At 37.0% G+C, this 144179-nt stretch overlaps 1 protein-coding gene across 1 annotated transcript; it reads right to left on the bottom strand.

The window, feature by feature from the left end:
• Positions 1–5529: 5529 nt before the first annotated feature.
• LOC131077026 (uncharacterized) lies at positions 5530–68393 on the bottom strand. The gene is made up of 4 exons (XM_058014386.2): positions 68159–68393; positions 67542–67664; positions 20199–20301; positions 5530–6148 (listed from the first exon to the last, which is right to left on the bottom strand). The coding sequence occupies exons 1-4, from the start codon at positions 68362–68364 to the stop codon at positions 5903–5905; spliced, it is 678 nt and encodes a 225-aa protein (XP_057870369.1). The 5' UTR covers positions 68365–68393; the 3' UTR covers positions 5530–5902.
• Positions 68394–144179: the final 75786 nt, after the last annotated feature.

A 144179-nucleotide genomic window follows, 5' to 3' on the forward strand; every position in this document is an offset into this window, starting at 1 on the left:
TAGCAGAGCAACTTAGGGGATCAACATGCTCAAATCCAAAAGAAGAAGAACTTGAATCTAACATGCTCCTATGTATTGGCCAAAATGTTATGTTATGTTCAAATTTGTGGGTGGAAACAAGGCTTGTAAATGGTGCACTTGGAAAAGTCAAAGCAATTGTATATAAACATGGAGAAAGACCACCTCAACTTCCATTATGTGTTGTTGTTCGCTTCAAAAATTACAGAGGACCAATGTGGGATCACAATCAACAAAAACATGTTCCTATAACCCCTGTGAGTCGTGGTGTTCGCCGTCAAATACCACTAAAAATGGCATGGGCATTAACTATACACAAATCACAGGGGCTCACACTCCAACGAGCAACAATCGACATCGACAACATTGATCGTCAAGGATTGACATTCACATCTATCTCAAGAGTTTGTGAACTCGCAAGTCTCTACATACACCCCACCTTCACATTCGAAAGATATTCATGCATGCAAACCAACCCATATGTTTCTCATCGAAAACAAGAGGAGGAGCGATTGCTAGCATTATCAAATACTAGTTCTACAAACACAAGTTAAAAGATCTCCAGTTTTGTTCACTCAAGCACTTGTTTCCGTAACTTTCAAATGTATACATTAAAACCATACTTTTAAAACTTGTAAAAAATACTTCCTTTAATTTTGTTTGAATTACTAAATCAACAAATATTTGATAATCAATGTTAAACAAACAAGCATGTAACAAAAGTTGTACAATATTCAAATTCTAATTATATCTCTTTTCCATACTCTACGGGTACAAATTGAACACTTATTTGTAATACTATTCTATTATTACTACAAGTGAAAAGATCTTCGGGTTTGTTCAATAAATCACTTGATTTTGTATCTTTATAATGTATACATTAAATCTAGACTTTTTCAACTTACAAACAATTCAACAAATTCCTTTAAAAAAATATTAATTACTAAATCTACAAATATTCAATAATCAATGTTAAACAATCAAGCATGTAACAAAAGTTGTACAATTTTTGACTTTCTAATTATATCTCATTTTCATATTCTACAGGTACAAATTTTATAATACAATAATTTCCCTTATTCATAACACCATTGTATTATTAGTTACTTCCAATTCAAAAGAGTTTGCAAAAATAATTTGTACAAAAAAAAGGAACTATATTGTGTTAATTGCATATATTGTTCAAGGTCCAAACTAACTTAAATACAATACCAAAGATATCATTGGCGTACCCATCGCACACTAAGGTGTGATTGCTAGTATATAATGTTCTAATATAAGGCTATAAAATCTTATATAGTATATGCTTTATAACCATGTCTCATTTGAAATAATTACAATCTAATAACTATTGCCCGTCATCATTCACCGTACATCAATCCTGAAAAGAGAGCATACTTAGAATCATGATTGTAAATGAAACCCTAAGTTGATGATAAGACAATGGAAGTTGAATATTTTGCATCCTCAATTTATGTGTTAATAAATAATCCCAAACAAATTTTGGTGGATGGAAATGTGATGGAAGGAAACCAAGTATTCAAATTTCACCATTGATATTGTCCATTGATGTTGAAAAAGGAAATCTTTGAGAAGGTAAAGGAGGATTGCATTCAATTAAGGGAAATGGTCAAGGAAATTCAAGATACAATCCTCATTTATGTAGAGGTAACATTTGGACAAAAAGTGAATAATGATAAAGATATGAATGTGTGTGAATTGAAAGATAAAATGAAAAGTATCTTCTTTGAAGCCACAAGTTCGATTTTAGAAGATCACTTAGAGGATGTTGCTTCATTCATGATTTTCATGAATAGTGTTCAAGAACAAGGACTGGAGTGGGAAAATAAATTTGCCACATTTACAACTAGCTTGGCAATCATCAAGTACAAGGTGGAGGCCACACCAAGTCCACCAATGGAAGATCTTGACATCATCATATCCAAATTCATTGAATTTGCTATCAAAGAAAAGGATAATGTACACACACTCCTAGAAGATGTTTTGTTACGATCCTAGGTGGCATTGAATTTTCCTATTTGCTCTTGGTCATCACAAATTGTGCAAGAGAGGATACTTTATTTTTCATTGGTCAATATTTAATAAAAGTTAGTTGATTGGGTGGTAGTTGTAACTAGCTCCACTTAGGGTTTCTCTGAATTATCTTGGTCTTTGATTTAGATTATTAATTATTTATGAATGGGGATTATTGAAAAGGCATGACTAGTGAAGCCACCCTTCCTCCTATATTTAAGGAGGTTTCTCTCATCTCAGAGGTGTGTGAAATTGAAGATATGTAGTGAGTTGTCACTATGCACAAGAGGTATTATTGGCCATGTGTAAGTATTGGAGGAGTGTCCCAAAGTTCAAGTCTATTTTTTGATTGACTACATTTGTAAGTGTTTTAATAAAATGATGCTTTATGAGGGTTTTTTACCCAAAAGGGTTTTCCCCATGTATATCTAATTTCTTATTTAAGAAGAAATGCATCATATATTACATTAATTAAGAAAAATGATCACAAGGACCCTACTTTTTTTTAGAGCTAGCATTTGGGTTTGCACTTAAGAGGTAAAGACTTTGATATTTTTTTTTTAAAGAAAAATTTCTTTTGAGAAGAATAGACAAATATTTTTAAAAAATATTTCTTTATCAATTTTGGAAATGTTGAATATGGAAAATTTATCCGCATCTTGTATCATGTAGAAGAAATTGGTACTCACTTATGATATATGTTAAAAAATTCTAACAAGATGTTATTTCTATGATGCATCATTAAACTCATTTCTGAGACAATGTTTCAATCATTAAATCAAGTGTTAGAAGTGGTTTAAGCTTGGAAATACAAAAAAAATATAATATGTAAGAGGAGTGGACCCCAATTCGACCCATGTATTAAAATTTAGAAATATATATATATATATATATATATATATATATATATATATATATATATATATATATATGCTTCATTAAATATTAAGTGTGAACAAATTATTAGCGTGAGACTAACAATGATGAGGTTCAAAGGTTTGAATATTAAATTCTATATAATTTCACCAAGAACTTCATTATTGTACAAAAGAAGCTAAACAGTTATCTATGAGTAACAAGATTTTAGTCATTCTCTATAACTTGTTTTGAATCTATTAGATTTATGTAAATGAGCTATTTTGATACTCAAACAAGTTTGTTCTCGTTTGTATGTTTCTAGGGTAATTTTTTTTAGTAAAGCGCATGTATATTATTTGGATGTTTATTTCTATCATGCATAGTTAATACACAATTAAACTCAATTCTAAGACAATGTTCAATCATTAAATCAAGAATATAAATTTAGTAAATGAAAAACTAGTTATAAAAAGATGTATAAGAATTACATTTCAAATGAAATTTTGGCAAATCAGTAAAATAGCAAAATTGCAAATAGTAAAGAGTAAAATTTTAAAAACTTCAATATTAAATAAAATTTGAAAAATGAAAGTGTCAAATTGGAGATTTCTATTATATTTAAAATATCATAAAGATGACTACAGTGAGTAGCATGATATCAAAATAAATACAAAACGTCAAAATGTATTGAAGGGAAGCCCCTAATCATCCCTAAACTCCTCGTCACTAGAACTGATGGACTCCTCATGATCAAACTCCGCCAAACTAACACCAACCAATCCTGCATCTAAAGTCGTAGCATCCTCTTAAATTTGTGATAGCTCCTATGAGAGTGGATGAAGCTATACATAAACCAAATCCTCTCAGCAGTTGAAGAACTAGAAACTTGAGATAGCAATCAAATTGCTAGAGTAGGAGTCAAAGATTTTTGGTCCATGGCAGTTCCACCACAAAATTGGGTTCTCTTGTGCCATTGTTGCCATATCCATCTCGGTTGCCTCAAAATAACCCCCAAGAGTGGCAAATTGGTCCACTAAGTGTGAATCCTGCTAGCATCTATTGGATCAAACAACTTCTCAATGGCACTAAATAACCCTACCTCACCTCAATGTCCTATATCGATGTAACTCTACTAAGCATATTCTTGTACCACTTAGGATTTAATGTATAGACAACCATGTTGAAGGGAGTGTTGAACTTCTCCCACCTCCGATGAATGATTGGTTGAATATGGTCATTGTACAATGTAAATGTTGGGTCCTCTTCGTGCACAACCCTCATCCAGTCAAACATAGAATCAATACACTCATACACCTCTCCAAGGTTAGATGCATCTGTATCCCCATATATGATGAACTAGAAAACTAGAGCAATGATGGAGACTATATATTTTGCACCACTCCAAAACATATTACTCTTCATTGTATTCTTCGCCGTGTCTTGGACTTGACCCACTAGTTCCAATATGTTATCATAACCATGAGTTGCAATGACTCTTGCAACTTAATCAATATATATATATATATATATAGAGAGAGAGAGAGAGAGAGAGAGAGAGAGAGAGAGAGAGAGAGAGAGAGAGTCTTGAACATGACTACTAGATTCATATCAATGTTCAATTTTCATTTTGTCATCAAGATTCAATATCAAAATAGAGTTTGAAAATGAAATTTACAAAAGAAAAACAAAAAAAATTTGAAAAAACAATCATAGAAACCTACCTCGTGCTTGAGAAATCCCTCCAAATTGATGTAGAATCCTCCTCTTCTTACTCCTCACCCCTCTTACACTTTGCAACACCTCAATCTCACTCCACTCGCTCTTTTCTCTCTTCACTTAGCTGTTGAAAAACTTGGAAAATCAAATGTGAGGAAAAAATGAGGATTTGGTAGTGTTCTGTAAACCTTAGATGGCATGGAGGGGGCCATCTAAAAATTGGTACTGGAAAATATTTTTTCCCCAAAAAATCACATTTAAATAAATAAAAAAATTAAAATTGTTTTTTCGAACGCCCTAGGCCAAGAAATGTGTGGACGGCATCCTTCAAACTGGCAGCAGTGGGGGTACAGCGAGCACATCCCTGTCCTAGAAACAGGGATTTTGGGGGGGGCAAACCATCCCCGTGGACCACTGACCTTTCTTGACTTTACCTTGCCATAGATTATAATATGCAGAATTATCACAAAGTGAATGTAGTTAAATTTCTAAACAATGACCATGAGAAAAACCTGTTTACTTTTAAAGTTATCTAGGCACTAACTGCATTAAATTTGAACGCTATACAGATCTGCCATTTTAATAAAATAGAAACCTGGGTATAAACAACAGTGATAAGAAAGGCTGATACAGAAGCAACCATCAAAAGGTATGACTATTTTAAGCATTAATTTACCATTCTTAAAAATACTACAGTTGGAAATTCAAAATGGTTTCTTTTTGCAAGCATATAGCAGTTACTTGTTATGCCTCAATTATTTAGTAAAATTCTGTCTAATGCAGTAGTCCATCTTTTATTCATGTGCCTGTCAAGAATGTAGGCCTTGGCAGCATTTGAGTGCTATGTACTGATCTCACTTAGATCAAAATCATCACAAAATAGTGAAAGCTATGGAAGCATGATTGACAAAAATGATCCGACTCCTAGGTCTCCTTGGAACAAGCACACCAAGTTACACTAGAGCATTAATGTAATAATAAAAAAAAAATGCACTGAAGGAACAATCATAGTAGTTATTTGTTATCCTCAACAATTTGTTATTTTTCTATCTAATGCAATACTCCATTTTTTATTCATGCCCCTGTCAAGAATCTAAGCCTTGACAACGTCTGACTGATTTATAATGATCGTTTGGATCACAATCATCATCACAAAAATCACGAAAGCTACGTAACCAAATTTGACAAAATTGGTCAGACTTTAAGACTCCTAGGAACAAGTAAACCAAGTTACACTAAACATCAGTGCAATAACAAACAAATTTATGCACTTAGATTATCTTCTTCTCATTTTCTCTCTTTGCTCCATATTCGCTTGCATTTGTTGTTTCATCTTGTCCACAAGATTCAAAATATCTGGGCTGTTAAAGCGTTCGTGTATGTATTTCTTTTCCTCAGCTTGAATCTCCTTAATTGCACTTGGATACGGGTTTGGAGGGGGTTTCTTTCCTTCAAGCCGAGCAATTTCCTTCAGCCTGACATACGCCTGACGTTTTGCTTGCTTGTCAGCTTTATATTCCATCTGCAAAGAGTACACAGATACAGCAACGTTCAGCATATAAATATACAGTGGGAAGCAAATCTGTAGCACACAAAAATCTGAACTTTGTACACATATTAACACTGGATAAATCATAAGCCCAGAGGACTTGGATACTTCGACTTTTTAAATTACTACTCAAAAGCTCCTTTTACCATACCAGCTGATTTTTTCCATCCAATCTTATAGACTAATCCTCAGGGTTAAATATATTTACCTTCAGGTAATACACAGTTTAACCCTAAGAAGGCATGATATTTACAATAATTAACTACAAGTGCTGTCTTCAGCATAGTTCAAAAACTCAGACTTCGCAAAAACTTTGCATATTAAAAATATAGATAAACTAATGAAAATCAAAATTGCATGGACACAGATATGGATACAACGGATAAGGTATCAGATACAGATACTACCATTTTTTAAGACCCCCAAATATGGATACGGCTGGATATGATTATCATAAAAAACACACACACATATATTTAACACAATTTTCTAAGTTATTAGAGGAGATTTTCTTTACTTCAAAAGAAATACACACACATAATAGCTACATAAATAATTATAAGTTGATTTAACAATTTACAATATGCAAAAATAGTAGAGTTGCATTGGAAGATAACCAAAAAAAGGGGTCACTAAAAGAGAAAAACATTTCATTTATCTTTCTCATTTGGTGTAGGTTTTGTTTATACCACGTTTTAAATAATGCATGAAGTTAGTTCTTTTCTAAATTAAATTTAGGAAGATTGACATCAAATTTTTAAAAAATCAAATCACACAGTATCCGGCATGGTTGCAAAATCAGGGTTTTCTGGGCATGCGTGGGTACAGTATCTAACATGTATCCGAGCCATATCAGATATGTATCCGTTTCGGATACAGGGATATGTGCGCCTAGGGAGGGACAAAGGAGTATCTGGCTACTTGGATGAAAATAAGTATAATGTGCAAAATACTGTTGAAAAGTATAAGAAAATTTTGATTTTTGAATAGCTACGAAAGTTGTTCAAATCCAAAACAACAAAAAAACATTTGAAAACAAAAAAAAAATCCTTTTTGCTAGCTGGAGAGTTTCTAGAGAGACCCAGCAAAACCTCTACAAAGAAATCAGCTCAGCAGGTAAAATTTGGCAAATAACTTACCAGGCTCTTTTGGCCCATGAGTATTCAAAATTCTGCAAGTAAATTGGAGATTTTTAAAACTAACTTGTCACAATCTACATTGATCTCAACCAAAACAGAAACACATCTCTCCAAGGTTCTTTAAAGGAGAGACGAAGAAGTGGGATATTAAGCTAGAGCGTATTGACTTGGATGCTTCCACTACCCACTTTGTTGCACTTGATGTTGATGGTGACTATGAGCCACCTAGTGAGCATGAGAGTGCTAGTGCTAAAGCTAGTGTTTGTGCCAGTGCCACTGGCACTATTTGTGATTCTTTTGATTTACCACAACATAGATCATCTAATATGGATAAAGATGATGATATTGTAATGCCCCGTTAGGAACCCTAAAGGAAAACATCATAATCTATGCAACTAAGGGTGAAATAATATTTATATATATATATTTTTTAAGTGCATGAATTAAACCTTAGAACATCTAATAACATAGCGGAAGTCTAACACCTGAATTTCCTAAGGGTTACCAACGAATATTACTTTGTAAATTAAATATTTAAGATAAAATTTCCACAATGAAAGAATTCAAAATACTTCAAGCAATCATATATTATATACAAAAGAATTAAGAAATTGAAATAGCATACATTACAACGTTTCTTTGCTTTCAATATTCGAAAATACATGTTTTCAAAAAAGAAAATTACATCATGAGCTAAAATGTTACAAAATGAAAGTTACATAAAGTTTTTTTTCAAAACCTCTAGTTTTCAACTAAATAATGGTTAGGAACAAGAGCTGGTACATGAATCACGAACCAAGAACATCAGCGAAGTCCTTCCTCGCCTGAAGATACGTACCAGAACATCCGATGGGAAGTGACACTACCACCCGACCATGTGATTCCGAAAGGGAACCACCCCACCGTGCTGGAGATAGTAGATGACCCTCAAGCAAGCAAAATGAAACAAGAACGAAAGGACTACAAGACTCCACTTAAAATCATGTGACCCAACTCACAAAACACTAGTGACTCTAAGGAGAAAGTGTCATCGCATGTCTTACGGTGGATACCATGGTACAGCCTCCATAGGTCCCGGCCCCCATCCTGGGTTATCCTAGTAACCTCTCCCGAACCTCCGATTCCAACTAAGACTCATGCGGACCTTACCAATCCTCTCACGAAGACAAGGTGGTAAGTTTGCCATTCCAGGCCTTCTCGCTACATTATGAGTCCTGTACTAGCACTCACCTATGTGCGAGGCACATTGTTTTATTTAACTTTTATTCTACCCTTCCCTAGTCATTTATTAGATTTTCACTTTCTTAACCAACTTCCAACGGGTTATCCTGTCACCACTTTGGGCACGGCCCCCGCTCGAAAGCCACTCTCTCTCTTAGGACACTACGGTTTAGTTTTATCTACAGAACTCTATGGCGACATAGACAGCCATACCCAATTTTGACCTACCTCGGATGAAAGATACAAAATTACTAACCTAAGGTTGACCATTACGAACAACTCACAGTGGCTCATTTCCTTAAGGTTATACATCTAAATGACTGGCCAAAACACAGTACACAAGACATAGTGACAACATGACTTAATGTACTTAGTTGCGACCACCATATAAACAAGGTAATCTTTGTCAAGTTATTTCAATTTCAATTAAAGAACAAGTTATGAACTATGTATGCTATATATGGATATGAGGAATTATGTCAATGTCTAATAATTCTGATTTTTATCTGCAGGTCTGAAGGAGAGAGATCATTTAATATTTTCTATGTCTTCTCCAAATGAATTCAATTAGCATATATATCATTTAGGCAACCGGTCAATTGGTGTATTGACCGGTCATGCCTTTTAGGCATGACCGATCAATGCACCCATTGATCGGTGCCTTTACATTTATACCATTAACACAATGCTGATTATCGGTTCAAAAAACCCCCGATAGCATATTGTAATATCATAATATAATGACTGATCTATTTAATGAATCGTTTCAGATAAACATCGATGATTCAAAGTGCACGATGAATATAATCCAACCGGTGCATTTGTTAACCAATGTTTAATGCCAAATGAAGCGGTGTATTCATTAAACCCGATAACAAATATGCTCAATATAATTAAGCCCGATAACAGATGTGAATCGGTGCCAATGTTTATGCATCCGATAGCAAGTATGTATCGACTAATTTAACCCGATAACTTAATGATAAGCAATGTTTGTACAATCCGATAATCATATGTAATATAAATCAGACATGAAGCATGTAGATGAATAACAGAACAGGAAGGTTAGGAAGATCTTATCTTGCATAAGCTACCATGCATTAACACTCCCTCTTAGCTTTGGAAGATAGATAAGGCAACCTGCATCACATTTCCTTTTCATAACTAAGATAATGTCAGTCAGCAAAAATCATTTATACATGAGAAGTACCATCAAGACATATGATACAAAATAGAAGAACATCACTTGAGCATGTGACATAAAGTATTATTTTAACATGTGATAAAAGTAAGAGAATCATCACCTGATCATGTGAGAAATCACCAAAACATGTGATCTGTAAGATTCATCAAGATATCACCTAACACATGATATCAGTATTGCCTAACACGCAATACTTAAGGATAAGTCTATGAGAAAGGTTAGTTTCTCATCATATCCAAGTTGTGATAAGTGCAATAACATTTATAAATGTTTATCACAACATAGTCATGGCACATCCATGACTTACCAGAGATCCAACATGATCAATGGTTGAGATATCACCTACACGTGATATCAGTGTTGCCTAACATGCAACACAAGGATAACCATATGAGAAGTGCTAAGTTCTCATCATATCCAAGTTGTGATAATGCAATAACATTTGTACAAATGTTGTATCACAACATAGTCATGGTACATCCATGACTTACCAATGATCCAACATGATTACTGGTTTGACTATCATAAGATCGTCACCTTATGATGTCTACATACAAGTGTTTAGTATCTGAGAGATCGTCACCTCTTAGATATGAACACAGGTGGCAAGAAGCCAAGAGATAGTCCAAACATGACAAAGAAGTTTACACCTTAAACATCTTAAATATATGTAAGTATAGATTACAAAGCAGATTATCTTTCTATCATACCTAAACCCTTTTTGAAGTGATCAACCTTCACTTGGAAAGTGGTTTGGTCAGAATATCTGCAGTCTGATCTCCTGTACACACATATTCTAACTTTATCACATTCCTGTCAACCATATCTCGTACATAGTGATATGGAATCTCAATATGTTTGGACCTGTCATGAAATACTGGATTTACAGAAAATTTTATACAGCTTTGATTATCACACTGAATGACTGTAGGTTTCATAGGTTCTCCAAATAATCCCACGAGCAATTTCCTTAGCCATACTGCTTCTCGGGCAGCCATTGAAGCTGCAATATATTCAGCCTCTGTGGAACTCTGAGCTACTGAAGATTGTTTTCTGCTGATCCAGGATATCATGGCTGACCCTAAACTGAAGCAGCACCCTGAAGTGCTCTTTCTGTCAGTCACACTGCCAGCCCAATCTGAATCTGTAAATCCATGTAGATCTATGTCAACCTTTTCATATTTGAGACCAAGCTTTAGGGTACCTTGTAGATATCTCATTATATGTTTTACTGCAACCAGGTGTATCTCCTTAGGTTCACACATGAACTGACTTAAGGCATTAACAGCATAGCAGATATCTGGCCTTGTATTTACTAGATACATCAGGGACCCAATCATCTGCCTGTATTGAGTGGGGTCAGTAGGTCTTGATTCTGTTGCTGCTTCTTTAAGTTTATGGAAGTTGGTTTCCATAGGAGAGGTCATGGGTCTGCAGTTTAGCATTCCAAATCTTGTCAATATGTCCAAGGTGTACTTCCCTTGGTTCAGTACAATATTATCAGAATTCTGCCATACTTCCAATCCTAGGAAGTAATGAAGAAGCCCCAAGTCTTTCATATCAAATTCTGTGAATAGATCTTTCTTGCATTGATCTATTAGGTGATCATCTCCTGTAATTAATAAGTCATCAACATATAAAATTAATATTAACATATCACTTTTATTTCTTTTGAGGTAGAGATTAGGATCTGCATCATTCTTAGAGAAACCCAACTTTGAGAGATAGGTGTCAATTCTTTCATACCAAACTCTGGGAGCCTGTTTGAGCCCATAAAGAGCTTTCTTGAGTCTACACACATGAGACTTCGCATCATGAATTTCAAACCCTTCAGGTTGCTCTAAGTAGACTTCTTCCACGATCTTGCCATTTAGGAATGCTGTCTTAACATCCATCTGATGTACCTTCCACCCCTTTGCTGCTGCAATGGCTAGGACAGCTCTTACTGATGTGTACCTGGCAACAGGTGCAAATGTTTCTTCGTAATCTATTCCTTCCTTCTGTGAGAACCCTCTAGCTACAAATCTGGCCTTGTGTTTTTCAATACTGCCATCTGCAGCATGCTTGATTTTAAACAACCATTTAGAAGACACGACAGACTTCTTGGTTGGCCTAGGAACAATCTCCCAAACATCATTCTTCATAATGGACTGATATTCTTCAGTCATGGCATCTATCCATACTTGATGTTTGAGTGCATCTGAAACATTGTTAGGTTCAGCTTTAGAGAGATCATTCATAAGTGCAACATAGTTGATGAATTTATTAGGCCTCTTGCTTTCCCTGAAGGTTCCTGAAGGAGCAGCGAACTTCTGAGCTTCTGCTATAGTTTTGGTGGCCCATAGTGGTCTTTTCTTGCGATTATCTATAGGTGGGTCTTGTGTTTCACTTATAGTTTCCTCAAGATACTCCCTCTGAAGCTCAGGAGTAGGTTCTTCTTCTAGGTTAGGAGTAGGATTATGAATTTCAGGTTCTATTGTATTTTGGGCCCTTTTGAAGGCTAAGTCTTCTTCGAAGATTACATCCCTACTGAGTTCAATATTTCTCTGCCCTTGTACATAGATTCTGTAGGCTTTAGAAGTTTCACTGTATCCTACAAGTATTTCCCTTTTTCCAGAGGGTTTTAGTTTTAGTCTTTTCTCTTTAGGTACATGAATATAGACCGGACACCCAAATATCCTAAGATGGCTGATATCTGGTTTTGTCTTGGTAAAGACTTCCTCGGGAGTTTTATCTTCAAGGTGTGAATGAGGACATCTATTTTGTATGTACACAGCAGTGTTAGTTGCTTTTGCCCAAAGGTTCAAGTTTAGATTTTGATCTAGTATCATGGCTTTGGCAGCTTCTACTATGGTCCTATTTTTCCTTTCAGCTACTCCATTTTGTTGTGGATTATAAGGTATTGTCAACTCCCTCTTAATCCCAGAATTTCTACAAAAGTCTTTAAATAGTTCTGATGTGTATTCCCCCCCATTGTCAGTTCTTAAGGTTTTAATTTTGTTTTCAGAGAGATTTTCTGTTAATGTTTTAAACTTTTTGAACCTACTTAGGATCTCTTCTGATTCTTTACATTTCAGAAAGTAGATCCACGTCTTCCTAGAGTAGTCATCAACAAAAATTACATAGTACAAAAATCCCCCTAGCGAGGGTACGGACATAGGTCCACATACATCAGAATGAATTAACTCCAAAACTTTGCTAGTTTTCCTAGTACTATTCTGAAATGCATTTTTGGTATTTTTACCTAAGGCACACCCTTTGCATGCCTCTGAATGATATTGCTTCAACTTAGGTAGACCTGTGACAAGGTTTCCCATGGTTGACAAAGCTCTATAATTCAGATGGCCTAATCTCCTGTGCCATACTTCATTTGCATTAGTTGCTTCATGGATCAATGCTAGATTGGGCTCTGTACATAGCTCATACAAATAGCCTTGTCTTCGACCAATGACCTTAGCGTCTTTGATGGAGGATCTCTTTGGCCAAGCCAACACCTTGTTTTCCATGAAGGTCACTCTGTATCTTTGATCTTCTAGTGCTGATATGGAGATTAGATTTCTTTTGATGCCTGGAACATATAGTACTTCTTCAAGTCGTAGTGACATGCCTGACTTCAGTTTGATGGTGCAGGTTCCAATTCCTCTAACTGGATGTGAAGAATCGTCTCCGATGGTTACTTCCTCATCATCTTTCTCTATCATGGGGTCTAGTATTTCTCTAAAGCCGGTGATGTGTCTGGATGAACCACTGTCGATCACCCATGAGTTAGATTTGTTTGAAGTATGGCTTGTAAGTGCTGAGTAGAAGACATAGTTCTCGGAGTCATTTTCTTTTCTAGATTTCTTCACTTTTGCAAATGTGGCTTGCTTCCCTTTCTCCGGACAGTTTGCAACATAGTGTCCGAATTTGTCACACCTATAACATTGAACATGTGATAGGTCTTTCTTAGAAGTGTTCTTGCCTTGTTTAGCTTTTCTTTTCCTGAATTGCTTCTTTTTGTACTTTTTATTGATGTTTGTATTTAGGACTTGCAAGTCTTCATCTATATTCTTTTCTTTTATTCCTACCTTGTTCAATCGGGATTCTTCTTGTAGACAGTCATCTCTTAGTCTTTCAAACTTAGGATATTTGGACCTTGCACTGATGCCTTGGACGAATGTGCTCCATCCACTAGGCAACCCATCTAAAGCAATGAGTGTTAGTTCTTTGCCTCGGATCTCGTAGTCCAGAGTTGCAAGTTCATCTTTTAGAACTGATATCCGCATGAAGTAGGCGTTGATTGTCTCCCCTTTGTTCATGGTGATATGATTTATTTCTCGTTTTAGTGCTAGAGTACGACTTGCATTTGATATCTCAAATGTCTTTTCAAGTGCCTTGAACATTTTATAAGCCGTCTCCTGCTTTCTAATGATGGGCATTATATTATTTCTTACCCCATCCACTATTATTTTAATAGCCTTATCATTTCCCTCGATCCATGTGGATTTCTCGGTTTCATCTTCTGGTTGTGCACTTTCAGTTTGGACATATGAATCAACTTTGTTTTCTCTTAAAATCATTTTGATTCTAAACTTCCAAGCTGAAAAATCTTCGCTACCTCGGAGTCTATCTTCGAATCTGATAGCGTTGGCCATTATGGAAATGTGATGTAGTTTGTAACTTAGTCCTTGAATTTTATCAAAATTGAATAGCCTAAGGTTCGATTACCTTGGCTCTGATACCATGTAAAGTTATTTCAATTTCAATTAAAGAACAAGTTATGAACTATGTATGCTATATATGGATATGAGGAATTATGTCAATGTCTAATAATTCTGATTTTTATCTGCAAGTCTGAAGGAGAGAGATCATTTAATATTTTCTCTGTCTTCTCCAAATGAATTCAATTGGCATATATATCATTTAGGCAACCGGTCAATTGGTGTATTGACCGGTCATGCCTTTTAGGCATGACCGATCAATGCACCCATTGATCGGTGCCTTTACATTTATACCATTAACACAATGCTGATTATCGGTTCAAAAAACCCCCGATAGCATATTGTAATATCATAATATAATGACTGATCTATTTAATGAATCGTTTCAGATAAACATCGATGATTCAAAGTGCACGATGAATATAATCCAACCGGTGCATTTGTTAACCAATGTTTAATGCCAAATGAAGCGGTGTATTCATTAAACCCGATAACAAATATGCTCGATATAATTAAGCCCGATAACAGATGTGAATCGGTGCCAATGTTTATGCATCCGATAGCAAGTATGTATCGGCTAATTTAACCCGATAACTTAATGATAAGCAATGTTTGTACAATCCGATAATCATATGTAATATAAATCAAACATGAAGCATGTAGATGAATAACAGAACAGGAAGGTTAGGAAGATCTTATCTTGCATAAGCTACCATGCATTAACAATCTTACGTACCAACACCTATCACAAATTTAACTTGCAATACGAATATACGTTGTCAAGACACGAAGAACAATATGGTCGGTATAACACAGAATTTTACACTTATTAACATGTTTAAGAGTTTAATTATTCTTGTTAACTACTATAGGTACACCACCTTAATAATTTCCATTTATACCATAGACTAAGATTAAAATAGATATATTTATTTCATTAAGGGAGTCTTACAAGAAGACATAATACATTTCTCCATAGAATAATGTCTTTATTTTTTTTTTTTACACTAGAGTGTTACATCATTCTTCCGGAAAAAACGGAGAAGTGCACTCGTCAGACTCTACATGATCTAAAGGAGTATATCCTTCAGATTTGCTTTCACTCAGGGGAAAGTACCCCACAGACTCATTATCACTTAAGGGGGTATACCCCTCCGACGAGTCAGAACTTATAACTATCGGCTTTTCTGGCGAGCACTCTAGTTTGGATTCTTTCCCTTTTCCAACAGTAACTTCTTTAGTTGGACTCTGAGTAGGACCTTTTTCTATCTCTTTGCTCTCTTCAGGAGTTGGGTTCTCTTCAGGAGCTGGGTTGACAGGGGTCAAAGAATCTTTCTTGACTTTCAAGTAGTGAGCATAACCTGCTACGGATTTGCGAGCTATCTGTTTCACTCGTACCATCTCTGTAACGTTTCAATAGTAAACTATTACTTCCCAGACTCTCCTAGAGCTACGTCTAATAAATCTTAATAACTAGGTTTTGAACGCAACCATACATTTCTTCCATATAATAACAAGTGTGCAATTTGAACTTAATCACTATTCCACTTCTATAGTCATAACGTAATCACAACTTCTATTATATAATTTTATTTAACAATCCCTAACGATAAATAAAACATAACCATAACTATTTCATAAGCAAGACAATACATATGACATATAACAGAGATTGTAAATATTAATGATCATAAACTAAGAAATTCCTGACCTATTTGAAATGTTGATCAATATGCAAGACCTTAACGCCCTTTCGCCGATAAATGTGTCTTGCTTGCGATCCTTTTCACCAATACTTTCCAACTCTATCAAAAAAAACAACAACTCTCTTGATACTATCAAAACAATATCCTCTTAAAAAAAACAACTCTCTAACTCTATTCTTTTTTCTACAATCCACCGTCCTTCCTTGGATGCCAAAAATGACTTGTCTCCTTTCCTCTCTACTCCCACCCCTATTTATACTAAAAATCACCCACCGCTTCTCCTAAATCTGGGGCTTAGTAATAGTTATTAACTAAAAGTCTTTTACCTCCAACTCTTCTTGTTCCTCCACGTAAGAAGTCCATCTCCAGTTAACTACAGTCTTTGCGCTTCTTGATCGTGGTTATAACAATTATCGGCTGGGTGGAGAGATCGGTTCATTACATCAAACACTTATGTGTTTGCAATCAGCGAATTGTGTGTTTAATCTGCCAGGTCTTGAGTCAACTAAGGTTTATGTTTCAGTCTTCACCTTACGTGCCAGTCTATTCCCCTCCTCAATCGGCCAATCTGCAGTTAGATGCCATGAACTGCAGCTCGTGGAAGAGTTTGGACGTGGAGAAGTAGTTGATATCACCCATCGGATTATTGTGTTTTGGCACGTAAGGTGAAGACTGAAACATAAACCTTAGTTGACTCAAGACCTGGCAGATTAAACACACAATTCGCTGATTGCAAACACATAAGTGTTTGATGTAATGAACCGATCTCTCCACCCAGCCGATAATTGTTATAACCACGATCAAGGAGCGCAAAGACTATAGTTAACTGGAGATGGACTCCTTACGTGGAGGAACAAGAAGAGTTGGAGGTAAAAGACTTTTAGTTAATAACTATTACCAAGCCCCAGATTTGGGAGAAGCGGTGGGTGATTTTTAGTATAAATAGGGGTGGGAGTAGAGAGGAAAGGAGACAAGTCATTTTTGGCATCCAAGGAAGGACGGTGGATTGTAGAAAGAAGAATAGAGTTAGAGAGTTGTTTTTTTTAAGAGGATATTGTTTTGATAGTATCAAGAGAGCTGTTTTTTTTGATAGAGTTGGAAAGTATTGGTGAAAAGGATCGCAAGCAAGGCGCATTTATCGGCGAAAGGGCGTTAAGGTCTTGCATATTGATCAACATTTCAAATAGGTCAGGAATTTTTTAGTTTACGATCATTAATATTTACAATCTCTGTTATATGTCATGTTTATTGTCTTGCTTATGAAATAGTTATGGTTATGTTTTATTTATCGTTAGGGATTGTTAAATAAAATCATATAATAGAAGTTGTGATTATGTTATGACTATAGAAGTGGAATAGTGATTAAGTTCAAATTGCACACTTGTTATTATATGAAAGAAATGTATGGTTGCGTTCAAAACCTAGTTATTAAGATTTATTAGACGTAGCTCTAGGAGAGTCTGGGAAGTAATAGTTTACTATTGAAACGTTACAGAGATGGTACGAGTGAAACAGACAGCTCGCAAATCCGTAGCAGGTTATGCTCACTACTTGAAAGTCAAGAAAGATTCTTTGACACCTGTCAACCCAGCTCCTGAAGAGAGCAAAGAGATAGAAAAAGGTCCTACTCAGAGTCCAACTAAAGAAGTTACTGTTGGAAAAGGGAAAGAACCCAAACTAGAGTGCTCGCCAGAAAAGCCGATGGTTATAAGTTCTGACTCGTCGGAGGGGTATACCCCCTTAAGTGATAATGAGTCTATGGGGTACTTTCCCCTGAGTGAAAGCAAATCTGAAGGATATACTCCTTTAGATCATGTAGAGTCTGACAAGTGCACTTCTCCGTTTTTTCCAGAAGAATGATGTAACACTAGTGTAAAAAAAATAAAAAAAATAAAAATAAAGACATTATTCTATGGAGAAATGTATTATGTCTTCTCGTAAGACTCCCTTAATGAAATAAATATATCTATTTTAATCTTAGTCTATGGTATAAATGGAAATTATTAAGGTGGTGTACCTATAGTAGTTAACAAGAGTAATTAAACTCTTAAACATGTTAATAAGTGTAAAATTTTGTGTTATACCAACCATATTGTTCTTCGTGTCTTGACAACGTATATTCGTATTGCAAGTTAATTTTGTGATAGGTGTTGGTACGTAAGATTACCTTGTTTATATGGTGGTCGCAACTAAGTACATTAAGTCATGTTGTCACTATGTCTTGTGTACTGTGTTTTGGCCAGTCATTTAGATGTATAACCTTAAGGAAATGAGCCACTGTGAGTTGTTCGTAATGGTCAACCTTAGGTTAGTAATTATGTATATTTCATCCGAGGTAGGTCAAAATTGGGTATGGCTGTCTATGTCGCCATAGAGTTTTGTAGATAAAACTAAACCGTAGTGTCCTAAGAGAGAGAGTGGCTTTCGAGCGGGGGCCGTGCCCAAAGTGGTGACAGGATAACCCGTTGGAAGTTGGTTAAGAAAGTGAAAATCTAATAAATGACTAGGGAAGGGTAGAATAAAAGTTAAATAAAACAATGTGCCTCGCACATAGGTGAGTGCTAGTACAGGACTCATAATGTAGCGAGAAGGCCTGGAATGGCAAACTTACCACCTTGTCTTCGTGAGAGGATTGGTAAGGTCCGCATGAGTCTTAGTTGGAATCGGAGGTTCGGGAGAGGTTACCAAGATAACCCAGGATGGGGGCCGGGACCTATGGAGGCTATACCATGGTATCCACCGTAAGACATGCGATGACACTTTCTCCTTAGAGTCACTAGTGTTTTGTGAGTTGGGTCACATGATTTTAAGTGGAGTCTTGTAGTCCTTTCGTTCTTGTTTCATTTTGCTTGCTTGAGGGTTATCTACTATCTCCAGCATGGTGGGGTGGTTCCCTTTCGGAATCACATGGTCGGGTGGTAGTGTCACTTCCCATCGGATGTTCTGGTACGTATCTTCAAGCGAGGAAGGACTTCGCTGATGTTCTTGGTTCGTGATTCATGTACCAACTCTTGTTCCTAACCATTATTCAGTTGAAAACTAGAGGTTTTGAAAAGAAACTTTATGTAACTTTCATTTTGTAACATTTTAGCTCATGATGTAATTTTCTTTTTTGAAAACATGTATTTTCGAATATTGAAAGCAAAGAAACATTGTAATGTATGCTATTTCAATTTCTTAATTCTTTTGTATATAATATATGATTGCTTGAAGTATTTTGAATTCTTTCATTGTGGAAATTTTATCTTAAATATTTAATTTACGAAGTAATATTCGTTGGTAACCCTTAGGAAATTCAGGTGTTAGACTTCCGCTATGTTATTAGATGTTCTAAGGTTTAATTCATGCACTTAAAAAAAATATATATATATATTATTTCACCCTTAGTTGCATAGATTATGATGTTTTCCTTTGGGGTTCCTGACGGGGCATTACAGATATTTTTTATGACTCACATCATATTTGATCAATGATGGCTGATTGTTGACACTCGACATTATTATTTTTTAACTTTAAAATATATCATGATATTCGAGTTTGACTAGATATTGTCTATTAATATGGTGGTGTATTTTGCACTTAATTACTGCTGCAAATATGTATATATTTCTGATTTTTATCAATTCTTGTATGGATGAACCCAAAACAAACCCAACCCCCAATAAATTTTGACCAAATCGGCCAACCCAACCATCAAACCTAAACCCGAACCAGTAACTTATATTCTTACAATAATATTATTCTCCAATTGCTGAACAGAAGCTATTTTCTGTTTGATCTTAGTCAAGCCCAGGGCAGTTATTTCCTAATATAGTCTTTTAAATAGGATTAAAGACAATTTTAAATCTCAGCAACAAGAATGAAAAAAAGTTAAAAAAATGAGAACATTGTTCATAGATTAATAACGATTCCTAAGGATTCAAGCTTGAGAAGAAATGGAAATGAAATTTTACAAGACAGTGATAATGGCCCAAATGAAAGTAAAAAGCAACTTTAGACAAAAAGAACTTTGTATAAACTATTTTAAAATAAAAGAATAACCAAATAGCTTACATCTGCAATGGCGGTTGCCTCTTCTTCAATAACTCCATCATTCATTAATTCCAATACACGCCAAGCAAATACACGTGCAGGAGGTGGATCATACCCATTGAACCTATAAAAAGAATTTAGATTATTAAGTGACATTGCCAACATTAACATCTTTTACAAGTCTTAGTGGTAATTACTCAACTCATTTCAAATGGATGGTAAAGAAGATCTAGTAAGACCACTTGTGGAACTGGCACTTCAGCACAGTAATCTAGAACATGATCCATGTTGAAAATATATATTCTTGTAATGTTCCCAATCCTTAAGGTGACAATTAATTAAATTGATTTTTATTAAGTTATCAAAAAATATATATATTCATGATTTAATATTAATTGATTTGTCTTCGGACATGTAGTGTCACAATTAAAACACTTTGTTGGTGAAGCGGCCACCAAGGTTCAAACCCCTACTGGACCATTGTGCTCACATGCCTTGTGTCTTCGCTGAGCCGTTGTGCTCGCGGGTTTGAACAAGTTAAGTGTGGGGATGAGGTCCCCCGGTTGTGGCCTCACCGGTTCATAGCTCCGGGTCAAAAGCATTTCATGTGGAGCCAGAGGGCGTGTCATGCCAGCGTCGCCGGTCACGTTAAAAAGTTTACCAGGCATTATTTTTTTTAAAAGAATTATTAATTATTTTAATTAAATAACAATAAAATAATATAATATTATTATAAGGTCAGTTTATTAAATAAAGTTCCCCAATTGGCCTAATCTTCTAGAAGTTTCCTAGAGGGCTTTATAACGAGGTCCTAGGGTTGTAGCGAAGGTAAGCTTATGGATTTGAAAAACGATTAATGATTTCTGGGGAGGAAAACTTTCAGGAGTTGATAGAAGGGTTGGACGAAAAGCTGACTCTTCTTGGAAGTGGATTCACGATGGAGTTAACAACTGGACAAATTTGCGAAGTCTCCATTGAAGACAAATTTGTAAGGATCAAAAGTTTATTTCAGAAATAAGATATTTGCATTCTTGATTGGGAAATGAGTTATTATATTCTGAATTTTATAAGTTCTGCAGCTTTAATATACTCATCTGAGATATATTTGGCATTGGTTCAATAGCCATCTGTCTGAGTTGGCACATATAATCTTTATTTACAATATTGCATTTCATGAGTTTAGGATATCATTATAAGTGGGGTGTGATCCTTATTTTTGTATCGGCATGAGAAAATATGGGGAAATATTGTAATATCAAGCCTATGGTCCAAAGTGAATATTTCATGCAGAACTTTGTTATCGGGAATAAATTTATTTATAGGGCTACAAAGGAGACATTTGCTAAAGTCTGATTATAACAGGTGTCATTTCCCGTGGGTTCCTGTGACTAGTGTGCATCCTAGTGTGGCTCCATAAACACCAAGTAGCAGCTCCATCATCAAGTTCGAGGGATCATCACAGGGATGAAATTATATAAGCCGTGGGACAATTTCTAACAGATATCAGGCACAAGGAAATTCAAGATTATTCTGGGGAATTGTTCAGACTCCAATAATCTTCTGTTCCAGTGTGAAAGTGTATCGTCAAATACAAAGTAAAATTTGCACCTTCAAATGCAAACCTTTTCTGTTCATTATCGCACCGAATAGATACCACATCTCTGGGCTGTTCAAAGACAAGCTCCGGTCAGAAAAACTCTATTTACAAGTCTAGACTCACAATCTTTCTCAGTTGATTGCATACTCAATTCTCAAGCAAGAGGTCAGGCAGATTTAATACATATTGTTCTGCTGGTGTATGTATTTTCTGAGTTACTGTTTATTAATGAACTGATAATTCCAAATCTAGTCTGCAGTTGCCCTAGAGAATTCTATTTCATTGATAAGAAAACTAAGTTCAATTACTGTTCTGTATTTTCATGATATCACTAACCATAACAACTGGCAAATCTGAAACTCAAAACATAGCAAGCATTGAGATATTATATGACCAGGAACAAAAGAAAATCAAAGAGGCAATTGGAAAATTATATTAGGGATATTTCAATTCTCCAGAAATAATGCAGGCAGATACAGAAAGGAATGGGCATGCAGAACCAATAGTCATACCCAAAAAATGACAGTGTGTTAATGAGTTCAAAGGAGATAAACTGATTTATCATCAGGGATAAGGATAGTTACAATCAACAGCCCAGAGGTATTTGTTGAGTGATGAAAGGATTCCCAAACTGCCACTTTTCCTTACAGCCACTGGCATGTACCAAGAAGTTTCACAAAACAAATTATTTCTCAAGTAGTTCGCAGGCCAAAGAGTAATAACCAAACCCAAGGTTGAGGAAACATAGTCATATTTAAATAACTCATTGGCCCTGGCCACAAACACAAAGCTGTCACATTGCATTTATGAGCTATACGACCTCAAAAGTACATGATGATCTTCCTCTGAAGATTTTTCAAACAATTAATTACTTCTTTATCATATTTTATTCAAGAGCCCCAAAATACCTTTATGCAGTCTTGAGGCATCAGTTCTTTTTATTCCCTATTCCTTCCAGAGGGATTCATGGAAACATGAATGCTATACATGTTCCAAACACACAAAATTATTTTTTAAGGTCAACTGTAATAGAAATAAAAGAAGAAAACAAGTTCTAATACTAAAACCTTGAAAGATATCCAGACTATAAGCATAGAAAATGGAACGGAAAGAACGGAAGATTGCTTTATAGGACATATAAAAAAGAACAAAGAAACAAAATATATCAATGTATATAGATGACCAAAACAGGTCAAACGGACTCCAAAGTACAGCCAACAGAAAGAATATTAAGGATCTCAACAAAACTACATTATAAATACACTAAAAGCACAATAATAATAGAGGCTTGCTAAATTGGAAGGTAACCCAAAGGAGGTAAACACTAAAATTTTAGAAGATAAAGCCACTCTAACAAACACTGAAAACATTTTATTAAAGATAGATTGGAAACAATGGCTTCACTAATCTCTGTAATGTCCCCTTTTCCGCTCTAGTTTGTTTTGGGGGCCGTTAGCCTATTCCAGAGACCCGTAGGCTAGTCGGAAGCAGAAATTAGGGTTTACTACCTCTGGGAGGATGTTTCTACAGTTTCAAAGGCTTACATGTTGGAATTTGTCAGTTTGGATTCTGGATTCCTTCTGGGTTTTCAGAAAGCTTCGCAATGAGGGTACATGCATAGCAAGTTATGGAGTTTGACCAACTTACTATTTTTAGTAAGTGGAGGCAGAAGCAATTGAGTTCTTTGGGTTTTTTTGGGTTTTCTGAGAGCTCTGTGATGGTATAACATGCTAACCAATTTGAGGACCTTTTCGGGACTTACTATTTTTAGTAAGTTTGGCAGCTGCTCAAAATGTGGTAAAAATCACTTTGGAAACACTTACTATTTTTAGCAGTATGCTATTTATAGTAAGTACTATTTTTGGCAGGGATTCTGCAACTCAACTCAGTGGCTATTTCCGGCAGTATTATTTTAGCAGGATCTTGTATTCACTCAGATGACTATTTTTAGCAGTTCAGTTCAAAGCTCCAACTCAATTCAGTTTTGGTGATTTCCAACACTTCAATCTCCGGCTCAATTTGACAATAATCAGTATTTGAGGAGAAGGTATTTTTAATATATTAATACCTTAGGCATGAGTTATTAATATTTAATTATTTTATGGATGGGCGACTTTAAGAGGGGAGAAAATTTTCATTTTATCCTAAGTCTATTTGGGCGAAATTTGCATATGACTTCAAGGGGGTCGTCATGGTGTTAATAATTAAATTATAACTCAAGTCAAATGGGGTGATTTTCTAAGTATATTGCCTTAGTAATTTTTTTATTTGGAAGTCATAGGTGGGCGCCCACTTTACACTTTAATTTATGACACATTTATTAAAAAGGGCGATTTTGGGTGAATGTGAGTTGGGCGAACTTCTGCAAGGAAATGAAATAAAATGCAACACCAAATGTGGATGAAATGGAATGCCATTTGGTTTGGGCGCATTTGGAGAGCATTTGAATTTAAATTTGGCTAGCAAAAAGTTATAAATACAGGCCTTGGGCTCTCATTTGGCATCCATGATTATTTGTAACAAAGTGCTGCCGAATTGGTGCCAAAGTTGAGCTTCGAAGTTGAGAGCTTCCTAGCAACCATCAGTTTCGTACTTGAAAGACAGTGCCTAGCTGGTTATTTGTGACTATCTTTCATCCAGAGAGATAGATTGTGCTGATTGAAAGATTTTCAGTTTTTGGTGTGTTGGGTGTGTTTCCAATTTGCTGGTTTTTGGAGTGGCTGTAGGTGATTTTCAGTCATATCTTCCTGCTTGAGTGTGTGTTTGTTCTGGGTATTTTCTCGTTCATTTCCTATGTCATGAGCGATTCATCTTGTAAGTTTTCATTGGTTTCCTTAGAGTATTGAATTTTATTATGCAAGTCAAAGTTTTCTGCTGTAAATGCTTTATGTTGGGAGTGCTTTGGGTTGCGTGCCATTGGTTTGGGCATTGTTAGTTGATGTCTTTCATTTCCATCCTTATTGCCATCATTGTATCTCTCATTTGCATCTGTTTGGAGGTGATTCTGACGAGTGTGGAAAGAGTTATGAGTAAATTAGCGAGTTCTTAGCTTGCTGATCTATGTGTTTTCAGCGTGTTGGAAGTATATCAGATTTAGAGATTTTCCGTTTTGGAGTGTCTTCTTGTGTGGAGTTGGTTATTGGGTGTGTGGGTTCTTTTGTGCGGAGAGAAAGTGAACTTGGTAATTGTTTGCAGCTATTGGTTCTTCATTGTTATCTTCTATGATTCATATTGAAATGTTGGTAGTAGTACTAACAGCAATTTCTTTGATCTCTCCTAGTCCTACTGCATAAGTGGAAGAGGCTGGCATTGCCACCTAGTTTGGACAGTGATTTTAGTAATTTTGTAATCCATGTTTCCATTGTAAAGCTGATTAGTAGTACTAACAGCTATATACTTGGATTGTTGTTCTTTGGCCCACTGCATAAGTGGAAGAGGCTGGCTTGCCGCCTTCTTATTGATTGTAACTCTATCCTCCTGCTGAATAAGCGGTTGAGTTGATTGTAATCTCATTTTCAGTCCTCCCGCTGAATAAGCAGTGGAGTTGATTGCTATTTCATTTCTAGTCCTCTCGCAGCATAAGCTATAGAGTGATTGTTCTTCAGTTTCTTGCATCATCCTTGGCTGGTTTACCGCCAAGTGATTTTTAATATTCTTCATATCCCGCTGAAAAGTGGAAGGGGCTGGCTTGCTGCCCAAGCATTGTATTATTTCCATTTATTTGAAGCTAACAATCCCCTCAACATCGTATGCTCTCACCTTCCCATATTGGGCACTTGGTGATCAGAAAGTGGAAGGGTTACAATTTCAGCATTATTATATCTTGATTTCCTCACCTTAACGGGTTCTTGTTGTGATTGTAACTGGATATAAATTAAAAAAAAATTGTGGGGATATTACAGTCTCAATGACATGTCTTGGCTCCATCGTTGATCACTATGAAAGAGCTCATACATGACTTGATGATATCCATGGGAAAATGGCCATGATAAAGAGGGCCTAGCTATGTGATCCTAGGGAAAGGTAGATAGTGTCTCCTAGAAAGGAAAGGAAACTAGCAATATGTGCTTGGCTGGATCTCCTAGAATGCAGATAAAAGGTGGTATTGGTATCCATCCCTCTAGACCAACAAACCTCTGACCTACCATATCTGGACTGAGAAAGGAGGATAAAGGTACCCCTAGTGGTTGCATGTGAAGGAGGATGCAGCCTAACAAATATATAACCATTATGGTGGTAGTCGTAGCGTTTAAGAGGTTCTTGGCAGCTCCAACCAATGAAAAAAGATGAAAGAAACTGGCAATCCATATATTAGTCCTCTGGGTCCTTTGCAAAACCTAACATTTGAAATAGACATATTCTTAGAGGTCACAAAGTGAAGCATCTCTGTTCAAGAAAGCAAAAAAAGATAGCAAGTGGCCTGTTCGAATCTTTATGCAAGCAATAGCATCTTCCTCTGAATCACATAGTAGATGGAAGACCTAACAATAAAGTGCTACATTGTTTGCACTGCCTAAAACAGAATACAACATACCATGTCAACTTGAGGAATGTTTCAATCAATCTCAAGTTGCAGCTGTTGAAAACAGTTTCTTGGTTTACCAAAAAGAAGTGTAGAGTTGGTCCAATAGGACTAAATCTAGTCTAGGTGGATGATGACGCCATCCACAATCTACAAAAAATGTCTTCCTGTGCTGCGATGTCGATGGCGTCAGATTACGTGGCCTTAATATATTGATGGTGTATGGCACTCTTGACCACTTTATTGATCACCCCTATTTTTAAAAGATGAGTGAGCATCCAAAAGTACTTGAAAGATGCAAGGAAAACAATTGAAATGACAATAGAATAGACAAGCTTGTTCGTCTGCAAACATTGTTGTCATCTAGGCTGAGTTGAGGAAGCAACCCACTATAAAGAAATGTGTCTCTCAACCTCAAGCAAGATCTACCATGGACCAAAGTCTATGGACATGGAAAGCAATCCTAAAGACACACACTATACAGAGGGAAAATGTTAGTCTGTGTTGTGACCATTTCACACATCGCCCCATTGCAAATGGGGACCCCCTCTTTTCGCTCGTTTTTTCGCTCGCTTTTCGCTTCGCTTTTAGGGTTTTGTTAGTCAGTCAATTGTCTGGATTTAGGGTCAAGCCTTAGGGTTTTAATTGCCATCTTTTTGGGCCAGAATCCAGTCAATTTTGAGAGCTTTTGAGCTTCTTTTGTAAGAATGCAAATTTTGAATGCAATGATTTCACCAAAGTGGTCTATTTTCAATTGGAATTTTGAGTGCAGAGCTTAAATTTGTCTAAGTGTTGAAGGTGAAATGTGAATTTTTGTCCAATTGACTAATTTTGACCAAATTTTGACTTTTTTGATTTTTGATCCCGGGCATTGGGAATGATTTGTTTTTGCCTCGGGAATTGATTAAACTTGTAAAATCATGATATTTTGGCCTGTAGGAGCAAAATCGCTCCTGTCCCTCAGTGAAGGACCGGAGCTACAAATCGAATATCGCTTTGTCCTTGCAGGATTTTAATGACCTAACAATTTGAAGATGTCCAAGGAGATATGTTTTATCAAATGAATACAACTTGAAGTGCCGCCGTGAAGGAGAATGGTCCAGAATGCCAAAATCGCTCCTGTCCCTCAGGAGGGGACCAGGGCGAAGTACATTGTAGCTCCCGTCCCTCTCCAAGGGACCAGAGCGATATTCTTCATAAGGCGAGATTCAGGCAAAGATCAAGTCAAGTTTATGTTTGAAGGCAAGAAAGGAGGTGAAATGAACTTATTGAAGATAAATTGAAGATCACCAAATGCCAACAAAGGACCAAAATGCTTAAGTTCGCTCCTGTCCCTCTCCAAGGGACCAGAGCGATTTTTGTTGTGGATGACTTTCTTGCCCAATTTGAATGGATCCCAAGGCATAGATGAATGGAAGGGTACATTACGAATCCGTTGAATATAAGTTTCGAAGATGATAAAGTGAAATGAGGCCTACAGAGCTAGAATCGCTCCTGTCCCTCTCCAAGGGACCAGGGCGATAGAATGGTTATATTGTCGTCCCTTCAAAATTCAAGACATTCTAAGACGAAGAACAAGGTGGCAAGGGCATTTCAAGGCATTTCGATCAAGCACGAAGTTACAAAGGTCGCCAAGTTGAAAGATTTGCACTAAAATATCTCAATTTGCTCCTGTCCCTCAGGGAGGGACCAGAGCAAAAGTTGCATAAAGGCATAAATCTTGAAAGTTTATCAAGCATCAAGCAATCAACGAGGATCAAAAGACTACATTTTACACGGTGATAGCAATTACAAGTTGGAGAACGCAAGCATAACCTCAAAGTATTGAAGTTCGCTCCTGTCCCTTGGGAAGGGACCAGAGCGATATTGAATGTATTGAACAATTCATGCAAAAATCACGTTAAGTCAAGACTTCACAAAGCTGTAAAAGGTTCAAGGCGTCTTTTGAAGGTGATATGCAAAAGTTTTGGACGTCAAAGTGTTATCAATTGAGCTAAAAGACTTATATCGCTCATGTCCTTTGGACAAGGACCAAGGCGATTTTTACAAAAACACTTATGCTCCTTCAAAATCAAGACAATGCAAGGATTGGCGAAGTAAAGGACGTCCTTTGGAAGGCAATGAACGAAGAACGAAGATCAAATGTTTACAAATTTGAGCCAGAACATGGAGATCGCTCCTGTCCCTCTCCAAGGGACCAGGGCGATATTTGCCAAAACACATGATATCCTTTAAAGATCACGTTGAAATAAGGTTGCACAAGGTTTTAAACATCATTTGGAAGGCGATACAAAGGGAGATAGACGTTAAATATTACCAGTTTGAGCTTAAAATGGAGAAAAGGACAAGGATCGCTCCTGTCCCTCTCCAAGGGACAAGGGCGATGATCCTTCTAACGTCCAAATGCTTCATCAAAGTCAAGTGATACAAGCATGGAATGAACAAGCAAGGTTATTATTCACCATACGAGGAAAAGTTGATATCCAAATGGAGAATTTCAAGTGAAAATATTGGGATCGCTCCTGTCCCTCTCCAAGGGACCAGGGCGATATTACATCCAAGGGCATTCCTTCGCACAAACAAGTCAATCAAACTCGAAGGACCCAGCTTAAATGTCGATTTGAACGTGGAAATGAGGACTTTGGACGTCGAAATTGCAAGAATCATGACAAAGTTGATGGATCGCTCCTGTCCCTCTCCAAGGGACCAAGGCGATGAGGTATGTATATTTCATTTTCAAATTTTGGCGCTCAAGCAAATATTTTTGAATTTATTTTAATGCTAAAATTCGATATGTTTTGAAAATTCAATTAATTAGCATTTAAATATTGCGCTTGGTATCAATTAATTATTTTGCCTTGTAAAAAATCGAAATTTATTAATTAAAAATGAAAGGCATTTAATAATTAATTAATTAATTAATAAAAAAAAATCGAATGGAGCGTTTGGTTTGGAGAGTCGGCCTTGTTATTTATGTAAAAATCGTTTTTAATTGCTATATTTTTACAAAAGTCGGCCTTGGGGATGATAAGAGGTGAGCGCTATAAAGGGAGGGTGAAAATTGTTATTTTCACATCATTATTTGTCATTTCTTACATGCGATCTTGAGGAAGACAAAGGAAAGTGCGAAGTTGTATTCAAGGAGCGAATTTCATTTCAAGTTAGAAGGCGCTAGTAACTTCCAAGGTGGTGCGAATCTATATTGGGCGAACTTGCCAAGGTGTTAGAGGATCACGTCAAGGACAAAAGGGTGGCAAAATTGATATTTTGAAGAAGGAGATCACGTTGAAGACTATATATTCTCGATCTTGTTGCCTAGGCGAATTTTCTTTATTTGCATTCTAGTGTTAGCTCTCTTCTAAGGTATGGCGATTTGATTTTATTGTTTTAATTTTGAATTGTTTATCGTCATAGCCTAAATTTTGAATTTTGAATTTTGAATTCCTAGCTCAATCGTTTTATTTTAGGAAATGATAACTCTAAAGACTTATCATGAGGTTTCCGAAAAAATTCATCTCTCTAATCTATGTTATTCATTGCAAAATCTAGTTCTCATTATGAAATGTTATGTAGGTATGGCAACCCCGAAGGCGGGAGCATCCACCAGTCGTTCAGCTCTCATGAAAGAAGATCAGAGGACCGAAGAAGTGGAGACCAAGATCGTGTCGAAGTGGAGCAACATTGGAGATACAAACTTGGGCAACTTCAGCACGAAGAAGTTTCGAGAGGTCCCTTACATTGGCAAGCCATCACCTGTCGCCCGGAGAATAATAGAGAGTGGCATCATTAAGGCGGCCGACTTTCCTCCAGCTGTTCAGTGCCATGAGTTGATGATCGAATGTGCTCGTCACTATGATCCACAGTCCAGGACGATCGTGTCCAAAGAGGGAAACACTTTGGCGTACCTTTCAGAGGAAGCTATAAGTGAAGCTTTCCATCTTCCAGAGCACAGGGACATGATATACAAGAGCATAGAAGGAGCCAGATCAATGTACGAGGATGATCCAGATGCTTGCCTAGGCATAATTAACAAGAACTGGCTACTCAAGAGTCGTCCCCGTCTAAGCAAGGTCCCGAACACACCGCACAGGATTGATTTCCAAGAGGAGTACAGAGATTTGATTACCATGCTCAACTGAGTTACAAGAGCCCCTCATGCCTTCTATTTTGAGAAGTGGATGTTTTACTTCATCCAGGTGATTGTTCAAGGGAAAGGTACCATACATTGGGCTAGGATGATTAGCCATTGCTTGGACGTACAGTTAAGGAGACTCAAGGCTACTAAGTCCTTCCACATGAGTTCTTACGTCATCTATGCCTTGATCAGAAGTGTTGAATACGCAGGACTACCTCACAGAGGTGTGATTGGAAGAGGACCCGGCGAGGTCAGAGCTTGTGATTCCTATGCCTACTTGCATCATCCGCCAGGGAGCAACTATAAGTTGGTTAATGATACTTTCACGATGAACATCACCAGGACGTTGCAAGGTGGAATTCACAACAGGTTATCTCAGGATGCCCAGGAATTCATAAAGAGGTACGGTGCTTGGTTCATTCAGTTTCCCAAGTTCACTTATATTAGAGTGCATGGATGTCCTTTACCTCCATACATGTTGCCGAGATATCCGACAGACAGAATTGTGTTACTTGAAGTAACAAGACAGTTGGCAGCATATGTGAAGGCATTCAGACACAGACATCAGAATGGAGTTCCAGTACCTATCATTTTGGGTAACTCAGTTAAGGTATGTCCTAATGCTTTAGCCATGGATGACGCAGAGAAGGAGTTAGCCTTGTATTCTTTTCCATCTTTTGCTTTGAGAGAAAGCTTTGATCCACATGGACATTTAGAGGAGACAGTCGGCAGGAAGTTTAGACATGAGTATCAGATTGAAGATTTTATGATGAATCTCTTAGATGATCTTGAAGTGAAACGGAAAATGCATTCTAGATTGCCTTTGGATTTCATCAGGAAATGCAGGATTTACAGAGTGGCCGACCAAGCTCAGGACAGTGGCAGACATATCCAGTCTTCTTATGATCGAGAAAGCAAAACAATAAGGTTAGATTGGAATGAGCCCGAGATCGTGGATTTAGCTACTTTGATGGCACCAGTCTTGTCTTGTACTCGCAGATGGGTTGACATACAACATCAGAAGTTGAGAGAACAAGGCATAGCTATGACTTTCACTTTGGAAGAGAAACCAGCCGAAGGTGGAGCTAGTGTGAGTGAAGGCAATCCTAATCCTAGAAATTCAGGTGAAGGAAACCTTCGATGCACCAGTGGGGGCAATCTCCATCCAAGAGGTTCGAAGAGGAAAGAGAGACATGGAAAGAGAGAGTCCTCCAAGAAGAAACAAGAGGCTAACAGAGATCAATCATCCGGTATTTCTTCTAGACCTGAGAAGAGAACAATTCAAGTGGAAGAATCCATGGAGTCGATGGTACAGAACGATAGGCAGGAGGAAGGACGAGCACAACAAGGGTCACCAGATGGATCTCTCCAAGACTATGAGTTAGATGAAGACAAAGAAGACAATGAAATGACATCTCCTCCCAGACAAGAAGAAATAGTACATAAGGAAATTCAAGTTCAAGAGACAAGATCGATTATCCCAGATTGGTTGAAGGAAAGATTAACCAAGGTGATCGTAGTAGAGGACGAGGACAGTGCAATTGATTTAGAGAGCCTTGTTGGACATTCCCAGGAAGTGACAGAGAAGAGAAAGGCTACCAAGATGTCCAAGATGATTCGAGATGAGACTGGATCCAGGAAATTGCAGATAGCTACACCGGCAGTAGACAAATATGAAGGTGAGATCCTAGCAGAGGAATATGATATACAGACATTTGAGCTAGGACCATCTACAGCAGAGCAGACTTTAGATGATGCCACCGATTCATTTGAGGCATTGAAAGACAAGCTTAGAGAAGAAATGGAGAAGAACAGAAAGCTTGAGAGAGAGAGAGGTGCATGGAGGACTTATTTCAGTCACATCAATGAACCTTTGGGACGTCAGGATCCAGCTAGATCACCAGTGCAAGCACTTCCACTTCAATCAATTAATGAGGCAGAAAGATTCAGGAACATGGTCCAACGTACAAGTAATTGGATGGATAGATCTCATACAGTGGCCATAGAATTTGCAACAAGGATGATGAAGATTATCCATCAAGCTATCCAAGTTCTTGAGATAATCCACAATTTGATGATAACAGTAGCTGCATTTGCCCATACCAAAGATGTCATCATTCCTGTCTTGAAGGTAATTAGACACACATCAAGGAAAGTTTTAGCGCAAGAGAAGATCTTGGATGGAGAATCTCACAGTTTGTTTCAGTGGTCAACCTTGCTCCATATGAAGAGTGTTTTCTTTGAAGACATCAGTACTAGATGTGGCCAAGTTGAGGAGGTGATCAATCCGATCCAGGACAGAGTATTTGAGGTACTTCGTACCATTCTTGGCAGAAGGATCGAGGTCGAGACATGTGGATATGCAGGAGTTAAGAGGATAGAATCAAGGTCATCTTTTGCAAGGACGTAAATGTTACAGATGAGCAATATGATCAAATGTTTGCCACCATGCTCCTGATTGAAAGAACAAAGGAACTTGAATCTACTTGGGACGCAGCTCTTCTAGATGCATTCGATCAGGTCATCCACTTGGAAGAGAGTATGAAAAATCTTCCCGAGATTCCAATTGCAGAAATCGAAGGAATCGTGACAAGATTCATTGCATATGCCAAAAAAGAACATTGGAAAGGGAATAAGGTTCTAGATGAAAGGTTGTTATAGATGACATGGCATCTTATTTGTCATTGGTTTATGTCTCCTAGGTTTTTGTGCCAAATTTAATATTTGGCTATGTATTTAATATTGTTCAGTAAAAAGGAGGCCATTTGTAACAAACCCTAATTAGGGTTTAGGTGTCATGATCTTGACCGTTGATCTACTTTCGATCTGGACCTTTCATTGTAATTGGGGATGCTATTTATACCCCCATTTTTCATTTCATTTGATAATAGTTAATAGTAAATAGTTGATGTAATAGAGAAGAGAGATAGCTAAGAGATTAGAAGTTAGAAGCAATTTTATTTTGTAGCAAGATTGAGTTTTGAAGAGAGGAATTCAAGCAATTGTTGTACATGATGACTTGGAAATCAATAAAATATTGAAGTTATGGTGTTTTGTTGCAACTTTCTTGGTTATCTTCATGGTTGTTTGATTTACTTGAATCATGCTCAATCAAAGTAGCTTGTTAATTTGAAGGACATAGTGTGAGACTTGATTTTTGGTAGGATTCGTAATCCAAACCACTAGCTTCTTGCTGATTGTAGGAACGCCTTGCGTGGTCAACTGGAGAATACCTTGAATCCCTTAATCTTCAATCATTATTGTATCTTGGATATGTACCTTCGTGGTAGTGTCCATGATCTTTGATGCATTGAATATCATTTTATTACCTTAGAAGATCGCACTAATTTCAATTGAGTTGTTATCTTATGGCAAAATTGAAGTTGGTTGAATCTTGCCAAGTCTTGTCCATACTAAGTCATTCATAGGGTTAGACTAGATTAGACCTCTTTCAAACCCTACTCTTTTGTTATTTTTTGAAAAGCTTCTTAGTTTAGTAAAATCTTGAGCTTTCGGAATGCGTAAGACCCCTTGAAGGAAACAGCAAATCACATCATACCGCTGGAAGCTTGTCCACACGTAGAGACCCTACTAACAGAACCTTGGAGTCTTCCTAACTGATCCTTTATGCGAATCTTCAGCAGTTAGAGACTATTTTCTCAAGAGAGGATAAGATGCCTATTGGTATTTTATTCTGTGTATGATGGTGTACAAAATACACGTCAACAGTCTGCAACAGTCATGTGCTGACGCAAGATAATTTGTAGTGTGCACAATCTCAATATGTACCCAACCAACAACCCGTAAAGCAAGAATCCGAAATTATGTACTCATGAAGCACCGTTGGTTTAGTGATAATATCAGAAAATTGAATCTTTATAGGCATATCTTGCAAATGCATCTGAAAACATTGACACTCTAATAGACCAAAACAAAAAAGGGGGAATAACTCTCACAAAGTCATGATTGAGAAGCAGTATAAGATTAAGACATGGACATCAATTGCACTCCCAAGTATATATAGCCTGTTTTGACTTGGACAAGTTTGCCATTGTAGGAAACTAGTAATTGGAAAGAGAACTACGGGATGTTGAAAATAACCGCCATCATGTACACCTAAGAAGCTTGTAAGTTGTGCTAGTGCAACCTCTAATAGGCTATAGCATTATGGGAATGTTGCAAAGGTTGACTAAGGAGTTCTTAAAAAAGCACCAAACAAGAAATTGAAAATTCCACATCAAGAGAATATTATGGATTACAATTATCATGTATGCCTGATGAGTTAACAAATTACAAGTTGTGCCAGAACAGTTCTCAATCCGATATAAAACTGTGGGGATACCGCAGATATCAACTGAGGGATTAGTAAGACCCACCAATCAAGAAATTCTACATTAGGAGAACACTGGAGTCTAAATCTAAGTTACCGGTACTTCACAGTTTTCCCCAAATCCGGATACAATATGTATCGGATTCAGATTCGACCTGGAATCCCTGTGGATTCGGACAAGGTACTGTTTTTTTGCACCTGAAACGTATCTGGTGTAGACGTGGTGATTCCATAGGGTTTTTTTGACAAATTTGCATCGTGCACAAATCTCGAGGGTTTTTTTCACGGGTGGAATCGCGTCGGTTAACGTTTTAAACCCTAAAGTTTAAAAAAAAAAGAAAACATTCCTTCCACGCCACGCACAGTGAAAACGAAAGAGGAGGCGCGAAGGAGCTGCCACGGGAAAGGAGGCGATGGGAAGCACGACGAAGGTGCCACGGCAGGCGCGAAGGCACAAAGGTGTCACGATAGAGGGCGACAACCTTCGGCCATCCCCCATTCTTTCCCGCTTCTGCCATCCCCCATTCCTTCAGGGCTTCCGCTGCAGGTAGGAAAAGTTTGTTAAATTTTAAATTTTTATTATAGTTTGTTAAATTTTAAATTTTTATTATAGTTTGTTTATGTTAATTCACTTAATAGTTTGTTAAATGAAAAGTTAAAACAAACTAACTAATAAAAATTAAAAAATATAATTTTCCATTTTTAATTTTAAATAATAAAACTATTTTGCTAGTTAATAATTTATTAATTATTATTATTTTAAATATGAATATTTTAAGTTAAAATATTCATATTTAAAATAATAATAATTAATAAATTATTAACTAGCAAAATAGTTTTATTATTTAATTTATTTTAAAATTTTAAATAGGTATATTTTAATTACTTATTTTGTAATTTAGAAGTTTGTAAAAATTTAAATGTTGTTATTACTTTCATAATTATAATAATTTCACTTTCATTTTAAATAAATTATTAAATTTCATTTTATATATTTAACATTTATAATCTATTGTTTAATATTAAATATTAATATTTATTTTTTAATTTGTTGTAGAAATCATAATGGCAACGACTACTAGCTCTACTCCTCAACGGACTTTCAAAACTGACCCAAATTCACCTTTATGGAAATATGTCAAAATAATAGACCAAGTAAAAGGTGGTGGAACATTTGATTGGATATGCAACTTCTGTAGTGTGAAAAAAACTAGCTCCTACAGTCGTGTCAAAGCCCATTTTTGTGTCATTCCCCAACAAGGAATCAAACCATGTCTAGGAAAGGATGGAAATGGGATGTCACCTCAAGAAATAGCAGGATATATTAGAGAGCGAGAGGAAGTAGATGCAAGAGTTGGTCGTGCCTCAAACCATCCTTTGTTGACAGGAAGAGGAAGTAGATCAAAGAGGCCCCCTATTTCTCCATCTTATAGCGATTTTCCTAATATCATGGTAGAGAGCTACCCATTCTTGGACCCAATTAGTGAAGAACCTGTTATTGTGAAGAGAAGCAGGGGACCATTAGAGAGAGCATTTAAGAATGATGCTAGAGAGATTGCAGATCAATCCGTTGGAAGATGTCTATATGCAAACGGTTTGTCATTTAATGTGGTACGATCACCATACTGGCAGGATATGTTGAGAAAGGTAAATGAGGCTCCACAAGGGTACACAGGGCCAGGTTATGAGCACCTTACTAGCAAAGGAGGTAAAAAACATAGACAATGGATTGGCTCCCATTAAAAATTCATGGAAACAAACAAGGGTGTCCATCATTTCAGATGGATGGAAGGATACCAAAAATCGGCCATTAATTAATGTAATTGCAGTGTGCCCTAAAGGGGCAATGTTTTTGAAAGTTGTGGATTGTGAGGGACAGGTGAAGGATGCACAATTTATTGCTAACATCCTTATACAATGCATTCAGGATGTGGGACCTCAAAATGTTGTCCAAGTAATAACGGACAATGCAAAGAATTGTAGAGCTGCAGGTATGTTGATTGAGACACGGTTTGAACACATATTTTGGACACCTTGTGCTGTCCACTCTCTCAACCTCATGCTACAAAAGATAGGCAGGAAATTACATTGGATCAAACAAATTTATGTTGAGGCTGAAGAGATCCAAATGTTCATCACAAACCATAACATGTCACAGGCCATTTTCAGATCATTTTCATAGTTGGAGTTGCTAAAGGTAATTGAAACTCTTCAATTTTTAAAATCTACATTTCACTTTGGTAATCATTAATTTTTATTTTTTTTATCATGTCTTCTTTGTATTCTAATTTTTATTTTTAATTTTTGAATAGGTTGTCGAGACTCGATTTGCATCCAACACAATCGTCTTGAGGCGACTTGTGAAGGTGCGACAGCCACTTGCTAGCATGGTAATTAGTCAAAGTTGGTCCCTATGGAGGCAATCCAATACTGAAAGGGCAACAAATGTAAAGCACATGATCCTAGATGACACTTGGTGGGATCGAGTGGAATATCTTTTGAATTTCATTGAGCTCATCATGAGTATGATCTGTTATACTGACATGGATCGCCCATGTTTGGGAGAGGTATATGATGGCATTGACTCGATGATTGAGGAAATGAAAGCCATCATCAATGCAAAAGAGCAAGATCTCGAAGAAACTTTCTTCAAAGAGGTTCAATCAATTTGTGTTGAGTGGTGGAACAAAATGACCACCCCACTACATCTTCTTGCATTTGCATTGACTCGCAAATTTTATAGTGATGAAATGCTTGCTAAGCCATCAAGGGTACCACCATATAGAGATTCAGAAGTCAGTGAAGGGTGTAGGACAGCACTTATTAAACTCTTCCCCGATTCTGAAATGGAAGATTTAATGACAAGTGAGTTTGTTGATTTTGTAGCCTCCAATGGTCAAAGTGTTTCCGCTCTCCGTGACAAGTATAAAAAGGATTTTCATGCTTGGTGGTACCTCAATGGCCATACATCACCATACCTTCAAACTCTTGCAATCAAAGTTTCTTAATTTTTATTGCTCTCTAAATTTATATTTTTTACTATTTTATAATTGTCACCCTCTCACTTTGTGTCAATTATTCAATAGGTTGCTAGTTCCTCTTCATCTAAGCGAAATTGGAGCACATACTCCTTTATCCACTCAGTGAAACGCAACTGACTGGCAGCAAGTAAGGCGGAAGAGCTCGTTTATGTGCATTCAAACTTGCACAAAGTTTTGGGATGTAGATCCAAAGCGAACTGATTTGGATTTTTCAGCTGCCACACAATCTTTAATTTCTAGGGAATCTGATAGCCAATTTGCTGCTAGTGCAAGTGGCAGTGAGGCTGCATGTGGTTCCAGTACTCTACCTACATCATCTAATGTCAATGATGATCTTGATCTCGATCTTCCTAGTGACCCATATGATGCAATTGCTGATTATTAGTTGTGTTATTTTATTGTTGAACCAATGAACAATGAATTCGATATCTATCATAACATTCAAAGTTTGACAAATGGATATTTCATATTAGATTAGACTTATAGTAAATTGTAATTTTGTTATTGTTATATCAATATGAATCATATATGATAGCTCCAAGTTTTGTTTAGCATATGGATGATATGTGGGATTCTAAATTTAATTTTTGTTTCTACTTATTAGACTGCATATATGTATATATTTATGATTTTTACTTTTTTTTGTACGGACGTACCCAACCCCCCCAAAAAAATTGTCGTACCAACATACCGTACCCACGTACCCGTACCGGCAACTTAGGTCTAAATGGTATTGGTGGATGCTAAGATGTCTTTAAGAAGTTTATCATTAACCAACTTTGGTTAAGGAGGACAATTGCACAAAACATAATGGCAAGTCACAGCCCACTGAGTAATGGAATGAATTTAATTGCTTGAACCTAGTGCAAGCAAAATCCTTTTGGAAACTACAAAATCTGGTACACTATTTGGATGGAAAATAGAGACCTGGATCAAAGGATCATCTTCAATCTATCTTGCTATGGTGTGCAAGTTTGCCAATGATTGGTGTAAATTATGTCAAGACAGACATTTCTATACTTGAAGTTATGTCCACCAATATTTCAGTAAAAACATGACAAGAAACTATTATATATGTCGAAATATTCAAAATGAAAGTGTGAGATTTTGCCAAGATCAAGAGCTCAATGAAATGTACAAAATAGAGACACAATATAGGACAAGAATAAATTGTATTCTCATCAATAGAAAATGATCAATAATTCAAAACTTACAATGAATATGAGCCTGCTTATATAGGCAAGGCTATATGGATATGTGAGCACACAAACATGACATGTGGCTCAATAAGAAACAAGGGTAGGTAGGAAATAGGTGTGGGTAGGTAGGATCACCCTATGAGGTGGATCACCCACTGAATGTAGAGTGTAACAATAAGATCAACACCATAAAAGGTGGAAATTCTCCTACACACACTATCCCAATGTGGCACAAACACCCAAGTGTCTCATACCCAAACTACTATGAAATACATTTCCTAAGTAAACTTAAGTAAAGTGTAATAATATCCATGATGAATAATTATTTACACCAACACCCCCCCTTAAGTGCAACTTAGGGGAATGCACTTAAGTCTATAATACAACTAAGCAATGCAAGATGGGTCCCGGCTACTAGGCCATGTTAGGTACCCATGTACAAATGCAAATGCATGCAAACCAATGCAATGAAATCTCTCACAAAGCGGGGAAAGAGAGAAAACCCCAATGGGAAAAAACCCTCCCCCAAAAGAGAGATGAAAACTAGATACAAAGAACCCTCATAGAAGAATGTGAGGAACAAAACCCCGTGTGAGGAAAAAGTCCCCCCCCATATGAGAGAGGAAGAAAAGCTAGGAAGCCCCCCCTCAATGTGGAATCTGCACCAATGATAGAAGCTCGATGTATGAAGAAACTGCTCCACGAACGTCGAACAACATTCCTCCCCTTAGGAAGAAACAAAACCAAAGGTGTATCCATGAAGTCTCCCCAATCATGAAGGGAAGATGTATGAAAAAAACTCATGATGAAAGGAATCTTTGAAAACTGCTCAAGTGTCCCCATGTCGATGCTGAAAGATACCCCCTCCAAAGGTGGTAAACTGTGCCATACTGCTGAAAAAGGCACTCCAAGATCTAGTGGAGATGGATGTAGAACATGTCCCAAAGACTCACATGTCTCCTCAAAAAATAAAGAGACCTCCTCCAAATTCACTCAATCAAAGTACCCCCCCAAAAATGATGATTTTGACACTTTATATGTAGTGCGTGTACAATAGGCCACTTCAAACAATGGCAAGGTGGACTTCTGATTTTGTTTTACAACTGCCCCAATAGGCTGAGAACTATAAAGCAAAAGATCAAAAAGATAGATCTATGCAAGACAAATGCCAAATTGGCCAAATAAGACCATATGATGAAAGTACAATTTCTACCCACAATTGCTACAAACTGATAGCATATTCTGAGAGTAGACAAAAAATAATGCACTTTCAAAAAAACGGCACCTGAAAAAGAGTTTGTATGAGCCCAAATGGAGTCCTGGAAGTTGCAGAACCGGGGATTGGACAGGTACAGTCACCAAAAATTGAGAATACAGAAAAATCTGTCCATCAAAATCAGAAAATAATTCCACCACGTGAAAGTAAACGAAATTCTAGCCCATTTCAAAAAAAATTGCACCAAAAAACGAGCAAAAATGAGCAAGATATGGCCATTTGAAGTTGAACTGCAAAATCAAAAAGCTCAATGAGAGGGGCCTGCAAATTTTTTGAAAAAATGATGATGTCAGCGAACTGCGGGGTTAAATTTGACAGTCGTATGACCATCGCCAAAACTTCACGACTGACGTGGCGCGATCTGACTGGCCAAGAAATCTGAGTTATCGCTGAGGTGGACTGCTGACGTGTCAAGGTGATGTGTCCACGAGCCAGCGGCCTCCTGCCACATGGCGGTCGTGGATTTCGTCGGGTTAGGCCGCTAGGGCCGATAGAAGTCCGCGTGGCGGAGGTGGCAAGTCCACCTAGGCGGTGGCAGGGCTCGCCGGAGGGCCTGGCTGGAGATGTCGGCGGGAGGCGCCGACAGCGGCGCCAAAGGCGGCAACTGGCAGGGCTACGAAGCTGCGGCTGCGGCTACGGGAGGCGAGGCGGGGCGGCTGCAGCGAGGCGGGGCGGCTGCAGCGAGGCGGGGCGGCTGCGGCTGAGCGGTAGTTGCATGAGGGCAGAGCTGCAAGAGCGGAGCGGCTGCCGGTGGAGCGAGTTGTCTGCTGCTGCGGTGAGGCGGGGCAGCTGTGGCTACGCGGCAGCTACAGGTGGGCGGAGCTGCCAAGGAAGCTGCGGTGCCGGGAGGTGCCACTAGCGCCAGAAGGTGAGTGGTGCGGCCGTCGGCGAAGAGCCCGCCGGAGCAGCAGGAAGGTCAGGGGCAGGAGTACGGGGGCTGCAACCAAGGTGAGTACGATGTCCGGAGCGCCTGCAGACTTGCAGAGTACGGCAGGTCACGAGGGGGTCTGCGGACCCCCTAAAACAAATTTTTTTGATTTTTTTTTTAATTTCTTTTGATTTTGTTTTTTGACGAAAAATTTTCCGAAATTTTATTTTATTTTATTTCAATTTTTCAGAAAAAACTAAAAAAAATTTGAAATTCGTTCAATAATATCAAAATTGGCGAAAAAAAATTTCTCACCAAAATAGGCCGACTTTATAGCCAAAATTCATGGAAACGGCCACCTGGACGCAATGACGGGGTAGGACGCCTCCAAAAGATGTCGCTCCTCAAATCTGCCTCTTGACGTCACAATAATGTCTCTTCAAGACGAATCAATGACACTCTAATGGCTCTGATACCATGTGAGATTTTGTCAAGATCAAGAGCTCAATGAAATGTACAAAATAGAGACACAATATAGGACAAGAATAAACTGTATTCTCATCAATAGAAAATGATCAATAGTTCAATAGTTACAATGAATATGAGCCTGCTTATATAGGCAAGGCTATATGGATATGTGAGCACACAAACATGACATGTGGCTAAGAAACAAGAGTAGGTAGGAAATAGGTGTGGGTAGGTAGGGGAAACAATATAATAGTCCACATGAGGTGGATCACCCACTGAATGTGGAGTGTAACAACAAGATCAACACCATAAAAGGTGGAAATTCTCCTACACACACTATCCCAATGTGGCACAAACACCCAAGTGTCTCATACCCAAACTACTATGAAATGCATTTCCTAAGTAAACTTAAGTAAAGTGTAATAATATCCATGATGAATAATTATTTACACCAACAAAAAGAACTGCTCAAAAGAACTAAAGCATTATACAAATTTGGTGTGGAAATTGATTTTATTGAATTCGAAGGCAAAGACAAAGGAACACTATTAAATGATAGCAAAACCATTCTTAGCGTCTTATAGTTTTCAAACTTAGGCATCACCAAACAGATAATTACACAGTTGAAACATAATATTCAATAAATTAAAATTTTCAATCTTATTTATCCATGATAAAATGAAAATATGAGCATCTAATATCATAAATTATAATGATAAATATAATTTCATTAAACATCGAAGTCTTAGAAAGACAAAATATAAGAATCATATCTGAGTCTTGATTAATGCTAAGCATAAAGCAACTAGCTCAAACAAACTTGTCAATCATGTTTCTATTTTTTTTTCTATTGTTCCACCATTCAGGGGCACCTAGTAATACCCAGACAGTTTGGACCCTTTTGGAACAAGCAGCATACAGGATAAGCCTAAATGTCCCAGGGACAGCTGGGGCACCCTCCCTGGTGGCCAAGAACAACAGGGGGGATCTCAAGCTTTTATTATAGTAACAATAACATTCTAGACAGAAGCTGTAATTTCAAACACTTAAAAAAAGGAAAATTAGCAATATGTAAATAGTGAAATTAGCATTCAAGCTCAAAACTCGGAAGATTTTGTTCATGGAAGGAATGCTTACCATTTATACAAAGAAATGGAAGACGATCTCACAAACAACATATAATTAAGCCTTGGACAAAAAGGTTGAATTGACAAAAAAAGATGAAAGAAAGCCATGAGGACATAACTTCTGACAAAGATAAGGAAGATAAATTTGCTGCACTAAAAAGGAACTGGAATGCATTGGCAAAAGTAAAGAATGATAAAGATATTGGTGCAAAAGATAACCACTTAATAAATCAATGTCAGCTTTGAAAGTTATGAGTTTTGCAGGGTAAAAATCATACTATTAATGAGCATATTTAATTTGAAACATAGAAGCCAAAAACAAGAATAAATTGTGATTAAACGCAATTCATTGCAAATTGATACTGGAAAAGATTTTTTCCCAAAAAATCGCATTTAAATCATAAATTGTTGACCACAATTGTCAATGAATGTTTCATGTTTAAATTGCATAGAAATCAGATTTAAATCATGTTTAAATTGTTATGTAAACTCCTGCCAACATCTAAAGCCTTTGAAACGTGCAACTGGCTATTTATATAGTAGTCATGCAACATAGTTAGGACAGGGCTGGAAACACAAGCTCACCGAGATGTTTATAAAAAAGGCACTCATTTGTAGGGATTAGGAAGGTGTAAAAGGGCAACACATTTCATCAGGGAACCAGAGATAGGTAGTTTTTTCAAAATTTTACTTTTGACTATGTGCTACAAAGTTCTTTACCAATTAGCAAGGCACTTGTTATTGATTGAATGATTCTATGCACTAACGATATATGTACATTTAAATTTGATAGGTTTAATTGGATAGAACCATAGACGTTATATTCTTAGTGTAATGTAATGCTCTAGTCTAGAAAATTTAATTGCCTAACCTGTTAAAATTCTGTAAATAAAATTTCTTCTAAACCCACAAAGGCAGTTTCATAGAAAAAAAGAACACCTGAAGAATATAACATATCAGTATTTGATGGATTCATTGCTGAGCTTAGGAAGAAAAATAGGTTTACAAAGAAAGGTTTAAAAGAGTTTAATGAAGCCATAGTTTCACATTGGAAAAGTACTTATATCCCTGCTATTGCTTAAACTGTCAATGGATGTCTATTATAGAAATGAGGTCCTCAAATATTGTTTCCTTAAAACATGATCTTTCCTATAATTCTTTCCTCAAAAAGACATAATTTCTTCTAACTCTGGCAGCTGAATAAGCTAACCATCCTATTGACCAATTCAAACTATGCAGATAGCACATTCAACTTGTGCATGCGACCCAACTGACCTTGGTTGCCAACCTCCACAAAACCATACAAAGCTGACATAAGCTGACTTAGGCTACCTCAGGCACTTCCATCTCATTCCTATTGTGCAGATTTTCCATTCTCTCTGAGATTGATCTGTGCATTTGATTATGCAGTCCAGTCTGTTCCATTTGGGTTATTCTCTACCTGAAAGGTGGATGCTTTCAGCATAGTTCCAATTTGTATATAAAGAATGTGGATACAATTCTCCTTCACTACTTTAGAAACTAAGACATCAAAAAAACAAACGTCAAAATCCAAATGTAAAAATACATCCTCAGTCTTCTCTGGGTCTCTGAGTTGAAGAGAATAGATGTCAAGTTTCCAGACTAGCTGTTGCATTTCTAGGTTAAGAGCCAAGAAGTCCCTAATCATTTACAGGACATGGATAATGTCATTACAGATTTTTTTTATATTGCATAATAGTTAATAAAAAGGTACAATATAATAGCCAAAGGCTTCAAACAGTTTGTAGACTTCAAATTATAACAGAATATAAGCCAACCGTACAATACGAAATAAGGTGCAGCAATACAAATTATTGAAATACATAGTTTCTCTATTTGATGGATTCTGCATTTTGCAATAGTGTGCCAGGTGCCTGTCTGTGTAAAGACTGTCCTTAGTCTGTCTGGTGTTCCTTAGGCTCACCTGGTTGCTTACTTGGTTCCTCCTGTAACCTTCCCAGGTTCAACTAGGACAAATCTCTATGACTATCCTCCCTGGACTCTGTTCCTCGTGCTTCATATCTGTCTCTATCCATAGAATATCTGGACTACATGCTTCACATTTGTCTTAGTCCATAACTTGCTGAGCGGACTAATCAATGTTGGTCACTAATTACTTCTTTTCTTTTTCTATACGGCCTGGGTGTTTGGCTTTTTCCTTGCAGTGATGAAGAAATGGGACCTACCAATGCAAGTTAATCCCTTCCTCTATGGTTTATCCAAAGGCATCTAGTTAGTAGATCAACACTTCTTACTATCAAGTTGGTTGGACAATATTGTTCTGATTTGTTGGTTGTCTGAGTCTGGAATGAGCCTAGCATATTTCCTTTTCATCTCCTCTGTCAAAAACTTTCCCCTATTTGGTAAAGCTACCAAATATGATACTTGGTTTGGGTTTATATCTCTTGCAGATTTCAGGGGTATTTCTTTTCTTTCCTTGCATTGTTTATGTATGTAACATACAGAACATTCTGATTGAAATCTTCTTAAGTTACAATATCAAAGAACTTGGCTACTTTTTGCATTCCAGAATTTCTAATTCTATGGCAACTTGCATCTTAATGACATCTTCAAACTCTATGCAAGGATTATAACCACTTCTTGCACTTCTAATCAAATAAGACAACTTATGCTCTCCTTAATTGAAGCCAACAATCTCAAATAAAGTTGCAGTAAACATAGCTATTCACTTCATTTAAATATCTTATAAAATCAGAGGGACTGATATACCATTATTATAGCACTGCAGTATTATGGTAGCTCTTCAAGCAAGAGGCAAATCGCACACTCTGAATAAAATTGAGCAAAGTAGAAACAAGACTCGTCATGCTCAAAGTAGGAAGAGGTAGCACAGCGGAAATATCTACATATTTATGAGATCTTCCTTTCCCAAGTTTAGTCGCTGAAGACATGAACACAATGGCCATGCCTATCCCTGTCACCAGCATGATTGTCATTTCCAATCTGCCCATATAACAAATGATATTTATTAGAATAATACTTTATTATTTATTTAATGCTCAATTATGTAATATTATGTAAATATTTCTAATAAGATCTTTCTGATCTTATTAGCAGTTTCTTTTTAGAAACTTGCTGTTTCGTACATTTTGTAAATCTTTTTATTGAGCGTATTTGCTCATTTTTAATACAACAATCAATTTGTTACCAATTATGTGTTTACATAATATGGTATCAGAGCCTAGTGATTTCGAAAACAAAATTCTGTTTTTCTAAATTTTGCTCTTGGAAAATTTACGAGGTTGGATTTGTGTGTAAAGGTCGGACTTTTGGGGGGGTTTCATGTCTCAGGTTTCGAACCTGCAAACCCACGACTTTCTTAGTGTTACTTCTTTTGCTGCCCGCGTCTTTTGTTCGTGGCAACCTGTGTGTTTATTCGCACGCGATTTTAGGACTTTTCATCCAACGACTTCGTATTTCTGAGTCTTCTGCCGCATGACACTATTATTTCCTGCCTACAATTTTTTTTGCCATTTTTGGATGGAAATCTGCATTTTCGACTAGGGTTTTTAGCTTTTACCCTTCAAATCAAGTCGAATTTTTTTTCTGATTGCAGATTCTTGATGGGTTTTTTGAGAGCTCAACTGGGTTGTTTTCAGAATTTTGTGGGTGCATCGTTTTCCACGCCTCAATTTTCATGCCAACAGATTTCAAGTCTGATTTCAAATTCTTTTTGGGTTTTTCACAAGGATTTCTGGGTTGTCTTTGGATTTTTCTGGGTCAGCCAAAAAAATTTCTTGAAATCCATGTCAATCGTACTTCATCTGTTTTTTGAAGTCTGTACATGTATCTGCCTCTGTTTTCTGCATTGGGATTTGTATTCCGTGCTATCACCTTTTCTTTGATTTTTCGTTTTCCGTGGATTGGGAAACGTGCAAGATGGCGTCATTGACCAACTTGATGTTGGAAGGCAGTCAACAATTCAACGGTAAAAATTATAACACCTGGAAGCAGCGAATGCCAACAATCTTTGAATATTGCAGCCTAGATGATCTTGTCTTGTCTGCAATCGGAGCCGATCAAGACAAATTTGATGACCGCAATAGGGAAGTTGTCATGCTTCTCAAGTTCTCTGTCATAGATGACCAGCTACCTCGGATTCCTTCTGGTCAATCAGCGTCAGAAATTTGGAAGCATCTGAAGGAGTTGCATGAGACATCCGACAAAAGCCGAGCGTTCTTCTTGAAGAACCAGTTGTTCTCCATCATGATGGATGAACGTATGTTCTTACAGGAGCATCTCACGAAGATTAAGGACATTCGAGATCAGCTCGACGCTGTTGGTCGAAAAATGGAGGAAGAGGATATGGTAGTCATAACCCTCAAAAGTCTACCAACATCCTACGAGCACTACATAGAGACTCTCAACATTACGTCTACAAATGTTGATCTGAAATTTCCACAGTTATGCAATAAACTTTTGCAACAGGATCGTTGGAAACAACAGTTTGGTAGCAGTGCCACTTCATCCTCCTCTGAGCAAGCCTTTGTAGCCAAATCCTTTCACAAGGATAAAGGCAAATTTCAGTCATCTCAGTTCTCTCAGTCGAAGGGCTCTAGTCAGTCATAGGAAGGCTCGAAAAAGAAGAAAGTTCAATGCAATTATTGTCACAAATATGGCCATCTGATTAAGGATTGTCGCAACCCGATAGCTTCCGAACAACAAAAGCAGGGACGGTCTTAGCCTAAAGCCAATATCGCTGAGCACACAAAGCAGAAAGAGTCTTCCTTTTACGCCTTCATGGCTAAAAGACCTGCAGACCATGTGAAATCTTTTGCTTGGTATAGTGATTCTGGTGCTTCTCGGCATTTCACTCACAAGCGTGATTGGTTTACAGAATTCACTCCCTATACCGATTCAGGTATTTTTGGAGGAGGTGAGGAGTATACAGTTGTCAGCAAGGACAACATTCAGATACAATCTAGTGGGAGGAATCTCATATTCCTCAATGTGTACTACGTTCCTGGCATGGAACTGAACCTTCTCTCTGTGAATTAGATTATGCGGCATTCTCCTCAGCTTGATGTCATCTTCAGTGCACATAAGTGTTCGATTGTTGATCGTGCGACATGCACTACAGTTGTTGTTGGTATTGAGGATTATGGTCTTTATAGACTTGTGGATACAGGTGATTCTCTTGAGCATGCCTTCGCAGCAAAATCCTCCTCTATCTCTCGTCTATGGCATTAGTGACATGGTCACCTGAACATTCATTATCTTGCTCAGCTTGTTCGGGAAGATTTAGTACATGGTCTACCTGAAATTCAAACTTAGAATCAGCGAGTTTGTGAAGCTTGTCAGGCTGGGAAACAACACAGGACACCATTCAAGGATGGTGACTCATGGCGAGCCTCTAAGGTACTGCAGTTGGTCCACGTTGATGTATGTGGTCCAATGAATACTACTTCTGTTACTGGGTGCAGGTATTTCTTACTTTTTGTTGATGATTATAATCGTAAGATGTGGGTGTACTTTCTTAGATAGAAATCAGATGTGTTTCCTATATTTCAGAAATTTAAGGCCTTGGTAGAAAAAGAGTTTGGTTGTTCTGTTATTACTCTTAGGTCTGATGATGGGGGGAAGTTTTGTTCTACTGCTTTCTCCACTTTCTGTGATACACATGGCATAAAACGTCGGTTAACCACACCATACACCCATCAGCAGAACGGCGTTGTAGAACATCGTAACCGCACCGTTACAAAAATGGCTAGGTCTATGTTGGAACACAAAAATGTTCCTAAAAAGTATTGGCCAGAAGCAATGTTTACTGCAGTCTTTCTCCTTAATAGGTCTCCCACTCATGATGTTAAAGGGAAGACTCTTGAGGAAGCCTGGACTGGTCGCAAACCCAAGATCAGCCATTTGAAAGTTTTTGGCTCTCTTGCATATGTTTGGATTCCAGATGCCAAGTGCTCTAAGTTGGATTCCAAGAGTCAGAAGCTCATGTTTACAAGTTACAGTGAAGGCCTTCCGGCTGATTGATGTAGACACTGATTGTCTCATCTTCAGTCGCGATGTTGTCTTTGATGAAGATCGAGGACTATTTTAGCTTTCCTCGTCTAAGCAAAATTTTGAGGATTAGCCTTTGAAGGCTTCTGATTTAGGTGTTCGTCTTCCATTTGGTTCACCTGATGGGAGGGATGATGCAAATTCTGTATTTGATGATGCACTACCTGAATTTGCTTAGGATGATGTTAATCTTCCACCTGTTCCAGATCCTCTTCCATCTAATGTTGGCACATCTACTCTCGGGCCTGAGTGGTGGGCTAAGACCATCAGTGATCTTCATCCTGATGAGCTCATTGAGGGTAGATCTTCCAGAAATAAGGGCAAGCAACAATATACAATTAACTTTGCTCTTATGGCCAACATTCACAGCATTTATGAGCCTCAAACTTATACCGAAGCAAAAGGGACTCCAGAGTGGGAACACGCAATGGATGTTGAATACCAAAGCCTTCTGAAGAACAACACCTGGGTTCTCTCTGATCTTCCTCCAAGGAAGAAACCCATTAGCTGCAAATGGGTCCATAAGGTCAAGTTTCATGCAGATGGTACCTTAGATAAATACAAGGCCAGATTAGTTTCTCGAGGATTCACACAACGAGAGGGCATTGATTATGAGGAGATATTTGCTCCTACTGCCAAAATGAGTACCATTTGTCTTCTTCTCGCTTTTGCAGCTCAATTTGGATGGAAAGTCCATCAAATGGATGTTAAGAGTGCCTTCCTCAACGGTGAATTGTAGGAAGAAGTCTACATGACGCAGCCTCCTGGTTTCAAGGTTGCCAGCAAAGAACATCAAGTATGTAGACTCGTTAAAGCACTCTATGGACTTAAACAGGCTCCTCGAGCGTGGTACATTAAGATTGATCAGCACTTGGTTGCTCATGGTTTTCAGCGTTGCCCTTCTGATAGTAATTTGTATATCAAACACTCTGGTGATGATATTCTCTTTCTTGTTGTCTATGTGGATGACTTAATCAAAACTGGCAGTTCAGCACATTTGATTGCAAAAATCAAACAGGATCTGTGCCGCCAGGATTTTGATATGATAGATTTGGGGCTTCTCCATTATTGTTTGGGTGTTGAGGTTTGGCAGACAAATGGTAGCATTTTAATTTCTCAGTCTAAGTATGTCGAGAACTTGCTTGACAGGTTTCGAATGCAGGATTGCAAACCTGCTTCCACACCTATGGAGACTGGCTTGAAGTTGTCAGCCAAGTCCGATTCTCCTTCTGTAGATGAACCACAATTCAGGCAACTAGTGGGCAGTCGCATCTATCTTACTGCTACTAGACCTGATCTTAGTTTTGCAGTGAGCTACATTTCACGCTTCATGACAGCCCCAAGGCTGATCATTGGGTAGCAGCGAAGCGTGTGCTGCATTATGTGAAAGGCACCTCTGATTATGGACTTCTTTACACTAGGAGTCATGATCCTAGACTCAGTGGGTTCACAGATTCAAATTAGGCAGGTTCGGTTGATGACAGGAAGTCAACCTCTGGATATGTGTTTAGTTTGGGATCTGGTGCAGTCACTTGGACTAGTAAGAAGCAGCAAGAAGTGGCTCTCTTCTCGACAGAAGAAGAATATCGGGGAGCAGTTAAGGCAGCTTGTGAGGCAGTTTGGCTTTGTCGGATGCTTCTGGATATGCAAATATCTCAAGTAGGTCCAACTCCCTTGTTCTCTGACAATTAGGGAGTTCTCAAACTTGCCAAGAATCCAGTCTTCCATGAAAGAACCAAACATGTAGAGTGTCATTGTCATTACATTCGACAGTTGGTTGAAGACAGATCCATTTAGTTGTTGTATGTTCCTATAGTGGAGCAGCCAGCAGATATACAAGAAGAAAGACGATGTTTCCTTAGGAAACGATCGTGCAGAATAGAAACATTCTATTCTAGCTAACAATTAACTAAGTATTTACAGAATATTACAGTAGATAACCATTAACAATAAATAGAAACTATCTATTATCATAATACCCTCCCTTAATGGTTAATCTATCCACTACACCAAGTTGTCCCCTGAATTTGACAAACTTATCTGGACCAAGTGGCTTGGTGAGAATGTCTGTAGTCTGATCCGCTGTAGGAACATACTGCAAGTCTATGATCATGTCTTCAACCAGCTGCCGTATGTAATGACAATGAACATCTACATGCTTGGTTCGTTCATGGAAGACTAGATTTCGTGCTAACTTGATAACGCCATCGTTATCAACAAACAAGGTGGTCGGTCCTACTGGTGACATTTGCATATCCCCAAGCATCCGACAAAGCCAAACAACTTCACAACCTGCCTTAACTGCCCCTTTGTATTCGGCCTCTGTAGAGGAGAGAGAAACAGCCTGCTGCTTCTTACTAGTCCATGTGACGGCACCGGATCCCAAACTAAACACATATCTCGAAGTTGACTTTTTATTGTCAACAAAGCAGGCCCAATCTGAATTTGTGAATCCACGAAGTCTAGGATTAGAACTCCAAGAGTAGAGAATTCCATAATCAGTAGTGCCCTTCACATAACGAAGCACACGCTTTGTGGCTATCCAATGATCAACCTTGGGAGCTGTCATAAAGCATGAAATGTAGCTGACTGCGAAGCAGTTATCAGGTCTACTAGCAGAGAGGTAGATGAGGCTACCTACTAGTTGCCTGTATGTAGTATCATCAACGGGAGGAGAATTAGACTGGGCTGATAACTTCAGACCTTTCTACATAGGTGTAGATGCGGTCTTGCAATCCTACATATGAAACTTGTCTAAAAAGGCCCTAGCATATTTAGATTGAGAAATGAATATACCAGAAGGTTGCTGCCAAACCTCAACACCTAGGCAATAATGCATGAGCCCAAGGTCACTCATGTCAAAAGACTGGCATAAACTCTATTTGATTCCCTGAATCAAAGATGCCGAAATGCCGGTGATGATCAAATCATCCACATAAATGACCAGAAGGATGATATCACTGTCAGTAGTTTTGATGTACAAGTTTGAGTCTGAAGAACTCCTCTTGAAGCTTTGATCACTGAGGTACTTATCAATTTTCATGTACCATGCCCTAGGGGCTTGCTTCAAACCATAGAGAGCTTTCACCAGTCTGAGAATCTGGTGTTCTTTACCTGCAACCTTGAAACCTGGAGGCTGCGTCATGTAGACCTCTTCTTGTAGGTCACCATTCAGGAAAGCACTCTTGACGTCCATCTGATGGACCTTCCAGCCAACTGATACTGCCATGGCTAGGACTAATCTGATAGTGCTCATCTTTGCGGTAGGAGCAAAGGTCTCCTCATAATCAATGCCCTGACGCTGAGAAAAACCCTTTGCAACTAAACGAGCTTTGTACTTATCCAAAGTACCATTAGACTTGTATTTGATTTTGTAGACCCATTTGCAGCCAATGGGTTTCTTCCTTGGTGGAAGATCATAAAGTTCCTAGGTGTGATTCTTCAATAGGCTTTCGTGTTAGATTGCATAGCCTATTCCCACTTTGGAATACCTTTGGCCTCGGAGTATGTCTAAGGTTCAAACACACTATGAATGTTGGCCATGAGAGCAAAATTAACTGTCCCTGCAGGTTTGCTCTTTTTCCGAGCAGTTCTCCAATCGATGAGTTCATCATCTCGAAGATCAGCAAGTGTCTTGGCCCACTATTTAGGCCGGAGAGGAGAAGGACCAACATTAGCATTAGGAGTTGCTCTATGATCAAGTTCCTCATCAGAAGAATCCGGATCAAAATCAGGTCAAGCATCTGCAAATCTAGGTGATCCTACAGGAGAAGCCGGAGGTGTATGTACAGGAATCACCGAGATAACTGGAGCTACTGGAGCTATAGGAGCCCTCCCATCAGGTGGACCTAATGGAAGTCTAACTCCCAAATCATGAGCCTTCATAGGTTGGTCTGTTGAATTAGGAACAGGAGAGATAGGCATGAAAGGTCCTCGCTGCTCATCAAAGACTACATCACAACTATACAGGAGACAAGATGTCTCAATGTCGATCAAGCGGTAGGCTTTGTGAAGACTACTGTATCCAGTAAGCATAAGTTTCTAGCTCTTGGCATCCAACTTGGTGCGTGAAGCATCAGGGATCCAAACATAAGCAAGGGAGCCAAAAACCTTTAGATGACTGATTTTGGGCTTGCGACCTGATCAGGCCTCTTCCGGAGTCTTGCCTTTGACCGCCACAGTGGGTGACCGGTTCAAAAGGTAGACTGCAGTGTTAACTGCTTCTGCCCAAAACTGCTTCGGAACATGTCGGTGGTCGAGCATGGATCTAGCCATCTCAATGATTGTTCTGTTCCGACGTTCAACTACATTGTTTTGTTGGGGTGTGTGGGGTGTGGTTAACTAGTGCTTAATGCCATGAATATCACAGAAGCTAGAGAATTCATTAGAACAAAATTCCCCCCCATTATCTGATCTAAGAGCAATAATAGATTTCCCAGACTCTTTTTCAACTAGAGGTTTAAACTTCTGAAATACAGTAAACGCTTCTGATTTCTTTGCAAGAAAATAGACCCACATTTTTCTACTGAAATCATCAACAAACAACAGAAAATACCTAGACCCAAGAACAAAAGGAGTAGCCATAGGGCCGCAGATATCAACATGAACAAGCTGAAGTACCTGAGAAGCCCGCCATGAATCGCCACTTTTGAAGGGTATGTGATGTTGCTTCCTAGCCTGGCATGCATCACAAACTCCAAGCTGCTGAGTCTGAATCTCTGGCAATCTGAGGACAAGCGCGTCCCGAGCAAGCTGAGCAAGATAATGCACATTTAAGTGCCCATATCGTTGATGCCAAAGTGTACTGAGAGAAGACTGCCGAGCAGCCATAGCTAGGTCTTGAGAAACACCAGAATCTGCAAGTCTGAAAAGACCATGATCCTCAAGACCAACTGCAACAACTGACTGAGTCTCCCGATCAGTGATGGTGCACTGATGTGAACTGAAGGTGACATCCAACCGTGGAGAGTGTTGCAACATCTGATTGACTGAGAGTAGATTGAGTTCCATCCCTGGAATCGTGGAAGACATAGAGGAAAATGAGATTCCTCCCAGTAGACTGAAGCTAAATGTTGCCTTTGCCGACAACCGTGTATTCTTCCCCGCCACCAAATATAACAGAATCTGAATAAGGCTGGTAGTTAGTGAACCAGTCTCGACGGTGGGTGAAATGACGAGAGGCACCTGAATCAATATACCAGGCAAACGATTTGACATGGGTCTTTTAGCCAAGGCGTAAAAGGCAGATTCTGTTTGCTCAGTGTGCTTTGCACTGTTCGCTTTGGGCTGCGAACTAGATTGCTTAGCTTGGGCAGCTAAGCGCTTCCGACATTCAACCTTCATGTGACCATACTTGTGGCAGTAGTTGCATTGAATGTTCTTTTTCTTGGAGCCTTCTGAGACAGGAGCAGAGGAGTTCTACTAAGAAGACTGTTGAGAATGAGACTTGCCCTGATCCTTGTGAAAAGATTTAGCAGCAAAGGCTTGTTCGGTGGAGGTGGAGCTGGAACTGCTACCGAACTGTTGTGTCCACCGATCTTGCTGAAGCAAAAGTGTGCAAAGATTTGTGAACTTCAAATCAACACCAGTAGACGTGATGTTGAGAGTTTCGATAAAATGTGCGTAGGACTTGGGTAAACTTTTGAGGGTGATTACCACAACGTCCTCTTCCTCCATCTTGCGTCCAATGGCAAGCAACTGATCACGGATTTCCTGAATCCTATTCAGGTGATCCTGGAGCGATTTCCACTCATCCATGACAATAGAAAATAGAGTGTTCTTGAGAAAGAAGGCCCTGCTTTTATCAGAAGTCTCATGTAGGGTTTTGAGATGTGCCCATATCTCGGTAGCTGTTTTGCCGGATGGAATCTAAGGGAGCTGATCATCAACTAAGGATAATTTGAGAAGCATCCCTGCCTCCCGATTATGCTAGTCATATGCAACTTGATCAGGACCAGCTGTAGTCGGACGCTGAGTAGTACCCAGAACCACCGGATCGCTGCCGCGATATTCGAAGACGATTAGCATCCGCTGCTTCCACGTGCTATAGTTTTGACCATTGAACTTTTGATTTCCCTTGAGCGGAATATTCATCAAAGATGCCATGGCACGAATTTATGTGAAAAACATGAAAAACTGAGAAGGCACGTACTTCGAGGCAAAATGTCGAAGGACCCAAAAAAAATGAAGAGGTACCCAGAAGAGAGCTTGAAAAACCTAAAAAGAATATGTTGTCGGAATCTGGATCCGCTGGCTTAAAAATCGAGGCAAAAAACGAACGATAGCCCAGTTGAGCTCTCAAAAAACCCACCACAAATCTGTGATCAGAAAAAAATTCGATTGGATCTAGAGGGTCAAAACCCTAGCCGAAAGTCAGAAAATGCGGGTTTGACCAAGTTGCAGGTTGCAGAAAAAATGGCGTGTTTGTACTGCGCCAAAAAATGCCAAAAACCCTCACCAGACAGACGTGCGGGGTCGTCGTAGCAGGCAAAAGACACAGTCCTTAACAACCTCACCAAGAACAAATTTCGAAAATAGAAGATTTCAAAAAAACGAAAAAAATTCTTCACGAATTTTTGTTTGAAAATCTTTTGAAAACAAAAAAAATCCGAAAATCTGCAGCAAAACCAAGAGGCTTGAAAAATCTCAGAAAAGAATTCACAAATTCTTTATTCAGGCTCTGATACCATATTACGAAGTAATTGGTAAAATATTTGCTTAATATTAACAGAGATCAATAGATCTTTATATACAAGAAGAAAGACGATGTTTCCTTAAGAAACGATCGTGAAGAATAGAAACATTCTATTCTAGCTAATAGTTAACTAAGTATTTACAGAATATTACAGTAGATAACCATTAACAATAAATAGAAACTATCTATTATCGTAATAGAACCATCCAAAGGGACAATTCGTCTCCTTTCAAGATGGCAACTTCCCATGCATCCAACAACACAATGTTGGACAACTTGTAGATGATCAATATGTATCATCTCTAGATGGATTACTAAAATATGAGAAATGGACTCTATATTTAAGTTTTCAACCCCATAAGGCAAAATTTGAAGGGAACAGAGAAATTTTGCTTCCCAAAACTTGATAGATAAATCATAATATATACCAGAATAAATATAAAATTAAAATAATGACTGGTCTGACTGTCAAGACTGTGTCTTTAGACACCAGCTATCTGTCAAGGGTAACACTTCCATCCATCTTATGTCACAAGGTTGAAGTTCATGTTTATGTTCAACAACAATAAAATTTAGATGAAGCTCGGCAAGGAAAAAAATTAAAAAAACAAATTATATACATTTGAATTTTTTTATTTATTTTTATCAGTAAATAGTAGCGTAAGGACTGTACCCATTATATTGATTTAAAAAAGGAATTTACATTTGTTCAAGTATTCAACTTCATACCAGCCTAAACCAGACTCCTATCACCAAAAAACAACCTATTCCAGCCAATCAACCCGTTAACAGGTTACCCAAAAGACTACAGAAAGTCTACGAGAGCAAAATAGAGACCAAGTTTGAGATGACATCTACCACCTAGCATACGGATGCAAACTGAAAACATTAACACTGTATTACATTTATATGTATAGGTCTATAGTAACCAACTTGCAAAGCATGAGATATCCTCCGGACTCACTTGCCTAGCCATCCACCAAATAGAGACGCCAACTTTGCCTTAACTAGACATTTTGGACCGCAAGCAGCATGCGCCTCCAATTCAACCTTGGCCACATTCCCACTAACAGAGCCCAACTCTTCTTCTTGGATGTCCACTCCAAATTCTTCACTTTCCTCGTCATCACTTGCCAACCCCTTCGTCTTTTAAATATTTTTGCAGCCAGCCAACTCCACCCTTTGGGACCAAAACCAGCATCTTCTTCAAGAACAGAATGCTTTGCTCAACTGCCAATTTCCTTCGAGCGAGTAGAGAAGGCTCCGGAGAATGGATTAGAGGATACTTCCCAACCTCTCTACCCTGACATGAAGCACAAATAATGTTTTGGCAGCGGTATACCCTTGTCCGAGTCTACATTTTCCAGCACATCCTCCAATTCGCTGAGATTGCACTTCCAAATCAACCTTTGGCACATCAATTTCGCCATGGCCTTCATTTCTCCAACATCCAACAAAGTTGCCAAGAACACTACAAAGACATCCGTGTTCACCCTATGCCTATGATTCGATTATAGGAACTCATCGCCCGGCACTACCTTAATAGCATGAACAATAAGACCACGATTTGTCTTAAAAATGCATTTCAACCTTTTCTCTGACACCTTACCCAGTGACGACATTTGTCATTTCATGCTTACCAGTTGCAAGGGAGTGTCCATCACTACCTTTCTCTACTTGCAAATGAATTTCAAAAAAGATGACGCATATTCAGCTGACAAAAAGCATAAACAACCCCAAACACTTGTCTTCACACACTCAAATCTCGAAAATTTGCAGCCTTGTAATCAATGTCTGTGCAAACTACTCACTTCAAAGCTTCCTCAGATCTACAAACTACTGATGATTGCAATCTTGGCTCTCGAGGAGAACTATCATAATTACTACCATCCAACATGTATCCCAGATGGGGTTTCCTATCGTTGTGTTAACCCTAGAATTGGCCAACACAAACCTATCGCCCATGTCTCAAACCATTAATATTCCACCAACCCATCATCATAAAGGTTATGCATGGCCAAAGACGGAGAATATGCAAACGATGCAAAATTGAATACACCCAATGCATCATGCGACCTCGGGACTATCCACACACTCGGCACCAAGTATATGTGCACCTGGGCACCTCCCATCAATATCCAAACATCCTCATCCCATCAACCATAGCTAATGCAAGTGAAAAAGCTCTTCGTCTAAAGAAAAAACCAACTCTTCCCTCTCCAATGGCAGAGATGAATCATTCTACCACCAATTTAGCCTAGCCATCTACTAGCCCATTACCTTCTCAATAAACATGTGAAATTTTAAATTCTTCAAACTTACCAATTAACTCCCATATTGGCTTAAACCATTTCCTTAGCTTCCAATTGGGAGTTTCATTTTGTCAAATCGTATTAACTGTGATAAGAGAATCGCCTTCCAAATGCAAACGATTTGCTCTCAACTCTAAGCCACATTGTGGACCTAGTAATGCAGCTCAAAATTTTGCGTCGTTGTTGGTTGTTATGCCCAAGAATACTGATTTCTGACAAAGAACAACCCCTTGGTGATCTCTTGCCACACAACCTACTCCACTCGAACATGGATTACCTTTCAAAGCTTCATTGAAGTTAACCTTCACCCAGCTCAATTCTGGTTTCTTCTAGACAACACTATCCTACGAATTTGGAGAGAGGCCTTCCTAGCCCCATTAACAGGGGGATTCTCAAACCAGTGAAAACCTTAGTCATCTCGTTATGCCACTTCATGAACAAATTTTTACTCAACTTCACGTTTCGTGCAACACTATTAACCAATTCTACAACCAACATTTCTATTTTCTCTACCAAAGAATACTTGCTCATTTCTTTATCCTAAAAAGTTCTCCTATTTTGTTCCTTCCATAACTCCCAAATAATAATCGATGATAAGACAATCCAAATGTAGGTGAAAATTGCCTTTTTTTTAATATTTAGCCATATTAGGAATAAATCTCTGATGTCCTAGACGAGAGGGCATTGCCAATTCCATAAAGTGTTTCCAACATAATTCAACATATAGACAATAAAAAAGATAATCCACAGTTTCCTCCGCTTCTTTACATGGCACACATTTCCAGAGCCCTAAATACCCAAATTTCTTAGCCTGCCTTCAATGAGAATCTTCTTTTGAATAGCCATCCAAGTAAAGACACCAAACCTTAGGGAGAATAAATTTGGTCCAGAAAAGATGAAGCAACCAATTTTGTTCGGCTATTGCTGCCTCTTTGATCTTATAGCCAATTTTGACCCTGTAATCCCTAGACTTCAAGTTGCACCATCTAATCACATCCTCTTCCCTTGATAGGATTAAAATTTTATCCTATAAAATTTTCCTTAATTCCTCCTTTTGGGCTTTAAGAGTATCAATGTCGTAAAGTGACTACCAAACTCACTATGTAATACCATTACTCTACCATTTCCACATAATCTCTCACCCTTCTTCTGCATACTCTGGTTCTTTTTGCCCTGACCACTACCAAATTTTAATTATTGGCTAAAGGACCATGGCCATCCCACGAGTCCATCTAGAACGAAGCACTTCTCCCATCCCTTACCTCCTAGGTGACATGCTTCATGATGATATCTCTACATTCCAATATAAAGTTCCACATCACTGATCCCCTTAGTGGGTCTTTGACTGTGAGAATCCTAGACGGGTGGTCAGAGTCTAGATATTTTCTTCCAAGGATCTTGACCAAATTCTAATATCCTTGTGTATACATATACCATACAATTTGGAACCCATGGCAAGGTTCATGAAGGTCATTTGCCTAATCCCCATCCCTCCTGCCTCTTTTGGGGATCAAATTTCTTTCCATGAAATTAGAGGGAAATTTATGCTACTTTGTTGTCCCACTCCAAAAAAATCTTCGCATAATTTAAGCTAGAATGTCCTCCACAAATTTTGGTAATCTCGGACATGACATAGAGTACATTGGAATGGCAAATAAAACTGACTTGAGTGTCAAAATTCTCTCCGTTGAAGTGAGCCACTTTCCTTTCCAATATTCCATCCTATTCCTACAACTATTTATCAAGGTATCCCAATAGCATTTCTTATTAGCTTCAACAAACAAAGGCATCCCCAAAAATTGACTTGGGAAATTTGCTATGTGTGGTTCCAGAATCTAAACAATATATCTTTATAGACTAGGTTGTGTATTGAGAAAGAACACCTTAGACTTCCTCCAATTGATACTCTAGCCAAAAGCACTACGATAGGAATCCAAAAGAGATCTAATCATCCTAGCCTCTCTTCTACAAGCACTCCCAAACAACATGGTATCATCAACAAATTGTTGATGAGTCACAGCTTCAATCCATGATGCCACCACCATCCCAGTCCACTTACCTTCGTCTCCTAGTTTGCAAATACTCCTTCCCAAAGCCTTAGCCATTATGATGAATAAAAAGGGAGAGATCGAATCCCCTTGCCGCAAGCCCCTACTAGAAGAAAAGCAACCCTGTTGATGTAGAGCCCCAAGGAACGAAGTTTTCTCACACAAACTCACTCTACAAGACCCTCAATTAAGGTCTCAACATTCATAGATTCTTGGACAATCATGTCAACAACATTAAAGGACACCTCTACACTCCCCTTTGTTCAATTGGGCCCCTTTTGATCCCTAAACAACTTATTGAGATACAACTTCTCACATCAAGTCTCTCCTTGACACAAACAAACCAAGACAACACCCTTTTGTTTGTACAAGTTCAATCAAGGTGACTTGCCCTCTACAAGACAACTATTCCTTGTGGCCTTGGTTTCGAGCCTTTAAGAGCAGAACTTTGAAATTCTCACAATGACACCCCAAACTCTTGTCACTGTCAAATACCCCTTTTGGTGATACAAAACATTCCCAAGACTCAAACCCTAACTCTTGCATTGACCAGGTCAAACAACTGCTGCTACAGTAGGCCTAATAGGGCTTTTAGGTCACTTTTACAAAGCAACCACACACCAATGGCTTGATCTAGTGACACTAGTGGATGGGAAAGGTCTGCACACATCCCAAAACACCAAATCCATCGTTATATAGGGTCCACCACTCTTGTTTCTGCCTCTGCACAATTATTATTAGTCCAAACCGGCTAGTCACATGAGGATGCCTAGCCTAGGGCTTGCTCCCAAAATTCACCAGTTCAACGGCCCACTCAAAAACTTTGAAAATCTTAAAATACATTGTCTCCCATACCATTCCCCAGATTTTGAGCCAATTTGGCCAGAGGAATGTGGGGTTAACAAAGCATTTCCTCGGAAACCCTAGTTGTTCAGACCACCTTTCACCAAAATGCAGATATCTCACTTGTTTCTCAGTCTTTCCCTGCCAAATCAAAGCCAAATGAACATCAACACAAAGGCCTATTCAAATCAATGATTTAGCCTGCACATGGAGTTTGTACAATGACCGTACATGGCACTGTTGCAGCGAATTTGTGTAAATTTCTAAGTACTTTATTGAATTTGATCACTGTCTTACATCCAAACTTCATCAATCCTTTCTTCTCGACCTCCAAGGCCTTAAGAAAGGTCTCTCAAACCTCCTCAACCAACTCCAACTGACATTTGAATTAAGTAGCCGTTCGAGGGAGATTATTTACAAGTTGACAACAAAAGTTGTCATCCAAACTTGACAACTGTGCACAAAACTTGACAACCTATGGCATTTGCCTATGTAACCTATTAGGACAAATCATAAACCTTACAAATAGGCCACATAGGAGCCAAAATACAATGATTGCCTCATTTATGCATTTTGGATGTCATTTGACCATGGTTGACCAAATAGGTCCTAAGAAGCTCACAACTACAAAATGGCACCAAGGCCTTACATGGCTAATCAAAACAAGAATGATTGGTCTTGAAAGACCTTATTACAACTTAAAACATTCAAGGAACCTATAAACACCTCCAAGAGCCTTCATTGCTCAAATGGTCTTCAAAGTTTGCAAGGTGCTCCTGCACCACCTATGGGGATCCATTAATAAGCACTAAAAACTTGGGTGTAGAAATGCAGTTTTTGATCCATTGGATCCAATTGTCATCAAACCCAAATCTACTATCACCTCCAGTAAAAACTAGCTATCCAACATGTCATACGCTTTGAGGATATCAAGTTTGATAATCACGCTCGCTGATATAGCCTTCCTTGCTATGTGGATTGCTTCATGTGCCACAATGATGCCTTCCACAATTGATCGGCTTGGGGAATAACCAATCTGCTTTACAAAAATAACATCAGCCAACACCTCCTTCAGTCTATTTGCCAACAATTTCATGATAACCTTATAAATTGTGTTGCATAAGGCAATTGGCCTAAAGTCACTCATTGATTGAGTGTCATTTTTCTTGGGTATCAAAGCAAAATGGTATGGTTCAAGCCTCCCAACATTGTTGTTTTCTTCCTTGATTCTTCCACCACTCGAAAAAAGTCCAACCCAATAATATTCTAGAACTTTTGATAGAAACTAGCAAGGAAGCCATCAAGTCCTAGGCCATTGTCAAGATTGAGCTAAGAAGTGACTTTCTTAACTTCTTCCAATGTAGTCTTCTTGAATAAAAGGATATTTTGGTCTGGACTAATTAACGTTGGGATATTACTCAAAAAAAATTCCTTCTCCACCCCATTCAACAGTGTCTCTTTATTTAGTAACATTTCAAAGAACTTAACTACTTCCTTATTGACTTCATTTGTCATTTGGGCCATCCCACCTCCTCCCTTCAAGATCTCAATGATCCTATTCCTACTTCTATTTGCTATTGAAGTCTTATGAAAGAACTTAGTATTCTTGTCCCCCTCTTACAACCAAACTTCTCTAGATTTTTGTCTCCAAAAGGACTCTTCCCTTGCGACTTTGATAATTTTTGCTTCAACCCCTTCTCTCTTCCAAAGTCATCTGCACTCATTCCATTCTAAATAACTAATTCATTCAACTTTGTCAACTCTTTTTCAATTCTATCTTTCTCTTCAAAAATATTTTTGAAGTGAGTCTTATTCCACACTTTCAATTTGTTCTTTACATGGTTAAGTTTTTTAGCAAAAAGGTATAACCTAGAGTTGTTAACTACCTTAACTCCACTCCACCAGGCTACAATTGAGTCCTTCAAAGTTACATACTTGAGCCACATATTCTCAAACTTAAAAGGGCATCTCTTTGGGGGTCTATCTAGGATAAGCTACAACTTCGCCGAAAAATGGACTGAGCCCATAAAAGGAAGAATATTAGCCTCATGTGCAATAGATTAGTTATCCCAATCAACAACAATCAAAGATTTGTTCAATCTATCTACAATACTAGTAAAACCTTTCCTTCTATTTGTCCATGTGAAGGTGTCATTTTTTAATCAATATCCCTCAGCTTGTTCTATTCCACATAGTGTTGGAAGTCCAGCTAAACTTGAGATAGATGAGGCAACCCCCCCCCCCCCCCCATTTTTTTGAATTATTCAACATAGCATTAAAATCTCCCACTACAACCACCTTGTCTCCTTCTAGAGCTTGGAGCTTGTTTGAGATTTGCTACCAGACCTCCCTTTTGTGAATTCTCGAGATGGGGCCATAACATTCACTAAAAAAAATAATCCCATCACTAAAACACAACCGAATCTTACCCCTTCGGACAATAGGATATGAAAAATTATCACCGAGGTAGATTTCTCCTCCATCGTACTTCTCATACATGGAAAATAACTCCTTATCAGGAGTCATATGGTATGAGCATTCTAAATCAATTAACCAATGTTCTTTAGTCATAACATGAAGAGAAGAAATCATAGCATCACCACTTAAGTTTGAGGATTTCTCTGTAGCAGAATCAAATTGTTTCTTAGGATTTTTGCATTCCTTCTTAACATGTCCTCTCTTTCTGCAGTTCCAACACTTCACTCTAATCTTTTTACCAAGAGTTTTAAGTCTATCCTTAGACTTGTCTTTAGGCCCATTCTTATCTCCTTTAGACCCTCTTGCTTAGGGCCTTCCCTTGACATTGAGAACATCACCCGAACTATCCATAGTCATCCTCCTCATTTCCTATGCCAACAAAGCTCCAACAGGTGCATCCATCTTTGGATCTTTGAGGTTAGCATTGATAGCAAGGATGAAATTTTCCGATGAAATGGGAAAAGAACAAAGAAGCATAATGGATTTATCCTCTTCTTCAACTGAAATATCGATTGAGGCTAGTTGACTCAATTAAATTAAAAGAACAAATGCTCGGCTATTGTATCACCTTCCTTCATCTTAAGAGAAAACAATTTATGTTTCAAGTAAAGTTTATTTACTAGAAAGCATATGCAATCTTTTCTTTTGACACATTTAAAAGAACAGAAACAAAAAGACACGACCTAATAGTACCTCGTGCCTTTTTATCCACCTTCTCGCAACCTTCATCAAAAAGTTTCTCAGATTTCTCTTTATTTGTTACAATCACCCATTGATCTTGTTCTTCAAGGAGTTCTTCCATTTTCAGCTTCCACAACTCATAACCCATTCCATTGAACTTCTCTATGTCCAAACAAGATGAAGTTGCAGCCATGATATCAACACATTTGTTAAAAACATATCAACTGAAACTCCCACAAAAGCTCAAAAAACCTCCCTTCTACCACCCAAGCCACAGAATTGGCCAAGCTCTAATACCAAATGTTAGAAAAAGGAGGTGAACAGCAATATATGTACTTCAAATTAACTATAAATCAGATTTAACAATGTTTATCGTATGGAAGAAATAAGCTCTAACATCAAAAGATAACACCACAAAAAATTAAACACATAACACCGGAATTATGTGGAGAAACCCTTTTGGGAAAAAACTTCACCAAGAAGAGATGAAAAACTTGTAATATCAACAATATGAAATTACAATACAACTCTCAAACCACTCTTGTCTTTAATCTAGCAGCATAACCCCTACAAAATAAAAGTCGAATAAACTCATATTGTCTCGGTATAAAACATTACCATGGGTCAAAACAAGGTTTCAAAATCCATACTACCCCTACATGCTAAACATAGTCTCTTACATGACATTACACCTTACAGGTTGTAATAAGAATCTCACAAAACAAGAGATACTCTTACATGCATCAAAGACAATCAATAACTTATGTAGGGATTCTCTTACACACGTCATAATAGCTGATTCTCACGTCCAAAATGATCCACCCCATTTTTAGCCCTTACAATTAGCCATAGAATCTGTCATAGCATCCTTAATAATGGGCTTTCCATGTTATACCACTTGATGAGCATCTTTTGACAACTACTAGCTTGATTTTAAAGGCACCAACATGTGGCAAAAATGCCAACTCATAAAACTCATGCCCCTTATGATGGAGCACCATTATTTAATAGCATAAATGCCAAATAACCATGGGAAAATATAAAATAAAATACTCTGAAATTGCTAAGGTTGAGACATCTTAATTCCCAACAGCTTGTTCATGGGCATGGAGAGAATGTTCTTTAACTCAAAGAAATTGTAGGTGATTATGACACATTTGCCAATGTATAAGCAAGCAAGGAGTTTTTTTCTCAACTATGGCTATCATGGAAAGCAAGAAGACCTTCAAACCAAGTTCACTCTATAAACTTTTGACACTCTCTCTATATTGTGGATATGTACATTAAAAGCATTAAGATTTTAAGATATTCTTACATGATATCATCTCGAAGTAACTTGTCTTTTTCAGCGCAATGGTGGAATTATTTTGCCCTAGAAACTAATAATTTTAGACAGATGGCAAGATGCATTTTAAGCCAGCCATGCAGTTTATCCACTTCTGAGCGTACTTGGAGTGTTTTTAAACACATAAATTCCAGAAATGCAACCATCTAACACAAAATAGATGGGTGACTTGGTGTTTGTTCACCACAACCTCTACTTGAAACTAAAGAAAGCTCGAGGTTAAACTTAATACTGGCAATCGTACTTATAATTGTATTCGTTATGTTTTTCACTTTCAATTGCCAAGACTAATTTCTACATAGACAAAATCAAGTGCCGGTAAGAATGATGAACGAATTGACCTTGATGGAATTGATCCAAAGTCTGGGAGGATTGCAAATGATGATCACTTTCTCAAGCTTGTGGATTTTGATATCCTAATGAAGGCCTACATTGGTAGTAATGTGATGGGAAAAATTAGGCAAGGTTCTGACCCAAGAGCTTTCATTATCAAGACCTACAACCCTCTAGTGTATCTCTTTTTGTCGTAGCAAGATACGTTGGCTATGTCTAATTTTTTAGAACATTGCACTCAGTTTGTAAGTTGACTTTGTACAAAGTAAATTGTAATTGAAAATTTGCAACTGTCAGCATCTAGTTATAATTTATGCAAGATGAAGTATGTTTTGTAGAAATTGTACAATGTAATGTAATAAACAATATGAATATAAACAAAAAAAATATATATTCTACAATTCATGGGTTAAATTCTCAATTTTATTTGCCCTATATGTCTCTATACTATGAAAATGTCTTTAAATTTCAGAAACAAGAAGTTTTTGTCCCTTTTTCTAAATTTTTTTTATGTTTTTTTTTCCATTTCCCCCTTTTTCCATTTTAAATCTCAATTTTTTCAAAAAAAACTTATACTTTTAGTTTGCCAATTTTCCCCCCAAAAGATTTTTGCTGCTATGAAAAAGTAAAAGGATGCAACCCAGAAAGCAAACCACTAAGTTTAAAAGATGCACATAATAGAGTTATTGTCATATCGTGATAAAATAAAACAAGCGAAGCTATTAGGTAAATGGTTTGACGTTAGATTAGGCCATCATGATGATAATATGAATACCTATCCTGATCATGCAACAAAGCCAATAAATTGGTGGATGTGAGTATTACCCTAAAAACCATGGTAGCTACAATGAACCAAAAAAGTCCAGCAAGCCATGGTCGAGTGCTAGGGTGGAGCTACTGTGGTGATGATTATCTGGATTCAAGTAGGCTACTTGGGTGAGGTTGAATCACATCACAGTTGAATTCTTTATGGAATTATACCCTAAAGCTTGGCATCTATGAATTATACCCTAAAGCATTGCATCTACCAAATATTCTTCTAAGCTCGGCAATGCATTCCCCATGTGAGAGTAGATTCCTTCATATTATGGCTGTGCTTTGAAGATTGATTGATACCAAGTGAAGCATTCTGTAGCGTTTCATTCCTCAGATAACAGATGTGATGACCAAATGCTTATTCATATACTGTGTGGCTACAACACCAAGCATCAAAAGACTTATGATGAGAATATTCCCTATCTTCAACATGGCTGCAACCCTGACTTTTCTTTGCTTAACATAGCAACCAGGGAACTCTGACTTGAGATAAGATTTGTGAAGCAACTACAGGTGATCCCATATCCTTTTACCACCCCATGGATGTAAAAAATAGGGTCTTTGGAAGCTCTAAAATAGTGAGAAAACAAAGGAATTCTGCAATCTCAGATACCTGCAATGCATATCCATTGTTTAAGGTAAACAAGCTGGCACAATGACCAAGTGAATTAAATACTAATAAAACTCTAAATTTTGACTTTAATTTGAGAAAGTCAAGAAACTATGTTGGGAACAGGTGACATGGCATGTTTCTCCTGTGTTCTTAGATTATGATGTTTAACTAGAGCTTTGATCTGCTTGGATCACTTTCTGTTGGTTAGAAGCTTTCCTTTAATAGGGTTAATGTTACCATATACCTGTCTTTAATGACTTGACTATGATTTACCCATTTTGAATTTGCCCCTATTTCACTGCCCATTTTTGCTAGTTTGGTTTTAGATATTTTTTTGGTTATTGGAATTCTTTTCTTCAATGCTACTTGCTATTGAAACTTGCTCTGTCTTTTGGTCCCATTGACTACTGTGATCATTTATAGATATTATATTTATTTCTTTCTAAAACCTGTGAAAAAGGATATAATAGAAACGATATTCATCTATTATAACATTTTTACCATAGCCTTCTGTACTAGAATAGCACTACTAAAAATATTATAACTATATTATACTTGAGAAAACAGAAAATGAGTTTAGAGAATACCAGAAAGCTTCTTCTGTCAGAGAACCTGGATGCTTGCTATAAAATTTTCTGATATATTTATCTTCGGGAAGTACAATTCTTGGTGCTTTCCCTGCAGGACGAGGAAAAACTACAGGAGGTACCCTGCATTATAAACACACAATCATAAACTTCCTGGCAATCAGATTTCTGAAATGACACCAAGCAAACAGGGAAAAACAAATAATATCATATTTATTTTATTTCTTAAACACAAGAAACTTGAGCCATGTATTCAACCTCAGCATTGAAAACCTATAGACAATAAGCTTCTTTGTATACTTCAAATATCTACGTATAAGCAACAACCTTTATACATGTAAATGAATCCTAAAATTCTCTGACTAAAGTGGGATACCTGAAATAATTCCACACTTTAGGAAACCATTTACAGCAAAGTCACTTAAATCTATACGTACCATGAGATAATCAGGGAGGACTATGATCATAGAATAAAGCAAACACGAAAATGTATAGAAAACCTAATTCGTTTCTTATCGGCTGCTCAGGTTAAGCTGCTCAATGCCATAAATTTTAAACAAAAAAGTATAAACTTTTCTAAAAAGAGAAACAGAATAGGAGAAGGTTGCAGGAAATACTCTTCCATTGCTTTAAGCCAGATGGGTTTGGTTATGGCGAAACCTTTGACAAGTTTTCTTGTCTTGCCAAGCAGATCGTTTCTAAACGCCATTGCTGCATTTACCAAAACAGACAATTGTATGAATAAGGAAAAAATGTCTGAGAACAAGTGTTGTCTCACTGACAGATTTACTGCATTTACAAACACGGAAGCGTTATCCCTCATTCGTGATTCCCCATGATGGCTATAAGAATTTAATCGCATATTATTTTTTTATGAATTAATATTTCTTCATTAATTATTAATCAATATATAGCATTACAATATAAAGTTTTAATTAACTTTTATTTAATTTTTATTTTGAATTATTTTGAAAAATAATTTAACATATTTATTTAAAATTATTACTTTACATATTATTCTTATTCATTCAAACTTTTAATTTAAAATATATCATTTAATATAAATATTCAATTTTTAATTTAATTAAAAATATAAAATTAAATATTAAATATTAAACATATTATTATAAAATGTAAAAATATAAAATATGAATTGTAAAATTTAAGTTAATATCATATATAAAAGATAATATTATTTTCACCAAATTAATCTTTATATGTAATCTAATATATGTGAGAGTATAATTTTACATGTTTATAGGAGATATATTGTTTAATTTATCCATTTTTTATATAATAGTATAATGCAACATTAACATACATACAATATTGTATATGACATTTTAAATATGTTTGTGTAAAGGGAAAATTTTAATTTTCGCTTTTTAGGGTGGAATTCCTTTACATTCAAAATAGGGAATGAATCCACTAGATTCAGTCACAAATTCAATAAGGACTAAATACTAAGTGAATTGATTGATTGTGATGTATTTTTCCCTCTTTTGTAAGTTGAAATGCTAATTTAAGGTAAAGTGTTGAATTTGGAGACAAAACTAAGAAAATAATGAGCTACAGGTTCGAGATTTTGTCATGCACCTGGATCTGAATAATATAAGTTGATTCAAATTTGCCCTACGAAAATGCCCCAAAAAAGCAGGGACCAAGACGCGGCAACATAGTCCTCCGACTTTTTCGCACACCAAAAAGGGTTATTTTGTCTCTATGTCTAAAGCTTATTATGAGAAGTACAACTGTACACATGTTTCCTGCACACAAAAAGAAAGGGAAATAGGTTGGGAATAGGGGCTTGCCTTAGGTCAAACCCCGGTTTTGGAATTAACCATGAAATCAAGATAAATGTAATTGAAATGACTAAAAGGAAAGGTTCTCCTTTTGAGGGAGATGTTGAATTAAGACTGAAAATTGAATGATTATACCTCCTTGTGAAGTTTTGCTTGCCTCCACATGGAATTAGGGTTTCATGAAATAGGATGAAGATCTCCACTTCAATGCTTGAATCTTGACATTGTTGTTGCTATAAGGCTTGAAGGAAGACTAAAAATTCTCAATCGCTCTCGAATGCTTGAATGTTTGATACCATGTGTGCTCTTCCTAATTGATGGATCTCCAAATGAGAGGGGAAATCCTCTTTATATACTTGCCCATTGAGAAAACTAATTAATTTTATGGCATGGGCCAACACGAAGAGGGAAATCCCGCTCAAATTTGAAATGTTGAAATGAGTTTAAAGAGGGGCCATTTTAGGGAGGACCATGGTGCCACGCCTTGGTCCTGCCCTATTTTGAGTCAAGATCAAGGTGCCCAAGGGGGTGCCAATCAGGGTTTTTGATGTTTGTAATGCACATAAGCATAATTAGGTCTTCAATCAAGCCAAGGGGCACAAACACTAAGGTGAAGACCCAAATGCAATTAAAATTGCAAGGGGTCCAATTTTAGGACACTGCAATTTGTATTACATGTTTTCTTATAATTGATCAAAAAATTATTTGTAACAACTTCAATTTTGCTTGGAATGTAATTCTCAATTTTCTTACACATTTGAACAAAAAGTTATTGGACTTATAATGAAAAAGTGTGCTTAATCTTAAGATAAAATATATATCATAGACAATAAAAAGTTGCTTTAAGTTGAGCAAAAGAAATAAAGTGAAGAAAATATAATATGGATAACATAAAAGAATTGTTGATACATCAATATATGATAGTCAACATACATCTATACATCATAATGCACTAGATTATAAAATATTTTGTAAAGCATATAGAATAAAGTGTCTACATAATGTTGCATTAAAATTTTCCTACCTAAACTCATTATAAGAAAAGTAAGCATAAGAAATACTCTTTTTTTTTACTTAATAATTATGTAGAGATTATTTTTTTCATTCTTGAATATATCAATTAAAGGAAAATGGAAGCTTTATTCAAAGCCCCTTTGTTGGTTTAAACATAAATGCAGTTGTAAAAGTTAAGTCTTGTGTTTTGTTTTATTGATATCAATTTTTTCTTTGTTTAGCATTTATCCTTAGGATTTATGTAGAGTAATTGGTCATGTCATGGATAGTTGTATTTTTTCACAATTTCATATCAATATTATTGTAGGTATAATTTTTAGGTTGGTTTAGTTCCATGTGGACCTCTATATTTATCAGTTAACCCCAATACATAAAAAGGTGAATTAGGTGGTCTAAAGCCAACTACGTACATAAAATCTATGACCTTTCAAGGAGAACATTTACAAGCCATGTTTGAATCGATAATTTTCTTGTCAACGTGATTTCTTGGCCTTTAGATGACAAGAGTTCTTGGGAAAGCTGGTCAATATCATTATCAATGTTCAATTTTATGTGTGTTTTTTTTTGCAACTCTAAGTGCAACTTTAAAATTTAATAGTTTGAGCAATTTTTGTGTAGCCTCAACCACTTGTGGTAAATAGGCGACATGTTTAAATCCATATTTTGTTGTTAGCATGATTTCTTGGACTCTAGATGACAAGAGTTCTTGGGGAAGTTGGTCAATATCATTATCAATGTTCAATTTTATGTGTGCTTTTTTTTGCAACACTGAGTGCAACTTTAAAATTTAGTAGTCTCCGCAACTTTTGTGTAGTCTCAACCATTTGTGGTAAATAGGTGCATTGAGCAATCAAAATCTTTTTTTTCATCTATTGACAATAATTTATTCATGTGATTCATTAGTAGTTCTCGATCATTTTCAATTAGTTTTAGATTATGTATGTTTTAATAATGTTTGAAAAAGTAAACGTGAGTGAGTGTCACCGTATTGATGAAAAGTTATTTGTAATGTAATGATTGTAGTTAATTTTTGACATAGGAATATGGGATTTGAGTATGATGCATGGATAGTTTTTTCATAGTATGTGGTAGTTGTTCCAAGACACCTTTAAGAATAATAGATATTCTTGTTCTTTAATGAATTGGTACTTAAGCTTGTTATTATTTGGTAGACATTGCATATGGGTTATTATATTGATCTTTAATAATTTTGACAGGTACTTTTTGTTGTTTTGGAGATTTTGCATATGGTGGATCATTTAACTCTAATGTGGACTAGCCACCTTGTTGGGATGTCTCATTTGTGCTTATGAAATGTTACATGTAATGTCATGTAGATGTGGGGATACAATATGTTCATTCCATTTGTTGATATGGTCATAATTATGTTTGTCAAGCATCTCAATGGCATTTAGATTCCTACCACAATTAAAGATCGTTTGTGATAACAACTCCCATTTTCATTTCTATTGTATTTATCATGTCTATCTCAATATCAATGTCCTCATCCTCTTCATGGTTAAATTTTAAGTCTCAATTATATGGTCATCATGTCACTCATGGTATTTGTTTTATATTCATTCTTTCTAGTTTATGACAACCTCCTTTGTATAACATCTATATCTAAGAGAATGTCACATAACTAATTATAGATAAGTAAAACCCACTCTAATAAAATGTTTCCAAATGTTCTAAATCCTATTTCTGAGCATGGTAGAATCAAAAAATAAGTATTGAAAATTACCTTTGAAATCCTATCCTTTCTTTTGTACCTTTTGCGACAAGTAGAAAATGAGAAGGATTGAGTAGATTCAATTTAGTTCACCTTTTGTTAGGAAGGCTTCTTGTTGGTTTTTAAAGTGTTTTTTAATTTTGTTGAATTTTATATTTCATTACGATACAAGGTATAAAATATTATATCCTTGATATAAGGTATCAAATATTACATTCTTGTGAAGAAATTCTTTTGTGGTCCTGGTGGATGGCGTATATGCGAAGGTGGTGGTTTGTGGTGTTGGTTAGGGCTGAAAGGCCCTAGCTGCATGTTGCCTCTTCTCTATTTGCCCTTCTTTTCACTATGTTGTGGTTTGGGTTGAGGGGTTTATTCGGTGGTCTTGCGGGGGGGTGGGGTGAGTTTTTCTTTGATTGTTGTGTGGCTTTTATTTGGAGGTTGCAATGGATGGATCCCTTGGTGTTGGGTTTTGCTTCGGTTGGTCTGGTGGCCTAGGGCCTTCATCATTGTTTTTAGCTCTGTGTTTGGTGCATGCAAGGGGTGGATACTGCTTAGTTTTGTCTCAAAGGTTATTTTTGCGCAGTGTGGTCTTGCATGGCTTTGCATGTGGGTTCTCCATCAAGGCAAGCTCTTTTTTTCAAAGATGTTGTGATGGGAAGCTCCTTTCCTTCTATTATACATCATAATCATATATTTGGATTGAATGGTTTTGGTTCTGGTGAAGCGTCTTCGCAAAAGGGAGAGTTTAGGCATGTGAAGGTGAATGGTTTCTTGGCTAGGAGTGAAGATAGATTCGGTCTTTTGATTCATCCTAAGGTCATTGAGGAGGATGTTACTTATTTTTCCAATCATGTGTTGATCTGTAAATTCATGGGGATTCAAGTCTCCCTACCATTCTTGGAATCTGGGGTATGACAAACATGGAATCTTGAAGGAGATTTGGAGGTGTTGCTCGTTACTAGTGGTTACTTTTTGGTTATTTTTTCTTGCATTTCAGACATAAATAAGGCCTTCGAGGGGGGACATATTTCCACAATTAGGTTGGGCTCTTCCTAAAACCTTGGCATGTTGGCTTTAATCCATCATAGGAGTTTCCTTTATGGGTCCCATTTTGGTTGAGGCTCCCATGGTTCCCCCTGGAGTTTTGGAGAGAAGATATTTTTCATAAAGTAGCCTAGTTACTTTGAAAACTTGTTAGCCCATCGTGCCAAACCTTGGATAAAAAGGTAATTGCCTTCGCTCATGTATGTGTTGAAATCCATTTAAGTAAACTTTTACCAAATTCCATGGAAATTTGTTTGGGTTCCAACTCTTGGGTCGAACAAATTGATTATGAAAGTCTTCCTTTCCGTTGTCGGGTTTGCAATGAGTATGGTCATTTGCATTAGATGTGTCCTAAATCCAATCATATTAGGAATATTGGTAATGGCATTACTCATCCTCCATCAAAGCAAGATAAGGGAAAAGCACTGATGGTGGAAGATAAGGAGGGCTAAATACCAATAAAAGTCAAGAACAAAGGGAGAGGTCAAAAAAGGACCCTAAATGATAGACTGAAAATGCTCAATTTCTCTTGAATGCTTGATATTGATATTGGATATTGGGAAATTAACTACTTAATAGGACACTTCTCCTCTTTATGAATCTCAGGGTGGAGGTCTTGTTGGCTATATGGATATTTATTCTCTTTTAAATAATTTTGAGATGTTGGGGAGTAGTAGATGCAAAGAAGGAAATAATTTCCTCTCCCCCCAAAGGGATCAGAGGTTAAGGAAAATGGAAAACATGGTGGGGCTTCTCTTGGTTTGGGCCTACATTAGAAAATTGTAAAGAAGGGGCCTATGGAGAATATTTCAAAGGTGGATCACAAGAAGGATTAAGAGAAGGTTAAGTTAATTGGTGAAACTTTGGTGGAGTCAGGGTCAATGAAGACCATTGACTCTCATTTCTCGCAGACCCATAAATGATTGTGTCATCTTGGAATGTTAAGGGTATGAATAACATCCCTATACAAAAGGCTATTCAAGATTTAATTATGTCTCTTTGTCTTGATGTTGTCCTTATTCAGGAAACTAAATTGGCTATTGAGGGGTTACTTAATAAAGCCTCTGGGATTTGGTCTCATGGGTTTTGTCAAGGAGTTGGGGCTCATGGCAGTTCGGGTAGGTTGGCTTGTTTTTGGGACCCACATAAGGTTTCTCCTCTTTGGTAGATTTCAAGTCGATCATCTATCTCTATGGTTTCCTCTCACTTGGAATCAAGTGAAATGTGTTTATTTACTAATGTTTATGCTCCTACTGACTTTGGGGGCAAGTTTTAGCTTTGGGAGCACATTACATTTGTTCATTCTCTTGTGCCTTTCCTTCCTTGCATTTTGGTTGGGGGCTTTAATGCAGTTTGTTGCTTGGAGGAGAAAAGAGGGGGCTTGTTTAGGCTAAGCCCTTCTTCCATTCTTCTTCGTGGTAGTATTGATACTTTGCATATTATTGATGTGAAGCCAAGTAATGGCATCTTTACATGGAACAATAGGAGATGCAGAGCTGATTCTATGTTAGAAAGGCTAGATAGGTTTCTTCTATCTTGCTTCTGGTTGGGGGATAGATGGACTTCCAGTTTGGAGATCTTGGATTGGAAGGCTCGGATCATTAGCCAATCAAAATCTTAGGTATTTCTTTCAAGGCCTCAAAGAACCCATATTTTAAATTTCAACTCATGTCCACAGTTGCATGATTATTCACTCCATGACCTGATAACTGGTTGGTGGTATGAATGGAATCTTGTTCATAGTAGGGTCATGTATTCATTTGTTAAAATATTGTAGTATGTCAAGTATAAGATGAATAAGTGAAAAAAGCATCGGTTTGGGAATTTACATATTAATAAGAGAGTAGCTCAAGACCGGTTAGATGGTATCACTTGGTTGATATGTGATTAGGGGCTTTCTATGGAGCTAAGTAGGGAGGAGGTTCAGGATGTTAAGGGGTTGGAAGAATGGGAGCTTAGAGAAGAAATTTTTTGGAAGCAAAAATCTTGTATTGATTGGTTGTAGGAAGGTGATAAGAACAACGATTTCTTCCATAGTTATGTTTAAGCTAGGAGAAATAGTAATTTTATTTCTTCTCTTGTCTCTTTGGTAGGTGTTCATCTCTCTTCTATGGGAGAGATCTCTCGTGAGGGTTCTCAATACTTCTCTTCTTTGTTTGTTAAATATTCCCCTAATATTGATGAAGAGGTAACCACTATCCTAGATTGTATTCCCTCTTTGGTTTCTATTGAGATGAATGAGGCTCTCCTTTGACACATTTCTTTGGAGGAATTGGAAGGTTTTGTCTTTCAAATGAAGAAGGGTAAGTCCCCTGGCTCTGATGTATTTCCCATTGATTTTTTTTAGGAATTATGGGAGATTATTAAATTGGATGTTTTAGAGGTGGTTCAAGAGTCTAAGAGAAATAAGTAGATGTTGAGGGCCATGAATTCCACCTTTTTGGCTCTTATTCCCAAAATTGATGATGCTAATAGTCTGGACCAATTTTGTCTCATTTCTTTGTGTAATGTGGTTTACAAGATTATCACCAAGTTGATTGCAGAAAGATTGAAGCCCTACTTGAAGATTTTGGTTTTTGAGGAGCAGGGTGGGTTTGTTTCTGGCAAACAGATTTTAGATGGGATTGTGATTTCAAATAAAGTTATGCATTCTATGGCCACTTCTAAGGACAAGGATATGTTCATCAAACTTGATATGGCCAAGGCGTATGACAAAGTTAAATGGTCTTTTCTTCAAAAAATTCTCCTTACTTTTGGATTTTGTGATGATTGGTTTAATTGGGTCATGAGTTGTGCTTCTTGGACATATTTCTCTATTCTAGTGAATGGAGATCCTTCTGAGTTGTTTAGTTCCTCATGGTGTCTGCGACAAGGTGATCCCCTTTCCCCTTATTTTTCTATCATTATGGCTAAGGGGCTTGGCAGGTTTATTAAGTCTTGTGTTGGTTTGGGACTTATTCAGGGCTGGACCTGGTACAATAGTCTTCCTTCATCTTCTCATCTCTAGTTTGTTGATGATACCACTCTGTTAGGTTTGGCTAGAATTAATGAAGTAGCCAATTTTAGAAAAGATGTGGACATTTATATGGATACCTCTAGGCAAAGAGTTAATGAGACCAAGTCTTCTATTTTTTCTTTAACACTCCTCGCCTTATTAAGAGCATAATTGTTTGTATTCTTTGATTTCAGATTGGTTGTCTACCTTTGATTTATCTTGGGATCGCCCTTGGTGTGGGCTCTCAATGTGGAATATTTTGGAAGGAGATTCTGGATAAGTTTCGTAAGAAGGTTAGTCACTGGATATTGAGATGGCTTTCTTTGGCGAGTAGGATGACTCTCCTCAAGTCAATGGTGCAAGCTCTTCCTTTTTATAAATGCTTTGTGCAAGTTCCTCCTCCCAGTCTTATTAACGATTTTGATGTCGTCTCGCCAATTCCTTTGGTCTGGTAATCATTGCTCTACAAAATGGAGTTTGGTTAGGTGGGAGGTCATTTGTAGGCCTCAGGATGAGGAAGGTCTTGGGCTTAGGTCTATTGGTTTGATTGCCCAAGTTTTAGCAACTAAGTTATACTAGAGGTGGTTTACGTGCCAAAATCAGGACTGGGCTAAAATTCTTAATCATAAATACCTTTGGGGGGTTAGCAACCAAGATGTTCCTTGATATATTTTGGATGGTAAGGGATCCATGATTTGGGAGACTCTCAAAAGAGGGGCTAAGCTCATCAAGGAGGGTCTTTTTGGGGTTTGCAATAGGGATTCAAAGGCTCCTTTTTGGCACATGTGATTCTTGGGATGGTCATCCTCCAATCGTCTCCAAGTTTCCTCATCTCTAATCTCTCTGTGATGTCTTGACTCTTGTTGGTTAGAGTACAGTGAAGGAATTTAAGACTACTAAGGTGCAGGGTCAATTGGAGGTGACTTGCTAGAAGGGTCCTCAGGATTGGCCACCTGGGGGTTCTATGAAGGAGGGTCATGAATTAATTGGTATCCTTGCTGGTAGACTTTGTAGCTCCTTAAGGGATAGGGATACTTTATCGTGGAGCCTAAATCTGAATGACAAATTTATTGTGGTTGCGGATTATCTGGAATTGGTTAGACAGTCGTATGGCCAGGACAAGGTGCCTTGGTGGAAGCAAGTGTGGAATATGTTCTCTTGGCCTAAATGTAATTTTTTTCTTTGGCTAGCGACTCAAAGTAGGTGGCTTACTTGGGAGAATTTGAGAAAGAGAGGTTTCCAAGGCCCTTATATTTGTATTCTTTGTAAGGCTAGTGAGGGATACATACTTCACATATTTTCTTCCAGTGTTCTTATGCTAGGGAGGTTTGACACTTCTAGTGGGGAGCATGGAATCATTCTTGTGTGCATGCTTCTTCTCTTGTTGAATTTTGGGTCAGTTTGGGTTGTCCTGAGTGGTGAAGGCTTCTTTTCTTTAGATTGCTCATTATTTGAAATCTTTGTTTTGAAAGGAATAGAAGGATATTCTAGGAATCAAGCATGGTAAGCATGCATTTGTGGCTTTGGATTCTTAGTAAGCCATAAGAGACTATTTTGGCTAAGTGTAACTTAACTGAGACTAGTGATGTTGGTGATTTGGTAGTTATTAGGAATCTTAAGTTGGTTGGTTGTTTTATTGCTATCAAAATTTTCTTTGTTTAGCATTTGGTAGTTTAGAGTAATTGGTCATGTCATGGATAGTTGTATTTTTCCACAATTTCATATCAATTTAAGTATTGTAGGTATAACTTTCAGGTTGGTTTAGTTCCATGTGGACCTCTATATTTATCAATTAACCCCAATACATAAAAAGGTGAATTAAGTGGTCTAAAGCCAACTACGTACATAAAATCTATGACCTCTCAAGGAGAACATTTACAAGCCATGTTTGAATCCATATTTTTGTTGTTAGCGTGATTTCTTGGCCTCTAGATGACAAGAGTTTTTGGGGAAGTTGGTCAATATCATTATCAATGTTCAATTTTATGTGTGTGTTTTTTGCAACATTGAGTGCAACTTTAAAATTTAGTAGTCTATGCAATTTTTGTGTAGCCTCAACCATATGTGGTAAATAGGTGCATTGAACAATCAAAATATTTTTATTCATCTATTGACAATAATTTATTCGTGTGGTTCATAAAGTAGTTCTCAATCATTTTCAATTAGTTTTTACATTACGTATGTTTTAATAATGTTTGAAAAAGTCAATTTGAGTGAGTGCCATTGCATTAATGAAAAGTTGTTTGTAATGTAACAATTGTAGTGAATTTTTGACATAGGAATTGGGATTTGAGTATGATGCATAGATAGTTTTTTCATTTTATGTGGTAGTTATTCCACGACACCTATGGGAATGATAGATATTATTGTTCTTTAATGACTTGGTACTTATGCTTGTTATTATTTAGTAGATATTGCACGTGGGGGATTATTATATGGATCTTGAATAATTTTGATAGGTGCTTCTTATTGTTTTGGAGATACTGCATAAGGTGGATAATTGAACTCTAATGTGGACTATCCACCTTGTTGGGATGTCCTATTTGTGCTTATGAAATGTTACATGTAATGTCATGAAGATGTGGGGATACAATATTCTCATTCCATTTTTTGATATTGTCATAATTGTGTTTGTTAAGCATCTCAATGGAATTTAGATTCCCAACAAAATTAAAGCCCATTTGTGATAACAACTCCCATTTTCATTTCTATTATATTTATCATGTCTATCTCACTATAAATGTCCTCAACCTCTTCATGGTTAAATTTTAAGTCTCAATTATATGGTCATCATGTCACTCACGGTATTTGTTTTATATTCAATCTTTCTAATTTATGACAACCTCCTTTGTATGACATCTATATCTAGGAAAATGCCACATAACTAATTATAGAGAAGTAGAACCCGCTCTAATAATATGTTTCCAAATGTTCTAAATTCTCTTTTTGAACATGATAGAATTAAAAAAAAAAGCATTGAAAATTACCTTTGAAATCATTTTTTTTTTGGTACCTTTTCCAACAAGTAGAAAATGAGAAGGGTTGAGTAGATTCAATTTAGTTCACCTTTTGTTAGGAATACTTCTTGTTGGTTTTTAAAGTGTTTTTTTAAATTTTGTTGCATGCTATATTTCATTGTGATAAGGTGATGCTTTGCAAAAAGGATATTGTTAGGATAACAAACACAAACAACAAGCAAGGAACCAAGTGTTAGCATTAGAAAATCACAAATTAAATACTATCCTAAGCAAGCATATCAAGAGAGATACTAAATAAGAAATGGAAAGCATGCAAAGACAAAAGAGGTAAACTAAATTCCTCGAAATGCTGACCAAAATATTCATAGTGGCTCCTTCCTTGTTCCTCTCCTCTCCAAGTTCCCAAATGAGTGTAGCTCTTAGTAGCTTTTTGCACTATTTTGGATGTCTTATGGAGGTTCAATATTGTGAATAAAAGCTCATGAAAATGCAAACATGAACAAGCTAGAAATGAGATATTATCTAATCTAGTGTTGATTTTAGTCCAAAAGAGTAAATGTAAATGCTTATGCTAAATTCTCTCTAAAATTCGCTATAGGTTAAATGCATACAAGTTTTCAGGATCTGGATTATGAAGAAATGAGTTCTATTAATAGGTAAAATGGAGCAATGGAGGGTTGAGATTGCGTAATCTCAACAAGGGTCAGGATTGAAGGGCTTAAGATCCATGTGAGGACTTTCAACCCAATCCTAGGATGACAAATGTCAACAAGAGATGGGTTGAGAGGAGAGGGAATAAACATTAAATGCTTGACATGACTGGAGGGTTAACTTGGGAGGTAAGGTTAATGTTGAGTTGAAAGAATAAAGCCATTATCCAATAAATAATATCTTTATCCAATGGATAAACTCTTGTGCAAGAGTTAGTGGGAATAACCATGGTCAAAGCAATAAATGCTTGAAGAGACCCATGAGTTAAATGGAGGTTGAGTTAGAGGTAAAGTCTCTAACCATGGGAGCAAGTGGATTTAACCATAAATGGTTATGTAAGAGCCATTAAGGGTCATGTAAGAGCCACTAGTGGTTTGAAAGACTTTAGGGGTTATTTAGGGGATGGATTAGGCTAATTAGGAATGTTTAGAAAGGGGTTAGAAGGGTCTAGAGGGGGATTTAGGATTGCAAGTGGATTTGGTGGGTGAGGGAAATAGGATTTCAATTAAAATAAAATTAATTTATTTCAACTTGTGGTTGCAACTTGCATTTGTAAGAGAATGCAAGCGGGGGGAGGGGTGTTTAATGATTTAAATAAATGTTTTTTTTTTTTATTTAAAAGAGGAAAGGGGATTAAATTAAATGAATAAGATTTATTCATTTAATTGATTGTGAATTTGGTGTAATGAATTAATTAAAATAAATTGAATAATTTATTTAATTAATAGGAGAATGATTGAAGATGTTAATTTAATTAACTGTTGGCTAGTGGGTTTATTAATCAAATAAATAGTAAATATTCATTTAATTAAAATGGATAGATTTGTGTGACTACACAAGGTATCAAATATTACATCTTTGATATAAAGTATCAAATATTTCATTCTTGTAATGTATGTGAATGGCAAGCTAAAACTATTCCATCTCACATCAAGCTCAATCATGTGCTCTCAAAAAAGGTAAATCTAGAGCCTATACATTATACTTTTAAAATTAATAGACTATAGATGTATTCTTCCAACTTATTTTTAACATATTATTTTAATAACACTGAGATGAACTTGAATTGCAATATAATCCTTAATAACTATCACAAATGACCAATATTAACTTTTACAAATGAAATTATAATTTCAATGTAATTGATCTCAACTATATAGAAATGATAATATACATGTTCTCTTAAAATTTAATTTAGATTTCAGTCTCTATATAGTTTATGATTTTATGAGAATCCATAATAATTTAATTTTATGATAATTAAAATAATAATAAAATCAAATTAGTCAAATCAATGCCTACACTACAACTGCTTGGAACTCAATAGGAAAAGGATACGTGACACTTGCATGTGCAAGTTACAAAGAATTTAATGTGCACTTTCTTTTTAAATTGGAATTGACCAGTTAAAGGCAGTCACTCCACTTCAAAAAAACCCATTGTCATTGTGTGACAGGCGGTACAAGCCTTTGTGACTTCCTACCACCAATTAGCTTCATTGTTGCCTTACTTGTTAATGTTAATGTGTGTCAACCACAAAACAAAAAAAATTATCATAATATATTTTATCAACCTCTTCTTAGGTTTATCCTAACTGCTAGTCTCCAAATGGAATTCATGCTAAGCATTGACCCATACATTACGCCACCTACATATTATTTTGCCTTTGAGTCTTGAATGTGTGTCAATGATATTTTCCTACCTTGAATTCATGTGTTTGAGGTCAATATGTTGGTGTTGGATTGTCCATACTATTTTGAATGCCTTGAAAGTTATTTGGGCCATGGTATCTCTTATATTTGATCTTGTTGATTGAATGAATTCACTATTAGATCGACTCCTCTTTGTGTGATTCATTTCTTTTGTAGATGATATTTTTTTCCTATTCTTATGGCTTTTTTCAATAATAATTAAAAAAAAAAGAAGTTGACATGGGATCCATGAGGGGAATGATGGATATGGGCTTGTTCTATTTTATATTCACATAATTTGAATATGCATTTACCTGTCACAATCATTGATGTGTATAAAGTATATTTGTTTCACCTTCTTGATTTATTTGGTTTTATTTCTACCATGATGAAGCATAGGTGGATAATTATGAATGTGGTGTCAAAACCATGATTTTTTTTTCACATTTTCAAAATGAGTTTAGGTCTTCTGTAAAGAGGGCGTTCAAATCATTTTTCTTGAAGAGTTTTGTGTAGCTTTTTGGTCTTTATATGAGATGTAAACAATGGATTACAAATTTGTATTTATAAATAAATTTATTAAGAGTTTTATGCACCTCATTATTTGGGAATTTTTAATTCCCTTGTCCTCCCCCAAGGAATTTTTAATTCCTTTTTTGCCTTCCCAATGTACTTGAGGATCTCTTCCCCATGTTCACTGTGGAGTGTGGAGACAAGAAATGCCTCTATGGAAAATCTCTTGGTCTTAACACCATGTCCCTTCAATCCATGTCACCACGTTCCTTCAATCTCAATTGTTCATTCATCTCCCTTGAAATCTATAAATTGGGGTCTCCTCCCCTTCATTTCTCATCTCATATTAAAGTAATCTCATGCTGCTCATTTGTGTTTAGAATCATTTCCTTAGCATCCTCATTATAGTCAATTAGCATCCTTGATCACGTAGCATCACTAGTCATCCACATCCTCCATCCATTGGATCACTCATCATTCCATCCTCCCATCCATTTGTTGTGCGTTTGGAGATAAAACCACATATCAATAAGGAACACATCCAATCAAGTGGAGCATTTGGGCACATTCCACTTCATCCATTGCTCAATTCGAAGGAGAAGGTAAAATAGCAAGGTATAAATGGTTTATTTTATATTTCAAATGTTTTATTTGAATACTAACCATTGACTATTGCTTTTCTTGTTTTCCCCTCTTCATTTTGGCATGCCTGGTGGGACCCACATCCCTAGCTTCTAATCAAATTTGGTTTTTTTGTGATTTTTAGCTCGCAGGTCTCGGTTTGACGTTTGCGCCTGCAGATCAACGCATCTGCCTTGCTGGTTCAACGCCTCCGCTAGGAATCGATGTATATCAACAAATTTAACAGTTTCTAACCTGCATTTTGTAGGCTTTTTGCACATCAACATCTGCAAATTTCTTTGACGCCTCTATCTAGTGTAAGTTGACACTTAGTTTTTGAGCTTAAATTTAATTTTCTTGCTTTCTTTATAAACTAAAAATATAAAACCAACACAAAAGGATTAAAAAGAACAAAATCAAGTTAGGTTATTAGTTTGTTTTTCTATTTTAGCAATCTTTCAAGCAAATTAGTTAGGTTTCCTCAAGTTTTTCAGGCACCAAAGTTTGCGCAGACACATCAACATCTGTGCACTGCTTCAATGCCTGTGTTGAGGAAGAAAAGACCGCTTAGATTTTTAAATTTTGAATTTCAACTAACTCTCTCGACATTTAATTTTCCTTCTTTGACATCTACGCAGACGCTTAACGTTTGCACTTAGGATCGACGTTTGCGTGGTGGTAGTTTTAAGTTCAAATTTTCAAATTTTAATTTTTTGTCACAATTTGTCGCTTCTTGTCTGAAAGGTTGCGCACAAACTCTTTCAGCATCTGCGTAGGCATCTATGCTTGTGGTTCAGCGTCTATGTTGTAACCTTGGAGCGTCTGCGCTGTAACCTTAGAGCGTCCCTTGCATATGAGATTAAAATTAACTAGTATCTTCAATGTTTTGTGCGCTTGCACACATGTTCGGGTGGACCCACCATTGTGCTCAAGTATCCTCTCCCCTCGCCTTCGCAGATCTTGGGTGTAAGAGAAAGAGAAATCAACAACTCCCACTTTTTATTTTTGTAGAGAGGGATATTTTTTATTGGGGATTTCATCACCCCACAGGAATACTTTGAATTGGGACACGTTGGGGATATCAACTCTCATGGCGCAATCTCGAGCGGGTTTTTTTTGAGCTACTATATAAATAAGTTGGTCAGGTGGATGAGGTGCTGAGTGAATTTGACGTATGTGGGGGCCCTCCCTACACCGATAAGCTCAGTTAGAGCCTTAAGTGACTTTCTTCAAGAATCCATCATTGGATTGGTGATCCCTCAAAAATTACACTAAGAACTAGTTTTAGTAGCCAAAATCCTACATTTGATAGTGCAAGGGATGTGGATCCTACCCCGAAGTTACCTCTCATGTACCCATTTAGGATGAGACAGGAATTCCCCATATCATAGATCCTTGGATCTTTGGGGTAAGAGAATCTGGTATGCCTGAGAAGCTAGTGCACTATAAGGGGGAGCCAGTGCTACTAGAGTCTCTATTTGTCTGCTTGAGTGAGGTATCGCTTGTGTGAGAGGTCTATCAAGTGGTTTCCACTTTCCAGCCTTAGGTTGTATGTCTTAAAAGTGTGTTTTCATTTGTGCAAAACCTGTTAAATCTGTTTGGGCTAATCTAGGCCCCCATCACTTTCATACCCAATTATTAAAGTGTTGCACTTGGCCAATGTGTATACTTTGTTCGATGTATTCTTGTTGAGAGTAGTTGACAATTACCAACCTCCAAAAGATTTCCCAAACACTTGACAACCTTCCAATCCAAAATTCCACAAATTTCCTTCATGTATCATATTACCAAATCCCTCAAGCATCCCAAAAAGTCCTTGTGTCATCAAGTCAAGAAGAAGAAGCCTAGTTACAAGCAACTCCTTAAGCACCGAAAATTTGTATACATCAATCGTAAACTCTTGCTTAAGCATAGAACCTTCTTGCATAGTTTCCATGATTATCTTCATGGTTATGGCAATGAGTTTGATGAGGAGTCATTAAGAGCCCGAGCTTTCCAACAAAGAGACGCTTTATCCCAAAGTACTAACCTTAGTGGTCCCATCAATTTGTCCTACCTACTTGAGAATCCCATCACCTATTGAGTCATCCTGGGGGTGGCCTCTCCTTTTCACCACACCTCTTTTCCACAATCAATTTCCTTTCCTTCCATACTCACCATTCAATCATCTTCTAAGGACTTAGCACAATCAAATCCAATCAATCCTTATCCATAATCAATCAGTCATTCTAATCCCAATCAACCAAACAATCAAATCAACCTCATCCAAAGGTTCACATCTTTGTCAAAGTTTAATTTAGACCTTATCTTAAATCAATCATTGTTTGGCTTTGTGCTTGGGGAAGAATCTACTCCAAGTACCCTTGCCTAATCATTTGGGTTGATCAAAACCCTAATCCGTTTGCCCTATTTTACTTGGGAACACAAGTTCATCCCATGTAAGAGAAGGTCTAATCAATTGATCCTAATCCTAAGGCCTAAATTGTACTTATCCTAGTTGTCACCTCATGTGTGGTTCACATTAATTCCACATCTTCTAAGGTGTCATTTTAATCCAATCAATCTTTTCCTAATATAAGGACCCTATACAAAACAATTTCAATCAACATCAAAATTTGCTAAATCCAATTCTCTTGTCAATCCTTGATCATCCCTAAGGTCACCCGTGCATAGTCTTAACTCACTCTCAAAAGGCAGAAATGATAGCCAAAGACTTTGGAATGCCTGATACTAGCGTCCTCTACAATCAAGATCCACCACATCAAGAGGAACAACTTGTCGATCAACCCGACCTCTCTCCATGTGTCCAAACATTCATAAACGACCCTTATAACCAAGACATGATGGAGAAATTCATCAAACATGATGCCAATAGGCTTGTAGCTGAACTCATCACCTAAGGGGCACACTTGCCCCCCGACTTTGATAGAACCATCCTTGATAGGCCACCGTGAGGTGACCTTGTGAATAATTCCATTCTCGATCCTCTTCTCCTTCCTCAACCTGCAACATCTGCACCCACGTCTTCTATTCCTATGACCACATTCCCTCAACTCTCCTTTCCTCCTCACATTTCCAATCCACCAGGTTCATTTGTCCCCCTTCACAACATGGCTAATTACATCAACACAAGTTTACCTCCCATTACCATGGTTTAGGGATCACAAGCTCCCAACACTTCTCAACTTCTTCATTCTTCATATCAATACATTGGTGGTGGTGGTGGCATCCCCTCCTCATCTTATCAAATCCAAATAAATCACTACATTCCTAATGTCCAAAATCAACAACCTGATATCCTAAAGGAGATTCAAGGCATGAAAGACCTCATCAAAAATCTCAAGGAAGGGACAAATAAAAGACCTTATTCTTTCCAGGAAATATCTCCATCTCCTTATGATTTGTCCATCTTCGTCGCCCCATACCCACCAGGTTTTGAGATGTGCAAGTTCAATAAGTACAAAGGTGAGGATGATCCTAGACATCATGTTCATGAATTACATTTCTTATGCCAAGAGGTATCCTACAGTGACATCTATCTTAGGAGACTTTTCCCAAAAAGTCTTACAGAAGAGGCCCTCGCTTGGTTTTTCGCTCTGCCCCAGGGCTCTATCACATCATTACCTGACTTGGTTGAAAAATTTGTGGATCATTATACCTATAATATTGAGAATGATGCTTCTATGATAGACTTGTGCAACACAAAGTAGAGGCCTAAAGAAATCTTCTCCAATTTCCTTCAAAGATGGTGGCATCTCATTTAAAGATTCCCTTGGAAAATACCAGAGCCAAATCAGGTTGAATTATTTCAATGCAACTTGATACCTGAATTGTCCAAACCATTGACTTGTTAGTGCTTGACCTACTTTGCGGAAATTTCCAAGAAGGGTATAACTTTAGAGTGTGTGCTCCTAGAGGATGGAACTATAAAACCTTATCAAAAATCAACTCAAAATTCCTCCTCTTATAATGACAAGCCAAAATTTTGGTCCAAGAACAAAATGTTGTCAATGTGGGGGTCACCGATGCCAAGCACGTCCAAACCATTGCCGCACCATCCAAGCCCACCACCACAAGCAATTTCTTCAATAACCAATCTAATCCTCGCAACCAATCCAACACTCATGATAAATCATAACCTCACAACACTAATTCCATCCAAGGTCACCCTCCCCGATCCAACAATCAGCGTGAGTATACCCCGCTAGGTCAGCCCATTGAAGTTATTTTCCAAAAGCTCGTCAAGGTCGGTGTCGTTGTCTTCTTGATGACACACCCTTTTGATCCTAATCAACCTAAGCCTTGATGGTACAATGAGAACAAATATTATGACTACCATTGCATCAATGGTCATGACACACTATGTGTATGAAATTTAAGAACTATATCCAAGACCTCATCGATAAGGGTGATATTAAGGTTGATATTGTGAAACCTGGTAACTCCAATGATAAGCTTAAAATTTACCAGGACCCATTCCCTAAACATGGTAAGGACAAGGCCTCATCATATAACAATTTCAATTATGACTACAATAATTACATCTTTGGCTTTGATTCCCTAGTAGGTCACATGGAACCCGTTGATACCCATGTAAATACTATCACAATCCAAGGAGCTAACCCTCCTCTTACCCCTTATAGACCCAGGGTTACCATCCAAGGTATCCCTCCTCCACAATCATCCACTCAGACCTCTCAATCCAAAATAGTCATCCAAGGAGTTGCACCCTCAAATGATTGCAATGTGACCACCCGTCAAGGGAGAGTAACCGTCCAGGGAGCTCTTCCTTCTCCTCCACAACCTCCTATGTCATCCACCCACTAGTATGATCTCCTCGATCACCTTGGGAAGACTCCTGCACAAATCTTGTTATAGGAGGTCCTCAAAACATCCCACATTCTTAAAGAGATCCTTGAGTAGGCTCTTCTAGAATCTGGTGTCCCACATAACATCATCGCAACCCAATTTCAATCTCTAATAAGAAACCTTGTTGCCCAACACTGTCTTTTTTTCACATCCAAGGATGCACTCATCGATGATCCATCCCACAACAACCCCTTCATATTGAAGTCGTTGTACAAAAGCATAAAGTTAAGTGAGTCCTTGTAGATGGTGGATCTAGTTTGAATCTATGTACATATAAGTTAATCTCTGAGGACTTGGTTGACCCATCTAGAAGGATCACAATTAAAGCATATGATGATGCAGAGAGAGTTTCCAAAGGTACCATTACATTGCCGCTTCAAGTGGGCCTAGCTATTGTGGAAACAATCTGTCAAGTTTTGGACCTTGAGCTTCCTTATAACATCCTCCTTGGTCATTTGTGGATCCATTCCATTCAAGCCATTCCCTCCACCTACCATTAATGCCTTAAATTACCATTCAATGATAGAGAATTCACCATCCATGCAGACCCAAAACCCTTTGAGTATTGCAGACTTCTTGAAGGAAAACACCCCTACCATTTCCCACTCAATAGGCCCACTCCACTTCCCCCATTTGATCTATCCAATGTCGCATCCACCTCTTCCATACATGAAAACAAGGTTAAGATCATTGATAGTGGTTGTGGAGAGTATACCCTACAAAATGCTCTCTATGTGGGTCAACTGCCACCCTCTCCTAAGTCATACGACAAGCCAAAGGAAATTAAGAAATAAGATAAACCCACTATCAAATGCAAAGAAACTACAGTCCAACAACGGGGCCCACTTGATGAGGAAAGTTCAGAAACTGATTTTACCTCTTGGTTGTATCAAGAGGAAGATGAAGAACCAACAAACATCCTAAACCAGATGTATCTAAAAGCATCTGCCATGGTAGATAAGATGTGCTACAAAGGACATGGTCTTGGACCAAAAGAAAAAGGTATAAAAGCACCCATCTCTCCAATCTCCTAGAAGTACAATAGAGGCTTGGGTTTCTATCCTAGACCTAAGATCACTATCGTCGGGTCCAACCAGATCCTCCTATTGAAGTCAAAGATTTTGATGAAGAGGAATTCCATGAAATGCCTTTCAAATACCTTGACGACATATTATATGACACCCATGTAAACAATATCACCCCCGTCACCCCTCCTAATTCATATGAGCTTAAACTTGTCCATCCCAAACTCATTGACGAGGCCAATGAGGACCACCTGTTTTGGACATCTATGCTGATGACAATGCTCTTATAGCATTACTTAACATTGAATACCTTGACAACTACACATCTATCAATAGGATTCAACTTCATCCAAAAAAAATCTTTGGTAGTCAAGTCAACTCCCTCATTCGCAAAAATGAAAATAAAAAGAAAAAATCAAAAGTCCCTTGGTGAAAACCTTGCAAAGGCACCTTTAAACATGGAAAAAGTAGAAATAAAGAACGCATCTTTAAGTGAAAACCTAGATCAGGCGCTTGAAGATGAGGGAATCGACCCCCCTACCATGGTTCCCCCGCAACAAGAAAAGTCCCATCTACTCATTGAGAAAATTGACACAATCAATATGGGCACAAAAGAAACACCAAAGAATGTACTCATCGGCAAGTCACTCACTGATCAAGAGAAGCAAAATTTTATAAGCTTTCTAGAAGAAACACAAATCAATTTTGCTAGGTCATATGCTGACATGCCAAGCCTTGATCCTAACTTGGTGGTACACAATCTTGTCATTCATCCGGATGTGAAACCCGTTAAGTAGAAACTATGCAAGATGCATCCTCAAATTTCCCTCTTAGTTAAAGCAAAATTGTAAAAAATGTTAGATGTTGGCTTCATCAAACCCATTAATTATCCTGAATGGGTCTCCAACATTGTACCTGTTGGCAAGCCTACAAGGGGTATCAAAATCTGCACGGACTTTAGAGATTTGAATAAAGCATGCCCTAAAGATGACTTTCCCTTGCCCAACATTGACATGATTGTGGACTTGACAACAGGGCATGAAATGATTTCCCTCATGGATGGATTTTATGGCTACAACCAGATCCACATCACAGAAGAAGATCAACACAAGACAACATTCACCACACCTTGGGGCACATTCTATTATCAAGTCATGCCTTTTGGTCTTAAGAACACAGGAGAAAACTAACTATTTTTCATGATCTATTGCACAAGATAATAGAAGATTACATAGATGATCTTCTCGGCAAGTCATAAATAAGAGATGAACATATTCTAATCCTCAGGCAGATTTTTCTAAGATTGGAAAAATATAAGATGCGTCTAAATCCTAAGAAGTGTGTCTTTGGAGTCAAGTCAGGAAAGCTCCTTGGGTTCATAGTATCTCGCAGAGGCATAGAAGTGGACCCCGCAAAAGTAAAAGCTATAAAGGAAAGGCATCCACCAAAGACACAGACAATTGTGTAGCCTACAAGGGAAACTCCAGTCCATCTGAAGATTTATTGCACAACAAGTAGATAAGTGTCACCCATTTGCACATCTTCTAAGAAAGGATACCAAATTTAAGTGGGACTGTCTTTTTCAAAATGCTTTTGATAAGCTCAAAGAATACCTGACTTCTCCTCTAGTCTTGATGCCTCCTATCCAAGGACAACTGCTTCTTTTGTAGATATCAGCAATTGCAGTGGCACTTGGGGCATTACTAGCAGAAACAAATGACCAAGGCAAATAGCATGCAATCTACTATACCAGTCGTACACTTGTAGGGTATGAGATCAATTATACCCCCATAGAAAGAGTTTGCCTTGCATTATTATTAAGCACAAAAAAGTTAAGACACTACATGATCAATAATAAGACTAAGCTAATTTCCAAAATTGACCCCCTTGAGTACCTGTTGTCCAAATCTGCTCTCACTGGAAGAGCCACAAAATGGGTCATTCTATTGAGTAAATTTTACATTGAGTATGTGGACCGGAAGGTAATCAAAGGACAAGTTATAGTAATTCAATTAACTGACACTCCCCTCCAAGGTGATCACCCCCTTATAAGAAAATTTCTAGATGATTCCATTACGAGTGTCTCTACATCCACTAAATGACAGTTATACTTTGATGGATCCTGCACATAAAATGGATCGAGGGAAGTATCTTTCTTGTGACACCTCAAGGAGATTGCATCCCAAAGTCATATAAGATTGCCTTTGCATGTACTGACAACATTATGGAGTATGAGGCTCTTATCACTGGGATTTGCCTTGCCATACAATGGAAGATCAATGAGATAAAACTTTATGATGATTCCCAACTTGTCATAAAACAAGTAAATGATGAATATTAAACAAAAGATGACAAGCTACTCCCCTATCACAACATGGTAGAAGACCTCAAGTAGCATTTCACTCTCATATGGTTTGATCAGATTCCTAGAATGAATAATCATGTTGTTGATGCTATGGCTACAGTCGGATCCCTCCTCAAAATGTTGACTAATAGTCAGAAGTGTGAGTTCTTGGTTAAGCAACTCCTTATTCCAACATATGACGTCCCTGAGTCTGAAATGGTGTGTGTTCTCATTGGTTCTGACTCCCCTTGGTATCAAGAAACCTTTGCTTACCTCCGAGACAACATCATCCCTCCACACCTTACCAAAACCCAACAAAAAACCTTCGTCCGTCGCTGTGCCCGCTACACTATCCTTGGTAACACCCTTTTTCGAAGGCATTTTGACATAACCCTCCTAAGGTGTTTAGAGAAAGAGGAGGTTGAATGGGCACTACATGAATTGCACGAAGGTATTTGTGGAACACACTCAAGCGACCTCACATTGGTTAAAAATATCTTGTGCATGAGATATTATTGGCCTACAATGGAAGAAAACGTATACCATTATGTGAAGAAATGTGTTCCTTGTCAGAAACATGGTAACAAAATACATGCACCTTCTCAGGATCCGCAATTGTTTATTACACCCAGACCCTTCTCTCAGCGGGGGCTCGATCTCATAGGGAAAATCCATCCTGCCTTATCCAATGGCCACAAGTTCATAATAATAGCCATTGAATACTTCACCAAATGGGTGGAGGCCATACCCCTCACCTTCACCACTGAAAACCAAATTTCTAAGTTCATCATAAATTACCTCATCCGCCGATATGGAATTCCTAAAGCAATCATCACAGATAATGGCAGACCATTCAAGAATCAGGATGTCAAAGAACTTTGTTAGAAATTTGGCATTCAACACCTCTTTTCCACTCCATACTACCTGCAAGGTAACAGTCAAGTTGAGGCTTCAAATAAAACCCTCATCAAAATCTTCAAGAAAATAGTTAATGAAGCTGGCCGCGACAGGCACTTGCAACTCTACCCCACCCTTTGGACCTACCACACAAGTATCCGTACACCCACATGACCCACTCCATACTCCCTAGTCTTCAACTCTAAAGTTGTCCTACCCCTTTAGATCGAGATCCCATCACTAAGGGTTTTCTTGCAAAACATCCTCCCTGATGAGGAATACAAAGTCGCTAGGTTATAAGTGTTAGGATTCCCACATATACTGAGAGGGGGTGGGGTGAATCAGTATCTAACCAGTAATAAGATTTTCTTAACTTAAAACATGTAGAACGTATTAATACTGTATACCGGTAAACATGAAGTAATGCAATAAACAGAGATAAAAGCAACCGCATGAAAAACACACCATAACACAGTAGTTTAACAAGGAAACCCGGTGTGGGAAAAACCTCGGTGGGATTTGTGACCCACAATATTCACTTAATAGCCAATAAGAGAATATTACTACTACAAGAGGGGCCTGCACATGCAGGAAGGCCAAGTGCCTAGAGCTCACTGCTCAATTACAAAATGGAAAGTCTCACTGACTTACAAAATGGATTATATAAATCCAATGTCTTGTACTGCTTCAAAATAGCATCTACTATGCCAGATCCAGTACCAGTTTATAGCTATGCTTCTTACATAAATCCTAAACCTATAATTCGCATAATAGGTCTGCCTTATTTCACCTAATTACATTCCTCCATGCTTACATTGTATTTTTTTATGTTCTACAATGATCTCTTATATATATATGAGTCATTTTACAACATGCCAAGTTGGCTTACAATGATTTTACAATAATTAACAAAATAAATTACAAACAAAATTCCTATCGACTTCTGTGCTAGTATGCTTCCTTTCACTGCCGGTGTCGGTGGTCTGTGTGCCAGTGTAGAATTCGACTTTGCTGGTGCGAGTGGATTTCCTTGCCGGTGTCATAGGATTGTAAGGTTTCCATCAATGACAAAACCTTCAATCACCTACAATATCTCATTGGAGTGTGCATTTGTCAACAGTCTCCCCCTTTAGCATTGATGGCAACACTCATGAGAAAAATTCAAAAGTGTATCCAAAAATTGAAGGCCAAAAAATGTTACCAAAAATGTGTGCTCCCCCTGAGCAGATGATCCCTAAGTTATTGGATTTTTCTCATACCACTACTCCCCCTTTGGCATCAATGACAAAGGTTGTCAAAGTGTCAATTGAGTGTGGTGTCCTACTTCATCCTTGTAACTGGTTGGTTACAATCTGAAAGAGATCTGCCAAAACTAGATTCAGGCTCTCAAGAAACTTTTTACTATCTTTTGTTGCAGCCTCTGTCCTCTAAACTGTACCGATGAGGTGTTTCATTTTCTCTACCAGTGTTTTCTGTCCTAGAACCAAAGCATCAGATATCTCTTTCCTTAAGGAGGTGAGGTTGTCCAGTTTTGGACTTAGTCTCCATTTAAGATCCTTAGCCTTACTTTTTATTCTTTCCTTTTCTCTTTCCAGTTTTAATAGTTCTTCCTCAAAACATGTTATCTTCTGCTCAAAAATTGATAATGAATAAGATGAATTAATGAAATTGTCAGCTAGTTTATTTATTTCCTTCTGTATCTTGCTGATCTTTCTGTCTATATCATCTGTCAAAATGTTAGTCTTACAAGTATCTTTGTACAAAGTTTTGAATTCCTTTAATGTGCTACATAATTCCGTTAGAAGTGTGTCAAATTGCCTTGTACACTTCTCTATTTCTTCCTCAAAGAATTTGTGTTTTTCCTTCTCTAATCTCTCCTTGAATGCTTCCTCTTTTATTTGTTCAACTATCACAATGTTGTCAGTAATATACTTAGACAAAGTGTCAAGTTGACTCAAATAATCCTTATTATCTACATTACATTTCAGAGCTATCATTTTCAAAATTGGAATTGTGTCATCTATAGCCTTGTAAGCTTGTGAGCTACAATCTGTTATTTTCTTTATGGAGTCCAAAAGAACTTTTGTTACATTAGTTGATTTGAATCCCGTAGTTGAAGAGCCAACACTCTGTATCTTGCTGGTGGGAGCAATATCCTTGCTTGTGGTGATCTCTGGTAGGTCACTTTGTGTTTCCATTTCCTTAAGCAAAGGTTTGTCATGCTCAGCTGTTGCCGGTGGCACTGACTCTGTATTAACCTGTTGCTGTGATGGAGCTTGTTGCTTTGCTTGTTGTTTTGTCTATTGATCAGCTTGTTGCTTTGCTTGTTGTTCAGTGTTACCATCTACCAGTTTACCTTCTGTGTTATCTCTTACCAGTGCCTCACTAGCCATATCTATCTTTCTAGTTGTGTCCTTATCTACCACAATGTTAACTTTCTGAGTATCAATGTCAACTGTGTATAACACCTCAGAGTTAGGATTCGTGTCCTCTTGTGGTATATCCATACTCTCACTAGCCAATTGATCTTCAATTGTAACTACCGGTGGAGTATTCAGAGGTGGTGGGGGTAGATTATCTGTTATTTTTATGCTCAGAGGTCCACCAACCTTGCCTTTTCCCTTGTCCTTATCTTTCTGATATACTTTGATAGGTTTGGGATTTCTATATTCTTCTTGCTTTTCTTTCTCTACAAGGAATATGTCCCATGCATTGGCAGTTTCCTCTGCAACCTCATTCACTCTGCCAACCTTAAGTGCTATATGTCGGTGTGCAGTTGAGAATACTGACCGGTTAGCCTCAGAGATCATATCATCTATCTCCTCTGGTGAATTAACAAGATATACGACAAGTAGTTTCTCAATTTTTATTTTCTTGTCAAGCTCTACGATAGCTTGCCTTCTAGCTTCAAGTCTCTTAAACAGTTCTGTCGGTAATTCATCCACAACTTGCATTAGAAATTTTTTATAGATATCCAAGTGCAGAATTACACTTTTTTCAACTTTCTCCTTGTCATCAACTGATAATGAATCATATAGTTTATTGATGTTCTTGAGCTTTCCTTCCTCTGTTATTTCGTCTAAAAGTTTGTCAATTGGAGCAATATTTTGTTGAGTCTTTTTCTTTGTTGTTAACTTTTTCTTCTTTGGATTTATCTTCTTAACCGGGGACCTTACTGCCTATTGTTTCTATCTGGCTCTTCTAGGCGAAGGTGTAGATACCGGTGAAGGTTCTCTTTTCCTCACAACTCTTTTAAATGTAGCCGGCATATCACTTTCCGAAGAAGTTGCTACTGGTGAAGGGTGAGTTTCTGGATGTAGTTCTTCTAACTCATCTTTAGTGATACCGGTTTGTTTAAGTACATCTTCTTTGATAGCCTTAGCCTGCCTTGATCCTCTTCGTACTATTGCTTCTACCTTCTTTACCCTTTTCTTAGATTGGATTTGATTCTCAATGGTTTCAGCACTGCCAATTACCTCTTCCTTAGGTTCTTTGGGTGCTTCCAGAAGGGCTTTTGCATATGTTTCAATTATATGATCATTAGTTTCATAACCCATCTCAGTAACCCAAATTGTTCTTGGGATAACTGCCTCCATCCAAATCTCATCCTTCTTAATAACAAAGCATATTTCATCCTTATATTTATTTACAATTTCTTGTGATAATCTCTCTAGTATTCATTTGTGCCTTTAATGCTTGAAAATATTCATTTATATTCTTTTCTCTGTTTTCACCCATGTTATTTAGTAAATCAGACAATTGTTTGCCTACCGGTATGTCAAAACCAAGATTCTTGTTACTAATATCGGGCACCTATTTTGTTATATGCAACATTAAACAGACAAGTAGGTTACCAAATCTAAATGTCCCCTTTTTGTCTTTCTTAATCTTTCCAAGATTGTCAATCAGTTCATCCTTCAACCATTCACACACATCTATTTTTGCATTATCCTTGATCATATCATAAGCACTCTTTATGCATAAACTAGAAACTGAATTTAACCTATTTGCATGTGTGGTTTTATAGCCTAGAATCATGCTAATGAATCTGACATTGATTTTGGTTACATCATTTACCCTTAAAGACCTTTTATCAGATGTTGCACCTGTTAGGTTCATCACTAGGTCATTTGAGACCTTCTTTGTCTTATCAGGTCCGTTACCGGTGGAGGGTAACCCTGTTACAACTTTTACTACCTCTTTAGTAATTTTGTGAACCAAATCCAACCAGAAGAATGCACCATGTACCCTACTTAGAACTATCCTTATCACTTCCTTAGGAAAATCCGGAATGCTGAGAATTTCAGTGAATCCTAGGGTTTCATTTATTTTGTGTTCAGGTTTCACTTTATTAGAATCGTCACAAATTACAGTTTTATACATGTTCTTAATTTCCTCATCACCTAATTCTTCTATGTGACAATGAATGTACATCCTAGGGTCTTCTGCAAAAACTACTCCTTTGGGAATTTGAGAAAATGCACCAACATTATCATCCTTCTTAGCAATTTCAGGAACTAACTGAAATATGGGCCTAGGGCGTTTGATTACTTCGACTACAATAGGGTTTGCTATTAATTCAGGTACAGAAGAAGATGCCATGATTATAAATACCTTTTTCTGTCTTAGGAAAGATTGATTGCTGAATTACTTTGCTTCTTTGCTCGAAATGTCTTTGTTCGGAATTTTCACGCTCTTCGAATGTTTGAATGCTCGGTGAAGTAAAATGGAGCCAAAAACACTTATTTATAATGTTAATTTGCCAATCACCACATTTAATGCTTGTTGGTTAAGTAATCACTTAACTTGTCTGCCGGTATAGAAGTAATTTCAACTTCTTACCATCAACCGAGGGAATAATAGCATGTTTCACATTTGATTGCCAAACCCTCAAAGGAATTTTCTTCAATTAGATGAAGAGTCTCCTGCCGGTGGACTGCTACTCTATTCTGCCAGTGGAGGAGTATTCCTATCAACATTCACTTCTGATTTCGTGATCCATTGTTTTGAGAATTCCTACTTAACTTCTTCAACTTTTTCTTTACCTTTCAAGCTAGGACCTTTGCGGTTTACCGGTGAGGACTTGCTTCTACAAAATTTAGCAATATGTCCAATTTTGTTATAGGTATAACAAGTCACATTATTTTTCTAAATAGATTTTCCACAACCTATGTCGGTTTGTGTTATGCATTGATTAGATAGATGTCCAAATCTTCCACAAACATAACATCTTACATTCATTCTGCAATTTTCAGAATTATGACCAACTTTGTTGCATTTTGAGCATTGACTGGTGGGTGTATTGGTATTCTGATAATTTCTAGATCTACATTGATTTGCTCTATGACCATACTTGATACAGTTAAAGTATTTGCCATTAAATTTATAAGCAGTAGGTTGTCTTGCCGGTTTGCCATGATCTTGTGTGTTTGTAGTACCGGAGCTTTCACCAGCTTCAAAGCCAAGTCCACAAGTGTCATCATTAGGTTTCTGATTCTTCAATAAGTTACCAAGTTCTTCTGAGCTTTTCTTGAATTTTTCTTTGTGCTGATTTGCAGTATCCAGTTCTCTTTCTAAGATTTCTTTCTATCTCATAAGTTCATTTGAGTCATTTTGTGTATGCATCAGATCTGTCTTCAACAAATCATTTTCATAGCTAATTCTGGTGTTTTCATTTGCAACATCACTTAGTCTTCTAGTCAAATCTTCTTCATTCTTCTTTCTATCTTCAATTTCCTTACAAAATCTCATAGTCATATCCTGCATCTCATTCTTTGTTGTTATGTTCTCTTGGTTTAGCTTCCTTATTAGATCACTAAGAGTTTCCTTTTCATCATTTTTATTTTGCATCTTTTCACAAAGTTCCCTTCTCTTATTTCTTGCAATGGTAAGATTTTCTTGAAGTGCTTGAATAATATCCTATGCTACCTTTAGATCATCTTCAAGTTTGATATTTTTCAACTTTTCTTTATCATAGTCTGAGAGAGCTGCTTCTAATTGCTTCATCAAGTTTCCCATCTCTACCAATGTCAAGATCTTCCTCAAGTTGTTAGGCTTCTGAAAATAGAGGACCAAGCTCTGATACCAATTGTTAGGATTCCCATAGATACTGAGAGGGGGGGGGGGGGTGGGGGGTGAATCAGTATCTAACTGGTAATAATATTTTCTTAACTTAAAACATGTAGAACATATTAATACTGTATATCGGTAAACAAAAAGTAATGCAATAAACAGAGATAAAAGCAACCGCATGAAAAACACACCATAACACAATAGTTTAACAAGGAAACCTGGTGTGGGAAAAACCTCGGTGGGATTTGTGACCCACAATATTCACTTACTGGCCAATAAGAGAATATTACTGCCACAAGAGGGGCCTGCACATGCAGGAAGGCCAAGTGCCTAGAGCTCACTACTCAATTACAAAATGGGAAGTCTCACTGACTTACAAAATGGATTATATAAATCCAATGTCTTGTACTGCTTCAAAATAGCATCTAATATGCCAGATCCAGTACCGGTTTATAGCTCTACTTCTTACATAAATTTGTAACCTATAATTCGCATAATAGGTTTGCCTTATTTCGCCTAATTACATTCCTCCATGCTTACATTATATTTTTTTATGTTCTACAATGATCTCTTATATATATGAGTCATTTTACAACATGCCAAGTTGACTTACAACGATTTTATAATAATTAACAAAATAAATTACAAACAAAATTCATGTCGGCTTCTGTGTTGGTATGCTTCCTTTCACTGCTGGTGCTAGTGGTCTATGTGCTAGTGTAGAATCTGACTTTATTGGTGCCGGTGGATTGCCTTGCCGATGTCATAGGATTGTAAGGTTGCCATCAATGACAAAACCTTCAATCACCTACAATGTCTTATTGGAGTGTGTATTTGCCAACAACAAGAGCTTGAACTGCTGGATGAAAGGCACCTCAAAGACTTAAATCACCTCCAGGTATATCAGAACCATCTATGGTTGAGCTATAAAAAGAAGGTCCGAACCCAAGAATTTGACATTAGTGATCTTGTGCTTATGGAAAATTAGAGAAATCTACAGGACCATCAAAAGAAAGGCAAGTTTGAGCCTAATTGGCTTGGACCATATGTGATCACTACAAAATATGGATCAAGTGCCTATCACTTGGCCACTCCCAAAGGTGAACCCATGGATGAGCCTATGAACATCATGCACTTCAGGAGATTTAATGCCTAGTCCTTAGAGATCGCCAGTTTTCAAAATAAAAAATTCAAGAAAAATACAAAAAAATGAAAAAATGAAAAAAGTAAAGAAAAATCAATTTGTCCACTAGTGAAAATCATTTTGTGGTGCTATGGGAAAGTACCTTGGTGAAAACCTAGTTTTAGGTGTCAAGGTAAATAAGCTAGATCCATCATTTGCTCGAGCAAACTGACTTTTCAGAGCTGAGACTTGTAGAACCCCCCCAATCTCATGGTTTTGCCACTTTTATAGTATTATGCTTTACACCATACCCTTTCTCGCCACCACCCACCTAGTATCCATATTCCATAAATTAAATAATCTGACATGCAACTCACAAGTGCTCACCCATGGAGACGATCAATTTAAATGTGCGAAATTAATTGACATGACTCAAGCAATCAGATTCATTGTTTCAAATGCTCTGACGTGACATGAGTCATCCTATGATACTCCACTACCCACCATTCCCCCCCATTCCCCCCATTTCCTCCCACCCACTCACCTGATATCCATATTTCATAAATCGAATAATTTGACACACTGCTTTCCTCCCACCCACCCACTCGATTCTCATATTCAATAATAAAAATCGAATATTTCGACGTCTTCTGTAGCCCATCAATGATGAGGATTGTACAACTTTACTTGACAAATAAGGGCATCTATGTAGGATGATTCCTGCATTGATTCACCATCGTGTCCCATGCTTTGCTTGCAAGTGATTATCTCCTTCATTATATAAGAAAGGAAATCTCATGACCCTTAGTCCTATTCCCCTCGCTCACTTGCAGTCGATTGGCTCATCCATTTTTCAATCCATGTCACCATATAAACCTTCAGCACCTCACCAACAGATATCAAGGTTATTTGTATCTTCATGAGATGATGATTCATTGTCCTAGCCATGAATAAGGATCATCCCAACACACTGAGCTTTCATCCCACCATCTTGAGCTTTCCACCCATCACACTGAGCTTCCATCCTAGTACACTGAGCTTAACCCCCAATTTTTTTATCTTGAGCTTCTTTTTGACTTGTGCGTCGTCTAGACACTCATACACATGAGCTTAATCAAATCTTTGGAGTTAACACGACATCCGCATGCATATGTCCATACCACCTGCTCTATTGCCTATTCAGTCTCATTAGTTACTCCTGCCCATTGGGATGCATCCTTCCCATGTCCGATAGTTTATCCATAATATTAAGTCTTAATCTTGGCAAGAGATGTCAGTTGGCATTATGCATTTTGTTTGCATGATTTGGTCTTTCAACTTTGATTTGCATCATTTTGTCCTACGACTACTCCTATCTACGACTACTAGGATCATTCTATATGTTGGTATGTTTTAGATGGGTGTATATCGGGGCATGACTTTGTGGTATGGCGTGTTTGATTATTTTTCTTGCACGAACCTACAACCCTGTATCTACATCTATATGGTGTTTACATGGTTGTGTGCAAGGGATACCTATTGTCTGAGAGTCAGTCCATGCCTTAGATTTTCACAACATCCTGATTCCTATAATCAGTGGTGTAGATCATCCTTGGCAACATCAAAACTAGGTTTGCTCTCCACATATGCACAACAACAAAAATCCCTCCATCTCCACTTATCCACCTGTTGCATCCATCCACTTTGGAGACCTCAATTTATTCACCCTTTGCTTTCTTCTCTCTGGTCCTATATCATTGTGTTATGGTTGACACATTCTAAAAATAATTTTACTTGCATTTTATCATATAGTTGCATTATCATTATCATTTTATCATATAATTATCATAATCATTTTTATCATATAGTTGCATTTTCATATCATTTACAGTTGCATTTTAGGTACATTACATTTTAGGTTCATTACATAATAAATATTGATGTAAATTTAATTAAATACCATTTAAATATTAATATCTCATGTAGTGTTGCAATCATTGATAATTACACTATTCAAAATAAAACATTTGAAAATAATCCCATTTTGGTAAGTTTACGTCATTTAGGCACACTACATCTTAGGGGCATGGAATAGGATCCCATTCAAACATTATTTTTTTACGCGAATGATCATGTAAGTCACCAATAGGCCACACTATTTTGGTTTTTTATCTTTTTAGTGGCTAAATAAGGGTTTTCATTACATCACACATAACATTAGTGCATTCTGCAGTTACATACCATTTAGTTATCACATTTAGTATAGATCCATTTATTCAATTATCATTTTAGGTGCATTTCATTGTTAGAAGCATTTATTATACCTCACACATTTATCACATCATTTACATACGTATCATATTCATCTACATTACACCATAACATAAGCATTCTCATGAAAATCATCAAAAAATTGCATATCATATAGGCATACATCATACACATGCATCCCGTATCCACAAACATATTAACGACATCATAAATAACACATGCATACATACATCTCATGATCATACATCCTGCATCACAAATAAGTCAGATCATGTGCATCATCATATCATAAAATCATAAAATCATCATCCATCATATAAACAATAAATCAAAGTCCATTGTAGTCCATAATAAAGTCCATATACATGCATACGTCGCCAAAATCACATCACATATATATATATATATATATATATATATATATATATATATATATATATATATATATATATATATATATATATATATATATATATCTCTCAAAAATATGAATGTGTCAAATCAGAGTACAATGATATATCCCCACAGGATCAAAAAATAATGTGTCACATACATCAAGAGCACTATCCTGTGCTCTCTCGATCACCTGCCTCTGCTGCTGAACTTAAGGGCCCACTTGGAGGTTGTGGTGTCCTCATCCCCATAGAATCGCCTGACTAACGGGTCTGTGCCCTATGGGACCGGGTGCTCTCTACGTATGAAGGTGCCAACTAGTCTCATGGCATGGCCTGATAGTACAAATCCTTATAGTACTAAGCCTCACGAGCTAATCTCTCTGCCCATTGCTGTCCCACGACGACATCAACAAACACCTATACAAGACTTTTTGGCTCCAACATCCATCGGGCCACATCCCTCTCACCCTGTAGCCTCACCAGATCTGCATCTGCCCTGCTCAATCTATCCTGTAGGCTCTCAATCTCATCATCATGTCATCGATGCTCCTCCCTCAGCTGTTGGATGGCTTCCCCACTCCCTGCCTACTCTATCAGCCTCTCTCCCTCATCTCTGTCCCGCCTAAGACCCCCCACCTTCGTCAGTGTTGCCTGTAGACTATCTTGTAGATCATCGACCTCCCTGATCAATCACAATCAGGCCACCTCTAACTAAAGACTATCTACTCTGGCCCTCTCAACCCCCAACTCCTCCTCAAGGCTCCTAGTTATCCCCCTCATGACATCCCTCCCTTGCATCTCCTCCTCCAACCTCCACTCCCTCTCCCTCACTCGATCTCTCTCCCTCACCACCCTATCATACTCCACCTAAGAGACCCATCCTACCTACATTGATACCTGTCCCTATTGGCCCTATCTACCCTTATCACCCTGTACCTGTATCTCTAGTATATCCATGGGCTCTAGACTATCCTCTCCTCCCTCCTCCTTTGCCTTCACCCCACCAATCTGTGTTATTGGTGGCTAGATCTGTAGTGGGGCCTCCTGTCCCCCCTCCTCCTCCGCGGAACCTGTCTCCGCCCCTACCTTTCTGCCCTCCTCTTCCCGTCGTTTCTCTGTCTATAGGTCCATCCTCCTCTCCACTACTACCTTGTCAATTGAGGGTCATAGCTCATCCTCCTCCAAAACCCTGGGTATACTCAGCCGCACTGATCTATAAGCCTCCCATCAGCAAGTGTACGCCCCTGTGCATCCCATATCATCCCCCGCTTGTAGGCCCTCATCCCATGTGATCCTCTCGGTAGTATCCCAGTTGATCTAGACCTATAGTGGTCCCACTACCCATCCTCAAACCCCTGCCTCCCGTGTAATCCATCCAGATAAAGCCGCTCCTGGCTGACAATATCCTAAACCTGTCTGAGTTGCCTCATAATCGTATGCGGCACATAATGCTCGATGACATGGACTTTCCTCTTGAATAGACAACACTCTGATTGTACCCATGCTAGCTACCATTCTCCTCTCCATCTCTCATTATCCATATAGGGTCACTAGGTGAAAAGAATCATCTCATCAATGACGCTCCACCAAAACCACATTGCTCCTACCCTGGTATAGTGTAACAGCCCCCTATACTTATCCACGTAGGGGAACCTACGCTTCCTATCTTGAACTCCCACTGGCCTCATCATGGCGATGTGATCCTAGGCCCATATATGCAATAATGTGACTCCTATATTGAGGTTCTTATAACCCTGGTAGACGCAAAGATGAATGTCATGAAATAGGTGACCAAGCATCACTGCTCCCCATGCATTGGTCGCATAGTGCTCCACCATATAGTACACACAATGAGCCCATCCAATAGATAATCCATGCCCGCTGAGGTTTGGAACAATCTGTCTGCTGATCAATCTGCATATTAATAATACCAAATGAGGGATATGTCATATCTGCATCGCCCGACCAAGTTGCATCCACGTACCCTCCATCGACAGAGCATCAAACTCACAGACTTGGTGTAGGTAGTAATCTCCCTCATCTAGTTTGTACTCAGGGATCACACCTCTAATGAGGATCTTCAAGATCCTCCAGACATCCAACAATGTGATTGTAGCCTCTCTAGTTGGTAGATGGAATGTACATGTCTGGATGTCCCAACGCTCTATGAGTGTTGTCATCATCATCGTATGCGCTCTGATCCACAACCATCTCCCCACAAATCCTAGACCAATCATGCTCTGAATCTCTCTCTCATCCACCCTCAGCTACCGGTACAACCTCATTATTGGAGGCCAATGCTCTCATGATGTGAGAGGTCTTGCCTCTTCCTAAATCCAGCCAATTCATTTCATTAGCCTATTTATTATGTCCTATTCTAGCCTATTATGACCCATCCTATCCATAGGACATGTATGCATCCCCTTAAACACCTTCAAGTCTTTCCCCATCCCCTAGTTTCCCCCCCTAGCCTCTCCGATGCAGACATTGATCCCCCGGTGAAGACGTTGAACCCATGGTGCATGCGTCACACCATAGGCGAAGATGTTGAACTATAATCTTTGCCCCCATTCAATCCCTTTGTCTCAAACCGACGTCTCAACGGATGCTGATTTGTCTATGTAGGCAATATTTCTCCCTTCTAACCCCATCAATGCCTACGCAGGCATTAACCGCCTGTGGAGATGTTGCTTCCCTTGCGGAGATGCCAAAATGATGATCAATGCCTCCACCCCACTACCTTCCTAGCCTCATTAATTACCTTAATTAATGACCTGCCTATTAAATCACAAAGTGGGGTTGAGGTATCTACCTGAGGGTCATACTCGATCAGTCGCTCATGTCATCTGACCCTCTCTACATGGTGCTCATGACGTGGGACGCATTCCATCTCTCTCCTAGGGCTCTGTGCTCTCCAAGTCTTCTAAAGGTGTATATGACAATGACCCTTTCTTGGGCTCCTTGTGGCTTATATAGGCCCCCCCCATGGCCCTGTTTTCTCGTATTTCTTCCATCTTCCTCATTCTCTCTCATTTTCCTTTCCTTTTTTCCTCTTTTCACCCGTTCTGGTCATTTTTTTCATTTTTTGATAATTTTCCCTAAAAAATTCAAAATTCTCGGTTAAATTCTCAAGGGGGCATATACCACCCGCGTCTTCACACTGGGACATCCTTTTCTTGTCTTTTACCCAACACCAATTTTGCCACTGCGTAAAAGAGGGGCAAAATGTAGATGTCTAAAATTAATTAAATTAAATATTTAATTAATATATCCTTTCTACATAGTTAATCAACTTAATTATGTTATCCTTTATTCTTCTCATAATTAATTAAATTATAATTTAATTAATCCTGTTACAATAGTCCAATAATTGATTTATTAAATAAATAAATTATTCCCTATTCTTCTAAGGTCCTCAAATTAATTAATTCTTCTAAATTCTCTTTAGTTAATTAATTTAAATTAATTAACTAAATCATGCGATTCCTACAAATCACTTTCCTCTAAATCTCACTTAGCCTAATTAATTCTTCTAGAAGCCCACTTAACATTATTTCCTAATTTTTAATTCCTCCACTCATTCTCTCCCCTCTTGTCAAATCCTCCTAACTTTCCCACTTGTCTTCCAATCCCTTATTAATTTTCCTAATCACCCTTTCTAATCATTTGCTAGTGGCTAGTCCTCATGATTAGCCACAAAGTCAACCAATTGCCATAAATGGCTTGTCCCCTCTCAACCTCCAAGCTTAAACGCACCAACTTTGGTCATTTCAGGGTTTTCAAATTTTCTCATTCTCCCATGCACTCTCATCTTCCCCAAAAAAATTTAATTCCTTTCCCTATGCACCTCATTATTTGGGAATTTTTAATTCCCTTGTCCTCCCCCAAGGAATTTTTAATTCCTTTTTGTCTTCCCAATGTACTTGGGGATCTCTTCCCCATGTAGATTGTGGAGTGTGGAGACAAGAAATGCCTTTATTGAAAATCTCTTAGTCTCCACATCATGTCCCTTCAATCCATGTCCCCACCTTCTTTCAATTTGCACCCTTGATCTACTTTCAATCTCAACCGTTCATTCATCTCCCTTCAAATATATAAATTGGGGTCTCCTCCCCTTCAATTTTCATCTCATATTCAAGTAATCTCATGCTGCTCATTTGTGTTTAGAATCATTTCCTTAGCATCCTCATTATAGTCAATTAGCATTCTTGATCACTTAGCATCCCTAGTCATCCACATCCTCCATCCATTGGAGCACTCATCATTCCATCCTCCCATCAATTTGTTGTGCATTTGGAGAGAAAACCACATATCAACAGGGAGCACATCCAATCAAGTGGAGCATTTGGGCGCATTCCACTTCATCCATTGCTCAATCCAAAGGAGAAGGTTAAATAGCAAGATATAAATGGTTTATTTTATGTTTTGAATGTTTTTTTTTTAATACTAACTGTTGAATCTTTCTTTGGTTGTTTTCCAATCTTCACTTCCAAATGCTATCATTACTGTTTTAGTTTTGGCCAATCTTGAATAAGCAATCAACCTACTCGTGTTCATGGATCATCGATCCTTCCATATTAATATGGGAGTTGTGGAAGGAGGGAAACTAGAGGATTTTTTAAGATATATCGATGATGTTGGAATCCTTCTTAAATAAGGTAGAAGCATCTATAGTTAAAGTGGTCAAAAACATAATTTAAGAGTAGAATACATGGGGTTCTCCTCTCTTGAGTTGGGATGCACTAATGAAGTTGAATTGGTTTGGTTTGAGAAATCCCCATATTAGGAGGCTTGGTGGAGCGGAAACCAAAGCCTTAAGGGATGAGGCTCAGTAAAAAAGCTTAAATTGGGATGGTACATGGTCAATTTCGATGGGGTCTCTCGTGGAAACCTAAGCGTGTTAGGGGCAGGTTGTATTATTAGAAACTGGGTCGGTATGTTTGTTCGTAGAATTGCTAAACCAATCCCAAGTGGCAAGAATAATACAAGAGAATTTATGGCCCTCATCATTGGTCTAAAGAAATGTAAAAATTGGGTTTAAGAAAAGTGGTTTCCAAGGGAAATTGGTTGTTACTAATCAATGTGCTAAGAAAGGGTCAAAATTCTAGTTGGAGATTACAAGCACTCTTAGATGAGTCTATTCAGATTTCACAAACATTTGAGTGGTTCCAAATTGAATATGTATTTCATGAAGTAGATGTGGAGGTGAATTCCTTGGATAATAACATAGTAAATGGTGATGATTTGTGTCTACAAGATGAAGGTTTGGCTGAGCGTAGGGGAAAGATTTCCTAACTCTTGACAACATTAGGTTATTTTCTTTCATATCTATTTTGGCTTTGAAATACTCTCTGAATAATTGTTGTAGCTAGGTAAAGATTATGTAGGATGCCTATTTTCTTGTGGCGGGTTTTGGTATGAAGAGAGTTTTACTTTCTTCATCTCTTGTTCATGGGTCATGCCTCTTGAAAGACATTCCATTGGGATGAGCTGCAACAAGATGGATTATTGTTGGGCATGTTAACGCATGCTATGTTGCCTTCTCGATGTGTTTGTTGTGTACAAGCTAGAGAATGTTGAACACATCTTTGATCCCATGCCACTTTTTTAAGGTAAGAATGTGGTTTCTTTTTTATTGTAATGACAAAGCTTTATGGAGTCAAGGGAGGTATATGTTCTTGGTGGCCTTGCGTGGCTAAATTAGAGTTTGTTTAGGGGTCTAGTATGAGGGGGATGCTTTTATCCTAATATGTTTTCTCATAAATCATATTGTATTCAAAGATTTTGATTAATGAAATTTAACTCTTAAGCATAATATATATATATATATATATATATATATATATATATGTGTGTGTGTGTGTGTGTGTGTGTGTGTGTGTGTGTGTGTGTGTGTGTGTGTGTGTGTGTGTGTGTGTGTGTGTGTGTGTGTGTGTGTGTGTGTGTGTGATATCATGAGATAATTCAGTGACCCAACTCAACGATCCAATCACACCTTGCCTCGATCTTACTTTGTTTGCCGAGTTTTATAATACACGTAGAAAATAGAATTTAATTTAAAATATATAATTAAATGTAGAATATGCATTTAATTGTGAAATATATAATATAATTTGCAATGTAAACTGTAAAGTTTGATGTAAGAGAAAACTATAAAGTTATATTAAATGTAAAAACTTATGTAAAATAAAAAATAATAAAAAAAGAAAGTAGCAAAAAGGAATAAAAATTAGAGGTTTTTATTATAACAAATATAGATTTAATTTAAATTATATATTTGATTTCATGAATGATTAATAGTATGCAGTCATCAATGACATAAATTTGATGATATAATTATCAAATATAAAATCATTTACATTATGTAATTATATAGATATATTTTAAAAATACATAAAGTTATTATCTTTTTTCATACAATATATTTCAATGTAAACACAAATATAATATTATTTACTATATATTAATTATATTTGTTAGGTGTATGTGTTGAGGGCTTGGCTTGATTGGTGAGAGCTTCTTGTGGTAGGCATAAGGTCACAAGGTGCAGTCTCACCCTAACCCACATGGTACCAGAGGGTGAGTTGCGCCAATGTCACTAGTCATTTTAAAAAGTTTACTTGATGCATTGTTGTTTATAGGGGGGCTACCCTATTCGTGCAATCTTAAAAAAATATAAAATAAATTAATTATATTTGTAATTTATATAATAAAATAAAAGTTAGAGAGAGAGAAAGAGATGACAATGAACTTTTGACATACACACCATATGTGTTTACATAGGTTGTACTCTTTAGGTTTTGTTTAACATTTGGTTGTCATTTATTTTCAAATACCTATTAAATTGCTTAATTTTTTCTATTGTTCTTTTGATTTTGATTAAAAAGACATTCATTCTTCCAATATTAGCACTTCCTTATTATATATATAGAATTAGGCTTCACCATAATTTTCAATCTCCTGTACCCGTATAAATATTTTTACATCCTTCTCTACTCTCAATTTTGACCATTCTTAGTATGTATGTATGTATACACACATATATACACATGTGTATATGTGTGTGTGTGTGTGTCTACACACACACACACACACACACACACACACATATGTATGTGTGTGTCTACACACACACACACACACATATGTATGTGTGTCTTTCTATATCTTTATCTCTTTCTCTCACCATATTAGTTTTGAGGTAAATCCAGCCATGATTTATTTGATATCCTAAGAGTTGTGTAGTACTGCAATATCTAAAATAATACAAAGAGTGAAGAATTATCTCAACCTAATACATTAAAAGGGGCTAAAAGTATAACGAGGATACCTATGGATAATCCTCTAAATTCTCCTAGGTACCAAATAGTAGAGATTGTTAACGAGAAGTATAAATGGGAAAACCATATGATAGAGGAGGGGAATTTAGAAAAATAATATGTAGAAACTAAAGATTTGTAAAGACGTTACAAGATAATTATTTTTAATTTAATAATAAGAAGAAGATAAAGATTATTTCCTTACTAAGAATGGTCATAATTGAGAGTAGAGAAGGATGTAAAAATGTTTATACATGATCAGGAGATGAAAAACTGTGGTGATATATATATTTATATAAAATAAGGAAGTACTAATATTGGAAGAATGAATGTTTTTTTAATGAAAAATGAAAGAAAAATATAAAAATTTAAGCAATTCAATAGGTATTTGAAAATAAATGACAACCAAATCTAAAGAGTACAACCTAAAGAGCACTTTTCTCACTCCTTCTTAGTATTATATTATAAATTGTGATTCAATTGTAAGTGCATTAGATCAAATTGAAAACATTTATATGCATGAATTGTCTAATATATTGACTCCTCTTAGATTAAGATTTTTGAGTTCTTTTAAGTGATGAGCACTTAAAAATGACATTTTTAATCTTAATTTATGCTTAAAAACTCCATGTATTTTGTTAATTAATGTGCTTGGTGGCAGACCATATTCATACATGATTATTTATTTTGCTAATTAGAGAATATATATTAGAAATAGTATTTTGTGCTAAATGTATTACTTTTATGACTAATCAATGAAGAAATAGTCATTATTCAAGATTTTTTGCTATTATATCTTGTTCTTGTTATCCAATTTTGATATTAAGCCTAAATTGGCTAAGGTCTGCATTTCAAACTCCATTTGGTTTTATTCTTGGAATAAGTTTATGAGTCAAGTTGTAGATCATAGTCAAAATGCTTTAGTTTTACAAGCATGTGGTAAAATGTCAAAAGATGTCTTGAGGATTGCTCAGTATAGGGTTATTTAATGTTGAGTAATAGGTTGTAGCCTTAGTATTCTCAAATTAAAAAAGAAAAGTCTTCATAATTTGCAAAATGCTAAATAAGATTTTGATTCCATCTTTTTAGAGAAACCTTTTGGTGTGTTACAAATCCTTACGTGATTTTGGGTCAAAAGCTTAAGGTCTTTTTGGAGGGAAGGTTAAAATATTATTCTAAAGTTCCAAACTCAAGGGGAACCCGAGTTTCAAAGAAGAGACTGCAGTTTGATTGGGGAAAACCCTAGTTTTCATTACTCCAGCTCTACAATGACCACCAAAGAAATCAATCTTTCAGTCTGAATAGCACTTGTCAATGGTAAACATCTGAGATCATTCACCGTGGCAGCGGTTGAAGTTAGGAAACAAGAGATAGGGGTCAGTCAAACAACATCATCAATTAAGAACCTATAGTGAAAGGTAAAGTTTCAGATCCAAGTATAACTCCTTCTATGCAAAAGAGAAGTTGTTTGTATAGTCACTTCTGTTTAAAAGGGTTTAGTATTCGAATATGGGATTTCTTTTCATTTCTACGTCATATTTTCTAGAGATTGTTTTGCTGAGTTGAGTGCATACCAGTAGGGTTCTAATAGTGCTCCAATGAGTAGATATAAATACCCAATGACTATCATAATCTGCTCACCATGGCACAGTCCACAAAGGGCACACCAAGCCAAAATACCTTAGGGATTTTATGAAAGAAAATGAGGGATAGTGTGGAGAAACGACAGTCATAATATGACGCAACATAGGGTTGTATAACCAGTCATAGATTATAATATCTAATGACAGTCATTGGGACTGTTGGAACAAGATGAATATAGTAGTCATGAAGGTCAAAACAATGATAAGAGCAATTATATAGGTGATCACAAGCCTCAAAATAGACATGCCAATATAGGGCAGGCCCAAGCACAAGTATCAAAGAATACTGCCTTAGTATCCTTCTCAAGGATAAGATGGTAAATCCATGACTCTAGAGAAGTCTCAGGAATAAATGGAGACATTGTTTATGACAATCACTGTGATTTCTACAAAGAGAAAAAACAGTAAGCTACAACAAATACAAAGTTATAAGGGAATATAGAATGACCAAAGACCGATCATCATATTCTCAAAGGCAATATGAAACAATTAGATGACATTCTAAGAGCAATATCAAGCTTGAGAGCTAAGTTTCAAGGTGTGATAAAGCCATCTTGAGTTTTGACAGTAAGAGGTTCATGAGCAGTAGTATGTTGATTTTGAATAATATTTTGACAAGTCCTCGGGGTCTGGTATAGAGACCAAAAGAAGGAATGCCTCAGAGATCTAAACCCTAGAGATGTTGTTGTTACATTAAGCTCTAAAATCATTGCAAATGCTGTCACTATTACATATGAAAGTCCCAAACATGATAAAGATTATCATGAGCAGAGCCAGATGAATTCAGTATAAAATGTAGCACTAAAATGAGTATAACAGTCCAAACATTAGATCATAAGTTTGATAGTGGGTATGACAAAGAGAATAGAGGAGATTGTAAGAATAGCAGGTGTAATACTCTAAAAATGGTCATCCAAAACCATGGGCTCCTACTCTCAACTAATGTGCTTAAATTCAATAAAGCTCATCAAGGTCCTGAATCAAATAATCAATTTAAATCAATCACGAGAGCTTGATTAATTAATTCCTAAGGTATAAAAATGCAACAAGACAATTACAATTAATTAAATTCTCATTTAATTAATTGATCAACTTAAAAATAAAAAATAGAAAATCTTTTTAAAATCAAATATCTCATTTATTTAAGTAAATATCTTTTGCATATTTAATAAATAAATAAAATTGCCATAAATCTTCAAAAAAAGGAAACAAATCAAGAAAGAGGAATTAATTTGAAAAATAAATTGGAAATTATGAGCACAAAAATTCAAAAAAGGAAACAAATCGACTGAACTCAAGAAAAATGGAAAGAATCTGAGTTGCTAATTTGAATTCAATCTTATCTCTCCAAAATGAAATTAAATTGTCCAATCAAATCATTTCACCTGGATTATGCTTCCTTCGAATCGATTTTGACTGTTCATTAAAGATCAATCTTGACCTTTGGTCTCCCTCTTAGTTTTCCTATAAATTCAGACTCTTTCTTCAATCAGCATTTGAGAATTTTACATCATTATTATGCTAATATTGTGTTGCAGGTTATCGAGGAAATTTTGAAGAAGCTTTGCATAGTTAATTCATCAATCAACTTAGTTTTCATTTAATCTTAGAATCATTTAGATTTCTAGTTCATTAGCTTAGATTTATTTCTCTTATCTAGATTCAATTTCTTGCATATAATATAGCTTAGCTTCATTTAGAGCTTTGATCATTTAGCTTGATAATGTCATTTCGCTTAATCAATTAATCTTGCATTCGCCTAGTTGCATGCATTTAAAAATCGTCCATTTGAGTGTAGTCTAGTCACTGGATAGCTTAGCAATCTGAGAGCAATCCACACTCACACTTTCTAGGAGGCAATAAGCCGACTTGCAATGGATTTCATTTTGTTGTTTTTGATTAACTAACCCATGCAAATAATGGTTTATTGAAGTGTTTGTCCCCTTGCAGGTTCCCCAAATTTCACACACACATTTATGGCACCCACCGTGGGGCTCGAACCCACAACTACAAGATTTCTAATGTTGCTTGAACAAATTTTATGTTTGGTCTTTATAACTAATAAACATGTGTTAAATTTGCAAATAAAAATCTTTCTTTTTGCTTGTTTTTCTGTGACAGTAAAAAATGGTGTCTGTTCGGAGGGCATAGCTTTTTATTGAATGGTTGGAGCTAAACCAATTTTTTATATGTTGTTTAAAACAATTTTTTCTGTATTTTCACCACAGCAATTTTCCTAATGTTTTCTAGGTTGAAAGTTATGAATGACAGAGTGCAGTACTATCATTTTACTTGTTCTTCTATGACAGTCAAAAATGGTCTCTGTTCGGAGGGTATAACTTTTTATTTAACCGTTGGATCTAAACATTTTTTTTATATGTTGTTTCAAACCAAGTTTTCTACATTTTCACCAAAGCGATTTTCCTAATTTTTTTTGGTTTGAACGTTATGAATGACATAGTGCAGTACTATCAAAACTGTCATAACTAGGATAGTCATAAAGAATGAAAATTCTTGTTAGATTAGTTTAATTTACAGTTTGCATGCTAGAATTTTATTTTGATGATTTTTTTTTATGTTATTTTGGAAATTAATTTTGGTCTTTTAATGTTTTTCAGGTTCACTTGGCAAAGAATTCAATCATTAAACATATGCTTGCCAAATATTATAAACTCTAACTATTGATATCTTTGTTTTGCAAGTTGCCTCGGGAGATACAAACAAACATTCTATCTTCTTAATCTTTTTAGGAACACTTCAATTTCTATAAGGGAAAGAAATTTGTTTTATGTGTTTTTTGGGAAAAATCTAGAGTAGGAGAGTATGCTCTTGTCCATTCAGACAATCAAAAATCCAGACCTTGAGGTTTTTTCTATTAGAGTTTGAGATCTGTTGATACCTTTTAGAGGGTTTGCCTCCCGAGAAGCCCCTAAGGCTCGATGAGAGGGAATGACCCAAGTGAGTCCAACCAAAGCCAATAATCCAACTCACTATAATAAAATGCTTCTGGGGTGAAAGTCCAAGGAGACGAAATAATTGGTGGCACTGCTTCATTTATGAGGAGTGTCTCATGTTGAACATCTTGTAGGGCCTCACGGTCTAAATCATGCTTGCATGACTACCTGGTTTCAACATCCTATTGGGTTTTGTATCTAAATCACACTTGTGTGACAGTCAGACAGTCCTTCCGAACGGAACCTGTTATCACAAAAGCTCTCACCCTTGCTGAGCTATCAACTCAACAACCTCATGAAACATGGAAACAACCCCAAAGTGTGGGACCTTGCGCAAGGGGGTTGAATCTCCAGAGAAGGTCGACTTCCTTCTCAATCCAAGTGGAGGTGTTGAACCAACTCAACACTTCAAAACTAACTCCTAGGCCTATCCTAAAAAATTGCAGAGGTAAAGGGAAGAGAGAAATGCTTAAAACAAAAGGAGGTGATGCACCAAGAAGAGATTGTTTCTCTCCCTACCCGAAATGACACAAAGAATCAATTGAAACACCTAGGAGATGCAAAAACTTTAGTTGTATGAGTGACCCCAATGCATGTATGGAGGTTAGAATTCATTGAATGTCAAGAGGGGAGAAGGTTTCCCACAAGTCACACTCAGAAATAAATTTAACACAACATATATGAGAGAAGAACCACAAAACATACACCTATGATGAAGGTAAGAAACATACACAACATACATAAGTTGAAAGAAGACAGGAATGGTGATTTCAATTAATTGTAAGGCCAATGGCCAACTTACAGTTGCAAAATATAGAATGATACAAGAGAAGTGGGAGAGCATAGAATAATTCAAGACAACAAGGAGAGAACCCTTTACAATGAGGCTTAACAACCTTTATATAGAAAAATTGTTACAAAAGTGATCATGACCACTATATGTTAGTCTGGGAGTGTAGGGAAGTGCATGCACTTGACTTGTACATGCAAGCAACCTAGCCATACCCACAAAAGTCAATTCTGAGAAGGGTGGATTGACTGACCTTCCAAAGTCAGAGTATGCAAACATGACATAAGTCACCACAACAAGCATGGCCCCGTACCTCCCTTGATGGAAATCCTGTCAAAAACATTAAATACACCCATGTGGCTCCACAAAAGAGGGTGCATAAGTCACCAAAGCTGTCAGAGCATTTAAAGCCTCGAGTGTCGATCATGTCATATGGAAGTGTCGCCAGCTAGAAGGAGTTTGGAATACTTCAGAGATTTGGGTTCCCGAAGTGGGGAAGACAGGGAAAGAACTTTGGAACCTCGGGGTTTCGGGGTTCCGGGAAGGAGAAAGGAGAGTAGTAGGGAACTTCGAAACCTCGGGGTTTCGGAGTTCCGGGGAACTGAAAAAAGGGCTAAGGAAGGAACTTCGGAACCTTGGGATTCTGGAGTTCTGGGAAGGAAGAAGGGAAGCAAAGGAAGAGAACTTTGGAACCTTGGGGTTTGGGGGTTCTAGGAAGGAGAAAAGAGAGTAGCAGGGAACTTTAGAACCTTGGGGTTCCGGAGTTCTGGGGAACTGAAAAAAGGGCTAAGGAAGGAACTTTGGAACCTCGGGGTTCCGGAGTTCCGGGAAGGAAGAAGGGAAGCAAAGGAAGAGAACTTCAGAACCTTGGGGTTTCAGAGCTCTGGAAAAAGAAAGGAAGAAAGGCTTAGGAACTTGGGAACCTTGGGCATCCAGAGTTCCGGGGTTGATAACTTAGGAACTTGGGAACCTAGGGGTTCTGGAGTTTTGGGGTTGAGGACTTAGGTACTTGGGAACCTGGGGGTTCTGGAGTTTTGGGGTTGAAAACTTAGGAACTTGGGAACCTAGGGGTTCCGGGGTCAAGGACTTAAGAACTTGGGAACCTGGAGGTTCTAGAGTTCCGGGGTTGAGGAAGAGAAGACTTAGGAACTTGGGAACCTGGGGGTTCCAGAGTTTCAGGGTTGAGGAAGAGAAGACTTAAGAACTTGGGAACTTGGGGGTTTCAGGGTTGAAGAATTATGAACTTGGGAACCTAGGGGTTCTAGAGTTCCTGGGTAGAAGAACTACGAACTTGGGAACCTAGGGGTTCCGGAGTTTCGAGGTTGAGGAAAAAAGAACTTGGGAACCTAGGGGTTCCAGATTTTCGGGGTTGAAGACTAAGGAACTTGGGAACCTGGGGATTCCGAAGTTCTAGGGTTGAAGCCTTAGGAACTTGGGAACCTAGGGGTTCTAGAGTTCCAGGGTAGAAGAAATAAGAACATGGGAACCTGGGGGTTCCAGAGTTTTGGGGTTGAGGAAAAAAAGAACTTGGGAACCTGGGGGTTCTGGAGTTTCGGGGTTGAAGACTTAGGAACTTCAAAGACCTAGGTCATTGAAGTTGGGGAAACTTTAGAGACCCGTGTCACCGTAGTTGGGGAAACTTCAGAGACCTGGGTCACTGAAGTTGGGAAGAATTGGGAACCTGGGGGGTCTGACAAGACAACACTTCATACTTCATGATTCCGTTATTTTCTCCTTGATCAACTAAGGCAACGATGGTCCATAGAACATATCTCTGATTGATTCTCATTGATGGACCAAGGGTGTCATAAAATACAACAAAACCCTTACTACAAACTTTAGGTTAGAAGCTACCCGAATCACCTCTGAAAGGAGGATAATCTTTGTGCAAGGGGATAGTTGGTTTTCTCCCCAAGATTACTTGTCATATCGTGCCCCCATTAGCGTTTGGAGTTGGCTAATATGACGTTGAGAATCCATTGCGTGAGACTCAAAGATCATATTCTGATTAGCTATTGGGTGTGTACCTAGGTTGTAGACAAAGGTTTTCCTTCTCAACCAACTTCATTAGGGTTACTGTGTTGTGCTTGTTATAATTTTACACCTACTGTTTGCTATGCTTTGCATCCCTCAAAATAATCAAAACAAAACCTCAAGACAACCAGAAATGTCAAACTGAAACTGAAAGACAAATTGAAAACCAAGTCAGTGATCAAAACTATCAAAACTCATCCTATGTCCATTCCCGAGTCGTACGAGTCATCATCATCCTTCATATTTTGTCGTCTGAGAATTACTAAACTGTCGTATGAGCATAGGCAACAATTTGTAAGAGTATCTGCATTTGTCATCTAGAAACCCTTGGATTATCGTCCGAACATAAAAAGTTTGTCGTACGAGTCACTGCTTAGAAGTCTATCAAAGTTGCTAAAAATAAGGCTTTTGACAATCCTGTTTGATCAGTCTCGAAACATAAACAACAAGCTTATTCCTGGTTTTCTAAACCTGAGCATAAAGACACCTTGGTAGTGTACCTTCTGCAACTATATGGCACGATTTTGTCGGTTACCTCTTAGCTAGCTCAATCAACCTAATTCAATCAACCAATTTGCTGTCCAAACTTCATTCTCGAGTATCACTTAGGTTACTTAGCCTTGAATCAAAATCAGAGTCTGTGTATCTCATCCGCATAAGTTTGAACATTGAACCTCTGGCCTCAAGGAACAACTAGCTTTGATCTCACCTTGACAACTGTAAATGGCTACCTTAGCTCCAATTCCCATGGCTACCTTGGATCAAATGATTCAAGATATCAAGAAAGAAATATATGACATGAAAATCCAACAAAATAAATCAATGACTCCATTTGGAAAACAAATGCATGATATCAAGAGTGAGAAACTTCAAGTAATGCTAAAATGATTATATGATTTGACAATAAAAAACAACAAATAATTGACAATCAAAAGCCAAATCTCAAACAAGCTCACAAGACACCTTCACCAAGACATAAAGACTTTTCCTCCAAATATCCTCTAGATAGACAGTTTACACCTTTGGGGAAATCTATTGAGTCGACTTTGAAAGAGCTTCTTGAGCATAATCTTATCATATTTCCTAAAAAGACCACATGGGGATGTAAATTTTCGAGTAAGTATTGTGCATATCATAGACAAAATGAACATAAGACTTCAAATTGCATGGAATTAAAACATAAGATTCAAGATCTCATTGATAATGGTGTCATTGAAATTGAAGATCCTAACGACTTAAAGAAAAAGAAGGAACTACTTCTAAGCATGAACAAAATAATGAACCTATGTCTAGCAAGGCTCTACATGTGGCCTCTATCCCTTCCATGATGCCTTCATCTCATAAAACTTCTTAGCAACAATCCATACCATCTCCTTCAAACAATGAAACTTCTCATGTTTACCTCCAAGGGCTATCTCCTATGTAAATCCAAGTTAATGCCAATATTGATACAAGTTCCTCTAAAGATTTAAAAATCCCAGATTCTATGCCATCATGCACTCCAATTCCAAATATTCCCACTCTAGAGAGTCCCACTCAAAATGCATCCCCATCATGCTGAAATATGGAGACCTTCCGAGAATCCCCTATGCCTATGCAAAATCCTATCCTTTCCTTAGAAGTGGTTCCATGTCAAGAGGATAATTTGAAGAATGAAGAAACAAGTCCTATCATAAATCAAGATCAAGACACCAAAACTCCTCAATCCCATCTAATGATTGAAAAAGATCCTATTTCACTGGAATTCCATGATGAACCCCTTATATCTTTCCATTTCTCCAAGTTGATCCCTTTCCATCTCAAGAGAAAAGCATCCTTCCAAATCCCATTCCTAATCCACTTCCTACGCAAGATCAGGATATACCTTCCATTCTCTTTGATGATTTCATTGAAAGTCAAGAGAATAGCGCCTTTAAAGAGGAATCCAGTGATCTTCCTCCTTGTCAAGATCAAAGTATCCCTTCACTTTTAGATCCTCCTTGTCAAGATAAAACAATCCCTTTAAATCCCCCACAAGATTCCTTTGTCCCTCCGTCTCCATGTCCTAGTCCTCCATATACACTCCAAGATCTCATTATTCCTTCCATTGAAGAGCCTGTCATTGATCCTGATCCCACCCATGATCCTAGTCCCTCTCATGATTCTAGAAATAATATGTTGTTGCAAGAAGTTAATGAACCCCTCACATGCATAATGGGTTCCTCCACTTTGGTCCAATTTGATTCACTTTGTGATCCTATCATTCCTTACATTCCAACTCCATCTCATAATAGACTCGAGCCTTCTTTCCAAAGAAAAGTGTATCCTACAAGTCAAAATATTTATGAAGGCAAAAGGGTAGATCTCCACAAGCAAGAACCCCTCCATATTAAAGAAAATGTTAAAGGTCATGGCCTCAGAGAAATTTCTCAAGATGTTGGTATCTCTCATAAATCCTACATTTCTATAGTTAAATCCAAATACATGCCTTCTCCTTCGCCCCTTCCATCCATTCTAGGTCCCTATATCCCTCTGTCCCTTATGTGGGATCAACAAAGGCACACATCTTCAAGTACCTTCCATCCATCCAAAAGACCTCCATATCATTCCTATCTATCCACGCATCTCCCTCCAAGCAATTTGGTTGCCAAGCATAAAAGTCATAAATCAAGCAATCCACATGTATTCAAGGATCAACATGTCCCATCTAATTGACATGTCAAAACAAAGCAAAATATGATCCAAAGAGAAAAAGAAAAAGAAAAATACAAAACGCCACAAAGGCCCACAAAGAAAGAAGAAAAGTCAAAAGTTATATGGGTTCCTAAGGCACTTGTACAAGCAATGCAATCTAAGGAACTACAAAAGCATCAAAAATAAAAAACCATGTGGATCCCTAAGCGACTGCTTGAAGCACAAAAGTCTAAAGAAAAATCAAAATTGGCATCCAAAATTGTTGTTCCTCCATCCAAATCTTTCGAGTCTATTTCTCCATCATCTCCTTCATCCATTTTGGGTTCTTATGCCCCAAAACCTATAACCTTTCCTGCATCCAAATCTCACAATATGAGATTCACTTCTCTTCCATATGTCCACCATCCCTCAAGGTGTGTGCCAATGTTGATATTTCCAACATTTCCATCTAGCCATACACAATTCTTTCAATATCCAATCCATTATCCAACACCTCTTTTTCACCCTTCCATCCCTCTTATCCAATCCTTTGCATAAATCCTTTCCCTAGTTTCATTTCATTATCTTGCCAACATCTTTGAGCATACTTTCATAGCCATGGTCTATTGCAACTCTTATTCCAAGGGTACTATCCAAAGAAGCGAGATGCTGGGTTCCTTCTTCCATCCCCTATCATGCCTCCATTATCTTCCAAAAAAGAAAAAAAAATGATGAAAAAGTGAAAAGAAAAGAAAAAAATAAAGAGAAATAAATTCGTCCTTGTGTGAAAACCACTTCTTGTGGCACCTTGGATAAGTACCATGATGAAAACCTGGCAAATAGGCGTCATGTTTAATTTATGAACTTCTTGCACACCACACTGGGGGGCAGGTTTTCTCCTTCATATCCTATAGCCCTTCATTATCCTATCATACCCTTGTTATACCCCTTCCTTGTTCTATCGTCCCTCATGTACATATCCCTTTTTAACCTTTGATCTTGACAAGGTTAAGGATCTTTGCAGGCTTCATGTGTCCTATCTATTACACTTGATCCGGACCCTTTAGCTCCTATCCATTGCTCGCTTACATCTTTCATTACCACCTTTGTTCTTGCTTATCCTATTTGTCCCCTATCCAAATCTATTCCTTGATCTTGATCAACACTATGGACAAAATGCAAAAACATGCTTTTCACAAACCTTTTGACATGGCCACTTCTTTGGACCATATGGCTTCGTTACGCTATATCCTTGCTTCACTGTGCTATATCCTTGCTTCGATGCACTATACCCTTGCTTTACACCGCTAAAATCCTTGCTTTACATTGCTATATCTGGTCCATGCGCTTGGATTAACGTTGTGAGACAGTCCTTGAAAGCATCCACCATCATTCGATTATCCATTCATGTACTCAAATTCCCTTTTGCCTTGCTAGAAACTAGGGGCAACATAAAAAAACTCTAAAAACCAGAAAAAGTCCTGAAATAATCCCTAAAAATAAAAAATCTTGAAAATTAAAGCATGAAAGCATAAAATATCTATCAAATCAAACCAACAATAGACAAACTCTCAAATCCTACAATCAAACTAATCACATGTCTAATCAACATCAACATCAACATCAACATCAACATCAACATCAACATGTCTTATACAAGGATGTGTACACTAGAAACTAGACAGATTGGTCTTATACGGGGTACTCACTCTTTGAAACCAAACACTCTTATCAATCATAAAACAATCAAAAGAATGACATAGATTAGTCCGACTGCTAGATTTTGTCCTAGTTAGTCTTATTTTTATCAACTGATGGCAGAACGTGTTTCATCTTTAAAAATCACTAAAAATTTTCCTCTTTCCTACTTTTTTGCTTTTCTTTTGCTTGTGCATAATCTTTAGTCACTTTCGTGACCCCCCTTGGTTCTCCTTAGAACCCTCATAGCTTGCAATCGATCAACATTATAGTCCTAAGGAACTTCAATCTCAAATCCCTTAGTAGCTCAACCAAGCCATCCTTGTGTCAGTCAAGTATGGATCCTTCACTTTGAGTCAGTCATCTGTCTCCTACCTTATACAGAGTTTTGATCACTGACACCCTATCAAACATGCAAAACAAGAACAATTGAAAACAACAACTCAAACTGCTTGAGCTATGCTGACATTTTCTTTGTATGTTGTCTTTTATATTGAATTTTGCTCATTATTCCGTTTGAGTAACTCAAGGAAGTCTATCTTGACTAAGAGGTACAAGGATTGGGAGCATAATACCTTTCTTTGTTTTCTTCTTGTGGATGTGACTCCGATGATCTGAAAACGTCCTATAAACTGGGTGTCTGTGATAAGAGCCTTCACATTAAGGTGAAATGGCCTCACATAACTCGACTTCGTTTATATGCACGCTTCAGTTAGGTCAGAACTATTTCCTTGTCTATTTTAAGTGTCTACTGTGTTTGCATGCAAGAAGCATTCAAGTCATCTTGGCCTCCTTTTGCCTTGGTGCTTATGTTTGACTACTATATCAAAGAGGATAGGACATTCAGATCATCCTGTCTCTTTGTGCCTTGATGCTTATGTCTATTTCCTACATTTAACGCTCAATGATGATAAGAAAGCGAATCAAAATCCAGTGAATAGGTCCTAGTTGCATCTTCTGCATTCATGTTAAGTTTCGTGCATTGCATGGTGAATTTGGCATACTAGCGATGATTTTGGTCTTCTTCACCTAGAGCTTGAATTTAAATCAACCTTCTCTTCACGGCTAAGTGGTCAAAACCCTAATTTTTAACTTACTCCGATTGGTGTGAAAACTACACCCTTGGTTAATTTGACTGTCTTGATTCCATTTTCGGGATCGAAATCAAAATATGAGATCATCTTCCTAGTCAATTTCACACAATTGTGACCACTTAGCGCTTTCATCAAATGCTCATTCTTTTGTTCAATTTGCACTCAATTTCTCATCAATCCATGCTAAATCTTCAAGTGTTCCTTTGAATCATTCTTTGCACTCAAATCATTAATCGCTTAATCTTTTTACGAAATTGATTGAAATCACTGCGCAACCTGTCGATCTTTCGATTTCTCTCCTGAGGGGGCATACTCATGACATCATCATCATCAATGATCACATCCTCAAAGTTGAGAATTTATTTCAAAATCTTCATTACAAGTCGAGTAGCTAATCTATACCGAACATCAAACAAGACCTTATCGCTAGGGGCATCTCAGCTTCACCACTTCATATCAAGTTGATATTTCTTGATCATCTGAATCAAATCAATCTCTAGGGGCATATCAGTTTCATCGCATCAAATCAAGCTGATATTGTCTTCATCTGAATCAGTTTCTTAACATTAATCAGTTTCATCGCTTTTCATCAAGCTGACTATTCATTTAAACTCAATCAAGGGTTTAAAGAGTGTCTTTGATCACACGCTCAATCTAAGAAGGTGTATATTTTCATCGCATCAAATCAAGCTGGATAGTTTTTCTTCGCTCATCGCATCTTGATCCATCAAGTTCAAGATCAGTTTTATCTTCGCTCATTGTGTCTAGTTCAATCAAGTTCTAGATCAGTAAGATCCGCCTCTTGATCCATCAAGTTCAAGTTCGGTATCTTTGCTCTTCATCGGTCCGAGTTCAATCAAGTTTGGGATTGGTATTGCTTTCAATAAGTCTGTTCAGTTTCACTACTTCAAAACAAATTGAATACCTCACTCTTCATCTGGTTTGTGATCAATAAAGTTCAAAACTGGTATCTCCTAGACATCAATTGTTCTTTGAATCAATGCGCTGCTCACACATCAATTCAAAGAGGGGCAAATGTAATACCCTAAAAAATGGTCATCCCAAACCATGGGCCCCTAATCTTGACTAATGTGCTTAAATTCAATAAAGTTCATCAAGGTCCTGAATCAAATAATCAATTTAAATCAATCATGAGAGCCCGATTAATTAATTCCTAATAAAAATGCAACATGGCAATTACAATTAATTAAATTCTCATTTAATTAATTGATCAAATTCAAAATTCAAAATAGAAAATCGTTTTAAAATCAAATGTCTCATTTATTTAATTAAATATCTTTTGCATATTTAATAAATAAATAAAAATTGTCATAAATCTTCAAAAAAAGGAAACAAATCAAGAAAGAGGAATTGATTTGAAAAATAAATTGGAAATTACGAGCACAAAAATTCAAAAAAGGAAACAAATCAACTGAACTCAAGAAAAAGATGGAAAGAAACTGAGTTGCTAATTTGAACTCAATCTTATCTCTCCAAAATGAAATTAAATTGTCCAATCAAATTATTTCACCTAGATTGTGCTTCCTTCGAATCGATCTCGACCATTCATTAAGGATCAATCCTGACCTTTGGTCTCCCTCTTGATTTTCCTATAAATTCAGGCTCTCATTCTTCAATCAGCATTCAAGAATTTTACATCGTTATTATGCTAATATTGTGTTGCAGATTATCGAGGAAATTTTGAAGAAGCTTTGCATAGTTAATTCATCAATCAACTTAGTTTTCATTTAGCTTTTATTTAATCTTAGAATCATTTAGATTTCTAGTTCATTAGCTTACATTTATTTATCTTATCTAGATTCAATTTCTTGCATATAATCTAGTTTAGCTTCATTTAGAGCTTTGATAATTTAGCTTGATATGTCATTTCGCTTAATCAATTAATCTTGCATTCAATCTTTCATTACAATTATCAATCTTGCATTCGCCTAGTTGCATGCATTTAAAAATCCTCCATTTGAGTGTAGTCTAGTCACTGGATAGCTTAGCAATCTGAGAGCAATCCACACTCGCACTTTCTAGGAGGCAATCAGCCAACTTGCAATGGATTTCATTTTGTTGTTTTTGATTAACTAACCCATGCAAATAATGGTTTATTGAAGTGTTTGTGCCCATGCAGGTTCCCCAAATTTCACACACACAGTAGGTATGAGAATGTAGACATAAATAGCATACAAAGGATAGTGAGGGCAAAATAGATTTGCCATGGTAATGTTACACAATGGAAATGATAGTTATGCCAAGGGTTATTTGCACCTAGATCATACAAGACAGTCAATGTCAAGGGTTCATAAGGGGAGGACTGAGTATGTTCAAAATGTGCTATAAATGTTAAGGAAAATATAGGGTACTACATAAGATACTTTATTACAACAATGTAGCAGCGACATAGTCCCAAAAAGAAGAAAGGAACTCAGTTCAAACCACAAAAGGTATGATGCAGTACTAAGGAGTAGAAAACATAGCCCATAAAGGTTAGAAGACCACTATATAGTTCTTGCTTTTTCCTTATATGTACAACAATGAATTTAGCCTTGTAACTCAAATCTTTTGGGTTCATCTCTGATTTTTCTGTGTATTCAAACGTGTTATCTCTTATAACCTTCTATATATAAATATCAAAGTTGCTTCTATATTTTGTAATTAGATTCTATTGGAATTTCAATGAAGAATTCATCTGTTCCTGCTCATTTATGTGTCATTTACATTGTGCTATGCTAAGAATACATTGTGATTTGACTTGCAGTCCTTTGTTGTTTCATGTATCAATATGATGTTTTAGTAAACGTTCCTTTGATTTGATCAGGTTATATATTGTTTCAAAATTTTATTTCAGCCAACATTATTGTATGGTTTATTTCATCTCTTATGCTAGCTGAAAGGAATGACCTTTATATGAAGTGCTTATGATCATCATAGGAATAAATGAGTTGTGAACATAATTAATATCTTTCTTGAATCAATTGTAATCAATCATTTCAAAAACATAAAAAAAACCAAACATCTTGGTGCATCACCTCAAGTTAGTAAGATTTTTCATTTTTAAAAGCATCCTTTTACCATTTTCCTTGTCAAAAGTCAGTAGCTTTTTAGGAAACTTCAAAGGGAACCAACCCTCTTTGGAGGTCTACTTTTGTTTTAGGTTACCCACAACCTAAAAGTAGTCACATGTGTCATGGGTTAGTTGAGTCTAGGCTTTGCTAGGGGGTGAAAACCTTAGTGATAACAATTATATCTTTCCTGGATATGTTTTCAGATGTGTTTGAAAGTTATTTCAAGATGTGGAGTTATCAACTTCTTGTCCAATAATGTGGAACACTTGGTCACTCTTTTGATCACTCCAACTGGATGATAAATTCATTCTCTTTGAGTCTACTTTCATCAACTATCTATGAAACACCTTGTTTCATATGTTGCAATAAATTTATTATAATAAAGACACCAAGTCTTCTGTAGTTTAAGTTAGTAGTTGTTACTCATCTAGGAAGGTAACATTGCATTTGAATTTGAATAGGGATATGTGTATATATATCCCCCGACTTTCATAAAAAAACTACTTAGTTCGTAAAATAGTCACTAGTTTCAGAGTCTTATTTCCTTGTAATTTCTAAAAACTTGTTTTATTTCCTTTTGGAAGCCAACTGCAATGCAAATTTGAAGTTGATTTGAAATCTTTGTGTTCGTGGATCCTACCAGAGGAAGAGAAGGGCTCACTCAACCAAAGGGAGGTGATGCTAAATTGGTTCTTCATTTTTATTTAATTACTGCATGTTCATCTTGGTTACATTCTTTTATGTATGTTTATGTTTATTTCAAAAGTTAAAAATCAATTGCAATATGTAGCTTTCATTCACAGATTGTTTAAGTAGCTTTTTGAGATAGATCAATTTGTTCACATAGGTTCAAATTAATGTTTATTAGTTATTGCATTTTAGTTTTAGATTTTATTAAGATAGATGACAATGGTGATTAAAGTAGTGATAAGCTAGAAGCTTTGTTAAAATTGTTCATGAAATCTATTTTACTTCAAACATTATGTAGAATAGAATTATGATTTTTTGCAACTATAGAATAGATTTCATTTCTCAACAAATAGAGGAGAATTTGAATTTGTGTTGAAGTTTAGATATGGTTTTAATCATAGTTAGATAATTCCATGAAATAGTTCTAATCAAGTTCTATTTATCTGGAAGAACCAATTTCCTTCTTAGAATAGATTTAGTACCTCAAGTTTCAAGTCCATTAGGAAAGAGAAGTGTCATTAGCATAAGATTTAGTTATTAGAAAGTGATCCCGAGAGCTCCTAATGGAGCATGACTGAAACATAAGTCATTGTTCTCAATGTAGAACCCCCCCAACTTAAGCTCTTCCTTATCACATATAGCTCTAAGACACACCTAGTTCAATAATGAGAAATTAAATGATGCGAGTTGTGACATCAACAACCTCGCCCATCATTAAGTGGTAATCTCAATGTGAACATCTTGTCAATGAGTCACAAAAGGGAACACAAGATGATAAAATCTTAATATTATGAGTCATAGAGTCTAGAGTTCTTTTGTATACTTTAGATCAATCATACTTTTTTAATATTATGAGATCAATCAAGCAAATATAGCTTCATCTCATTCATAAGATGCAGTTTCATGAACAAGGCTTCAATTTTTTATACTCTCAATTGGGTGATAGATTAACCATTAAAATTGAAATGAAATTAAACTTACAAATATTGGGACTTTAGGTATCTTGTGAGTTACTTGATGTTAATAGTGTCACTCTCTTCATAAAACAAATTTCTACTAATCCATCTTTTAAATTATAAGGTCTCATTTCAAATTGCTTCGTAGTTCTATTTGTTGATACACAGAAGTAGGAAACTAACTACACTTGTATGAGAAAGTAGGGTGGTGCTCTACTTGAGTCCATTTGAGAAGCACAACCATGAGCTAAAAATGATGCAAGAAGGTTTCATTACTTCTACTTATCTTCACATTCTAATGGTTGTATGCAATTTCATGATTACTCTCACAACTTATATATGACAAAAAATATAGAAAATAGACAATCCTAGTGGAACTAGAGGTTCATGCAACAAACTAGATAAACAACCATGCACAAACAACTTTTCACTAATCTAGGCTTTAAATCACAACTTCTAATTTTAGATTTCTTCGTAGTTCCATTTATTGATATAACTAAGTAGGAAACTAACTACACTTGTATGAAAAAGTAGGATGGCATTTCAGTTGAGTATATTTAAGAAGCACAAGCATGAATTGACAACAACATAAGAAGGTTGTGCATCACTTCTAATTATTTTCACTCTCATGTTCATACAAAATTTCATTAATTATGTTGAAAATTGTGTAAGGTAGGAAAATAGAAATAAACAAACCAAGTGGACCTAGTAGTTCATGTAGGAAAAGATAATTCATCATGCACAAACAAAGGTGACATAAAATATGTGTTTTGAGACTACAAAATCAGCAAAATAGAAAAGCCACTCACACATGACAAGTTCAACTAGTTATGAAACCATACAATTGATTCAACTTGGTCTAAACCTACTTTGTAAGAACTACTTATGTTCAAGGAACAATATCAAAAAGGTCTATTTTAAGTTATAAATAATAAAAAAGATAATAATAAGTTGATTTTCATTTTGCCAATCCAAAGAAGATTTTGATATCATGTACAACAAGCATTCAAAACATAATAATAATAATACATCATTTTATTTGTTTCTTCATGCAAAACTACAAGTGCGAGAATGTTGGAAAGATGTTATGCACCTTACATAAATATATTATAACTAGATAATATTTTTATAGAGGAGATTGTAGAGGATTTTGAAAAAATATTTAATGTGGGAAATACATGAGAAGTCATAGTTTAGCGAGCACATGGTTAATTGAGCTCATTTGGTGAATGCATTTAATATATTTTGGGGTCTTGCAAAATGCATCAATATTGTAAAAGATTAAAGCTAGGGTCCACCTAATGCATTCAATATTTTTTCTCAAGACATTAAATATTGATGGAAAATTGGTTGTGAAGCTTTTAGTAAGCTTATCTTTCATTATTAATTTATTGTATATAAACAAAGGACTAGGTAGGAGACTATTCATATCACCTTATGCTTGAGTCTTTGAGCATGGAAATTGGATCTTCTGCAAGGTCGATAAAGCTTAGAAGTGTATTATGATATTTTTTGTTGCTAAATGATATATTAGTTTGGAGCTTTGGAGGTTAGAGTTATCTTGGAAATTTTTTCCTTAAACATATCAACATCACATACTTGTGTGTGTTGGTTTATTGTGATATTTCATTATTAATATTTATTTGTATTATTGCTAGTAGAATATGCTGACATCCAAAACCAATCTTTGAAGAATTTGCATTAGATAGTGGTACATAATTTCATAGATAGCTCCAGTGGCACCACAAATTACACAGAGATAAAAAAAACACTTTGTATTTATTGCATATACTGAAATGAGTTATGGCATTATACCATGGTAACTAGTTCATAATAAGAAAATCTCCAAGGTTTCTAACTTTGCAAACTCCTTTTTTAAATAGAAAGTATGATGATTAGTTCTTGCCAAGGCCTATTGCAGTCATGCAATTCTTTTCTTTAATTGATTTAACAAATAATCAATATTTTAACCATTTTTTTCATATATCGATATTAAACATTCACCCAAAATACACATATCAAACTAAATTTTTAATAAATATATTTTAAATTTTAAATCTAAATACATTATTTATAGTTTGAATTTAAACTTTTAGTTGTGTGTAATTTATGCATTCAAATTTTATTATTTGTTTAGTAAATTTGATCAAGAATGCTATAGTTTGAATTTAATTTTTCACATTTGTGTAATTAATGCATTCAATTTTTATCATTTGTTTAGTAAATTTGAGAAAAAAATACTATAGTTTGAATTTAATTTTTACTTTTGTGTAATTTTTGTTATATTATATATATATATATATATATGTGACATGTAAAAATAGAAAAAATATGTCTTTGCGTGCGAAAAAGAGATGCAATGCATCGACATCCTTGTTTGAGCGTTCTTATCCGCCGCGGGGAAATTACAGAGGTTCTGCAAATCGATTCGCTGTTTTGGCTAAGAACTCTGGGACTGAGGATCTTGGTAGGGTCATTTCATGGACCCATGATCAAGAGGCCTTCTTTGCAAAAACAAAATACTCTTTGGTTAATGCGACTAGGGCTCCCCCTCCTCTTTACAAGGGCTGGGATTAGGATTGGCATTTGGTTAGCCGCATAAGGGCATTAGGGCAACCAAACAGCCTCAAAAGGATTTCCAATCATTGTCGGGAGGAGGGTTTTGTAAAACCTAACCAACCAAAGAGTTCCTCTGCTCGCTACATTCCTCCACAAAAATCCCTGGGCAAATTATCAGAGGATATGGAAACCTCTGGCCGTCACAATTATAAGGAAATTAAGCACCCTATGTCGGATCTACCTTCAAATTCCCCAGCTACTCCTAACAGGTTGGTCATTGAAATTGATAATTATACCCAGGCTAGGTATCAAATGCATTGCAGCGATAGAATGATCTTTGCTCGATGGAAAGGTTGGGGGATCCCGTCGGAACAAATTGCTAACTGACTGTCATCTTCCTTCAATAACCAGGTAAAAATTGACATCCTTCCTGATAATTTCTTAGCTATTGAATGTGGTAATCAAAATCTTAGAAATTCATTACTTAATGGGGATATATTAAAATTTAAAAGTCTAGGGTTTGATTGCTAGGAATGGCAACCTCTCTTTCTCCCATCTCAATTCAATTCTTGCATGGTTCATGGAGCAATTTCAATTGATAAATTCCCTGTAGAATTGCGCAATAATGACTTTTTAAGAATAATAGGCAACAAAATAGGTAAATTTGTAGAAGTAAAAAAATTAGCCCTAAGCTTCTTTAACCGACTCTTAATCGTTAATATGAATATTAACATTAAATCTTTAGAGCCTATAACTCTGAAATGTGATAAATCTTGTTTAACCCTAGAATTACCCTTTTATAATGGTCCTTTCAAAGATTCTATGCCAAGGAAGATCCCCTCTGAGAAACCTTTCCCTGTATCATTGCTCAAGTCTAATGGCACTCTATTCAGATTTGTGGAAGGAGGGGGTTTTACCCTAGAGGGATATAAGATTGATATTAACCCTAATCATCTTACCTCGAACCTATATCCTCATAGATCCCTTGTTAAACCCTCTCGTTCCACTCTTCCTTCACTACTAACTATAAATTCACCTATAGCTGACTCTCTTCTGGGGGATCGAGATCTGGAAGATGGTGAAATCAATGAGGTTATCCCCCAGAAAGAGCAACTCGGCCTGACAAATATGTCATCATCTAGCTCTCTCATTCCACCAGAGAGGCTAAGTCCCTCGGGGTCTCCCCCTTTAATGGAACTAATTGCCTCTGAGCAATCAGCAGAGCTGGATAGGCTTTCCCCAGATCCAAGATTGGCATCCTTATAGGGTCGACCAATCTCTCTAGTCTCAAGTATGGAGGGTTTTGAGGAGGCAGAGGTTTTCCCTCCATCTCTGAAGGCTATTTCTGATCCAATTGTAGAATCTGAGAATGATCGAGTGGCTAGGGAAGTTAAAATCATTGCCAATTTTGTAGGGGAAGAAGTAGTAAACGACCTCATGGACCTATTGGTTGATGAAATCTATGATGATGAGGAGTTGGAAAGACAAAGGGATCTCCTTGTCAAAAATCTAGTGGATGTTACTAGAGTCGACTTAGAAACAAATGAACTCTTTGTAGCATTAGATAACTTAGAAAATGATAACCCAAATACTCTAGGCATTCTCAGCTCTGATAGAAGCAAAGACTCTCTTGACTATGCTAAACACAGTAAGAGAAGAGGTAGGAGATCCCTTGCTGAACTAAAATCTAAGGATGGAGAAGCCAAGGGTCAGTCTAAAATATCTAATCTTTTTAATGCAGGGGAGGGGAAGTTCCTCCCCATAGAGCCATGAAAATCATAACTTGGAATGTTAGGGGTTTGAATGCCCTTAACAAACAATGCATCTTAAAGCGCTGCATCTCTAATTCTAAACCAGATATAATGTTAATCCAAGAAACCAAAATGAACTCCTCTAAGATAGCCCTTTTTGAGAAAAAACTAGGCATTAGACAGCTAAAGCACTCCCCTGCTATAGGGGCCTCAGGGGGCTTAGCCATCATTTGGGACTCTAGATTCATCTCGTTTACACCTTTAGAGATTAAGAAAAATTGGATGGGAGGAGAAGTAGTAAGTTATAAAAATAACCTAAGATTCAAATTGATTAACGTTTACGGTCCTATCCAAAATAGGGATAAGGCTAGGGTGTGGGTGGAATTGGAGTCTTTCCTCAGAAGTTTCTCAAATGATGTATGCATCATTGGGGGAGATTTCAATGCTATCACTAAGGTAGCAGACAAAAGAGGAGGTAGCAACAAACTTCCTCTAGTGGCTGTAGATTTCAATCATTGGATCAATAGGAACTCCCTGTTGGAAATCCAGACGAAAGATAATGCCTTCACCTGGAACAACAGAAGGCTTGGCTTTTGTAACATTGCTGAGAAACTAGATAGGTTCTTTATCCATGGAGGGCTCTCAGAGCTTAACTTTACCCTGAATGAAAAACCCCTCCCTTTAGCAGGATCTGACCATTTCTCACTCTAATTAATCTTATTATCTGACCACTCCCCTAAAAAATGTCCCTTCCCTTCAAATTTGAGAGCATGTGGTTCAGAGATGATAACTTTTTAAACTTAATTGAGAACTGGTGGAGAAGCTTTGTTTTCTCTGGTTCGAAGATGTTTATTATCACAAGCAAGTTAAAGCTTATCAAAAGGAAGCTCTTAGAATGGAACAAGACTAATTTTGGAAATATTTTCGATAAAAAACTCCTAATAGAAAATGATCTTAAGAATGTTAACATTGAGGTTCTTGAGAAGGGGATGGATGAACATCTCTTCCTCAAAGAAAAGGCTCTACTCTCTGAATATGAAAAGACACTCTCAAATGAAGAGATCTTTTGGAAACAAAAATCGAGGGAGACTTGGTTGAGTGATGGGGACAGAAATACTAAGTTTTTCCACAATAGTACTAAGAAGAGGCAATGGGTCAATCGAATTTGTAAAATTAAGAAATGGCAAGGTTTCATCCTGTCTGAACCGGATGATGTTGCCTCTGAGGCAATAAGGTTTATTGATAAAATCTTAAACAATATTGAAGGCTTCAACCTCAGAGGCCAACTCAATATTATCAAGAATCTTCCTAAACTCATTAACGACGACCACAACAAAATCTTGTCATAGAAATTATCTGAGGAGGTTAAATCTGTCCTTATGAAGATGAATCCCGACAAGGCCCAGGGCCCGGATGGCTTCCCCACTAGCTTTTTCCAAAAATGTTGGGGTTTCATGGGGACAAAGATCATGAACACCTTAGAAGGTATCAAGAACTCTGGTAAGATTCTGAAAGGAATCAACAATTCCTTCTTAGCTCTCATCCCCGAAAAAGAGAATCCTGAAAGCTTTAATGACTTCAGACCAATAGCCCTTTGCAACACTCTGTATAAACTCTTAACCAAAACCCTAGTAGCCAGACTCCAGAATCTTCTCCCCATTATCATTAGTGAAGAACAAACCGGCTTTTTAGGAGATAGATCAATCTATGATGGAGTTATTATAGCCCAAGAGGCCATTCATTTGGTCCAGCTCAACAGGGCCCCAAGTATGCTAGTCAAATTAGACATAAGAAAAGCTTACGACAAAGTTGATTGGCACTTCCTATGCAAATGCTTGGAGGCCTTTGGATCTTCCAAATCCTAGATCAACCTAATCTTTGAATGTATATCCACCCCCAAATTCTCGGTCTTGGTTAATGGTTCCCCAGAAGGTTTCTTCAGCAGCTCAAGAGGGCTAAGGCAAGGAGATCCTATGTCCCCCTTCCTCTTCATCATCATGGCTGAAGCCCTAGGTAGATCCATCTCTAAGGCCAAAGAGGAAGGTGGGATCTAAGGAATCCACATTACCAGCAGCCTCCCTCCCTTTACCCACCAGCAATTTATCGACAACACGATGCTTTTTGGGCAAGGAAGTGTAAGGGAAGCAAGCGCCTTCAAAGGCATCCTTAATTCCTATATGTTAGCCTCGGGTCAAGAGGTGAATCTGGCCAAGTTTGCAATTTTTATGCTCAACATAGACTCCTCCTTAGGGAAAGTGATCAACAGTGTCCTAGAGATTAGTGAAGGAACTCTTCCTTGCAATTACCTAGGCATTCCCCTTGACAAGGGTAGAAGACCCTCAAAATTATGGGACAACTTGGTGGATAAAATCAAGTCTAGGATTAACACTTGGAAAGGAAAATGGCTCTCATCTGCAGGTAGAGCAACCTTGGTTAGATCGGTCTTGTCAGCTATGCCCATTTACCAGCTCTCCTGTCAACATTTATCTTCTTCTAAACTTGCAGAGCTCAACAAGGATCTCAGGACTTTCTTTTGGCAAGGTGCTAATGACAATCGTAAAATATCACTCATATCATGGGACAAGATATGCAAACCTAAAGAAGAAGGAGGAGTTGGCATTAAAAACCTTCGTGATCAGGGCAAAGCCTTTGGTGCCAAGTTGGTCTGGAGGATGTTCAAAACCCCCCACCTCAAATGGGCTCACTTGCTGCACCACAAATACCTTAATGGAGGGAATCCTATCCAAATCTTTAGAGAAACCAACCCTCCCAGAGGGTCCTGCCTATGGAATTTTATGTTAGACTGCAAGAGGATTATATCTGACAAACTTACTTGGAACCTGGGGTCTGGGGATAAATCTCTTTTTTGGTCAGATTCATGGGGTAGATATAAGGTTATTGATAATACCATGACTTTGGTGCTACTCGTATCCTTCTTGAATCTCATAGAGGTCCCCTATTAAACAACTATATCTCCCCTTCAGAGGATGGGGCTGGTTGGCAGTGGATCGAGAAGGAAGATGAGGATATCCCGATAAGGGATAAACAAAAACTTATGGAAATTCTTAAATCAAGGAACATTGCCTTAGGACAGAATGAGGACAAGATCATCAGGGATGTCTCCCTAAGAGGAGAATACAAATCCAAGGATGGGTACTCTCTCATCTCCAAATCGTTTATAAGACCTATGGCTGAGCTTCCTTTGAAACTTTGCTGGGATAAATTCTATCTGCCTAAGGCAGGTATCTTCTCTTGGCTTGCGGTTCAGAACAAGCTCCTAACTGTGGACAAATTTAGAAGAATGGGGTATGAGGGCCCTAGTAGATGTCCTCTTTGCGAGGCAGATGAGGAAGACACCAATCATATCCTCCTTAACTACCCCTTTGCTCACAAATGTTGGATCTAGTTCACCAACAAACTTGAATGGTTTGTGGCCTTCCCCCATACCATCTTTGGTATGCTCAAGGCATGGCCTCTCCTCAGGCGTGGCTCTCTCTTTGAAGGTTTATGGACAACTCTTCCTTCTTCCATTATGTGGGAACTATGGAATGAGAGAAATAGACGTCTCTTTAAGAATGAAAAACTAGAGGTTCCCAGAATCTTTAACATGATAGAGTCAGCTATCACTGAGCTTGTGAACAACCGACTATCATCAGGCACATTGAAGAATGCCTCTATCACTTATTGGGATGAAAAGATGATAAAATATTGGGAATACTTATCCTTTCCTCCCTTTGTAGGAGATGATCCTATTGCAAGTCTTTGATCAAGGGATGCATGCAGATGGCAGCTCCCAAACGAAGCTTGGGTGAAGCTAAACTTTGATGGGGCATCCCGTGGCAACCCAGGGCAAGCAGGGATAGGATGTGTTGTTCATAATTGAGAAGGCAAGGAACTAGCAACCCTTTCCTCTCCGGTTGGCATCAACACCAACAATTGGGCATAACTTATGGCCCTGGTGGAGGGTCTGCATTTACGTAGGAAACTAGGAGTTAAGAACTTGGAAATTGAAGGAGATTCGACTTTAATTGTCAATGCTCTGAGGAAAGGTAGTATGCCTAATTGGAGACTAAATACTTTGCTGTCAAAAGCTCTTGACTTATGCAGATATTTTGATAGGTTCACAATCAATCATATTTATAGGGAGGGTAATAAAAGAGCGGATGAGTTGGCCAACGTGGGAGCCGATGGCATCAATCTCCTGTCTATGCCACCTTAAGGCAACCCCCTCTTTTGTTTTCATGTCCTAAGTGGTCGTTAGCATGTTTCTCCTTTCAACCCCTTATATTTCTCTTGCCCAGACTATGTTTTAACCCCCTTATTTATTCCTCTTCCTACCCCCTATTTTTATGTATAGATACTCAGACAAACATTCAGTTTAAATATGCCCATTCATCTGTTCTCCCAGACTTTAACTCAGGTAGTTAGGCTCAATCCATGGTCAGATATAATCTTTAAAACACAATTCTCAATCATATATTTTTATTCCTCTCCTTCATACCCATTTAGTCTTCCATCCTTTAGCCCAAGGAGAGGCCCCTCGTCTAATATTTTTGTATATGCTTATCTGGGAACTTTCATTATCAGACCCTCACCTTGATTCTGTTGGCATTTGGCATTATAACAGACAATGGGAGATTGTTGGCATTTCAATAAGGATATTGAGAAGGTTGTTGATGATTATGGATATAACTGATTAAGGATGTTTACTGTCTTAATATTATTATTTTGTCATTGATGTCAAGAAATTGATTTTCTAATTCAGTATGATGTTGCCATATCTTGAGAAGTATGATTTGATGAGTATAAAGATGTCGGTAAAAGACACAGAAAGAATATGATGAATAAGGGGATGAATAAGGTATTCAATGGGCAACTATTACCGAGTCAGACAATGATGAGATCATGATGTTTAGATTGTTTTAACATCATACATATGTTGTAAATTGTAAGGTTAATACTATACTATGTCACCGAGCAAAGAACCTAGTCGGTAAACCCTAAAGAACCTAGTCGGTAAACCCTAAGGTTATCGCTATCGGTTAATGAAGGCGGAATGTCTACCGAGTAAAGTTTAGTATTCACCGAGTTGTTACCGAGTTGTAACTGAGCTGTAACAGAATACATTAAATGGTTACATGCGTTATTTAATGAAGGAAGCTGATGAGCTGGAACTGATTAAATGATTGGTATGCCGTGCATGAAGTTTGTTAATGAATCCATGGCAAAGGAAAATCGACATGAAGATCTATAACACAGATTGAACCACATTACCCTAGCACAAGTTCCAAGAAATGTATGCAAGTTCCTAGGCGGGATAAAATGTTTTTCAGATTGAAGGATACATTGAACCTGGACAAGTTTGAAGATCTAATGGCTATGATTGATCATGGGAAGTGTGATCAAGGAGATTAAGCGGTTGGCGAATTGTTTATAAATAGGGATCTGTTGATAAACAATGCATGCAGGCAAATGTATGCACAAGGATGCTACATAGTGATTACCGAGCACATAAGCTTGAAGACCTGTTTGAATAACAGAGTATAGAAGCCCAACAGATGGACTAGATTAGTTCTATGTCTAAATTGTATTGAGCAAATAATAATCTGCTTTAGCATTTTAGATGTGAAGTTGCAGATAGATTTTTATACTGTTATTTCGTGAAAGTGACAAAAAATCTCTTAACCGAGTGGACTTAACGGTCTTATTTGTAAAACCCTCTAGCAAGGTGACATTCTGATTGAGTGTTTGAAATCCTTTAACAAGGTCACTTCTAACAAGGTGAAGATCCTAACAGATCTGAGGGAAATCCCTTAACCGGGTCACATCTAGCAATGTGTTTGTAATCTTTAACAGGATTTGCTTTTAACCGAGCATACTCTAGAAGAGTATATTTCTTAGTGGGTCCGAAATCCCATAGTGGTTTTTCCCTATTTGGGTTTCCACGTTAAATTTGGTGTTATGAGTGTTATGATGTTTATATGCTTTTGAGTTTGCATGTTTAGCAGTTTTGGTTATATTACTGAAGTATATGTTACCGGGGTTGAATCTGATGTTTTTATGGAAGATTAAGTTTGTATGATTCACCCCCCCCTTTCATCTTGTTGGCTATTGGATCTGTACTTACATTAAGTATCAGAACTATCAGATTCAGTCATCCATCCTCATATTCAGCCTCTCATCGATATATATATATATATATATATATATATATATATATATATATATATATATATATACATAACATATATACATACATATATATATATATACATATAGATGTATATATATATACATATAGATGTATATATATATACATATATACATATACATATACATATGTATATATATACATATATATATGTATATATATATACATATGTATATGTATATGTATATATGTATATATATATACATCTATATGTATATATATATATATGTATGTATATATGTTATGTATATATGTATATGTATATACATATGTATATATGTATATGTATATACATATGTATATACATATACATATATACATATACATATGTATATACATATACATATATACATATACATATATATATATATATACATATATACATATACATATACATATATACATATATATACATATATACATATACATATACATATATACATATATATATATACATATACATATATACATATATATATATATATGTATATATATATATATATGTATATATGTATATGTATATATACATGTATATATATATATGCATGTTTTATCTCACATTCTTGCGGCCCAAGACCCTTTCATGAATTATCTGGGACAGATTAGCACTCTCAATGCATGCAATAATTATTTGGGACCTCCTTTATTTTTTCCACCAAAACACTTCTTCCATCGAAATCATCATGCCCTGTCGGTGAATGGATTTATTGTCTCACCGAAGCCTTTCTTTATCCTTCCTTATCATCTTCCACCGATAAAGTCGCATCAGTGAAACTATGTGTATCAGAGGCGTGCCTTTTAGCTTCCTCGAAACCTATTTTCTCATCGATATCTTTTATCGATGTAGCTTCCTTTTGCCTAATCGACATTATTATTTTGATGAGAACATTCCTTTCGGTGAGTCCATGTTGCACCGATGGTATTATCTCCTTGAAGACCTTTTCCCGTCGATGAAAACCATCTTTGCTTTCCTTGATATCTTTTGTCGATGGAATTACTATCTTTGATGAGTCTTTTCTGAAGTTCATCGACGCTTCCTTTCTTTGATGGCGCTTCTATATCGATGAGACATAATTGGGTCTCATCGATATTATTTGAACCCAGATATCTTAATAGGATGCTATTACACTTGCTTAATGACTTGTGGGCTACCATGGTATTAATGAGTCTCTTGAAGTTTACTAATCTTTCATCCTTGAATATCGGCTTAACTTATCATCTTTATACATCACAACATCACTGTTTAATATCTTCATGTCATTCTCTGTTTGGAAATAATTGGACAAAATATGGTTAACACAAATTGACAAGTCTTTGTCCCAATCCAGTTCTGCCACTGCTTGACTCTTCTCATCATCGAGCTCCTGTTTCCATCGACGATACTTTTATTTAGAATATTACTTCGATCAATTATTTCCTTCTTTCATCGAAATACTGTATTCGGTCACTATGGCTGTTTCCTCACCGATACCTATCTGATATCCACTAGGTTTTTATGTCGAAGAAACCTCGGGCTTCGGTGACGTCCTTTATTTTTTCCACTGAAACACTTCTTCCATCGAAATCATCATGCCCTGTCGGTGAATGGATCTATTGTCTCACTGAAGCCTTTCTTTATCCTCCCTTATCATCTTCCACCGATAAAGTCGCATCGGTGAAACCATGTGTATCGGAGGCATGCCTTTTAGCTTCCTCGAAACCTATTTCCTCATCAATATCTTTTATCGATGTAGCCTCCTTTTGCCTGATCGACATTATTCTTTCGATGAGAACATTCCTTTTGGTGAGTCTTTTTTATGTTGCACCGATGGTATTATCTCCTCGAAGACCTTTTCCCGTCGATGAAAACCATCTCCGCTTTCCTCGATATCTTTTGTCGATGGAATTACTGTCTTCGATGAGTCTTTTTTGAAGTTCATCGGCACTTCCTTTCTTCGATGGCCCTTCTATATCGATGAGACATCGTTGGGTCTCATTGATATTATTTGAACCCGGATATCTTAATAGGATGTTTATCCTCCCTTATCATCTTCCACCGATAAAGTCGCATTGGTGAATCCATGTGTATCAGAGGCATGCCATTTAGCTTCCTTGAAACCTATTTCCTCATCGATATCTTTTATCGATGTAGCTTCCTTTTGCTTGATCGACATTAGTCTTTCAATGAGAACACTCCTTTCAGTGAGTCCTTTTTATGTTGCACCGATGGTATTATCTCCTCGAAGACCTTTTCCCGTCAATGAAAACCATCTCCGCTTTCCTCGATATCTTTTGTCGATGGAATTTCTATCTTCAATGAGTCTTTTATGAAATTCATTAACGCTTCCTTTGTTCGATGGCCCTTCTATATCAATGAGACATCGTTGGGTCTCATCGATATTATTTGTACTTGAATATCTTAATAGGATGCTATTACACCCGCTTGATGACTTGTGGGCTACCATGGTATTAATGAGTCTCTTTCATCATGCCTTGTCGGTGAATGGATCTATTGTCTCACCGAAGCCTTTCTTTATCCTCCCTTATCATCTTCCACTGATAAAGTTGCATCGGTGAAACCATGCGTATCAGAGGTATGCCTTTTAGCTTCCTTGAAACCTATTTCCTCATCAATATCTTTTATCGATGTAGCTTCCTTTTGCCTGATCGACATTATTCTTTCGATGAGAACATTCCTTTCGATGAGTCCTTTTATGTTGCACCGATGGTATTATCTCCTCGAAGACCTTTTCCCGTCGATGAAAACCATCTCCTCTTTCCTTGATATCTTTTATCGATGTTATTACTGTCTTCGATGAGTCTTTTCTGAAGTTCATCGGTGCTTCCTTTCTTTGATGGCCCTTCTATATCGATGAGACATCGTTGGGTCTCATCAATATTATTTGAACCCGGATATCTTAATAGGATGCTATTACACCCGCTTGATGACTTGTGGGCTACCATGGTATTAATGAAAATGATGATTATATAACCATTTTCATTCTCTTATTCAGATTTATCCATCTTAGACTCAAATGTTTAAGTATTTCCTCCTTATATTTGATCACTCCTAAATTTAGCTTTTTTAGTCTTGTCGCTCTACTAGGATAAGCTTTAAGACTAGAAGGAGGCAATTCCTTACATTAATGAGCATAGGTATATAAACGTGTTGGCATATCTCGCTCCTGGATATATGTGATCATGGATATATAGGTATTATTATTTATGTAGACATTGCCTTCTTTTAGGACTAACACTTACCTAGCTATCCTCTTCTCTAGTTTACCTTTTCAGTCCCCTATATTCTTGATGTTTTGTCTCTTGTTATGTTCTTAAGAAGCTTTTCGGCTTTAATGTCTCTAGGTTGCTTTAACTTAGCTTCGTAATTTTGTTAAGCTATGTATATGCTTTGCGTCATCCTCTTCCCTGTGTATGATCAACCCCAACCACCTTCAGGCTTTCTAAGCCTTCCATGGTCGCAATACACACACACACACACACACACACACACACACATATATGTATACATGTATGTGTGTGTATATATATATATATTTATATTTGTATTTATATTTCTATATATATTTATCATCATTCACATTATATATTAGGATTTTGTTCAGACTCACCTCTATATAATCATATTCATATATAGTTTCCTATTTTCCTGCCTGTTCTCTCAGTTTTAAGTTAGATCAGTCTCAGATGCATATGTCAATTTTCCTCTTTCTTCCCAGTAATCTCCAACATCATATTATTAGATTAAGGGTCGACCTGATAAAATTTTATCTCACTTAAAACTTTCCCATGACACTCAATTAGGGCCTGGAAGGCTCTCGAACCATATTCTTTAAGATGGTAGCTCCCCGCAATCTCTTTATAGGAATATTTATGGAGTTTGCCTCGTTAATATTTATTGAGTTTATGCTCTTCGATGGGTAATCACTCTCGCATTATGTTTTTGGAGATTTTTTGAGACTAATATTTTGAGCTATGTATCCTAACAGGGTGACTATCCAGGCAGGTATGATATATTGTATAAGTTGACCTGTTCGGTTTTCCTTTTCCTAACATTCTAGTGAGATTTTTTCTCAAGATTTTGTGTAGCATAAGGAGTAGAGCATGCTTAACCCTATGTTTCAGGAATAGCAAGAACTGTCTCCCACAAATGGCAGTATCACCCCAAGAGATGGGCAATCTACTGCTCAACTTTACATAGAGGATTTCTACACACAATCTTCATTATTTTGGACAAGTTCCCTTTGTGATCTTGTATCTCCATTTTGTATCGCATTCTTAATTTTTTCTGATCCTTAAGGGATCTGGGCTAGACCGGAGGTTTCCTTCCCTCCATTCTTTCCTACTGGTGCCCACACTGAATGGAGATGTAAATGTAAATTTATCTATTTTTTAAATTAATAAAATTCTTTGGCCTCAGCCTTTTATCGATAAAAAAAAAAATATTATATTTTTTTAGTTATTCTATTTATTTTGTATGTCACCTTTTCATACCATTATGCTCTACCCTTTAATACTATTTAATATAATAATACATAAATTTAAACAAATAATCAAAATTTTAACAATAATTGAAAATTCCATTGGTATTTTTTCTTCAAGAGTGACATCTTGTAACATTCAATCCTCCTTAAGTCTTAGTTACTCCTTATCTGTCCCTTTCCCTACATACTTATCTCTTTGTATTGAGTGTTAGATCCTCAAAGCTTTATAATTTTTTTAACCAAACTACTATTATTTTTAGTTTAAAATCAAAATCTATAATGCAACATCAAACTAGCGATCCCACCTAATCCCTACTCTAAATACATATCCTAACACTATTGGCGGGAACTTGACGCATTTCGTCCCTTGTTTCGAAAACCTTAAGGTAAGAGGTTGATCCCGATAAAGAATATACAAGTATTATTTTGGAAACCTTAAGGCAAGAGGTTGATCTTGATAAATATTTAGACTACCAAGACTAAATATTTCTTTTTGGAAACATATTAAGTACAATTAACTAGGGGAAGGAATGAGTCCCAATGAAGCAATTTTTTTTTTTAAATTGTTAATATTGGAATGTACATTTTATCTTTCCTTTATTTCTCTAACTTAATATGTATTAGTCTAAGTTCATAGAAATGAAAAGCCTCAACTTTTGTATTTTTTCTGATGGTCAAAATGTCATAAAACATCACACTCCTACATACTACAATGTCCCCATTTTCGGGTGAAAATAATTAATTTTAAGTTGTCGAACAAAAAATATTAAATGATAGCTTTAATTAATTATTTATAAAATGTGAAAGTGCTAAAAGATTTAATGTTTTAATTAAGTTACTTTTTGGAGCAATAAGGATAAATTATTTTATAAAGTGACTAGTTTGACAACTTAAGGTGAAAAAAGGAAATATTAAAAAGGACAAATATTATTGTTTAATTATTTTCAAAGTTGCCCTAATTTTTCATTGAGTTTCTATATATTGGGGCTTTGGCTTTCATTTTGGGTGTGGAAGATTTATGATATTTCTCTTTAGAGAAAACCCTTGGGTTTTGGAGATTGACAAAGTTCATCTCATCCTTCTGGAGGACAAAAGCCTTTCTGAAGAAGATTGGCTTCGGTGGTGGAAGATCTACCCAAGTCAATGCAATGGGATTCACTCAGAGTCTCAACTTGAGCTTACTGATTTGTTTGGTTTGATCAAATATTTCAGGTAAATATTTGGATGAAGTTTTGATGTTAAATTTTAGAGATCATTTGGTTAAAAATTAGAGTTTGATTTTTGAGCTACTTGTATGAGAGCTTATTTGTCTTTGTTAGTGCTGACCTAAGGAAAGGGAAATTAAAATATTTGATTAATTATTGGTGGTTGGATACTATATAAGTCACAAGTTTTCTTGAGTAAATCGTGGGGAAAAAAAAATTGTAGGTAAAGACAAAATTCACATGGTATTATTTGGCACTACAAGACGAAATTTAGAAATAAAGACAAACCAACTTTAGTGTAACCCTTTGTATTTGTCTAAGTCTCATGTAAGTAGTTTGAAAGAGAAATAAGGGAAAAAAACAAGACAAAATGCAGAAAAAGATGAAACATAAAAGACGAATTGTGAGTTTGATTAAGGGGCAGTGAATTATCTTGGGCACATAACTTTATGTTACAAGTAAAGACAAATCAAGTAAAACAAAAAGACTCTTGCACAACTTTTAGGAAAGAAGGAGAAAGCTAAAGAGACGGGAAAGGTAGGGAGTTAAAGCTTTTCTTGTTTGTTGGAAAAGACAAAAAAAAAGAGCCTCTTTAAAGTATGATGTAAGATTTGTTTTGTTCGATCTGAAATTGTTTCCATGTATAGCCACAACTTGTGATGTTGGGATGTGTGGCAAACCTATTTTCACCTTATTATCATTGTAATAAGTGGTGCATCTTGTGGGAAGAATACACATTGGAACTTGTTTGTAATAAGCCATGTTCTAAAGGACTTGAGGCATCATTAAAGGTCATTTTAAAATTGTTTATTGCTCAATTTCAGACTTGAGCTATCTCAAAAATTTCTATTAGACCATGACATTGCATTTGAAAAGAAATTCAATGTTTTTATTCATCAATGCCTCATGGGGAATAGGGTTGCAGGTGTTCAAGGAAGATATTTGGACTATAATGGAGCATGTTTAAGGTGTTGAAGGTTGAACATGCAAACTGTAGAAGAGTAATTTACAACCATTGAAATAGGAATGCAAATATGTCTTGGGTGTTGATCAGTTTGGAGGTGCATAGGTTTATAGGATTAGAGATTTGTCTCCCTTATTGTTCATGGAGGTTTTTGCTGAAGTATTTCTCATACAGATTTATGAGTTAGAAGAGGAGTATCTCATATTGATAAGAGGCCAGATTTATACACTTGAATGATGTATTTTTCCATATGTTATTGTTGCTTGTTTGTATATTTGCAGTTATTAAAAAAAATTGTTGTTCTTCAATATCAGTTCAATCTCTATTATAACAACAATGTATACTGGAATTAAATCTTGTCTATTAGTTAAATCAATGTATCTTTCTTTCCATGAAAACTAAACAAAATGAATGTTGAGAGGTAGCTTGCTGGTGGATGCTTATGAATTTTTTATAAATCTGGGAACAATATCTCTTCATAAATGTA

Source organism: Cryptomeria japonica, chromosome 10 (genome assembly GCF_030272615.1).
Source record: "Cryptomeria japonica chromosome 10, Sugi_1.0, whole genome shotgun sequence".
Lineage (NCBI taxonomy): Eukaryota > Viridiplantae > Streptophyta > Pinopsida > Cupressales > Cupressaceae > Cryptomeria > Cryptomeria japonica.

Coding starts and splice junctions, on each gene's coding strand:
- LOC131077026 (XM_058014386.2), bottom strand. CDS start 68,364: ATGAGGGATAACGCTTCCGTGTTTGTAAATGCAGTAAATCTGTCAGTG. Junction 67,665..68,158: donor TGGCTTAAAGCAATGGAAGA/GTATTTCCTGCA, acceptor TTTATAATGCAG/GGTACCTCCTGTAGTTTTTC. Junction 6,149..20,198: donor AGGCAACCGCCATTGCAGAT/GTAAGCTATTTG, acceptor TACTCTTTGCAG/ATGGAATATAAAGCTGACAA.